The sequence below is a fragment of the Solanum verrucosum genome, unplaced genomic scaffold (genome assembly GCF_900185275.1).
Source record: "Solanum verrucosum unplaced genomic scaffold, falcon-dt-bn FXZP01000103.1, whole genome shotgun sequence".
Classification (NCBI taxonomy): domain Eukaryota; kingdom Viridiplantae; phylum Streptophyta; class Magnoliopsida; order Solanales; family Solanaceae; genus Solanum; species Solanum verrucosum.
In genome coordinates, this window is record NW_026020048.1 from 8,295,182 (window position 1) to 8,431,550 (window position 136,369).

At 32.2% G+C, this 136,369-nt stretch overlaps 12 protein-coding genes and 1 long non-coding RNA gene across 13 annotated transcripts; 7 read left to right on the forward strand and 6 right to left on the reverse strand.

The window, feature by feature from the left end:
* The first annotated feature begins 8,051 nt into the window (after positions 1-8,051).
* Positions 8,052-16,407, forward strand: LOC125822062 (MADS-box transcription factor 23-like). The gene is made up of 8 exons (XM_049501434.1): positions 8,052-8,243; positions 14,815-14,893; positions 15,313-15,374; positions 15,591-15,690; positions 15,760-15,801; positions 15,897-15,938; positions 16,058-16,218; positions 16,356-16,407. The coding sequence occupies exons 1-8, from the start codon at positions 8,062-8,064 to the stop codon at positions 16,405-16,407; spliced, it is 720 nt and encodes a 239-aa protein (XP_049357391.1). The 5' UTR covers positions 8,052-8,061.
* Positions 16,408-36,568: 20,161 nt separating this feature from the next.
* Positions 36,569-42,872, forward strand: LOC125822587 (serine hydroxymethyltransferase, mitochondrial). The gene is made up of 16 exons (XM_049502001.1): positions 36,569-36,696; positions 36,782-36,832; positions 36,923-37,009; positions 37,889-38,010; positions 38,131-38,207; positions 38,296-38,420; positions 39,095-39,187; positions 39,702-39,794; positions 39,913-40,110; positions 40,244-40,348; positions 40,939-41,004; positions 41,153-41,230; positions 41,475-41,586; positions 41,666-41,776; positions 42,160-42,311; positions 42,681-42,872. Exons 1-15 carry the CDS (start codon positions 36,607-36,609, stop codon positions 42,306-42,308), a joined length of 1,557 nt encoding a protein of 518 aa, XP_049357958.1. The 5' UTR covers positions 36,569-36,606; the 3' UTR covers positions 42,309-42,311; positions 42,681-42,872.
* Positions 42,873-44,039: 1,167 nt separating this feature from the next.
* On the forward strand, positions 44,040-52,651 carry LOC125822582 (probable cytosolic oligopeptidase A). The gene is made up of 16 exons (XM_049501995.1): positions 44,040-44,511; positions 44,594-44,761; positions 45,378-45,501; positions 46,059-46,135; positions 46,596-46,739; positions 46,839-47,069; positions 47,164-47,254; positions 47,624-47,745; positions 48,395-48,502; positions 48,609-48,854; positions 49,443-49,588; positions 50,193-50,310; positions 51,081-51,272; positions 52,010-52,075; positions 52,157-52,228; positions 52,378-52,651. The coding sequence occupies exons 1-16, from the start codon at positions 44,062-44,064 to the stop codon at positions 52,456-52,458; spliced, it is 2,436 nt and encodes an 811-aa protein (XP_049357952.1). The 5' UTR covers positions 44,040-44,061; the 3' UTR covers positions 52,459-52,651.
* A 1,174-nt stretch (positions 52,652-53,825) lies between these two features.
* Positions 53,826-59,815, reverse strand: LOC125822593 (nodulation receptor kinase-like). The gene is made up of 14 exons (XM_049502007.1): positions 59,541-59,815; positions 58,475-58,991; positions 57,884-58,362; positions 57,640-57,784; positions 57,394-57,465; positions 57,212-57,280; positions 56,941-57,012; positions 56,600-56,778; positions 56,095-56,321; positions 55,599-55,725; positions 55,443-55,511; positions 55,006-55,195; positions 54,616-54,748; positions 53,826-54,288 (listed from the first exon to the last, which is right to left on the reverse strand). The coding sequence occupies exons 1-14, from the start codon at positions 59,632-59,634 to the stop codon at positions 53,953-53,955; spliced, it is 2,709 nt and encodes a 902-aa protein (XP_049357964.1). The 5' UTR covers positions 59,635-59,815; the 3' UTR covers positions 53,826-53,952.
* Positions 59,816-60,800: 985 nt separating this feature from the next.
* On the reverse strand, positions 60,801-61,519 carry LOC125822591 (uncharacterized). Its single transcript, XM_049502005.1, has one exon. The coding sequence runs from the start codon at positions 61,513-61,515 to the stop codon at positions 60,823-60,825; it is 693 nt and encodes a 230-aa protein (XP_049357962.1). The 5' UTR covers positions 61,516-61,519; the 3' UTR covers positions 60,801-60,822.
* An 11,737-nt stretch (positions 61,520-73,256) lies between these two features.
* Positions 73,257-78,105, forward strand: LOC125822588 (uncharacterized protein At4g37920). Its single transcript, XM_049502002.1, has 6 exons — positions 73,257-73,460; positions 73,559-73,836; positions 73,964-74,129; positions 75,536-75,780; positions 77,312-77,499; positions 77,576-78,105. Exons 1-6 carry the CDS (start codon positions 73,265-73,267, stop codon positions 77,784-77,786), a joined length of 1,284 nt encoding a protein of 427 aa, XP_049357959.1. The 5' UTR covers positions 73,257-73,264; the 3' UTR covers positions 77,787-78,105.
* Positions 78,106-78,530: 425 nt separating this feature from the next.
* Positions 78,531-82,992, forward strand: LOC125822585 (glycine-rich domain-containing protein 2-like). The gene is made up of 8 exons (XM_049501999.1): positions 78,531-78,974; positions 79,406-79,523; positions 79,618-79,872; positions 80,112-80,567; positions 81,125-81,663; positions 82,150-82,351; positions 82,522-82,677; positions 82,776-82,992. Exons 1-8 carry the CDS (start codon positions 78,817-78,819, stop codon positions 82,950-82,952), a joined length of 2,061 nt encoding a protein of 686 aa, XP_049357956.1. The 5' UTR covers positions 78,531-78,816; the 3' UTR covers positions 82,953-82,992.
* A 3,782-nt stretch (positions 82,993-86,774) lies between these two features.
* On the forward strand, positions 86,775-89,047 carry LOC125822594 (uncharacterized). The gene is made up of 3 exons (XR_007442655.1): positions 86,775-87,440; positions 87,523-87,677; positions 88,632-89,047. It is a non-coding gene; the product is annotated as an uncharacterized LOC125822594 (long non-coding RNA).
* LOC125822586 (transcription factor GTE7-like) lies at positions 88,245-90,716 on the reverse strand. Its single transcript, XM_049502000.1, has 3 exons — positions 89,076-90,716; positions 88,798-88,978; positions 88,245-88,716 (listed from the first exon to the last, which is right to left on the reverse strand). The coding sequence occupies exons 1-3, from the start codon at positions 90,582-90,584 to the stop codon at positions 88,628-88,630; spliced, it is 1,779 nt and encodes a 592-aa protein (XP_049357957.1). The 5' UTR covers positions 90,585-90,716; the 3' UTR covers positions 88,245-88,627.
* A 4,404-nt stretch (positions 90,717-95,120) lies between these two features.
* Positions 95,121-96,298, reverse strand: LOC125822590 (uncharacterized). Its single transcript, XM_049502004.1, has one exon. The coding sequence runs from the start codon at positions 96,152-96,154 to the stop codon at positions 95,345-95,347; it is 810 nt and encodes a 269-aa protein (XP_049357961.1). The 5' UTR covers positions 96,155-96,298; the 3' UTR covers positions 95,121-95,344.
* Positions 96,299-100,574: 4,276 nt separating this feature from the next.
* LOC125822583 (probable beta-D-xylosidase 6) lies at positions 100,575-104,703 on the reverse strand. Its single transcript, XM_049501996.1, has 6 exons — positions 103,923-104,703; positions 103,057-103,223; positions 102,869-102,966; positions 102,440-102,787; positions 101,555-101,971; positions 100,575-101,362 (listed from the first exon to the last, which is right to left on the reverse strand). Exons 1-6 carry the CDS (start codon positions 104,679-104,681, stop codon positions 100,770-100,772), a joined length of 2,382 nt encoding a protein of 793 aa, XP_049357953.1. The 5' UTR covers positions 104,682-104,703; the 3' UTR covers positions 100,575-100,769.
* Positions 104,704-122,175: 17,472 nt separating this feature from the next.
* LOC125822589 (transcription factor bHLH93-like) lies at positions 122,176-123,961 on the forward strand. The gene is made up of 4 exons (XM_049502003.1): positions 122,176-122,765; positions 122,854-123,027; positions 123,340-123,510; positions 123,801-123,961. Exons 1-4 carry the CDS (start codon positions 122,190-122,192, stop codon positions 123,885-123,887), a joined length of 1,008 nt encoding a protein of 335 aa, XP_049357960.1. The 5' UTR covers positions 122,176-122,189; the 3' UTR covers positions 123,888-123,961.
* Positions 123,962-131,244: 7,283 nt separating this feature from the next.
* Positions 131,245-132,085, reverse strand: LOC125822592 (uncharacterized protein At5g65660-like). Its single transcript, XM_049502006.1, has 2 exons — positions 131,693-132,085; positions 131,245-131,531 (listed from the first exon to the last, which is right to left on the reverse strand). Exons 1-2 carry the CDS (start codon positions 131,918-131,920, stop codon positions 131,295-131,297), a joined length of 465 nt encoding a protein of 154 aa, XP_049357963.1. The 5' UTR covers positions 131,921-132,085; the 3' UTR covers positions 131,245-131,294.
* Between the last annotated feature and the right edge of the window lie 4,284 nt (positions 132,086-136,369).

Genomic DNA, 136,369 nt, shown 5'->3' on the forward strand with positions numbered 1-136,369 from the left:
TAATAATCATAATAATATCAATTCCATGATAGTAACTATACAGATGTATGGTTATGTCACATCAATTTCATGTCAAACATTAAAACAAAATTCATGCCACAAATAATATACATAAATAAATTGTTATAACAAAAATTCTACTAAATTTAATAATTGAAAAATAAATTAAATAAAATATTTACCCTAATCACTTTTTTGCCTTTTTTTAATATTGGAATTTTGAAGCCTCCTTCATAAATAAACTGAGTTTTCTTCTTCTTTCTTGTAATCTGCTTCTTATTTTTGAGAAGTACCAACTTTTTTTGCTGGAGTTGCATTCTTGTTATGTGGTGGCGTTTGAATCAATATGTTAAACGTCGGAGGCTCTATTCCAACCGTAGAACTCGCTTCTACTAATCTGGGACTCTTTCTAGAAGTATGCTTTGATTCCTTCGACATGTTTTAACGAAAATCTTGAAAACTTGATTCTTAGTATTGTGAAATCGCCCTTTCTTTCTGATTGTAGATTGAATATTTTCTGATTTAGCAGGTGATATTGAGATGTAGAAACGGTTTGAATGGAAGATGATTGATGGGGTGAAAGAGGAATGGATAATTGTTACAATGGAAAATTTTACTTTTTGAAAGTGGGGTGGTGGGTTACTGACTAGAAGAGGCGTTGTGAGATTAGGGGTGTGGTCTGATCTGTAAAAGTAAAAAAGGAACAAGAATCAAGGTAAATTTCCTATAAATGTGTAAAAGATAATTATGGTAGATTATTTATTTATATCATTTAATAATAAATATAGAATAATAAAATCTATTTATTTAATAAAGTAAAATTTTAATTAATTTTTAAATAAAATGTGATCTGTTATAGCCCGTAATTAAACTGTTATAAGTAAGAATATTTTAAAAGTAGCTTTAAAACCCGTAATATTGTCTCTTAAATACATAGTTAGCGCGCTAGAACTGAAAATAGTGCGTTCAGTTGAACTCGAAATAGATCATCTTGTGGATTGTGGGAACAAAAGCCTGAATAATAGAAGCTCATGCCTAAGAGATATGCTAAAAAATCAAAGCATATTTTGGTTATCAAGAAGAGTAACGTGTGGGTATATGGTGGAAAATCAAAACATATATATTCCAACGTTTTTGCTCGAGGTCGAATAAAGGTATAATTAAACCTTTGTAAAAAGCAAAGGCTCCAAAAGGACAAGCGTGATTGGAAGTGATGATTTATTCGAAATCGATTATGATTAGACCTTAATTAACATCATTTGATTAATTACTGGTTTATTTAGCATTTGAATGGAATCTTTAATTATTAAGCCAACAATACTACTTTATCCTGAGTGTATAATTTTTTTTTTAAAAAAGAAGAAAATCACTCTATGAAATAATTTATGATTGTTTTCACCTGTATAAAGTTAGAATATACTTTTATAATCTGCGCTTCTTATTTCTTCTCTGACTTTAGGCTATGCAAATAGGCTTTGGAGCTTTCATTTGATAGAGAAAAAAAGAAAAAGCAGTCTTAACTCTTAAGTATTTCTTTTCGGGGATAATATTAAAATATAAGTTCATGATTATCTTTTTTTTTTTGGACAAATTATAGAAATACACACCTTTTGTTTCATTTATTTCCATTATCCCCTATTACTTTGAAAATCTCCAAAATCTCATATTTCTTTAATGTATCTGAGCTGCATATTAATGTATCTGAGTCAGTATTTAATGTATCCGAGCTATTTGTTAATGTATCTGAACTACATATTAATGTATCCGAGCCAATATTTAATGTATCCGAGCTACATATATTATGTATCCAAGCTAGTTTTTAGTGTATCCGAGCTACATATTAATGTATCCGAGACAGTATTTTATGTATCCGAGCTACAATTATTGTATCCGATTTTTTTAATTTTTAAGGAATTAATGTAATTAGAAACTTATTAGGGATAGATTGTAATTTCATATTAAAACTATGGGATTTATGTAATTGACCCTTTTTTTTTAATCTTTATTTTGATACTTACTCACGGGCCTCTTGATCAATACTCTTTTTCCCAGTTCCTTTCTAGAATTTGTTTTTGTGGAATATGACTTTTATTATTTGTTTTCCTTAAATCATTTGGAACTCTCTTGTTATGATGAATCATTAAAATCTCAGATTCATATTAGAACTATGATGATTCAACTAAAAAAAAAAGAATAGTTAAAAATTCAAAGATAGGTTATAAGTGTAAAATTGTATGAGCCCAGGTTGTCACTTTGAGATTTGGGCAAAGCCCAAATGAGTACATGAATGACTGGGTCCAGGTACAAAAAAATATGAGATGGAATAAGGTCAAACCGTTGGCAAATATTATTTTTTGATGTCGGGGGATTTGACTTGACCCTTACCATGTATATTCTTAAGGGAGATCCAACTTTGAAAATTTTAACATCATACAACCATTTATACGCGATCTAGATCTATCTTCAATTAGTACTGCTTCCTCGGTTTCAAAATGAGTGTTGCTTTTGCTCATTCATTAAGAAGAAGAATAAATCTAAGATATAATTTATAAAGTTACCCTTATTTATAAATAAATGTTTGTTGAAAATTAAACACTATTAGAAGAAATAATTCTTTAACTTAAGAGTATGTATAGTCGTAAACACAAAGATATATATATATACCATCAAATCTCTTTAAATTGATGTCCTTTGTTCAAATATTTTTTTTCCTATAACAAAATATTATTACAAAAAATATACAATATAACTGATAAATTGATTAAAATCATGAGATTAGTACATTACTAAGCATACATATTTTTGAGAGTTTTTTTTTTTGTAGTGTTGATAAATGAGGAAAATAATTCATGAATTAATGAGTATTAAGTAGTACTTATATGTGATAAAACCACTGTAACATCTCGCACCTAGAAACGACTATAAAGAGTTTAAAATATGAAAGTATTGATTTTTGGAAAAGATAAGGAAATCTGGAAATTGTCTAAGTTAAGAAAGTGAGTTTTGGCCATTTTCAAACGGCCATAACTCCTAGCTCAGGAGGAGTTAGGAACAACTCTTGATATGGTTGGAAAGCCTTGGAGAGATCTTTCCAATGCCGCCGAGATTGCACGATTTCGACATCGTATGAGTGAGATATGTCTTTAGGAAGTTGGGTTGTTGGATTGAGGAAAGTCCAATCCGGTTTTAGGGAAGGGCAAAGTAGTCTTTTCTCTAATTAATTTCCTAATTTGATTTTAGGGATTTATTGGGGTAAAAACATGACTTAGTCAGTTTGGAGAATTGAGAAATACGCTTAGGGCTTAGAGAAGAGAGAAAAGAAGAAAGAAAGGGAGAAAAAGGCAAGAATTCGTCAAGATCATCCAAGCTTGCGAGTGGAATTCGTCGGGGGTAATCCCTATTAAGGTATTTGAGATCTTTTCGTGTTGGGTTAGTTCACCCACACACCAACTTGTTTCAATCCAATTGTTTTGAGTTGTTTACATGTTGAAGAAGTAAGGTTATTGAAGAACAAATTGTAGATTTTTTGTTGGTTGAGTTGTTGATGTTTGGGGGTGAGTTGATTCATGTTTCCGAGTTATTTTTCGAGTTAGATTGGTTGTATATCGAGAGTACAATGGATCCTAAGTGTTTGGGGAAGGAACTATGGAAGTTAGGGAGGTTTAGAGAGGAAGAACGAAAGAGAAAAGTCGGAAGTTACTGTGCAAAAGGGCTGGGAGTCGCGCCTGCTAGAGCGCCACAAAAACTTCTCTGAAGTTTGGCCTCTGGCATGTCGCGCCAGCCAGAGCACCAACCAGACTTCTCTGAAGTTTGAGGGCAGAGCGACAGGGATGCCATCTCTCCTCATTCGTTCCCCACCTTTTCGTACTTGTTCCCAAGCAATGTACCTATGTTTTCGAGTTGTTTCCAACACTCTAAGGTACATCTAAACAGCATGAAATCATCCATAAACATGATATCATGAACCTTGAATCCATAATCCAATTCAAGGAAAGTTAAGATCAAAGTCAAAGAAGTTAAGAGTCAAAGTCTAGAAGTTAAGAAGCAAGTCAAAGCCAAGTTTCTTAAAGTTTTCAAGAGTCTTTAACAAACGTTTTAACTTCGTTTTTAGGCTCAAGTGTCAAGTTAAGCAAAGAGTAAAGAGTTGAGTTCATTTCTCAAAAAGCTATAAGGGGACTAAGTATTCCCAAAGAGTTTATAAATGTTTTCACATTTGAGCAAGAAAGGGAACATCGATTCCAAGAGAGCTTTTAAGCTAAGTTTTGAGTAATTATCTCAATTCAAAGAAAGAGTTTTGTTTTTACAAACATATGAGCTAAGTATATTTTGGGAGTAGTATTGAGCACCGATGTGGGGATGCGAGTTCATATTAACTCAAGTCTCCATAAACCGTGTAGCCATCATGGGTAGTAAATAATCATACTTTTTAGATGACTCCTTAAGATGCTTTTAGCATAGACTAGTGGATCCACTAAGTTAAGCGTTCTATATGACGACAAAGTATAGGACAGTTTTGGCAGCGTGGACAAGACGATGTATCACCACTTAGGCTCATAATGGTGGTTGTCGGTTAGAGAATCTCCCACTAAAGTTATATTACTTTTATATATTAGTAAAGTTGAGTTTGTTATTGCTTTATCCTTAACGAACTAAGTTGTTTACACTATTTTACAAGATTTATATATATTGCATGTGTCTTATTGCTTTATATTGAGTTCAGTTATTCATGAGTTAAACAGAGCGAAGGTAAGTGTTCATTTGTACTCCTTTCAAGCTTAAGTTGTGGTTTAGCATTCCAACTCGCATACTCGTACATTCAATGTACTGATGTCAGTTGGCTTGCATCCTATTATGATGCAGACGCAGGTAACCAGGATCAGCATCCAGCACGCCGTTGATTCAGTTGAGCACTCCAGAGTCAGTGTTGAGCCTCATTGCATTCCGGAGGACTCTTTTATTTCGCTTTCCTAGTTTTTTTCTTTATTATGATGTTGTGGGGTGTGTCCCAACATCCATCTCAGTATTATAGAGGCTTCATAGACAGTTAGACAGTTAGTAGTTCAGTTGTCTTTACATTATCATTCAGATGTTGTTTAAAGACTGAGTTGCCACTTTGGCTAAACTATTATTTCTCAAGTTATGTAGGAGTTATATTTTCTTATGTTTAAGTCTTCCGCTGAGTTCAGAAAGCCAGGCCAAGGGTTCGCTTGGAGCCAACAATGGTCTTCGAGTGTCGGCCACGTCCAGGGTGTAGGCTCAGGGCGTGACAACCACCTGAAGCTTCTTTTGTAAAACCAAAACTGTCTCCTACCTGACATCATCAAACAGAAGATGGAACTAATTAACTAAAAAAATTAAGGAAAAATCTTGGCGAGAAAATTTGACCAGAATGGTAAAATAACATATTTCACACTATATTATTTTACTTTTTTTAACATTTTTACCTATTTAACTTTAATACCTTTTAATTAAAAAATGGAAAAACGATCAATTTATTTTAAAATAAAAAAAATATTCTTGACTTATTAAATTTCTGATTAAATTTTCTGACCATTTAGCATTACCCATAAATAAATTTGGATATATCATATGTGAGTTCCAAAAAAAGCATATCTTCTTAAACTTGGTAGACTTTGAATTCCATGTGCCTTGTTCCACTATACATCACTCTTCGCATCACAAACTTAGTACTTTAATTTCCTCTTAGTTTTTATTTGTCTATTATACTAAAAACAGTTATCCGCCAATATTTATTTAGTTTGAAAAATTAAAAGATAACTTTTTTTTTGTGTTTATTTTATCTTTAATATTAAATACTACTATTCAGTATCTAGCATGTTTGAGTTTGGGTGAATTAATTGACAGATCATTAATTCATCAATTTAATAATTCAATTTTACTACTTAACTCATTCCATTATTTACTACTTATTTCAAAATATTTTGATCCGTTCAGATTTATTTGGCAACCCTAATACACAAATACATGCACCTGCAGGGTTTGTTGAGTCAGAACAGAAGTAGTGGACATTTTTTTAATAAAAAGTAACAGGAAGTTGATAATAGCTTTCTTCTTGGTCTTTGAAAGATCTATCATTTGCTGATGATTGACACCTGTCTTATTGGTCATTGGAGGTATAAAATGGATCGAATTTCCCCTTTAGTTAACTACTATTATTGTTCGAATCTCATTGGTTTAATCACAATATAACAGTGTTCACGTGGCCTTGGCCAATGCCAATTCGACAAATCACCCTCACCATTTTACGATACTTATCTCCAAATTTCTCTAAACTAAAAGGATTAATTATCTTCAAAGCTACGGGTAAATATTGTAAATTGGTCCATAGGCGCTCAAAGGCATGACTAAGCTTGCCATACTTTATCATTTTTCATACTTATTCCGTTAAATTATTTTCTCTGATTTAATTGTTGGGTTAAAAATATTCTTAGTACATCATATTATTAGTTTTGATTCAAATCCCTACAATTTACTCTAACATGTCTCGATACTATTAAGAATATTTAAGATTTTATAAGCAACTCTTTTTTCTTTACAACTATTAATATTAAATTTTATTCGCACACCCAACAATACTAGTTGAGATTTTATTAGGGTTTGATGGTAGAAATTTGGAAAGCAGAAAAATGTAGAGGATCAAAGTAGTATAAGTAATTAGTACGATTTTGCTTATAATAATAAGGTGGAGATATAAATAATGAAATATATAGGCGTGCACTCCATATATGTACTTGCATTTCTTCTTGATTGTCGAATCCTCCAATATCCTTCACGTGTTTGTCGACCCCATTTTGTTTTTATGTCTCTTCCAACAAACTTGAAAGGGTTAGAAATATAACACAATCTAAGGGTTAATTTTAGTGTAATTAACCCTTTAATCAAACATCAAATCAAACCTTATGTCTTTCTTTTGTTTCTGAATCCTCCATCCTTCACGTGTTTGTCGACCCCATTTTGTTTTTGTCTCTTCCAACAAACTTGAAAGGGTTAGAAATATAACAGAATTTAAGGGTTAATTTTAGTGTAATTAACCCTTTAATTAAACAGCAAATCAAACCATATGTCTTTCTTTAATTTGTTTCTATTTCAAACTAACCTAATCTATCAGCATCATGCATGTGTTTGCTTGACATGTGGACAGAAAATCCTCGATTAATTGAATCCCACAACAGGCATAATGCGTGGGCAAAAACTTGGAGCATATGCATATTGATTAAATGGTTGAACTCCTTGTAAAAAAAACTTACCTACATTCTTCCATAACGACTTGACTGCGAAATCACTTTCTTTTACGTATAAATTAAGGAAAAGAATATAGAAAACAAAGAAAGTTACTGACTTGACATGATATCTCTTCCACTCAAATTTCTAATGTAACTAGCTAGCTCCTTGTGCATGCCATGATTTTAGGAAAACTATTAGGCGTTAAAAAAAAGTATATAAATAAAAATAAAGAAAAGGGAGATATTAGTAAAAATTTACCTTTTTTGACAGGGAGGTAAAAGAAGCAAGGTCACGTGAAAATTCTCGAAAGTAACCAAAGAGTCTAGCTGTTTATCAATATCCAAAAGCCTATAAATGAGAGAGATCTCTGATATTTTATTTTTTTTTACCTTAAAAGGGTTTTCTTTTATGGATATAGTTTAAGGTTACTAAAATGGGAAAATGATTTTACCCCATTTAGAATTATTAGGGAACTCTTGGATTCCCCACGCGTCAGTAAATCATACGCGACGGCGCTATTAAAAAATAGTACCACTTATCAACTTAAAATATATTTACCAAAACAATAAACTATAATTAAATAAAAAAACACATACATTTTAAGTTGTTCCCAAAAACCAAAAGCTTATAAAAGGCTCCTTCCTGATTATGATGTTACTCACACTCTTTAGAAGACTTTGATTTCATTTCTAAAGCCCTCAACAATTAATCCAAGTAAGTTTTTTTTCTTCTTCTTCTTCTTTAGTTTTTAAAGATCTAATAGATATTGTAATTGATCTCTTCATTAATTCATTATAGATCCAAGCAAAACCCTAGATGGGAAGGGGAAAGATAGTGATCCGAAGGATCGATAACTCAACGAACAGGCAAGTTACTTTCTCAAAGAGAAGGAATGGATTGTTGAAGAAAGCTAAGGAGCTAGCGATTCTTTGCGATGCTGAAGTTGGATTGATTATTTTCTCTAGTACTGGAAAGCTCTATGAGTTTTCTAACACCAGGTATTTATAATATTTACAAGTTTTTTTCTACTAGTAATAATTTGTAGATGTGCTATATTGGAAAGTATTAGCTAGGCAATAATGTCACGAGTCTGTTTTAATTTTGACTTTTCTTGGTCATTGTAATTTGATGAATATAGCTAATAATAAGATATTTGCTCAGCATTTTTTATTTTTGTTGATAAATCACTAAACAAAAGAAGTAAAGTAAAGAAAAGTAACCATTGCGTGAGAATATTTAGTATATACAGTATCGACTCTTGGACTGTTTCATAGCATCGAGCATTTAAGAATTATAATATGAAGATCCAACCTTTATTTTGTTTTAATTGACAGTTTTTGGTTATGATATATATACCATGAGCTAATAATTAAGTTCTACAGAAAGAATATTAGAGCTTATTATATGATTATCCCATGAATTAAACAATACACATATTGGAACTCTTCGAGACATGATCTTATGTGATTTAATTAATTAAGTCGTTCATAAGCAGAATTAACACTAGTCGTCGTATACTGATTAATATATATAATTGAATGATGCTGATTTTTTTCTTTCAATTGCTTCTAGGATATTACAGCGTAATACCCTTCCCTTTTCTTCCTTAATTACATTTTATCTTTATGCTAATTGTTAAAAATAAAAAAAATCTAGCATGAAAAGTACACAAGAGTTCAACAGAATTTAGTAATTTTGATCCAAATTCGTGTAATTATGTTGAGGAATTCACGGACTATTATACATATTTAATTATAATGTTCATAAATTTTAAATTATAAATCCGTCTCTAAATTTTACCCGGGTCTCTTTTAGAAAGGCAGATATAGTAGGTTGGACACACTGGTTTGTGGGTCATGATGATATTATCCAAACTAAAATAGTAATGCTGGGGTAAAATGAATGCATATCATATTATTGTACCAAGCACAATATGAAGTTTATTATGCATAAATTGCTATAGTTTTATGTATCATATGAGGTCGGATATTGCTATCATTGTGTGAAAATTATCAAGATATTCTCATAATCACAATAGTGATATATCATTGAAAAGAAGTAGTAATAATGGTATAAGACACCATCTTTTTACCTTATTTTATAACAATAATAAAACGAGCAATAGACTTGCTTAAACAGCGAAAGAATATTTCATGAAGCTAGCTAGTTGAATAACTTTTGTATATAAATAATGATGACAAGTCAAAGTCTGACTGATGGAGAGTGATTTGAGTTTGAGTTTAATATATATAAAAAAATGTATTGCTCATTTTTAATGGAATTTGAGTTTATTGCTTTAGCATGGTGCAGGTAGAGTAGAGAGGCTATACACTACAAAAAAAATTCAAATTGTCAACAGATTTTACTAAAAACTGAAGTTGGTTAATATTCTACTAACAAATTACCAACATATTTCTAATTGAATTATATTTTAAAACTTAACAATGAAATTCTAACAGATTACCAACCAAAGTCTTACTAACTAAGTATTTTAGTTGGTAACTACGGCGGGAAAAAATGGCGCCAAATTTAGCAACATTCTATCAATGGATTACCAACTAAAATATTGCTAACGCACACCTTTTGTTGGTAATATTATCAACGAAGTATATATCGGTTGGTAAATATGACAAAAAAATTGTTTATATAATTATTTATTAACATATTACCAATTAATTACTAACCAAACATTTACTAATGGTAAGATTGTGTTGCTAAATTTACCAACCAAATATAAATGTGTTGGTAAATTAGTAACGAAATGTAATTTGTTGGTAAACTTGCCAACCAATATCCAATTAGTTAAAAAATTTGCTGACGAATAAAGATTGTAGTTAGTAAATTGCTAACACCATTAAAATAGTTGGTAATATGCCAACCGATCATTAATCCATTGGTAAACTTTACCAACATATTAATTATTAGTTGGTAATATTACACATGAATGTTTAGTTGAATAGTAACTATTACCAACTGTGATAAAATTTATTGGTAAATTATTAATTACTAACTTATATTTGAATAGTTGATAAATTTACCAATTGAAGTTAAATTTTTTGGTAAATCAGCGTCTAATGTTGAGACTTTTTGTGTCGTTAGGCGTTTTAACTTTTAAATTTTAGCCAAAACTTGACTTTGGTCAATATTTTTGATAAACGTGCTAAGATTAGAACTTTGTCAGTGTGATTAGTTTCGAAAGGTCATTTTTGATCTAACAGGAAGGTTGGTTCAAGTTTTGAGGCTTCCGTTTTTTGTTTGTGCCGTTAGGTGTTTTAAATCTTATGTTTTGGTCAAAATTTGACTTTGGCCAATATTTTTGTGAACGTGCTCAGATGAGAATTCCATCAGCTTAATTAACTCTAAAGGTCATTTTTTATCTAATAAAATGGTTGGTTCGGATTTTGAGGTTTTCATTTTTAGTGTGTGCCGTTAGGTGTTTTAACTTAAAAATTTTGGCCAAAATTTAACTTCGGTCAATATATTTGATAAAGGTGCTCAGATGAGAATTTCGTTAGTGCAGTTAGATGCGGAAGGTCATTTTTGATGTAATAGGATAGATGGTTCGGGTTTTGAGGCTTCCGTTTTTAGTTTGTGTCGTTAGGCATTTTAACTTTTAAGTTTTGGCCAAATTTTCACTTTAGTCAATATTTTTGGTAATCGTGCTCGAATTGAAATTTTGTCACCGCGGTTAGTCATATAAGTTCAGTTTTGGTCTCATAGGATGGTTGGTTCGGGTTTTGAGACGTTTATTTTCAGTTTGTGTCGTTAAGCGTTTTAACTTTTGGCTAAAATTTGAATCAAGTCAATTTTTTTGAGAAACATGCTCAAATTTGAATTTCATCAGTGCGGTTAGCTCTGAAATGTCATTTTTCGTCTAATAGGATGGTTGGTTTGAATTTTGTTAGGCGTTTTAACTTTTAACTTTTGGCCAAAATACGACTTTGCTTAACATTTTTTGTAAACGTGCTCTGATGAGAATTTCGTCAGCACGATTAGCTTCGGAAGGTCATTTTTATATCTAATAGGATGGTTGGTTCAGGTTTTGAGGCTTCCATTTTCAGTTTGTGCTGCAATATTTTTGGTAAGCGTTCTCAAATTAAATTTTTTGATATAATGATATGTGTCATATTGAGATTAATTTAACTTGTTATCATAGATTTTGCATTGTTTAATTCAAATATGATTTATAAAAATATTTTTGAATTTATATTCGTGTTCTTAGATTTTTAAATGCAATAAATTAATAAATATTTTACTATTGAATAATCATTCAGTTAATAATATTTTGAACATATTGTCAATCAATTACTAACATTGAACATGAATGATATATTACCAACAAACTAACAATCAATTAGTAAATTTATTAGAAAAACAAATAATCATACTAACATATTTAAAATTTATTACCAACAAGGGTTGTAGTGAAGTGGTAAGTACTCCTTCATCCTTAACAAAGAGGTCTTGGGAAACCAAAAATAAAGTATTTAAAATTTATTGGTAAATTACCAACATAAATTTTCTGCTACTAAAATTGCCAACACATTACCAATGTATCTGGAAAAGTTTATTATCAGTCATTTGTTGCTATAATTACCAATAGAATCTGTTGCTATAATTACCAATGGAATCGAATAATGAAAAAAAAATTTACTAACGAATTGAAAAGGTTAGTAAAGGTACTAACGATATACTAACAAAAAACTAGTTGGTGAATTTACTAACGGAAATTTCAGGGTCATGTTTCAAAATTTTGTAACAACATCTTTGGGTGTTTACCAACTGATTTTTGGTTGGTAATTTTACCAATAAATTAAAATCAGTTGGTAATATTTACCGATGAGCCTTTTAGCAACGGATTAATATAAGTTGACATTTGATTGGTAACTCAATTTGCCAACCAATTTGATCAATTTACCAACGAATTTTTTATTGGTAATTGGGATTCTTTTTGTAGCTAAGTGCAAAGATATGTAGTACAACTTAATATAAAGTTGCCAAAATAAATCTTGGCATATCTTTATATGACATTAATACTCAAAGACGATTGATTATTAATGAACTTATTAGAACTATTGTTTAGTAGGGACTAAAGAAATTTTTACTGACTCGTCGACTAAAGGACTCTCAAGATCCCACTGATACAATTTTGAAACAAACATTAATTTTGATAATGTCTCGAAAAGTTTATATATACAACTAGTAGGTTTAAGTTGAAGCTATACCTAGTGACTATTTGATTATGCCTTGGATAACTATACCAACTACTAATTAAGTGGAAGATTATAGTGTAGTTAGTGAAAGGCGGCCCTCGGAGCAATGATAAAGTTTTCTTTGTGTGGCATATAGATTACAGAAGCAATTATTAATACTTGCAAAAGAATAAATTTTATGCATCACACTTCTAAAATTTTTTAGACCGTATATAAATACAAAATGCTTCATGCATCAACTATATATAGGGTAGTTAGGGAGAGGAACAAATAAAGAAGTGTTGTACAAGTTGTAGCAAAATATTTGGAGAAAAGTCAAAGTTTTTTATCATATTAAATGTAAGAAATTAAATATAATTTATTTGATCCATCTTTTAAAATTTTCAAATTATGTAATTACTTTTTGTCTTGTTCTATATTTGTAACATATGGCCTCCATATTTAAGAGAGATACTAGAAGCTGCTTCCCTCTTTGCCATAGGATGGCATGATCTGTTATAGAACTATCATAATTTGCTTTGAAATTTTTTTCATGATATACTTTGTCTTTTAAGTTCTAAAACTCCACCATCTTTGAATTTTTATTTTCATTGCTTGTAGGACATGTTTGATGAGGATCATTCTTCCTCATATTGAGTGAACTTTTGCTTTGTCATGATCTATTAAGTACCTTATTGTCATCCATGCTATCAAAGTATACAATTCATTTCCTTCACTTGACTATAGAAATAGGACAACACAGGTAGACAAATTAATTCTAAAAAATTGCCCATGAAACTAGTGACTTTTCTCATTCTGTTGATCCTAGATGGAGCAAACCTTTGGAGTTCGGAGCCAAAAGGGCCACAAATTTTTTCGAAAATTCCAAAAGGGCAACTAAATTATTTATCAAATTAAAAGGATAACTAATTTTAACGGTGTTTAAATCAGGGTTTTCGCCGCAAGGCGCAGAAATCCATGTGCCTTACAAGGCTATGGCAACTTTTAGCCTTACAAGGCGCAAAAAAAAAAATCGTTTTCTGAATTGTGTAAAATTTGCCAATCAAGTTCCATTTTAGCATATGAATTTAAACTAAAAATTCGGAAAAAAAAAAGTAAAACAAAAAACAAAAAAAGTCTCAAGTATACAGTGTTGTTTTCACCTGTCACAAGTCAAGCCTCTTGCACCTTGTTTCATTATATTTTCTGAATCAAATCAACATTGTAGTTTCGCATGACATATTTTTACAATGTTGAATTAAATCAATACTGTAAAAGTTTCACGCGGTATAAGTTTCAACGAAAAAATAAAATAAAATACTTCAATTAGTAGTAAAAATTTATTAGATAAAGTGAATAAAAATAATTTAATAAATACTATATTAAAATTACAAATAAATAATTTTTTTTAAAAAATAATTAAAAAGTATATATATAAAAAGCATAAACTAAAAATTTGAAAAGTATTCCCACGCCCATACTTTTTTTTCCCGAATTTTTAGTATAAATTCATATGCTAAAATGGAATTCGATTCGCAAATTTTTACTCAATTCAGAAAATGATTTTTTTTTTAAAAAAAAAACAGCCTGCAAAACGCAGGTGGGCCTGCGCCTTGTAAGGCTTAAAGCTGCCATAGCCTTGTAAGACGCATGGATTTATGCGCCTTGCGGCGAAAACCCTGATTTAAACGTCATTAAAATTTGTTGCCCTTTTGGTTTGATAAATAATTTAGTTATCCTTTTGAAATTTTCAAAAAAATTTGTTGCCCTTTTGGTTGCGGACTCCAAACCTTTGGATTAGTAATGAAAAAGCTCACTACTCAATTTTTATACAAAAAAATTCTCAATATTCTTACTATTTTGATGCATATATAACAAAGTCTCATGGATTTATTATTCCCATCAATAAAAATACTGTTTCATTTGCATATCTTAATTAATTAGTTTGAGGACCTCTTGAGTTTATGGTGAAAACTGTGAAATCATGGCATTGACATAGAAATTTAAGCATTTGCTCCTAAAATACAGAGGGAAGGAGAGAGGGAATCCTCTTATTTCAAACCCTAACTATTAATAACGAAAAATCATGAGATAACCAATTTTTTAATAATAGTAATTCATAAGCATGAAGTAAACAAGATGATCATCACAGAGTATATAATATACTCTATAATGATATAACATAATGATCTTCATGTATGATGTTTTGCTTTATTTTCTCCCAACTTTCAACAGCCATAAAAATTACATATGCAATTTGTTAGTACAATGACAGTGTAAAAAACATTTATAACAATAATAAATTAACCATTTAATATTAACGTATATATTAAATTTTGAAGAAATAGCTGACATTGGGAGTAAATATATATGACAGCATGAAATCAGTTATTGAACGATACACCAAAACGAAGGACGATTGTCAGCAATTGCATAATCCAGTGCCAGAACTCAAGGTAATATTCAATCAACAAATAATCGTCTGAATTGACTGTTTTCATTTATTTTTAGCCGGAATGGATACATGATAAATTATTTCGTTTGTACTATTCTACGTACCTTCATATTCCTATAGCTTGTAATCATAAATGTATATATAGGCAATAGCAACAACATGAATTCTCAGGTAAATAGCTTGGTATATATTCTTGTAATGAATCTCAGGTAAATAACTTTGGAAGCATAAATTTAATTTGAACCTTAAAACGATCATTTGAATTACTGCAATATAATATTGGCCAAATTCAGGCTTTTTTTACACTATTGTGCAGGTTATTTGAAATGTAAAATCCTGCAAACTAAAATCTAGAAAAGAAAGTATACTATTTATTATTCAAAATCTGTATATAGCCTGAGTAAATTGTGCTTGCTATAGCTGTGGCAGAGGGAGGCAGAGATCTTGCGGCAACAACTACAGGATCTGCAAGGGAATCAACGGTAATGTTTACTCGTTAAAACATGCTTTTACTTTACAATATATAGCATCAAAACAGGCTTACGAACCAATTCATACATCAGGATTTTCAAGGCAATAGCATCTTATTTTTGGTCTGTACTTGAACAAATATATATACCAGATAAATTTATGGACTCATGGAATTCAATGTTTGCACATGAGTTTAACAAATTGCACTGACTATTATTATTCAATAGGCAATTATTGGGAGAGGAGGTAAGTGGTTTGGGCGTAAAAGAACTAACAGATCTGGAGAATCAACTGGAAATGAGCTTAAAGGGAATCCGTATGAAAAAGGTCAGCAATCAATCCGATGATACTATCAACTAATTAGTCTTTGGAACTAAACATTTTCTGACTTTATAGGAGCAAATATTGAAGGATGAAATTCAAGAGCTAACTCGAAAGGTACTATAGCAGCATTCATCATGTGATATGATTAGATCAGAAATCGAAAAATTGATCTGAGAACTCGTGATCATATTCCTATTGAATTTATGCAGGGGAGCATAATACATCAAGAAAATTTGGAACTCTACAAGAAGGTAAATCTCATTCGACAAGAAAATGCAGAATTGTATAAAAAGTTAGCAGTACTTGAGTTTCCTTGCATAATTACATAGTTAAAGCTAATACTGCAAAAAAGATAACTTTATTCTTTCAGGCTTATGGTACAAGAGATGCTCATGCAGTGAATGGAAACATCAACTATATATATCCGTATCGCTTTACAGTGAGTAGAGAAGTTCAGGCCCCCATCCATCTGCAGCTAAGCCAGCCTGAGACACAAAATTTTGAGATGCAAGTAGGAACATCTGATTCAAGGTACGTAAGACGTCAATTATAGTTTTAAGTTTTGTGCACTAATAATGTAATAGATTTTTATAGGACTTTTGCTACTGTAAACCTCTGTTTAAGAGAGTTGACGTTAATAATATATTAACAAGCTGGATTTTATCTAGTCACAGAGATTCAGAACTTTCTCAAACAAGTTCCCAGCAATTCTCTGAATGAATTGCAAAATTCAGCAATCATAAGCCGGTTTAGACCTGAGTGTTGAGCCTGACTTTCCAATTAATTGTCCAGTAACTCAATCCAAAACTAGGGACCTTAACAACTAGCATGGTTACAAACCATTCATTTCCTACAAGACAATTATTGATATTTTGACCTTTTTACAGGTAGGTGTCAATGATGGCAGTAAGGATCAATGACTTAACAACCTAAACTACAGGGCAGCAGAAGAGGAGAAATAACTAAAAGAAGGATTGCAGTGTTTCTATATATATATATATATATATATATATATATATATATATATATATCTATATATATATACTAGTTTTTTGACACGTGCGTTGCACGTGATTACCAATTTCAAAAATATATGTTATAGTAAATAGTATTGCTTATTTAAGCGAAGATTTGAATAATAAGATTAGCAAAAAATAATACTCCCTCCGTTTCAAAAAGAGCTATCTAGTTTGACTTGACACGGAGTTTAAGAAATAAAGATGACTTTTGAAAAAAATTATTAGTTAAATGCAATTATGTATACATTTATTTCAATTTGATGAGGTTCAATCATGTAATCAGTCTTATCTCACTAATGTTACCTTATAGATAATATTTGTTTTGTATTTTTCTTGTCATCTAACCAGATGTGCTTTGCATATGTATTTTACGTTAAATAGTTTAGATGTCATATGAACATGTGAAGAGAACAACTACATTTTAAAATTAAATTATTTTCCTCAAGTACTCGAGGTTATGGAATGTACCCTCTTAGGATAGAACGACTTACTTCATCAGAATAGTGGTACTTCATATTCTGCTAAACTTCGAATTCACTCAACGACAATATATTACACAAAAAAAAAATTGCAAGAAGAATAGTAGAAGATTAGAAAAAATTGTGGTTGGAAAATGAGAGGAAATCCCTCTATTTATAGTAACAAAGGGTAGTATGAACAAATATTTTTTGTGTCTTATCTGAAAAATCATGACCTTTCCGAGAAGTCACAACACTTCGAAAAAGTCACAACCTAATGAAAAAGTCACAATTCTTTGGAAAAGTCACAACTTATTGAAAAAGTCACAACTCTTTGAAAAAGTTACAACTCTTTGGAAAAGTCACAACTCAGCAAAAAATCACAACCCTTTGAAAAAAGTCACAACTTATTAGAAAAGTCACAACTCATCGAAAATGTCACAACCTAAGTTAGGAATATTATAATAATTTAACATTCAAGTTAGGAGTTCATGCTTTTAAGGTTATATGAAATATATATATATATCTATATATAATAGGAGAAGCAAAAGGCGCCACATGTCAGCACCACAAAAATTTCACAATTTTAAAATTTAAAAAATAATTTAAAAATCTTTTAAATATGTATCTTAAATTAAACCAAAAGAAATAAAAAAAGACTAACCAACTATTTTTAAAAGGTGAATTTTTAAATAATAGTAACAATAATAATAAATACTTATCGTACTAATAAAAGTAATTATAATATAATATTATAATAATGTTTGTAACAATGTATTTAAATTGCTAATCAGTTTTCATGACAACTTTTTTAAATATACTTTAAATAATAAATAACAATTGAAAAATAAAAAAACAAAATATAAACTTAAAGTATTTCTTAAATTAACATTTTAAAACTTATTTAAATTAATAACAGTGTAAAACTTACGTGAATTGAAATAGGAAAAAAAAACACTGCCATTTTGATAGATCTCTTAAAGAATATTATTTCTTTTTTTTTAAAATAATATTTTTTCTTTATAACTTAAAAAAGTAGAAAAGAAAAAATAAAATAAAAACGTGCATCAATCGTTTTAAATAAATAAATAAATAGCAAAACTACCCGCACATTAAAAAAATCTGTTAAATGAAGATATACTTTAGTTTTTAAAAAATAAAAAAAATATTTTAAATGTGTTTTTTTCAAAATAAGTAACCAACTCACATAACCATTTTTTTTTAAATGGCAAAGTAGTTACTTTTTGAATTTGAATTTAAAGTGGTTACCTAAAACTACTCTACCCATTATCTCTATTCCCTATATATACATAAAAAAAATAAAGTCATTAACAAAATTAATTGATCTATTCTTCTTCAAATGTGTAGTATTATTTGTTGAATTATTTCCATTCTTCTTATCTTCATCTTTTTATGGAGCGAATAGGTATATTATTTGACGGCTAGCCGGAAAAAAGAGTTTGAATATACTTGCAAATAACAAAGTGAAAGTCCAAGAAGAAGAAGAACAATATTCATGCAAGTTGAAATCTTCTGCAAATGATGATATTGTTAGATCTATAATGTCTTTTTGTGAATTTTATTTAGTTTATTTCATTCAATTTGATTTGTTTGTCATATATTGTACTTAAATTCTTTAGATCGAATGAGTTTTTTATGTTCTTCTTTTATTTACATTTGTAATCTTTGATGATTTTTATTGTGATTAATATTTTTTTTCGATTGTGTTACTTTTTATTTAATCTAAGTGAAGTTATTCTAATACTTTTTATGTTATCATTTTCTGTTAGTTTTTTCTATTCAATCATTTATACTAACATGCTTTCATATTATTGAATTATTGGTCATATCTTCACATTTATTAAAATGTTAAATATATGCAATTAAAAATCGTTGTTATGGAATCATTAATATAATAATATTGATAGATGTGTAATATAATTTATTATCATAGTTATGCATGCTACCTCACTTTCTTATATATTTTTATTTTAATAATAGATTTGTGGGTGATAAAATATTAGAGTATGAATTAGAATTTGATTAATTTTATTTGTACTTGTATGTTATTTTTTAATTTAATTTTAGAGCAGCTAATCGAATACTTTTTAATTTTATTATTTTCTGTTAATTTTTTATTCCGTCATTTATATTAACATGTGTTTATTATTGAATTATGGATGTATTCTTCTTCAAATGTGTAATGTTGTCTGTTAAATTATTTCTATTCTTTTTATTTAGTGAATAGGTAAATTATTTAATGACTGGCTGGCCGAATAAAATTTGATTATATTTGCGAATAACATAGTAGAGGTTCAAGAAAATAAGAACAATATTTATCAAAGTGAAAATCCTCTGCAAATAATGATGTTGTTAGATCTAGAATGTCTTATTGTGTTGTTTTTTTTAGTTTATTTCATTCAATTTGATTTATTTTTGTCATATTTTGTACATAAATTCTTTAAATCAAATGATTGAACCATGAATCTATTCTTCTTCAAATGTGTAATGTTGTTTGTTAAATTAGTTTCATTCTTCTTATCTTCATTTTTTTATGGGGTGAATAGGTCGATTATTTGATGGCTAGCCAAAGAAATTTGAATATATTTGTAAATAAAAAAGTGGAAGTCCAAGAAAAAGAAGAACAATATTTATCAAACTGATATTGATAAGTATAATGTCTTATTGTGACTTTTTAGTTTATTTCATTCAATTTGATTTGTTTTTGTGATATTATGTACTTAAATTCTTTAAATCAAATGAGTTTTATATGTTTTTGATTATTGGATTATTGGTAATATATTCACATTTTTAAAATGCTAAATATGTGCAATTGAATATCTTAATTACTATGGAAATATTAATATGATGTATCGATAAATGTAGACTATCATGATTTATGCATATTATTCCACTTTCTTATATCTTTTTAGTAATATACTTGTGAGTGATTAAATATTAAAGTATGAACAAAAATTTGTTCATTTGTTCAGTTAAATTTATTTAAAATTGTTACTATACTTAAAATAAATGGTTTGTCTTTGAAATTTAGAACCTTCAAACCTATAGAATATACAACTATTCTAAAAATTAAATGTACAAAAAAGACTTCTTATATTACAAGGTATCAGATAATTTAAAATTATTTTGTCAATACTGAAATAAATAATAGGTCATTTAATTAATTAGAAATTTCCATTTAATTAATAAGAGAATATGTACTATTGTATATGAGATCGAGACAAATAGTAACATGTTTCAAAATATTAGATCAAAGCGAACTCAAAATTAAGATTATTTTTTTTATAACGTGTAATTCAAACATTTTAAAAAAATATAGAATTTATATAAACTTTTAAATAGTTAATTAGGAATTATAAAATTATTTTTAAATGATATGTTAGTTATTTTAAAATTATAAAATTATTTGTAATTTTTTAAATAATTGAGACTAACAAATTAAAAGTTCAAATTTTGAAATTATTTTGTTTGTTCAAAAATATTTTTATTTGTACGTACCTCAATTTTTATCTCAATTATATAGAAAGTTTAATAGTGATCATAAATAATTTCAATCATTATTATTAATATAACATTAGAAGAATTAATACTAAAAGTATTTATGTTAATAAAATTAAATTGTTGTATGTATTATTGATATATGATTAAAGAAAATAAAACGGGGAAGAAAATAATAAGTAAATATTACACGTTGTATTAAAATATATTTAAGTTAATAAAAATAGAAATTGTTGTAATTATTATTTTTTATGATTAAACAAAAATAACAATTTGAAGAAAATAATAAATAAAAATTACACATTGTATTAAAATAATAAGTACTAAAAACTATGATAAATTTTATAATAGTCATAAAAGAAATTTACGCAGTAATTACTACAATAGAATACTAGAAAAATTGATAAGTTCCTTGACATCTAATCTTTTTCGAAAGTTTAAAAGTAACTTATTCACTATTTGTAATTAATTATTTTCAATGATTAATAAAAAATGTATATATCATGTACATGTTTCTATTATTATGACATTATTTTATATTGACTCTATTTTAAATTATTTTTCTATTATCGTTTGACACAAATTTAAGAATGTAAAGAATATTTTGAATCTTTTGGATTTGAAAAAAAAATATATGCAAAATATACTAACATGTCATTTAATCTTATGATATTTTACATTTCATGTGAAATATTTTTAACTAATAAATTGTTAATACAAAAAATATATGAATATATCAATACAACATAAAAATAATAAAGGACAAATATGTAAAAATATTTCAACTATTTGATGTTTCATGAAATTAAATTAATCATAAATTCATATATTGCCGGCGCAACGCGCGGGTACGTATACTAGTATATATATATATATATATATATATATATATATATTAGTGTGGAGATACAAAGGTATCTCATAAAATGATGTACTATCTTATTCATAATGCTAGCATACATTATCTGTGCTGCCAATGTAATTCAAACAGATGATATTGCACATAACGAGAGCAGAGGCATCATAAGCCCAAAGGCGGAAACATAATTTTAATTTATGGGTTCGAAATCACAATTTTCTATACAAATAAAGTCCTATGTGTAAACTTCATATATGACATATATTATAGTACTATTTTCAAGATATAGCAGTAGATTTAGACTTTCAAGTTATAGCATTAAATATTTCAGTTTAGAACAAAAAATTCACAAAAAAAAAGAAATGTTTTTATTAATTGGAAAAAACTTAAAAAATAAATAAAAAGATAAACAAAAATTAAAAAAAAAATGGAATTAGAAATAATAAAGTAAAAAACTGAAATTGTGGCCTGTAATTTAATTTGAACTTATTGTAGATAATTAATGATTAGCATGAAATAAGGGATCCAAACAAATTAACAATATTTTTTATCCTTAATTCACTCAAAATCAGTTAAAATAAAATAAAAAATCAGATCATATCCTTTTTTTCTTCAACGTTTCTCTCTCTTAATTCTTCAGCCTAAAAAATTAGCAGAATCGAGTAATTAAAGGTTTTTTTCATTAAAAAAATTGATTTTATTGAGATGGACAATTACGTATCAATTCTAATTAAACATGGTGGAAGATGGAATCCTTCGGGTTAGTATTTATTATTGTTTAGTGTTTGTTTTTAAATTATATTGAAATGAAAAAAATAATTATTAAACTGTAAATCATCTCTATGTTTAAGATGATATCATTACTTGTAAACTATTGTGAAAGGTATAATATTAGCGATCTTCTGTTTTTGTGATTGTTTTGTGTACTTTTTTTTCTTAAAGTATAAAGTAATTGTATATTTATGAATGAATTTAATAGAATTATTGGAAAGAAATTTGTAAGAAAATGTGTTTCGTAAGATGTAAAAAAAAATATTTGAATTTTTGACGAATTGTATAACAAGTGTTTTAAGTTGGTATTAAATTATAAATTTTAGTGTGTTATATTAGATGTTGTCATTTCTGAAGTAATTAGTGAGTTAGAAATGAATTATTTGGTACGATAAGATATAGATATTTGTAATGTATGATTATTTGTTGTATGAAATGTGTATTAAGTGAGTTTGAAAGTTGTTATGAAATAAGTTGTCTTAATGATATATGTATGAAATGTATATTAAGAAAGTATGAAATTTGTATGAAAGCGTGTCCAGTAATCTGGAAAAAAAAAGTTATTTGAAATTTTGACGAATTGTATGATAAGTGTTTTAAGGTTGTATTAATTTTGAAATTTTATTGTTGACATTTTTGTATAAATTTGTGTGACATTAGTGAAGTATTTTCGTTAAAAAAAATGTACATATTTGTTGTATGAAAGTTGTATTAAAATAATATGAAAGTGTTTGGAATGTACTATTTGAATGATATTTCAATGAAATGTTTTTTGATTGAATATAAAAATTGTTTTGTAATGTTCTGTCTGTCTAAATGATAGTTGTATTTCGAATTGTTTGTTTACAATGTGAGACTAATTTGTATTTTTTTTAATGAAACATGGAATTATGTCGATTTTCAAATGGAGGAGGTTATATACGATTCTTCTAGTCTTTATCATTCAGTTATCATACAAAATGCATATTGTTATAAATTTAGTGCTTGGAACAATTTTTAGTAACAATTGTATGAATTTTGTGTACTTAATGAATGAATCGTGTATAAATTAAGACAAATGTGACACAACTTGCATATCGTTAATGATAAAATTTGTTCCATATTAAAGATATTGTATATATTAGTGACTAATTTAAGTTGTTGTCGGACATATATAAATCATATTTAATTCAAACGAAAATAAGATAAAATACAACTATAAAAATTATACCATGACTAAATACAAATATCCAACATTTAATATTGAAGTCATAGACATATGCATATAAAATGTATTTCATAAATGTTTCATCCATTCGTTATACAAATTAAAAACACAGTGCTACTTTAAAAAATAGTGTATCAAAACTGTATGAAGTCTGTATAATGTTTATGTCCTGAACTTATAATATTCAAACATTATAGGTTAGTGCATGTCAGTCACCATGTGTATAATTAAAAACACAATGTTACAATTTTTAGAACATTCAAAAGAGAATCAAAAGGTGCTATCAACTATTTTGATAACATATTGTAGTATATATCATCAAATACTTAAACAAAAAAGAATCATCCAAGTTAAACAGAAAAAAAATATCCAAAAGTTTTTAAAAAAAAATGTAATTCTTAAAAAGTAGAATGTGCAATCAACTATTTCAACTTTCTAGTCGGTGGTATTGGTGTAGGATAATTAGTGGTATCCAGAACATGTTCTTTTGCTATCCGAGGTCCACCAAATTTGCTAGCAACCGTACCAGTAACTTCACTTTCGTTGATCGCGTCATCTTCATTCTTTGTTTTTCCATAATGCCACAGGATTGTTGAAATCTCTCTTGCCCAAGAAAAGTCAAAAATTCAGCAAACACATTCATGTTGGTACATGAAGACCAGTGTGTGTGTCTCTTCCTTTCCTATAAAATAAAATTGTGTATACTACATTAAAAGATACTTCATACACATATTATTCGGTTTCATACAGAAATATCATTTTCATACACATATTATTCAATTACAATACACAAATCATACATAACTTAATAGTTTCACATTTCATACACACTTCACACACATAGAATTCAATTTTCATTCCAACAGTAACCATAGTTCACATTTCACACACACTTCATATACAATATGTATAAAGAAATGACATAAATTATATCCACATTTCACACACACAACATAAACATATTATTCACACACACTGTATACACAATTTTCTTTCCAGCAATAACCATGGTTCACATTTCACACACATTTCATAGACAATATTTATAAAAAATATGGCATACATTATATTCGCATTTCACACACACTGCATACACATATTATTCACACACACTCCATACATATATTGTTGACACCTAATTTTGGACCTCCACATTATAGATTAATCATCGAGCTTCTTCAATTTCAAACAATTTAAAATAATTAGTTTCATAAATTTTCAAAAAATAAAATAAATTTGCAAGTTTTTAAATAGCCTATCACTTTTGTATTTTTTTTTTAATAATATATATGTTTTTATATAATTATGTATGAAATAAGTATATCCTATAAATATTCGAAAATCATCCCAAAAGATTTTATGTTTTTAGTGTATTTTTAAAATGATGGCTATAATTTTGAATTAATTAGCTTTTATGAAATTCGAAATATTTTTCGAGTTATTTGTATGTAAGTTTTGTCAATTTTATAAAAATAAAAATAAATAATAAATACGTTTTTATAGTTATGTATATAATTAGTATATCTTATTTGAAGATCGTCTCAAAAGGTTTTAGTGTTCCTTTAAACTTCGCCAATTAGTTTAATTAATAGTTAACCTTTTAAAAATTGATTATTTTATTTGATTAAGATTAAGAAGCTCGTTAATTAATTAATATTAATTCGTTTTATTTAAATTTTAGCCGATTTCACTAATTAACTCAAATTGGCTAAGTCTTTAATTCAATGGCTATAATTGCAATCCAATGGGCCAAATTCTAAATTCCAATCTAAGCTTCTTCTTTTTTTCCCCACATACAAGACCACAATTGGGCCGATTTTCAACCAAATTGGGCCCAAACATTAACCCATTCAGCAGCCCACTCTTATTCCCAATTCCCAACCCAACATACAATACAAACCCAACCCAAATCCCTTCAATTCAATAACCCATTCCCAGCAGCATAATACATACAACAATTCCCAATTAACCAAAAGCAATACAATACATACAACAACAGCAAACAGTAGCCGAATGCCCCACCTCTGCGTTTTCTCTTCTTCTCCGTGTGAACCAGACAGCAGCAGGACGTGTTTTCTTCTCCCTCACGCGTCAACAAGCAACAGCTCCCACAGCTTTATCTGCCATAGCCGCCCACCTTGATCTTGTCATCCAGATTTTAGGGGATTTCGGTTGAAATCTTGTACAAGCAGCAGTTCCTTGGTCCTTGGGAAAATTTGAATCAAAGATTGGATGGTAATTTTCGTTTCTGCCCTTGCCCTCGTCCAATTTTCATCGACCTAAATTGCCCCAACTTCCCCTATAAATAATTCTTTACATACAAGTGACAGGGGAGACGAAAAAAAAATAAATTAATTTGGATTTGAGGTCATACACGATAAATAAGTTGGCAAAAGAGTTTTAGAGTTTAGTTCTTAGACAATAATCACTCATACACTTGAAAACTTTACATCTAGCTTTTGAATCTAAGTTACGAGAGGATTGACGCTTGGATTTTCTTAGCTTGCTGTTCCTATTCGAAGTTCGTGGTAAAAGAATCGCTGCCCCTCAAGCTTGTTGTCGTCCAGTTCTCTGCCCCATAAAAGGTAATACTCGTCTTTGATTCACGCCTCTTTTGTGCCTAATGTAAGGACGATTTGCTTTTGATAGTTGTGTAGTGTTAGATGTTGGTATCCTGGGAGTGTCATGACTTACTGTTGGTTGCAAAACTTTGACATAAGCTTGTTTTGTTGATTCAACTATTCTTTTGGTTTGTTTTGCTCGAAGCTTTACTAATTCTGTATGGCATTGAGTCGGTTTCGTTCTATTTTTCTTCTTGTTATTCTAACTAGTATAAATCATGTGAGTTGCTTTTAAGAGTAAATTCCATAATCCACCTGATGGTTGCTGCACCTCTAAATCTCTTATTTAATAATGTTGATTACGTATCTTTCGTTATCGGGTAATTCGAGTTAACTTGAATCAATAAATTGGTCATTTCGAAATCTCTGGAGCATTTTCTTGTGTTAAACTCGCCTTATCAAAATGATCTATTATTGCTAGTTAGTTTCTCAGTTGTATGTCTTTATCATCTTCATCCGTAAATCATGCTAAAATTGAATCTTGCCATCCGTAATCAAGTTGGTTTTGAATGTCTCTTTCTTCCGCTTCTCTCAATTGCTTGGGATTTATTATCTCATTCGTGTAACACATCCTCCTTTATACTATCTCCTTCCCCCTTTGTCTGTTTCAAGAAGAAAAAATATTTTTTTTATGTCGGAAAAGCCTCATTAAGTGGCCGGTTCACTGTTAGTTGTTGAGTTGGTGATATATTGACACGGTTTTGATGTCAAATTAATGTTATGTTCTGTATTAGCATCATTGCTCTTCTACCCCTTTGTTTGGATTCACTTTTGCTATTTTACCTCTTATATGTCTGCCTTAAAGTCTTTGAGTCTGCATCTTTTATTCTTGCTGTCTTTTAACGTCATTCAATGTTGCTACTGCTAATGATGATTTTCTTTTCAAAATGACATCAGAATGTCAAAGCTAACTAATGTGGAATTTATATGTTGTTTTATCTATTATTTGTTGTTGTAGTAATTCGTTTTTGTCATTTTCTTATGTTCCATGTTGTTTTACTGCCAAGCTAAACATGTTTGACTCGAGTTTACGTCTTCGTTTTGCTTAAAATCTAATCGAAAATACTCACTACTTGTAGCAAGTTTACAAAAATGTGGAATGTTGTTTCTTCCCAATTTTCTCTTTACTTCTAGTTCTTGTTTCCTTCCCCAATTGTTAGTGTTATTTGATGTCTTATTATATCTTAGTCTGCAGCCTATTGTTCTAAGAAAAAGATTTGTTCAATAATGTGGTCATGTTTTGCATCAAATTAGCATTCGCCTGACGACTAGTAAGCTTCATGTGTCCGCCGATTATGAGCACAAAAGTGTTAATGTATTAGCATGTTCTGTTGTGCTTATTAAAGTATTATAGGTTTGCTTTTGATTTTGCCTTATTTGATAGCTACTAATCTATCCTTTCCTTTCCTTAAATTGGTCACTTGTTTGTTAGCATATAATTTCCTAAAGCTATTACTATTTAAGATCGAAGCTTGTCCAAGTAAAAGTGACCCAATGAAATGTAATTCCTGCCTGATATGTAGCATGTCCTCTACCTCTTTTATGTTGTGAATTTCATTGTTTACCAATCACCTATTCATTGAATAAGTTTGCCTTTATTGGACCCATTTTTACTCCCTTAGGATCTTGCTGTTAGGCCTATGCACGTATGTATTTTTATTTTATCTTTTTTTTCTCTTAGAACTTTCTTATGCTCCAAAGTTAGATAGTCTAGCTTTTAGATTTATTTACTCCATGTAATGTAGTGAGTTTGGTGATATATTGTTGCAGATTGCACGGGTTTACTTCATTTAATTAAGTCATGTCTTATTTGTGTTTTGTTTTCGCCTCAAATGCTAATTATTATTATTATTATTATTTTTGTTGCATGTGAAACTCCTTCCGAGTCCTCACGGACTTTATTTCCTCTCCTCGCATTTTCTTGTTGAGCCACGAAGGCTCAAACCCTTCCCTTCGAGTCGGCCGGCTTTTGAAACTGACGGACAGATTGAATGCACTTAAAAGGGAGCTGGAAATTGAACTTTCAGGTCTTAAAAACCAAAAGAAGGCAGTATACATGACCTATACAGCTGTATACACAGATATACATGGCAAAAATATCAATATACAGGTCAAAACGCAGGGATACAGGGCTGATGCAAAATACATGTATTCGGAAGCAAGAGATACATGAAAAGAGCCTGTACACACGCTGATATACACTGATATACATCAGTTGTATACCAAAAACGGGATTGAATAAATCCCCAGAAATTACAGCGAAAATGGCCCAAAAAAGGAGGCCCAAATTCAATTTCTAACTTGTTTAATTGTGTGATTATTTGTTTATTTGTTTTCTTTTAAATTGCGACTTAATTTAATTAAATTCCCCAAAAGATAAACCATGTTCTTTATGTTTGTTTCTTTAAAAATAACTCTTTTTTTTTCATCAACTCTTATGCTTATTCAAATATTCTAGTCAAAACTTTCACTTATCTTTAATTAGATTAAAATAATGTCTTGATTTGTCTACCAAGTTGGTTTGAATTATTATTTCTAAAAAATGATGCAAATAAATTTTAATTAACCTAGTTCTTTTTTGTTAAAATCCTAATTGACCAAGTTGTTTCAATTAAAATCCAGTTTTCCAAAAAATTTAAAAATTATTCTTTATTTAACTATGTTTATCAAAGTTAATCGAATATCGTAAAATATTATATATTCTATGTTGAATTATTTTCCTAAATATTTTTAAGGATACGTTCTTTAAGGGTTTTTTCTTCATTTAAATCATTTTTTTTTATTTCAAAATTGTTCTAAGTTAAAGTATATATATATATCTCTTTTTATTTTATTTATTTTTAATAAACTTTAAAAATGTGTTAGTCAAAACCTTTTTTCAATTGATTAATAATAATGATAAAAATAAAAAAATAAAAAAAAATAGATATATATATATATATATATATATATATATATATACTTAAGTCATTTTTTCAAACGGGTTAATCAATTAATTCAAAAAAATAAATATGATTTTTCATGCTTTAATTTATTAAATTGGTTTTAATTTATTTTTTGAACTAAATAAATTCTAATTAGTCTAGTTTTATTAAATTTCTAATCACTCGCACCTTAATTCAAATATTTTCATTTTAGGTCTCTTCCTCTAAAAGATAGAATAAAATGGTTCATTTCTTAGTTATTTTTCGAACTTAATCGATTAGTGTAAATTATTATGTATTTTTTATGTTATTACTTTTTCTAAAAATAGTCAAATATATTTTAAGTCAAGTCGCAGGTCAACCGCATGTTAGCGGACACTTCGAATGCTTAAACCCTTCTCGAAGTGTAAATTGAACCCCGAACCCCCTTTGGCATTTTCAAATGATTTTTTTCTGTTTAAATCTTTGGAAATTATAAGTTTTCTTAATTTCTTTAAAAAATTAAGTGGCGACTCTTTCTAAGTATTTTTCTCAAATTGTTTTATACTTAGAACATTTCAAAAAGTGATTTTTCTAGAGATAGTCAAATTACGACACAACATATATTATTCACACACACTTCATACACTTATTATTCAAAAAAATCAGGAGTACCTATACAATACAGAGTAGTTAAATAAGATCATAAAATTTAAAAACAAAATTAATAATTCATATGCATATCAATGTTGTATCATAATTCATACAAAATACATCATTTAAAATTTATAATCAAATGCATAAACATTTTATTCAGATTTGGAACAAATTTCAGAAAAACAAAAATTTGAAAACAACAGTAATAATAATGTGATATAAAAAAATAACTATTTTGAGTAATGTGCAAAAAAAAATTAAATAAATTACTTACCTTAATCATTTTTTGGGCTTTTTGGATTTTGGTAATTTCGATTCATCCTTTTTTGTTTTTCTTCTGTATAAGGTTTTGATGTTTCAGCGACTTCAACCTTTGTTGCTTTTTTTTGTTTTCTTCTTTTTTGTTTGACCAATAAAATTCGAATCTGAGTCGGAATCAGACTCTGGAGGGGTTTCAACAAGTTTTTTCCCCTTCCTCTTCTTCCCCCTTTGATTTGCCTTAGTCGCACTTTGGTTTGCTTCATTATTTTTATCTTTTTGATTCTTCGAACGAGATAGACCACCGGTGGCCGGAATTTGAACAATTTTAGACGGGGTGTTTGAGATAATATATTAAACGATGGAGCATGAGCATCATTAGTTGAAATTCCGTCAAATATGGGGCTCTTTCGTGGAGTTTCAATTTGTTTCTTAGACATGATGATGAATAATCGTGGGTAAGATGGGTAATCGGTTTGGATGTTGGACTAGATGAGAAAGAATGGAGAAAGTTTGATAGTGGGTTGTGGGTTGAGTCGTGTGGGAGTGAAGAAACGTGTAGGATGGTGGTGTGATCGATGATTGGGGATGGTAACGATAAACAAGGAAAGGAAATCCCTAAAATTGGGTAACTGAAAATTTTAGTTTTTAAAAAAAGGGAAGTAAAATCAAAATTAATTATCTATTATTAATTAATAATAAAAAACTATAAATAGATTAATAATTTATTAAATAAATATAATTTAAGTTTAAAATAAAATAAAATTTAACTGATATGTCATAGCCGTAAATAATCTGTTATAAGCAAGAAATTTTTAAAAGTAGATATAAAATCCGTAATATTTACTTTAAATGTGTATATGGGGTGATTTTTCCTTAATAAGAATAACAAAATTGCGCGTGGCGGAGCATATGATCACAACTAATAAAACCAGTTGACCTAAACAAGTGGTGTGACTATGTACACGCTGACATATATGATAATTATAATTTAGATTTTATGTACTCTCATTTCTGTATTAATTTTTTTAGTTTCTTGAAATGGTATTTCTTACACGTATATAAAGAAACAATAAAATAAGCCAAATGGATTAGTTTAGACAAAAAAATTGAAGTAGTCAACATATCTTGGAAAACCATAGAGATTATAAAACGTGTAATGAAAAGTCCTCTAAACTTTAATATAGTTGAGAATATTTTTCATTTCGTATCAGGGGTTTCTTGCTTTTGTTTTCTTCCTTTTAGACTAGTCATTTTTCATTACATCGCCACATTTTATAAATTTCACTACTGGTTATCTTTAGCTAGTATATGTCAATGTCTTATAAATTTCCTTAGTTCTTCAAAAAATTTAATACATTAATTTCTATTGAACACTGAACTGGCTTTGTGATTACAGCCAAATAGTTGAGATAATATGATGTCTCCACACTTGATCAATTTTTTCGGATTTGTATCTGAGAATAAAAAAAAGACAAGAAGGGTTTCTCTCTTTGAGATTAGCTACTATCCATCGAGATTAATAATTGAGCCCAAAATAAATACGGCATATCAAGTAAAAAATAAAAAATAATTAGCTGAAGTATTTTTTACCTTTCTCTTAGTATTGTTTAGGAATTGAAGATTATGTTTCCAAATTAAAGATGACTTTCTAAACTTAAAATATAAAGAATTTGATACCAATTAGTACGAAAATTAAGGACCTTCTTTCTCCAAAGTTCTGAAACTTTCTTGGAGTGAACTAGTTCAATGAAGTTTTGACATCTCAACCAAAAAAATTATTTTCTTAACAAAAGATTTTAAAAAAAAAAGAGAGAGAGGAAAACACTTTTTTTTACTGAAAATTCAGGTAACCAACCGACTGAGCTACTAAGATTCTTCGAGGAAAACACATTGGGTTCAAAGTTTATTGACTTTCACTCTCAAGGAAAACACATTGGGTTCAAAGTTTACTGACTTTCATTCTCAATTAAGCAAAAAAAAGAAGAAATTAAACTAGAAAAGGCATGACTAATGATTAAGAGAAGATATGCAAATCAAAGTTAACTCAAAGCCTGATTTAATTAGGACGATAATAAAACCTAAATATCAAATTATGTACGCTGATTGTTGAAGTCTCTGAACTCTTAATTATATTTGACGCCGTGGATACTCATCCGTAAGTCCCCCTTCATCGAAATTTAGCGAATAACTAACAACATCATATTGAAACTTGAGCGACTTCTGCTTCCCGTACATAATATTCTTTTTGCCTTCATTCATCAATTTCTTCAACAACTTCCTCCATAATTTCGCGGGATTCCTGCTACCTCCTCCTCCTCCACTTGTCAACGTGTTTATTCGCGAATACTCTTCGTGCACCGGAATACAAGACGGTGACATACAACCGTACAACCTATGAGGCAGTACCGATCGCCTGTAATTTGAATCGGTTTCCATCGAAAATCGAAAAAATTAACACATGTAGTATTTGCGGAGAGATAATTTGTAGTCTTTCGAATTTTGATTTTGGAAAGATTGTTGGTGATTTCAGTTTCTCCTATAATTTTGATTTGATTTGATTCAAGTGTGTAACGGGTAGATTGGAATATAATAGTAGGTTATATTTGAACTACTTGTAGGCCTCTTTAATTAATTGAGCGCCCACAAGATATTATATTTTCATCGTATTATTAAGCTTATCGTACTTGCTGTCATGACTCATGACTCGTGTAGGGCTGATTTAGTCATTATGTTTAAGATCGCAATCTGTCAGAACAAGATGGTACGATAACAACTTTGTGTTGCCCTCATTCTTTGTAGGTTATTTGATTTATCATCGAGGTTATTTTGGAATTATAATTTTTGAATTTATTTATTTTATTTGCGAGATAAGATAAAATAACATCATAATTTGATGAGATAAGATAAATCCAATAATCCATGATTTTTTCTCCTTTCTACTTAGACAAATCCGAGACTTACATCCAAATAAAAATATTGGATGTTTCCATTATGCCGGTTGTATTTCCTTTTTCGTCCATAGTCGTACATGGCGGATGTAAGAACTTATTAATATATTTCTTAATAAATACATCAAATTTGCAAAACACTATTAGTGGATAAAGATAATATCCCGCCTATAACGAGGCCTAAGTGATAGCCTTGGAGTTATGGTCGAACACATCGTTGGGCTTGGTTAACACTAACATTGCGCCTTTACAATAAATTCTAGGACCAGAGTTAAAATCTTGTTAACATTGCGCCTTTACAACGCCTAAATTTTAGAATTCATAAACTCAAAATGTTTTTTTTGTCTTTGCTATTAATTATAGATTTTGACATGCCAGTAAACACCAAACACTTATAATTTTATAAGTAAAATGAATTTATAATGAAAATAAATCAAATTAGATGGATGAAATATAAATTTTTAACCTACTCGGAGTAACAAAGAAACTCAAATGGACAAACAGGTAAGGGGATTATTGGATTTGAGCTAGTGATTCTTTAATATTTTCCATTTTTATACGTTGAAGTTAGGTTTGGACATTTAATTAATTCCCACGCATAACAGATTTTGAACTTCTTTAATTCATAGTAGGTTATAGTGGGTAATTTAACATTGACGAGAGGATGTTTATCCGAACTTGAATCTTTGATAATTAAATTTTTATGTATATATATTAATTTTAAATTTCTTAAATATAAGATTAGATGTTAGCTTACGAATTTAGATGGTTTAAAATTTACTTTGAAATTGCAAGTTCAAATCTTGAATCCGCTATTTAGCCAAGCCTTTATTGTTTTTCATAGAGAAGACGCACAATAAACTACCTCCAACTAATCAGCTAACGTACTACCATCTCTTGATTTATATATTTTCCTAATCCTAAAAAGATAACATATATTCAATTCGTAATCCGCCTGTGTTAATCATTAAGGTGGTTAGCATTAGAAGCCGCTTAAGTGATATTATATAGATTCAATTTGTGATTAAATATTGATTAATGGTTAATTTTTTGCGGACGAAAGGGCTTATTATTATTTATAACCAAAAGTTGGAGCCATTGACCTCTTCAAATTGAATAGCTAGGTAGGAAAGAATATTTTCAGCTTTAGATGATTTTTTGATTATTTGTTTGGATTTATTTAGCAAAATACACTACTCACTCTACTATCCAGTTGTCTTTTTTGTCCTCTCATAGTCTCATTAATTAAGTGGGAAATAAAAAAAGATGCCGTACATTTTTCCTATATTATATGCTCTGCCGAATTCCAGTCATGGGATTGGCCTTTGTACGATTACCATAAGTGGACTCCAGGAAAAAGTCTTGTAACTGAAATATATTATAGTATATGTCTAATAATACTTGTCCACTATTGATTTACACAATTCTTAAGAAACTATAAATAGAATGATAATTTACTATATCACCCTTTGAATATAATAAATACAATGTCTTGAAAAATATAATAGAGAAATAACTATAATTAACAATAAGGGTAAATTAGGAATTAAGTGTAAAATTATTCATTGATTTCATAAAGTGGACAAGTATTGTTGGACATTCCAAAATAGTACAAAGAATAACTATTGTTGAACAGAGGAATTAGTTCTTAGTATATGAGAAGACAAATTAATCGATAAAATGAGGAAATGTCCTTGAGGCAATTTTTTTGGGAAGGCAAGTGTTAGACAAATGTTACAGGCACAAGACAGCCTAGCACTCGTTTAATTTTGAAATGCATGACATCGTAATGATATTTCCGCACCAAAAGTTACTATACTTAAAATCATTGCAAACAACATAATTTTCACGAATTTAGGATCTAATTGCGTGTCTTTTCGTGAGTTTTTAAAATTATCATCCGTGCCAGATTTTGGTCCCCAGATAAATGGTGTAATTTGTTCGTGATACACTATATTCAAATTGATTCGCATGTATATGTGATACACTGACTCTCTTGCTCGTCTATCTCCTTGTGTATCTATATTTAAGAATAAATCTATTATCCTACATAGATATATCTAGTATGATTCACATGTATCTGAGATATGCTTACTTTCTTGCTCGCCTCTCTTCTATCTCGCTCGCCTCTTTCCCTATGTATTTGTATTTTAGAGTGTATTTGGTAGCAAAAATACATGTATCTAGGTGTATCTCATTTGAAATCTTATATAAATTTATTAATTAGTGAGAAAATATGTAATTTTTTCAAACTATAGATAAAATTAATAAATATGATAGGAATATTTGTTTAATTAGGTAGTTTTTTTGAGCAAACAACATAAATCTCACTAGTTTAGGTCCTAATTACTAGTATTCATGATAGTTTCGAATATTACTTTCTATACCACATTTTGTTGGTTGGATACATATATCTTGACTCGATAGATACATAAATCCGTGGAATTGACAATGCAAGATACATATTTAATTAAGGACTGTAACTAAAATGCTTAAATTAAGGAGGAAATCACCCCTTTAACAACGTTTGAGTATATCTAGTCTAACAACTTCTAAAAAAAATAATCAAATTTCTTCCATTTATTTTTGAGCAACAACAAAGTGAACAGTTTTTCTTTTCAGAAATTAGAATTTGTTTCTCTGAATATGGTATAAAATATAATATATACATGGTTAAAATAACTTTTTAGGTATATATAGTAAATGTTGAACCCCCTTCTGCTACTTCATGTGTCTATTTTTTTTAGATTGTGAACCCTCTTATTGAAATATTAAAAGTGATAATATATGTAATTATTTTAAGGTAGAGGTAAAATTAGTATATAAGGTCTAATAAAGTAGTTTATCCAATTTTTTACATGAAAAGAAGCTAAAATGAAATAAAATTTCAGGCCCAAGTTTGCGCTCTTCAACCACTAAGCCCATGTAAGTTAATAATGGGGCGGGGCAAATAAGTATAAAAAGCCCAAATTATTCCAGATGAAAAAGAGGGTCTTATCAGTCTCGGCGGGGATGAACAAGATTGCCGCTTCAGATGAAAAAGAGGGTCTTATCAGTGCGACGATCGGACCCACGGATTGTCACCGGCGGGAGTATAGTGACCCAAGAAAAGATAAAATTGTCGAGAATGAAGGATTCCCCAAATTCCATAACAGGTTAAAGAACCCTAAATCTTGGAGAGCCGCTTTTTGTGGTCAAGAAACTTGTAAGTTGGATAGGGCTTCTATGGCTCCTATTACAGAATACGATCGCTAAGTTACAATATTTTCCACGGAAGATATGCATATCATATGCCCCACAAACAATCGAATTACTGGTCCAATTTTACACTTTAGTGCACAAAAATGAAATTATTTTTAAGAATATAATACTATGCTAATTGCTAAGTTTGAATTGATTATGTAATGAGTAACAATAATGTGCTGTATTCCAGATGTAATAGTATATGATTAAGATTTTAAACAATGTCTTTAGCAGTTAATGGAGTAACTTTTAACACGAGTAAAAAAGAAAAGGATATGGAATATGATGAGTAAGGTGGCGCCATAATGACCATAGAATTTATCCAAATTTCTACCACCACCCAAACACCATCTTCCAATCCAGACAAAAAACATTCACTATAACTCTTTGAAAGTGTGTGTGTTGAAAGCTTTGAAAGTGTGTGTTGGCTGGTGCAGAAGGTGGACAGCTGCAATGGCTATGGCAATAGCTCTTCGGAGGCTTTCCGCTACAGTTGACAAACCCGTTAAGAGTCTCTACAATGGTGGCTCTATCTATTACATGGTTTGTATTTAATACTTGTTTATTTATAGTAGTACTACGTATTACTCTTCCTTAAGTTATCTTTACTTTGCTTTGTTTGTTGCAGTCATCACTGCCTAATGAAGCTGTATACGACAAGGAAAAATCTGGGGTAGCTGTAAGTTCATGATGAATTGGAATCAATGTGTTATGTGAAATTATACTTGTGTTTTTTTCATTTCTGACTTGAAATCCTGAATGCTTTCAGTGGCCAAAGCAACTGAATGCTCCACTAGAGGTTGTTGATCCTGAGATTGCTGACATTATTGAGCATGAGAAAGCACGCCAATGGAAGGTTCTATCTTCTTCTCTTTTTTTTTTCTTTCTTTTCCATCTCTCACTTACTCAAATTTTGTTCAATTACTATACTGATAAAAGCATACCGCAAAGGGATTAAGGCTCAGATTATAGCAGATTAGAACATTTAACTAGTAATACTTGGGAACCTGTGCCAAACATTGATGTTTCAATTTCAATAAACAAGTCTATATGAAACCTCTTGCATGTTTTCTCTGTCGAGTTTGTCTCACGAGGATTATATAGTGCGGTTTACTTAGTTTGTGGGATATTACACTGGAGCAGGGTCAATCATATGTGCACCCAAAGTGTAGTGGTTGCGGGTTCCCTTGTCATAAAAAAATAAACAAGTCTATATGAAATTACTTTTAAATATTTTTAGTGTCGGTGATGTCCATGTCAGTTTGCCCACACCTCAATTATTCCACCAAATAATGGCAACCTAGCATCGGTACAGCTAACAGGGTACTCTGCCCCCAAAGGCTTAGACAGATGGGGAAAAATTACCTGGTGTTGTTTGTGTCGGCTGGGATTTGGCTCCTTGTCTGCCATTGTTTTGACTCACTTTATTGTCCTCCTGACTACACCTTTAAGTATGAATGCCTTTCAGATTACTTCGTGGGGAGTTCCAACTTCCAACTGCTGAAATTAATTTAACTTATCAATCTCCTGTTAAGAGCATTGAATGCTTAACTAAAAATTCTTTATCAGTAGTGAAAAGGCTAGCTAAGAATTATATAGTATGTCTCATTTCTTTTACTCTTCTTATCACATATAGCATCCATTCTGCTAGTTGTCTTTCTTTTGTTTAAGATGCAAAGAAGCAGTTAGCTATGGAAGTTAAATGTCTTACCAAAGTTCAAAATGCTTTCTTTAGGGGCTCGAACTCATTCCATCAGAAAATTTCACTTCCGTTTCGGTGATGCAAGCAGTTGGATCAGTCATGACTAACAAGTACAGTGAAGGATATCCTGGGGCCAGATACTATGGAGGAAATGAGTACGCAGAATGTTTGCTATTTTTCAACTCCTAATACTTTTGTCATTAACCTGTATTTTCATGTCATATATCAACTTCAGATTTTATTTTAACATTATGAAAGAATGGGTGGCTGTCCAGGTACATAGACATGGCAGAAACCTTATGCCAGAAACGTGCTTTGGAAGCATTCAGGTTGGATCCTGCAAAATGGGGAGGTAATAAATTTTGTTCAATTATATTTCATCGCCTAAATAGTGCTAGAAACTAGAAGTACTCATTTCAATTAACCTTTTTTTATTGCAGTGAATGTGCAGCCTCTATCAGGATCACCCGCTAATTTTCATGTTTACACTGCATTATTAAAACCTCATGAGAGAATCATGGCTCTTGATCTTCCTCATGGTGGACATCTTTCTCATGGATATCAGGTACTTCTATATTTTGTTGTTTCTCGTCGTTTATGACTGGTTTCTATTGTTGCAAACTAATACCATTACTTAAAAAAGTGTGGGAACTTAAGAAGCTTGCACTAGTATTTGTTGTGTAAATACTGTACTCCTTCCAGGGTCCTTTGTAATAGGCAATTAATGTTTTCTGGGCTTCTATGAGGTGCATTTGGTTATACTACTTATGTTCCTCTGCCTTACCATTCTCGTGGATGAGGAATTTCACTCGGACTTTGTCCAACATCCCATAAATTTTATCTGATATGTGAATAAAGGACAGTTTAAACTGAACTGCTGTTAAATGTGGCTGTATGCAATTTCTGTCAGGTTGGTTCATATATTGCATTGATCTTTGTTAGTTAAAATGTTGGTGATGCCTTTCCTCTTTAGAAGACCAAACTTTTCTGCTTTAAAATCACGCATGATCTTAAATCTGGAAGTTATTGCTGGTAAAATTTGAGAAAAATGAAGTTAAACACATGTGAACTGGTGCATAGATGAGTCCATGTCCCTATTATGTTCATACATTCCGTACAGATCTGGAGTTAGAGTCAGCTTATTCTTGGAAAACCTTGATTTCTTCTTTCTAGTGCAATTATTGTATGATTTAATTTTAGTTACATTAATACAGCGTGTCTTATGTTTATTTATCACAGACTGATACAAAGAAGATATCTGCAGTCTCTATATTCTTTGAGACAATGCCATACAGACTCGATGAGAGCACTGGCTATATTGACTATGACCAGGTAGTTTTTTGCTTTCTTATAGTTCTATTCATTTGATCTCTACCCTTCACCCTCTCCTTTTGAATGGTGTACCCCTATAATCATATTCAGCATTGTAAATCAAGTTTCCTTTTAAGAGTTTGTTGTCATTCGTCAAAAGTTATGTAGAGGCACAAAGCATAATATAACATGATGAAAACTAGAAGTAACTTAATGTTATATCAGAAGGTCCATCTTGATTCAGCATAATGATGTCCAGATAACTTGTCATTAGTATGAGACAATAAGTTGGAGCTAGCATTGCCTCCATTATTATATTTTTCAGATTATTTTGATGTTTCTTTTACTTCTTATAACTGATTTTTCGTCTGGTTATGTTAGCAAGTGTAAAAGAAACTTGTCAGTCATAAATGTTTATTCAGTTAATTAGTACTATTGAAGGCTAATCCACTTTATTGTGTGCTTGTAATGTTAGAATTTTATTAACGGATACCTATTATCTTTAAACATTTTGTGACTCTTATTTTTTCTGCAGCTCGAGAAAAGTGCCACACTCTTTCGGCCAAAATTGATTGTTGCTGGTGCTAGTGCCTACGCACGTCTTTATGACTATGACAGAATCCGAAAGGTTAACTTTACTTTACCATGGTGCAATATTTACTTAATTGTCTATATTAAGTTAAGTTGATAATTTGATAAATTTTAGAGAATGCATTTGAACTTGTGCCTTTTTGCATATCTGGCAGGTTTGCAACAAACAGAAAGCTATTTTGTTAGCAGATATGGCACACATTAGTGGATTGGTTGCAGCTGGAGTTATCCCATCACCATTTGATTATGCTGATGTTGTCACTACCACAACCCACAAGTCCCTTCGTGGCCCTCGTGGTGCTATGATTTTTTACAGGAAGGGTGTTAAAGAGGTTAACAAGCAAGGCAAGGAGGTTAGTTAAAGAGCAGACTTCCACTTAAACTGTCACCTCAGCATCACATCTCCTAAAATATTTAACCAGTTTCATATGACCTACTAACTAGTGTCAAAACTAATAGCATAATTATTTCATGCTAATTTTGAAGGTTTTCTACGACTATGAAGACAAAATTAACCAGGCAGTCTTTCCTGGACTTCAAGGTGGTCCCCACAATCACACCATCACTGGCTTGGCAGTTGCCTTGAAACAGGTTTCATATCTTTACAACAACATTTTTGATAGTTCAGTTAATTGTATAGCTACTGGCAAAGTAAAGGATCTTATTACTCATTATTTAGGGATGTGAGAGATCTCTGTGTGCTAGCCGAAGAAATAAGCCTTTTGAGATTTAAGAGCTGAAGGCTTTTGACCTTAGTTCAGCAACTGATTTTGTGAAACAAGCAGAATACAGAGCACTTATTGTCCCGGAATTTCACTAACACCCTCAGATAGCACTTCTGATGTCTTACTAAATTGTTCCTTTTTTGCTCAAAGTGTGAAAAACATATGATTATATGAAGCAGCTTGTCAAGGAATGCAAATTAAAGCTGTAAAAGGTCTAAAAACAAAGATAAATGCCATTTATGTACTACTGTATTCAAAGAGTTTTGAGGTTTTGGAAGAACTGATCTCTCTAACCATGGGAAATTCTTCTTACTCCTTGTTGGCTTCAATACTTTCTGAAATAACTTCACTAAACTCGAAAGGCATTCCATTTTGCTCTTGAGTATTTTTTAGGTAATTATGAAAATTATTGTGATGGTGCTTGTTCTCACTATGCTTCTAATTTACTAAATGCAGGCCACTACTCCAGAATACAGAGCTTACCAAGAGCAAGTGCTCAGCAACTCCTCAAAATTTGCCCAGGTAAGAGTCAATGAAATATGCAGTTCCCAACAGAAGCATATTAGTGAAATCCATAGTTTATTTTAAAAAAAACTATAAATTATGGTTGACTCATTATCTCCATAATATTGCTTTCTTCATTGCTGTTGCATATTTTTCAATCCTGCAGGCTTTAGGGGAGAAGGGCTATGAACTTGTCTCTGGAGGAACCAATAATCACTTGGTTTTGGTGAACATGAAAAACAAGGTAAAGTATGAACTTCTAGGACAAGGGAGAAACCTTCCTCATGAGTTGTCTGTGAGGACTACTAAATTTAACAATTGCTTTTGATGAATTAAAATTTAAGCAATACAGTTATTACAGTGAGCTCTTTCAAAGATCAGCTGAGATATTAGTGCATGAGGTTGCTGCATGTTATACATTGGCATCTGTTACGCTCTATCACGAAAGAAATAATACAATGCAAGTACTGAGCCTGGTCCTTGTACAGGGTATTGATGGTTCCAGGGTTGAAAAAGTCTTGGAAGCTGTACATATTGCAGCCAACAAGAACACCGTTCCTGGAGATGTATCTGCCATGGTCCCTGGTGGCATCAGAATGGGTAAGACCTCTCTCTTTGATATTTTCTTCATTAGTTATTCTTCCTTGTAAACAAACTTGGTAAAACTATTGTTAATCAGGAACTCCTGCACTCACTTCTCGGGGATTTCTTGAGGAAGATTTTGTTAAAGTTGCTGATTTCTTTGATGCTGCTGTGAAGATAGCAGTGAAAGTAAAGGCTGAAACTCAAGGTGTGTAAGATTCCAGCTATACACGTTCGTGTAGTTAAGTTGACCTATTACAAGATGCAACTCTTCATATTAAGTATGATATGGTAACCTGGAAAACAAAGTAATAATCTGCAATGACCAATTGAGCTTTACCAGTAGTGTAAATATTCTTAACACTATCAATGCATATGAATTAAATCTCATAAAACAATACCTTGTCTATAGATGTCCGACTTGTTAGGTATACATAAGTATGTGTTGTTCCTTTTATTATCACCCTTTTAGTTCTTTAGTGTAAAGGCTTAGATTTTGTTACCTCAAATGCTTGAACATTTGAATTCGTGTGGTTTTTTAAAACTGCGAACTACTTTCACTGTTACCATAATATCATCTTCTTGTATCAGGGACAAAGTTGAAAGACTTTGTAGCAACACTAGAATCCAGTGCTCCAATCAAGTCTGAAATTGCAAAACTCCGTCATGATGTGGAGGAGTATGCTAAGCAGTTCCCTACAATTGGGTTTGAGAAAGAAACCATGAAGTACAAAAACTAAGAGGTACATACACAAGGTACGTCATTGAAATACTTGTTTCGTCACGAACTGTGTCCCTTTGACTATGATGAGCCACAAAGCAATCAAAATTTATGAAAACATTATGGTACTTTAAATCAGATAGCCTGTGATGTGAAAGCATAAGGATAATTTTCTATGCTATGAGATTGGAATATTATCAGCAAATATTCAGCATCATAATATGGATCTCAAAGAAACTTGGACATGTTTGGTTTGCTTGAGTAGTAGTTCATACTTCAGATCAGACTTACTCCTTTATATCCTATTCAAATGTGGTTATTTCCTTGCTCTTCATATTCAATCGTGGCTCATTTGTTTTCTTTTCCCGTTTGTGGTTTGTTCGTGTAACAGGCAACTAATATCCAGCTTCATAAAGGTGAAAGGGGAAGAAAATTCAACCATGGCCTGCTTTCAAGTACATGATCTCATGCTTATATATGTAAAGAAATCCAGCAGATGTTGGTTCCCATGTATGCAGTTTGTATGTTAAACACCTACAGTCCAACTGAGGTCCTTTTAAAGCAATAAACTTTTGTTACCTTTCATGAATTTTGTTCATTGATTCTGTTATCTATTTAGCCTACCATATCACTGATACTGCTCAGCAACAAATAAAATATTGCACTATTACTGATCAGGTAGTCAAATAGTTTTCTTGAGCATGATTCTTTAAAGATTTTAGAATCATTTTATTTACAGTAGTTTCTTTATATGTATTCTTTTCAACTAAGAGATCATGTCTGAATTCATACCCAGAGTGGTGATACCATGACTACCATTCGACGAGAGCTTGGACAACTTACAAGTTAGCTTGTGCTTTTCACGATAAAACTCCATTTTGATAATATCAAGTCTCCATACTCTTGATAGATCAAGGCATCAACATATATGATGCCATCTATTGGAACAGACCATCTCTTTTAAACTTCTTAATATCATAAGGAAATGACCTATAACATCTCACCTTCGAGGAATCTCTCAAAAACTGACCTCATTCTTCTCTCAAGTTTGGGACCTTTAGCATAAAATATCAAGCTTTAACCACTAGGCCAAGCAGCTCACATATGAGGAAAGCAACGGCCGAAATGCACTTGTTAATGTTTGAGATAAGTTTATTTGCGCAACATATGACAATTTTCAAGATGTACATAACAAACATATGACAATTTTTAAGATGTACATAACAATATGAAAGCACACCGTTGAAGCACACATGTTGATGATGACAGTTTTCAAGATGTACATAACAACATGAAAGCACACAGCTGAAACACATGTTGATGGTTGAGATTGTTTATTTGCACAACATATGACAGTTTTCAAGATGTACAAAACAACATGAAAGTACACATGTTGATGCTCAAGACCGTTTATTTGCACAACATATGGTTTTCAAGATATACAGAACAACATGAAAGCATGAAGCACACATACTGACGCTCTAGACTGTTATTTGCACAACATGTGATAGTTTTCAAGATGTACATAACAACACAAAACTGTTTTCTATCTGCACAATACGGAAGATTAAGATCAAATCTTTTATCAAGTATCAAGCCAAAAACAATTAAATAAGATCTAACTTATTAAGTCATGTTATAGTAATTAAATAATTCAATTCAATAGATATATACTAATACATCACATCAAACATATACATGAGTCTAAAAAGAGAATTACTACACTTTTAACTTTATTCAGAACTTGTACAAAAGGAAAAAAAAAGGCCAAGATGAAATATAGGAGGATAGGGTCACCGCCAAGCCGAATCCTGTACGGCTCCACTACCACTTCGTCACTTATATTAACCCTCCTCCTCATTTTAATGGCGACTCGTTTTTCTCTATCTCGTTCAGCTCATTTTTGCTTAAGACCCACTTCTTCTTTTTTCCCTTCATCTACCAAAAACCTACTTCAGTGCCGTTCTTGTCCCCTTTGGTCCTCCTCTTTCTCTCTCTGTCTTCACACTTTCCGCAAGTCAACTTCTCCCGGTAATCGCCCTCGCAAATCCATCACCGTCCGATCATTTTCTCCGTCGTCGGCATCCATTTCCGATCATCCTTCTAAAATGTCGATGGCTTCCGATGACAATCCTTTGTTGAAGGACTTCGATTTCCCACCATTCGATGTAATCGAAGCCAAGCACGTCCGTCCTGGAATTCGTGCCTTGCTTAAGAAAATAGTATGTTTCGATTTCTCTTATATACTTGGAAATAACGTAGGGTTTAGTAGCGTGGCGCGTTAATTTTGTGATTTGAGTGTAGGATGAGGAATTGAGCGCTTTGGAGATGACTGTTGAGCCTACCTGGCCGAAGCTGGTGGAGCCGTTGGAGAAGATCATTGATAGATTGACGGTTGTTTGGGGTGCGGTGAATCATCTCAAGTCCGTCAAAGATAATCCCGAACTTCGTTCCGCTCTTGAAGAAGTTCAGGTTCGTAATCTTGGGGCCTTTTTGCATCACAATTATAATTTTCTTGAAGAATAATATAATCCTGAAACCCTTTTGGACGAATGATATAGTTTTCTTGAAGAATCTTTGCTTGAAGCCATACTGTGTATTTTGGCAACAATCTCTAATTTCTTTTACTCTCAGAGTGTAAAGATGTCGTCTCTTTCGTTCAATCAACACAACGTGGTTCTTTTCCTTTTCTATGTTCTTGAATTTCTCTGTTCAATTTGTTTTTAGTTTTTTTTACATCAACTCTATACCACAAGGGAGTAATTTATTAGTCTCGTCTCTCTGTAGATTCAATTTTTAATTTGTATTATAGCTTTTGTATTGTCCCTCTGGTTCCAACTTCCATCAAAGAAAAGCTGAAGAAGAGTTTGAACCAATCAGAGTTGTTTGCTGGATAGATAATGATATCTTCTGTTTGACTACACACTTTTTTCAAGATTCAATCTAATATACATCCTTTTATACACCTTTAAGTTTGAGGCTTGATATGTGTCTTATTGCAAGATTCCTTGCTCTTTTCTCCTTATCCTCAGATACACTACTACTTTCATTTGGCTTGCATCATTGATACTATTTACTTCTTGTGCAGCCGGAAAAAGTTGCTTTTCAGCTTAAATTGGGTCAGAGTAAGCCAATCTATAATGCATTCAAAGCCATCCGAGAGTCACCTGAGTGGGACTCTTTGAATGATGCTCGTAAACGAATAGTTGAATGTAAGTTCATGAACTTATTTTTCCTTTAATCTTTTCGAATTTGGGAGGTGTCTTTAAGCATGAAAATCTATTTAATTCCTGTTGCAGTCTGTCTAGGACTGTAGTTTTAGTTTTTCTTTTCCTAATGCATCAGGTCCCCTCTGCCAATTTTTTTTGGTAGTTGTGCAGAATCGTTATTGTTTATCCAGTGAAGCTGAGAACTGTATATTAATAAAATTGCACGTACAGTAATTTCTTTCCAACTTCCATGAAGAGTGCCATTTGAGTGAAAATTTGTGTTCATTTTCATTTACATGGGTCAAAATTAGCTGTAGCAGTGCTTGTTGGTCACATGATTCCATTAAAAATTCAACTGTTGTTTCCCAACCTACCCCACCCGCCCTCTCCAAAAAAAAAGAAACAGAAAGAAAGAAAAAGAGAAATCAAAGAAGATCCCAAATTCCTGAACTTAAAAAAAAGGAAACATATTTTTAATGTTTTAACTTTCTTTTGAGGTCTTTCCAGTGCATTGCCTGCAATTAAATGGTCATCTCACACGCTGCTTCTTGCTCGTGCAGCGCAAATAAAGGAGGCTGTACTAAGTGGTATCGCTCTTGAGGATGATAAAAGAGAGCAATTTAACAAGATTGAACAGGTGTGCTCTGGTTTCTTGTTGAACATAGTCTTCTCATTGTTCTATACCCATCAAATGTCTCTTCTTAAATGCACTCTTAACAAGTGGAAAATTTGATGGACTGGTATTAAAGCAGTATATCTACAGGTGATGCGCTTTAGATGTATGTTTGAAGTTATTTTACTTATACACCTGTCTGATTTATGTTGTGGCTGTTTTTCCATTTTCTCTGAAAATATTTTGACAGATTTTTACTTTGTTTTGGGTGGTTGGAGGCTTTGTATGCGAAGTGTTTGTTTATTCAAATCGCTAGATGATTATGTTGGAACTAAAAGTAACTGAGAATATTCCTGTTCAATTTTTACAGATTTTATCCTCATAGTAATATTTTAACTTATTGCAAACAGTCGGACCATTACTGCACAGCTGCAACTGTATTTTAAGTCACTATCTTGCATTTGACCTTAACTTCATTTTGCAGGATTTAGCAAAGCTATCTCAGAAATTTGAGGAAAATGTTCTAGATTCCACCAAGAAGTTTGAAAAATTAATAACAGATAAGAAGGATATTGAGGGATTGCCTGCCACATCTCTTGGTTTGGCTGCACAGACAGCAGTGTCTAAGGTAACACGGAAGCTCTCGTTGTGGATGTTTGACAACTGAATTAACTTTGGTTACCTTATCTCTTATGCGTTCTCCTTTGCTGCCTGTGTCTAATAACAGGGGCACGAAAATGCTACTGCAGAAGACGGGCCATGGATCATCACATTGGATGCGCCAAGTTATATGTCTGTGATGCAACATGCAAAGAATAGAACTCTAAGAGAAGAGGTGTACCGTGCTTATATAAACCGTGCTTCTAGTGGAGACCTTGATAACACCGAGATAATTAACCAAATTTTAAAGCTTAGATTGGAAAAGGCTAAGCTCCTTGGATATAATAACTATGCTGAGGTATACATTTTAAAAAAAAAAAACTCACAATACCATCTATGTTGTTTAAATGTCTTTTTTCTTTTTGAAAATTAAAATGGTTTTACGGATACAGGTAAGCATGGCGATGAAGATGGCCACTGTTGGAAAAGCTGAAGAGCTTTTAGAAAAGCTTCGCAGTGCTTCTTGGGATCCTGCAGTTAAAGGTAGGGCCTATAAAAGCATCTCAATGGTATTTGAGATGTAAACTATACAGTCTTTTTTATGAGCTTTTATGTTTTTGATCTACTTTTTACTTCATCAATTCCGAGTTCCTTTTTTAGTTTTTATTTACTAGATATGGGGTAAAATAGACAAATCCTGATAGATGATAAAATCTTTAAAAAAAGGTTGGCTTTTCTTTTTGTTTATTTATTTTGAAAACAAGATACTACTAACCACCTTATTTTTTGTGCTTTGTGATGTGAATTGCTTTTCTTTTTTCTCTTCTCCCCTTGATGCAACCAAAATAACTGGTTGACCTCTCTTAGCTGGCAATGTTTTGTGTTTACAAGCTTTTCCCTTGATCTATGTAGATTTGGAAGACCTGAAAGATTTCTGTAAAAGTCAAGGTTCTCCAGAAGCTGATGATCTGAACCATTGGGATATTACTTTCTGGAGTGAGAGGCTTCGTGAATCTAAGTATGAGCTAAACGAGGTGGGCCGTCTCTCTATTTCTCCCCCCTTTATTTTTGTGTTCAAGAAAAAATGCACCTTGGGTCTAACTTAAACCAAAAGTTAGCTTGAGGATTTTCCCAAGACCATAAAAGCAGACAACAACTCTTTTCGTCAACCAATGTGAGATACTTGACAGTGTTGATTGGAAACAGTAAACGATGTGCAGATGTGATTTTTTCTTGTACATTTTTGAAATGCCTTCTTCTGATGTCTGTTTATCTTCTGATAGTTGACGAGTATTGTAGATGCTTTATGCTCTTCCTAATCATCCTTTCTTAAACCAAACTTTATAACGAATTGAGTTGAAAAAATGACAAGCAATGTACCCTTCCTAATAGTTTGAGACCATTACTATCTTGCTAAGTAGAATATATTTTAGCTTCATTATGGTGTTTCTTTACACACGTGTATCATTGTTCATTTTAGCTACAATTATTTTAGTACTTGCTTTAGTAATATCAACACAAGTCCCTTCTCTTTCTCGTTTGACCAGTAAGTAACAAGTCCCTTCTTTGGTTTTGTCAATAGACCACTCTGCCTCTAGCATTCAATAAATGCTCTACATTGTAGAACTTCCTTTTGATGCTTGTGTTTGTACGGCTCTGAGTTCACATGCTGCTTATTTGCAGGAAGAACTACGCCCATACTTTTCGTTGCCTAGAGTTATGGATGGTCTTTTTAACCTTGTAAAGATGCTGTTTGATATCAATGTTGAGCCAGTTGATGGATTAGCTCCAGTAAGACTTAGTTCACTTGCCTTTCCTTTTAGGCTTTTACCTTTGTTCCTCCTGCTCCTGTATGCAGTGGCAAATAATGTTGTGCACCAATGTGTGTGATTTCTAGGTTTGGAACAATGATGTCCGGTTTTACCGCGTGAATGATTCCTCGGGAAGTCCTATTGCCTACTTTTATTTTGATCCATACTCTCGTCCATCTGAGAAACGTGGAGGTGCTTGGATGGATGAAGTTGTTAGCCGAAGCCGTGTATTATCACGAGATGGTTCCAATGCTAGATTGCCTGTTGCGCACATGGTTTGTAATCAGATGCCACCAGTTGGGGATAAACCCAGCCTAATGACATTCCGTGAGGTAAGCATGTGTTTTGACTCTTAGTGCCTTCAATAAGCTATTGTGCTGCATGGTATGACAGCTTTGGCTTAATCTCCTACTTGTTAGGCTTTGCATTCAGAGTGGGTTTTTAAGTAATTTTCTTTTGGGTGGATATGGGTGGTGGTGTGAGGGACATGAGTAAATGTTTTAGCAGATATTTTAACTAATTGTAGGTTTAGGAATATTTCTAACATAATGTAAATGATTATGTCAATGTTGGGTATTACTGTGTAAACACAGTATCTTCTATTCCTCTCTTTCCTTATTATCTGTGGGGAAACATCTGATGGCCGGATTTTCTCTTTCTTCTTTTATATAAAAACCCCAGGTTACAGTGCTTCTTCTCTCGAATCCTTTTGTTCAAGGTCTCAACAGACAGAAAATTTTATGTACTCTTGACTTTTTCATTAGCTTGTTTCTGAGATACATGATGCTTTATATCATTTGCAGGGTTGTATCTATAGTTCATGAAAATTTATGGCAATATAGTACCAAACATTTACTTTTACACAAGGTAAAGTTACCATCAGACGTGTTTTTGGTATTGAATACGTTCTGCTTTTGTAGGTTGAGACTGTCTTCCATGAATTTGGACACGCCCTTCAGCATATGCTAACTAAGCAGGATGAGGGTTTGGTTGCTGGCATAAGGGGTGTAGAGTGGGATGCCGTGGAATTGCCATCACAATTCATGGAAAATTGGTGCTATCACAGGTACAGTGATGTCCTTGTAATGATACTTGATCCATTTAGTTTTGGTTGAAAACCAAGTAAGGTCTCCACTTATGTTTCCAAAACAAAAAAGGTGGACAAAATACTTTTTCAAAATAGCTATTTTCAGAGGGCCCCTGCCTGTTATCCTGTTATGCGTGCCTAGGTCACTTTCAAGCTTAAGAAAAGAAAGGAACAAATTGATGAACTCTTAAAACATTATCAAAAGGATTCTTCTAAAACCAAACAAAACAAAACATCACCATTTTATCAACTCTTGTTTCATATGTTTTTTATGCTGTCTGTCGCTTCTAAGATGTCTCCATGCCAACATTCTCTCTCAATAAGTTACTTTTCAATGCAATTAATTTTTATTGTACTGAGTTTATATATGTTTGATTTTGTTTAGTTTCTCATAAATTGTACGCTTCACTTCAAAGGAGCCTGCGCGTCACTTTTCGCTTCAAGTCACACAGACCTTGTCAGATTTTGCGCTTTTCACTTTTAAAAATACTGCAATAGTGATATGGTTGAAGAAATCCATGTTTCTTTTCCTTTGAATCAGTTAGCTGTTGATTACTCATTTTATTGATGAGCTGCTCTGCAGGGATACTCTGATGGGTATTGCTAAGCATCATGAAACTGGAGAGACACTCCCAGAAGGCATATACAAGAAGCTTCTTGCCGCTAAGACTTTCCGTGCTGGTACCTTAAGTCTTCGGCAGGTGAGAACTGCTCCACTTTTCTCTTTTCGGGTCCTCTCTTACTTTGTTTTTCCAATAATAACTGTTTGATTGATCTTCCTTTCAACCATTATTGTATTAGCCAACAATATATATTCCAAAGTTTTCATGCTCTATTTCTTTATATAAAATAATTCATGTCTATGATCGGAGTCCTTAGTTTCCCCCTAAAACTCTTGGTGGGAGACATTAGTCTCTCCATAACATGCAGGTTCAAGACCTCCATGGGCCACCCAAAAAAAAAAGTCTCTCCATAACATGCATTTAATGTATACTATCTTGCTGGTTCATTTCTAATATTCTTTTGGTGTATTAAAGTTAATATACATATGTTTTCCCTTTCTATGTCGAATTTGAAATTGGAAGGGGAGAGAAACAAGATTTGAATGCACACTTTCTAAATCAGGTCTTCAAGTCTAGTTAATCAATCAAGTTGTGTCAATAGTAAGTGCTCCAAAAGTATGTAAAACGGTAGTAGCCACTAAAGGGATGTTCTCTGTCGTTTTGATTCATGCACCAGTTCCTGCATCTACCTGAATTGTCTTTGTTGGTTAGTTTCCTTTGCGTTCTTTGATTGTGTTTCTAGAACTCTAAATTGTTCCCAGGGAGTTGTGTATTATTCTGTAGATCTTTTCTTCTCTTTATTTATGGTGAAGGTATTTTATTTAAAATTGTCATCATTAACGATGTTAATGTCATGACTTCATAATGCTATTGAAATGCTTACCAGTGGCCATAAACTTTCTTTGTAGTTGAGATTTGCAACTGTTGATCTTGAGTTACATGCAAAATATGTTCCGGGTGGTTCGGAATCAATCTATTGTGTTGACCGACGAGTCTCTAAGAAAACCCAAGTGCTTCCTCCACTCCCAGACGATAAGTTCCTTGCCAGTTTCAGTCACATTTTTGCTGGTGGATATGCTGCTGGATACTACAGTTACAAGGTGCTTCTCCCCTCTTTTTTTGGTTCTTAGCTCCTATATATATTTCTAGTTAGTTGTATTTCCTGTGAGGGTTGGGTATAAATATTGTGGGGTTAAAGTGGAGAAGTTATATCTTTTTAGATCTATCGCTGCCTCTGAAATTTAGCTTTCACTTCTGTAATTTAAGAATGAACGGTTCTTTTGTCAATCTTGTTGGTAATAATTAACTTTTTACTGCTTAATCTTAAAATTCCTTGCCGTTTAGATAGCATATGCTTATATTGACCAAACTGTTAGGCTAGTACTGAAACTGTTGCTTTTATCCTAAGTTGCTCAGACTCTCCAAAAATGTTGCCGCACCCGTGCCGGATCCTCCAAAATTGCACTACTTTTGAAGGATCCACCACACATCTAATGACATTTTTTAAGAGTCCGAGCAAAAATAGCTTGTATCTGCCTTTTGCTCAGCAACATAATATCTCTCTTATATTGACATGGTACTGGTAATAGGTTTTCGATGGATTTTCTATTATCATCTATTCCTGTTAACTACATTCTTTATATAGTATTTCCGGCTTTAAGAAAATAACTTTTTGGATTTAGATGGTCTACTAATTAGACTGTTGAAATCTCCTTTCTTTCTAGTGGTGTTATATCTTCTTCTATATTAAAAAAAATGAATTTTGGGAAGACTTGTTTTAGAACTCAAGGCATGCTTTAACCACCTCTCAAGTAAAAGTATTTTCCAATTTGTGCAGTGGGCAGAGGTTTTGTCTGCAGATGCTTTCTCTGCTTTTGAAGATGTTGGACTAGAGAATGAGAAGGTAAAGTTTAGGACTTTTATTTCCGTAATCTTTAATCATATTTTTCACCATTCAACTAATAGTGGATTTAAATTTGAGTAGGCTGTAAAAGAAACAGGCCAGAGATTCAGGGAGACTGTTCTTGCTCTTGGAGGTGGAAAGGCTCCACTGGAGGTGGGGGGATTATAACCATGCCCAATGTCTTCTAATGTTTTCTCATTTTGTCAAGTGGATCACTTTAATTCAGCTTTGGCCATTATTAGCAGTTCTGTTTTACTGTGTTTTAATTTGCCAAGACTGATGATTTTTGGATGCATATTCAGGTTTTCGTGCAATTTAGAGGACGGGAACCTTCTCCAGAACCACTGCTTAGGCATAATGGCCTACTTACCTCTTCTGCATGAGATTGTTCTAGAACCTTCTGCAATGTTAGTGCGCCCGCCCCATTTTAAAGGCCATTAGAGACATTTGCATGCCTTGAGGTTTTTAGGAGACTGATGCAACTGTAATTGTTTTCAAGTTATTATAAATAATTTACTTTAGAACAAAGCATTGCTACTGATTTACAGATTATAAATGGATTTCTCATTTCTCGTCTCTGTTGCACATCCCTTTATGCCATTTTGATCATCATATGACATATATAGTAAGTGCACCGTGCTAGTTGAAGGGGTTTGTTTGCTTAATTACCGTGAAATCACAATGGTAATGTTCTCTTCCAAGATAATTTTGCTGTATTGTTTCATTGTGGTGCTCTTGGTTTTTTCCCGCATTATTGTTTAAGTTGAATGGCTTCAACATTGGACCAAATGCTTGGGCAATTCTGCAGAAGTTTACTTTGGGGGTTTGGTTGCTAGTTAGAGTTGTATAGGTATTAGTGACGTTGACCTAGCATGTCCAAAACAGCCCCCGAGAAGTTAGTGACGTTGAAATATATTTAACTGAGGTATCATAATTATTTTATTCGTGTTAGGAGTACTTGTTTTCGTTAGCAGAAAAAAAAGAGAGGAGGGATTCTTCAATGCCCGTCAACTTCTCCACCCGAATGGGATTGCACAACTTTATGCATCATCTCATCAATCCTCTTTGCCATATACTGGTAAACACTTTTTTCCTCCCTATAATGGTAAAAGAAATAATTATGATTTATTTTTATTGGCAAGTACAATAAATGCTTGTTTTGCAGGCTATTGATTTAGTCAAGTTCTCTGAATGTATTTTACTGTGCCACTGAAAACCCCTTTAATTAGAAATAAAAAGATGTCCACTGTGCAAACTGCTGTTGGGGTTACTATAGTCGTATTGACATACACCAACTATACCTCAACCACATTCGGATTGGAGTGGTACCAATATATAGTCTCATTGGCATACTTCATCAAATTTGTATTCATTCTTGTTCCAGAAAAAAAATGAAGTAATCCACCTATTAGATATCTTTGATCAGGTGTTATCAAAGGCGAGAAGCACAAAAAAGCTTTAAGGTTTGTTGGGGCTTTAAGTACAAATAAAGCGTGTGCTTTAATGAAGGAAGGCGAAAATGGAGAAAAAAAATACAAATATATATATGTGTGAAGTCCAAAATTAATAATTTTAAGCCTGAATAAACAAATATATGGACGAAGAAATTGATTTTTGGTTTACGATAAAGTGAAATATCAGTCTTCAAGATCTCAATAGCAAGGGAAAGTATGCCTCACTTTGGTGCTTAAGCACTCCTTTGACAACACTGCTTTCTGTTCTCTGGCATGTATGATAAAATCTGCTCTACTAAATGAACAATTAATGAGATTTAACTTGAAGGAATTTGAGGAGTAATTTGCAAAAATTTCTCCAGGAACTTTTCTAAGAAATCTGTTATCTATTGCAATCAGTTTAAATCTGTTCCTCTGAAGCATTTACCTTGGCTGTGGAGGGGCTGGTTTTGAGAGGAGACACGATGGCTCTGTTTGAGATTTAATAGGTGGAAGGACAATGGACCTTTCTATAGAGAAACGATTTGATCCTCCAAAGCTGTCTAGGGACTTCAAGTATTCTGATGCATTGTTTTCTATTATCAATGCATCCTCGAGCTCTCTTACAATATCCGCCATGCATGGTCTGTAAGTCGAGTATGTCTCCGTGCATGCCAAAGCCACCTCTACCACTCTCCACAGTGCCTCACCATGATACCCTCCCTTGATAGTGGGATCCACAATTTCTTCAACTCTTGAGCTTCTTATTAGAGGTTTCGCCTGTATTTCAAAGTGCATACTTGCTTGTGATCAGATGTAAACATGCAAATCAAAAGAGTATATATAGTTGCAAAGTAGTTAAGCACTCAACATCAGTTTATCATCTGAGTAGCTGTGAATTATCACGTAAGTCGTAGTAACAACAGAAGTTCTTTCTGTGTAAAAAAAAAAGAAGAAAAAGAAGCTCTTTCAGTCTTTTCATGGCACTGTAGTTTGCTGCAAATAAATTATGGGAAGAGACTCTGTGGTTCTGAGGATTCAGTAATAGTAGCAATTTGTATCTGGATAATTTCAGTTAAAGAAATAGCTTGCTAAGTTGGGCCATACCCATTCAACCAAGCTCCACTCATTTCTTGGCTTGTTTATGTTGAGAGGCTCTCGACCTGTGAGGATTTCCAGTAGGACAACTCCAAAGCTGAAGACATCACTTTTTGCTGACAGACGTTGGGTCGAGTAGTACCTATGCAGAAAGAATTCATGAAAAGGACACGAGCTTGATTTCCCCAAAGCTTTTTGAACCATTTGTGCTATGGTGAATTATAACGAAAATAAAGTCAATAAATATACTAATAGAATCTCCTGCGGATGATTCAAAGAATAATCACTTCGCGTAATCCATATTAAGGTAGCAGAGCCGTCCATTAGGCTGTGCTTTAGAAACTTATCTCTTGTCCAAATTTCATAATGACGACACAATCTAGAAGAGATAATACTTACTCTGGATCCAAGTACCCAGCTGTCCCCCTTACTTCTAAAGAAGTACCACTATCACCTTCTTGAGATGCATATTTTGAAAATCCAAAATCAGCAACCTTGGCACACATGCTCTGATCCAAGAGTATGTTACTTGACTTGACATCCCTATGGATCAGACAACGGTCCGAGAATGTGTGAAGGTGCAGCAAACCTGAAGAAGATTAAAAGGAAATAACATAATGAAAACGGCAAACTTTGGTATTTGCTGTTTACAAATGTGCCTTCATATTAAGTAATAGGGAATGATTGATTGTTAAACTCTATTAGATTCATATTATGCCTTCAATCTTTGCCTCTCAGGTAAACACATTCTCTTTTTATTTACGCATGCTTAAGTCCATAGATATGGCTTATTTCATTGAAGAGTTGCATGAATAGCAGAGTTTTGTGTTACTTGCCTCTCGCTGCTCCTAACGCAATGGAAAGTCTGGCTGGCCAGTCTAGAATCTTCCTTTTTGCTGCTGCTCCTAAATAGGATGAGGGAACAAGCAAGAAATTAGTGCTGGTTCTTATGATAAAAGTGATAGACATGAATTTGTTTGTGTATGCAGTACCATATAACCGATCCTGTAGGGAGCTGTTTGACATAAATGGATAAACCAGAATCTGCTGTTCATTCTCGCAGCAGTAGCCAAGAAGAGGGACCAGGTTCTCATGCGTGATAGCTGACAGAAGGTTCAGCTGTAATACAAATTACAGCAGTGGTTAATTTGCAGGCTGTGTTATTTGTTATGCATGTGTTAACTATATATGCATGGATAAGATGCATTATTATAAAGATGGCTCCTGAAGAGCTAAGACATTTCAGAGGCAACACTGCTCGCCGGAAGCAATTATGAAGAGAACATCACGGATCTGTGAGAAAGTATTAATTTTGTGGAGCGTATCGTTAGTTTATTCCCTATGTGAAATAGCAATAGAAAATAGAAGATTCATTGCTCACTCCATGTGCTGATGCTTTTCTCACATTTTAGGTAACATCTTTTTGTTGGTTTGATGCAAATAAGGAAGTTGGGAGGAAATTGTTCTACAAATACTCTAGATTGTTACCTCGTTATTGAATTCTCGAATTCCCTGAGTCGAAGTGGCTGACCTGACCTTTACAGCCACTTCTACACCATCAGGTAAGGTACCACGGTAAACGGATCCAAAGCCACCTTCACCTATCAAAGTTTTGTAGTTCTGAGTAATAGCTTCTATATATTCCAGTTTGAAGTTCCTGGAGGATATTGATTTCATCATGGTAGTATCCGTGCTTGGTACTGAATATACTGCATCTGCATTTGAATTTTTTTTTGAGCATATTGCTTCATTGAGTATAAGTACCAAATGTTAAGGATATAAACTCTGTTTCAAATTTCTTGAGTTCCTGTCAAAAAAGCTTCTTTGCAACAGATGATATAGTTACAGTTTCTGCTATTTTTAATCATGAAAGTTTTATGATTTATGCTTGTTGAGTCCAATCTTAAGCTATTGCAATCAACAAGAAAAGATTCTTAAATTATCATGCATTATGCGTGCAGGATTATTTCTAGTGTGCTGAGAGTGTACTTACTCCTTGTGATCGAGTAATTTCTCATAAGAAATTTTGGCCCTGCCATTACTCGTCTTTTGAAGAGGCAGACCACAGAGATAACAATTGCAAGGATCACCATGAGAGCTGTACCTACAGCTGCTCCTATCACAAGTTTATGTGTTGAACTTGAGTTTTGTTTAACATTAGCTATCCCTTTGCTGAAATGTAAAAAAGGAAAACAAATTAGGCTTATTTCTCTTTCTTTGTCAGCTCCCTGCTCCTGATATCCCATTGCTTCCCCCCACCCCTGGAGAAAAAGTGGACAGCGTAAAATCATAGAAATTGTTTTTTTCTCTGAAGACAGGGCAGTGGTCTCATACTCTGTTGTAATATTAGATTCTTTGATGCTTCTTGAAAGCTTGTTGCTGATATGAATGCTTCTGCTTAAGTGTCTGGAGGGACAAGGAAACAAAGATATTAGTGTCACATCATACTTTTTTATTGTAACATATGAAGCATGAAGGCAGCTTGCTAGTAAATCTTTTTGTACAGCTTTGGTTTTTTTTTCAGAGGTTAATCCTCTGTATGATATTATTTAACTTCTTCACATTTTGCAATTATTTTATGTGGAAACCAACATAGGAGATTTACCTTGTAGGGTATGTGAGGGATGATGTAAAGAGTGAATTTGTGCCACTAGAGCCATTATTGCTGATATTCCTGTCTTGGCAAATAACTTGATTGTTTAGTAAAACTACACCAGATTGTAAATTTGTTTTAATAGAAAATGAACAGGTGAAATATTAGTGTTGATGACAAAGGCTTGGACATACAGTTTTCTCAGGTGCATCAGTTTTTGGATGCTAGGAGGGCTAGGTCCACTAAGGCCACCTGAGGAGAGATCTCTGTGGTAGGGAATAAGAGAAAAAGGATTAAATGACCAGAAGTGTAATCCATCTATCTCAAACGCGCTTACTATGCTACGGATAAATGAGGTTGAAAAAATGGTAGACATATTATTTGATAATTTTCAGAAAACCAAACTGCTTTGAGTATTTGATAGAGAGGGAATAACTTACATCTGAGTGATGACTGAAGTACCATTGACTCGAGCACAAGTTAGACCCGGCCATGGAAGGGGAAGACAAGGGTCTCCTGACCAACTCTTCCATATTTCATTGTTTTTTTGCAATAATTCCTTCTTGACATTCGCCATTATGTCAACTGAAACATATAGAGAGATAATAAATGCACTTCTCTGTAATGCTTTTCTACTATGGCATCTTATATTCTGCTACTATGCATATTCTTGAGTAAAATTACCTTCTTCCATGGCTGTTTCTTTAACCCAAGGAAGAGTCTTTAAAATCTCATAACCATTACAAATGGGTCCCAATTGGGATAGATTTGAGGCCTTGATCATCGTCAGGTTGACAAACCTATTTGCTCTGAAATTCAGAACTACATCCAGGTATCTGGAACCACTAGCCAGTATATCAACCTTGAGTCTCTTTTCGTTGTTAATGTATATACAGAACACCCTTTCTCCAGCTTGAACTGAGTCATTGGGCTCTAGAAAGTACAGGAAGAGAGAGTAAGTATAATATCCTGTGTCAAGGTCTTCATGCAAGAAGTCCAATCTCTCTGGATGGGTGAGGGCTGTTCGTAATACGAATGCAGGAGGTAATAAACTGTGTTTTCTTGCAATGACCTGCTTAATAATGGATGGCTGCGTTCGAGTAACTTGTGATTCTAGATTTGAGGCTGGTCTCCAAATTCTATCATACTGGTCATATGGGTACCTGAGTTGACAAGTCTTCACATTATCACTTCATGATACTTGATTTGTTACCATGAAAGAATATACTGTATTGCCAATCCAAAATATAATTCTGTGATAGGATGAAAGAATACCTGATTTCCGCAACCTTGTTTCCAGCATCTACTCTATGTACAAGTTTGAGTACTTCTGAAGGCTCCCTTTTCAGATAATCTGAATTTATCGGTCTGAGTTCAACCTTAGAAATGTAAGGATTCCCCTTCTTTTTCAATAGGCAGAAGTTGGTATAGCTTCTAGTAGCTCTAAAAATTCCTTCAACCTTAAGTTCATCAGATGACTTTACTGTGGCTATTGGTGTGACACCAATCAAAACAACAAAAGAACTGTGTGGGAGAGTCTTCTCTTGTTTGACAGAAAGAAATGTACCTCTTACTAGATAGTCATGATCTTTCCTGGTTGGCAAGCTGTAACACCACTTATGACCAATGTCTGAGCTAAAAGATCGAGCTCGTTCATAGTGTGCACTCTTGTACACTGGCCTTGATATGCAACTCTGATTTTCAGGGAACCAAGTTCCATCTGAAATCCAACTTAAGTTGGTACGTGGCTCTGTAAAGTTTGCAGCAGCACAGCACTGAATACTTAGAAATCCTGCTCGAAACCACATTGGAACTTCAGTTAGATTTAAGTAATCTAATTATGTGACATATCTAGAGTATGATGAGGTTGTTTGTCATCAGCTTAAACATCATATTACATATATATGCTACGAATAGCTGGTTACTGCTTGCCGTTGAAATGATTTGTATGTGTTTTGTAAGACAGGTAAGTTTATTTTACCCGATCTAATTATGCTCTTTTTTTCATTTTTTAGTCAATACGATCTACTTATGCAGTGTAAGTAGGTTTATAGGTCTGAGTTTTGCAGCACTTTGTGGAGCAATCAAACACAGCTTTATATGATAGTTTGAGGCAATTTTTTCTTTCAGAGTCTTTATGTGGTGTTTATTTGGGAATCCCTCGTTAGGGTTCTCGAGGGAATTCAACAACATTATAGAGATCAACAGGATGATGATGATCAATATCATTCACAATAGAGGAAAGAGCAACTATCTTATTGATATCAAAGCAATTGGTAACTTTTATATACTTGTCAAACTAAAAAAAAAAAAACATCAAACATGATTTATGTAGACTAACCTTCTTGTGCAAAGGCAGAATGTAAAAACAGGACCAGGCAGATGATACCACAGTTGACCAACCTTGTGTTCCAGCAATTCACCACTTCCATCATCCTATTCTCATGGAAGAAAATTTCTCCATCAGGTCATCCAACTCAAAACCTGACTATGCCTATCTCATTAAACTTTGGTTATCTACAGAATCCAATTTCCAACTCATAATTTTTTGTAATTAAAAAATGAAGAACTGATTAAAAAGCGAAAAAAAAGGTAGCAGGGAACAAGATAGGTTTTGCAGATACCAGCAAACTGGATGTTGTTATGACTTGTGACTTCCAATGGTTTCTATTCTTGAAGCATTTCTATGTAAAAACTAAACTAAAAATTAGTACAAAAGTAACGTCACTTATTTTACATTGTTTATGAGATTATATGATTAAACTAATAGTAATCGTCTTTGTCATGGTAATGGTGGGACAATAATTAGTTTAATGATACAACTCAAATTGCAATTATAATAATACTAATAGGGCGGAACAAAACAACCATTCGTCAATCATCTTCTCTAATTCGTCTCTCCTTTTGTCTGTTATCTACGGCGAAACCTCAAGGAAATGAGCCTTCACTTATTAAACTCTCTTTCTTTATTCATATTATACAAGTCAAGAAAGTTACCTTTTGGTGCTCTCAATCAGATGATTGAAGCTAAATTTTCAACATGGACAACAATTGCCTCTATTAAGTTTGTAGTTTTACTGTTTATTTTATTCTGAGGTGAAAAGGATATTATACATTGTAAACACAACTAATCAATTACCAATTAACCACACACACTCCCATCCACTTTGAAGGGGAAGGGGAGAATCTTTATAACTTAACTGTGTTTTCTTCATCACACACACTCACATCATATTGATCTGTAGGGGTGTATAACGAGTATAAGTTATATATTCCGTTAGTGTAAATGATTTTTACATCATCAGATCATTCAAAGGAACGCACTCAAAAGACAAAAGGAGCAAATATAGTACCAGAAATTACAAATTGATGCTTAATCTTTAATCAAGCCACTACTTTCTAAAACAATGTTCCCCTTTCTACGTATCTTTCTTTAATTGATTTATAAAACTCTCTCTTCAAACTATAAAATTAACGAATCTATTAGTAAGTCGAATTAGCAACTATACATGAATTTTCACTCTCTAGTTATCACTTAGACATGCGTACGGGAAGGTGATAGGTGTCACGTGGAAGTTGCAAAGTTTTTTACTAGAAGCTAAACAGCAAATCAACTGAAATTTTCAGTCACTCATAACTCTCAATACGATTCTAGTCCTTGTTTCATCACCCATAGTCACATTCCTTATCCCCAACACCTTAGACTTCCGAAACAATTTCACCACTTCCTCCACCTCTCTGCCGCCGCACTCTTCCACAGCCACTACACACGCGCCACCAAGTCTCACCGTTCTCTCCATTTCCGCCACGTATCTATCCGGAAACAATGCCCGATCCAAATACGCACTAAACGCGAGATCAAACGCATTATCAAAAAAAGGCAGACTATGCGGATCCGCACGTCTGACAAGCGGCGGCGAATCCACGACCTCCACACCAGTAATGTCGTGAAGGCCCATTTCTTTTAGGGCCATTACAGCCTGACCTGCCCCAGCAGATACCACAAGAGCCCGTGAATGTCTAGTAAACAGCTTCTTGTCCTGAAGAGTCTGGAATTGAGATTTGAAAGAAACAACTGTTTGGATCCAGGCGGTTGTGGACCATACACGACGGTTGTGTTTCTTAATGGAGGTGTAACTCCGGTGAGCAAAATCGCAGGTGGATTTGGGGAAACGGTGGTGGGGCTTAGGTTTGGTGATATTGGGATTAACACAGGTTTCAGGTGTTCGGATGAAAAGCACGAAAAGGATAAATGTGGCTGCAATGATGGATGCTAAAGATAATCTGTTGAGGAATTGTTGAACGTATCTATCCATTGTTGTTGTTGTTCTGCGTACATTTGGATCTCAGTGGGCGTTGATGAAGGAGACTAATCAAACGTTGCCGTTTTACAAAGATGAAAAATATTAGTACCATTTCTGTTCAATTTAGGTGCCACATTTGCGTACAAATTTTAAGACTAAATCACTAATAATTAATAATTTAAAAATTATTTGGACTCTTGAAATATAAATACGTCAAGGTAAATTGATCCTCCCTCCAATCCTATTTATATCATTATATATATGTCATCATTTTAGATTTTACTTTCTTAAGAAACTAGGTAAGTTTACAATTTTACCTTTATTTAATGTTTTTTTTAAAGTCAAATTTTTAATAAAATGAGCATAAATGTATTTATTTTAATTAATTAAAGTATAACTTACATAAATCTCATAGTGTAAGACTTAAATTATATCATATCCCTATTCTTTTCTATTTTATAAAAATTCCCTAAAATATCAGCCATTCGGATACATAATTGGTTGTCCGGATACATTAATGCTGCCCTACAATAAGTGTCAATTTGCTGCGCTAAAGCAGGAAATAAATCTGAAAATTTAATTAAATCTCATAAATTACGCTTACGTTTCTTTTTAATAACAATTGGACAGGTTTAATATATGTATCAATGTGCTCCATATTTATTGTATCAGATACGTAGCTGCAAGATCTTCACATTTTGCCTCAAACTAAACAAACTTTTGATAATAACATTTTTATATCACCATTTATGAATTTGATACATACTTGTATGGCACTTTATATATCATATCTATAAGTTAATAAGTATCATATGCATTGTTGTGTGCTAAGATTGCTATTATGTAGTTATGACACGCTGTTATGTATCAATTTGTTAATCACTTTATTGGATATTTATAATAGAAAAAGTTAGTATCGATGGATTCAGATACAAATTTTTTAACCACACATATTTTGCTATGAAAATAGTGAAGTTTATGTATCACACATATGATTTGGTAGTGTGTACGGATACACATCTTTCTAAATTTAAATAAGGTAGAAGATACATAGTCACACCTAGATACATGATAAAGATACATTAATTAAGAAACAAAATTAACTTAATACAATAAAAATCTAGTTAGTGTATCCCAAACGATAGTCGTAAGATAATTTGAACACGATACATTGTACATGATGAAATTGTAATATATCATAATGTTGAAACGAAAGCATTATACATTAATTTAAGAAACAAAAACAACTGGATACATTAAAAATTTGAACCCACATATATCAGAAAGAGATGAACAAGAAAAAATTGAAAAAAAGAAATCAACAATCTCAACATTCATTGTAGAAGACGAATTTACTTCCACTTTTTTCTACATTCACTTCAAAAGACGAATGTGCATCCCTCTTCTCCTTCTCAACATTCACTATTGTATCCTTTTTTCACTGCTAACAATGACGTCACCCTTGAATCTCGATCTGAAGTCCTTACCAGAGCCCACCAATAGATCATTTTCTTCAAAGATTGTTAATCCTAAATCATTTTCTTCAAACCTAACACACCACATAGCATATGCAACTCTTCTACCCTTTTTTGGAGGGACTTTTCCACATTAACTTTAAAAGATGAAGTTTCATACTTCTTCGACTTCGTTTTCTAAATGTTGTGATTCACCATTGTTAATGGATCCTACAACCTTTTGGATCTATTTTCAGTCCAACCATCATCGTCGGAATCATAATGAGTTGATTAGATCTATTTTCATGAAAGTTTTCATCATCAAAATCAAATACACAAGATACCATACTAAAAAGAGAGAACATAATTCATATGTATCAGAAAATTGTAAATGAAAAAAATAATTTTAAAAAAAAACAACATCTGAAGAACTGGAATAAAAAAATTGATGAAGAAATAGTTCAACCTCTTTAGGAACTTGAAATCGATGAACTTGAGAGAGAATACATTTGAAATTAAAAAATTGAGTGATTGATGTAACTGTTGATATATGGGAGTGATTTTAGGTGTAAAATAGGAACAAACGTTGGATTGGAAGGGATGTGAATAATGTATCCGGAAAAGAAGAGAAAAAGAGTAAAAGAGGAATTTTTGAAATATTTTTAAATGGTAGGGAATTTTAGAAAAAATGAAAAGAAATATTGTGTAGTTAGGTAATTTATCCTTAATTTAAATTGACCAAACATGAATCAATAATTTAGTTTTCCTATGTTGGTCAAATTTATATTTTCAAGGCTAATAACTTTCAAAGATAACATAATTTATTTATGTATTGAATTTGTGAAACAATTAGTATGTAAGGACATTCATTTTTAATTAAGACAATAGAACGGAGGGAATACTTAAGGAAGATCAAATTGCTACTTAAGGGGATAACATATTATATTTTCAAGGCTAATACCAGCTTTTTAATTAAGATTTTAGAAAGATCAAATTGCCAAAGCAGTTACAGACTATTTTGAGTATGGACTGATGACATCCGTTAAATACATAAAATTCTTATTGTGGAAATTGGAATCTGGACAAATGTCCAATTTCTTTTGCGTTTTGTTAATTCTGGCAAATTAAAATATAAATTCATATCATAATATTTGTCTGTACAGCATAATAATCGTATATTCCAGGCATAACTATTGGTCGGTTTAAGATATATGCTTAATAATTAACATTCTTGACTTTTTTAAAACTATACATGCATCTCGTCACTATTCTTCCTTTTGTCAATTGATTATTTAATAAAGGGAAAAAGGACAAATATGTCCCCGAACTATCGTAAATAGTACGCATATATCCTTTGTTATACTATTAGGACATCAGTGTCCCTACCGTCCAAATTGTGGAGCGTTTATACCCTCTATATTAACAAATGTCAACCGATCCGATATTTAATAAATTTTTACCCAAAAATTAAAAAACCCACCCGATTAATTAAAAATCCACCCAAATAAAAAATATCCACACTCAAATTACAAAGAGATTTCACTGTAATTTCCGGCTGCCTTCTCATACTTGAACGTTGCTCTTTGCCGGAAAATAATTCCAACAACCCAACCCAAATGCCTACACGCTGACTTCCATATCGCTACTCCTAGCAGTTGAAAACTCCATCCATATGTAACATTTCACAACTTCAAACTCGCGAAACCTAGTCGTTGATCCCTGCAATCCGACTTTGAATAATTTGATGACTCCTCATAGATCTCAAAACAAAAGACACTCTCTTGAACCATCAAGAATGAATTTCACAATGTCCCAACATGAATTGGCAACACAAATAAAGAACAAATCAAAGAAGAGAAACAAATTGAACAACCCAAAAGGCCTGAAAATGAAGAAAAATAATTCATTTTTTCCAGAATATTTACTTTTAATGATGTGTAAATTGAAGCTATCAATGGAAGTTTACAAAGAAACAACATATGGTTCTCAGATGAGATTTCTCAAATGGCTTACCACAGAGAACACAAGTTCTCATATGGTTCACCAGAGAGAACAGAAGTTCTCAGATGGTTTACCAGAGAGAAAAAATAGATAGATCTTAAATGGGTTACCAGAGAGAACACAAGTTAAACCATCCAAATAAGAGATTCGTAAAGAACAACTGAAAAAGTAGCGAAGACTGAAACTAAATCTACAGAACACAGGAACAAACACCTATTACAACCACCAAGATTGTCGTGTTCTTTACCGGCAGCGATGGGCATGTCAATGGCTACCATGATTAACCAAAAGTGAATGTAATCGCTCATAATATGCTAACAAGGTGCAAGTTGGAGCAGATTAAGACGACAACGGCTAAGCTCCTACCGGAGAACTATTGCTGGACGGAAAAAAATTAATTTGTGGAAGAATTGAGGGTTTAAGTTATGTGGGTCGTGGGTGGGTTAGATTATGGGTAGATGGGTAGGTTTTATTAATTTGTGGGTAAACCTTAAATTGATTTTGGATAGACCATTTAGATAATGACACGTGGCCCTCCATTTGTTACAAGGGTAAATACAACCCAAAAGATTGACGATAAGGGTAGAAATAACCTTAAAGTATAACGGAGGGTATTGACATACCATTTATAATAATTCGGAGGTATATTTGTCCTTTTTCCCTTTAATAAAAGGCATAATCTATTGGAGACCCCTTAAAGTTGGCACGAAGTTCAGTTAGACACCTCAACTGGATGATGTTTATCTTAGACGTCTCATATAGGGTATCGTTGTGTCATTTTGACACTTTTTTTTCAATCAACAAAAATATATGAGGTGTGTGTGTTACACTCGCAAATGACGTGTAAAGTGATAAATTAAACGATGACATTTGTCATTTGTGTCAAAAACAATTCTTAAACAATAAATTTTGAGTAAAAATAAAATGTAACCAATGAATCAATGACATATGGATTTTTGCCCAAATAATTTTTTTTAAAAATTAAGCCAATAAATTCCCACCCCACACCCACCGTCTTCTTCTCCAAACACCCCAGTCCATTTGCAGAAATACCCCACCCCCATTTTCCAGAAATATATGCGCACATCCCGTTCTCCCCCCACCCCACCCATTTTGCAAAAATATTTGCACACAACCCCGCTCTCCCCAACCCCTCCCCCCCCCCCCCCCCCCAAAGGCGATTTTCTTCTCCAAATACTTGCAAAAACATATGAGAAACATGCCAACGTACACACTGCTCTTTATTAGTGTCTTTTTTAAATATCTTTTTGTTTCTTTTTTATCCTAATTAGCAGATTCACAAAAGAAAAAAAAATTACTTCTATGTAAATATCCAATCCTTTTGGGAAAGAATCTCATGAATTAATTTACTAAGTAAATCTGAAATGGGTGTATTTCTAAATTTCTTAAACAATTTCCATCATTTTTCAATTGTTTACGATAACTATTTTGATTCACCATAGTTGGATGTTTAAGTTTCAGAAATGGTGGCTGAAAATGAGAAAGAAGAAGAAAAAAAAAAGTCAACTAAATAGGTTTTTTCACGTGCGGTCAATGAATGTATTACACTCACTAAGCCATATAAACAAAAAGTGTCAAAATGACACAACAATTCCCTACATGAGGTGTCTAATATGAACACTGCCCAGTTAAGGTGTCTAAGTGAAACCAAAGTCTATCCGTTTGTTTACCTTGTCAACAATTTCATTCGTTTATCATTTAAGATTGTGGTAAAGTGTGGTAAGTTTTTTTTTATTTTTAGTCAGAGATTTTGAGTTCCAATTTTCTTGAATATGAAATCGTTTTTGCTAGAAAGTATTTTGATTGATGGATTTTCTGACATGAATTTAAAGTTTTAATTATCCTCCAATATAAATAATGAACCCTAAATAATGAGAGGGGCGGGGGGGGGGGGGGGGGGGGGAGTTGTTTGGGTTAGAGAACCAAAGATTGAGAGACAATTTTTTTTGGCATATGCTTGTAGTTGTGGAATAGATGCGCTTAGGCAATTAATTTTTTTTAGTAACTAAACAGTACTTTATTTATGAATGTGAGATTAGGCAATGAATAATTTTTTTTTAAAAAAAAACTGAATCATATATGTTGTTATATCAAATTAACTGGGAGTACATAATTATGGGTGTGTTTGGTGTGAAAGTTTCTCATGTTTGGTTTAGAATCGACTCTCTGCAATAAAAAATAAGGGATATGCCTTAGGCCCCAATTTTATTTTTATTTTTATTTTTATTTTTTTTGGGGGGGAGGGGTGGTCAACTTTTTTACCAAAAAAAATTATATGTTAATTTTTTTTTATAGAAAAACTTATTTATTTATATATATATATTCTAAAATATGCATTATTTTATTCTCGGTAACTCATTATAATTTATCAACTTATTACTTATAGAATTATGTTATCAATTCATATAATGATTGTCGTAGTAAAAAAGATGTTTTTCAGTGATAAATCGATAAAATCTTACCTTAAAAATAACTAGAAGAATTTTTTCGAAGAAATTATTTATATAAAAAATATTAAGTAATAATTTGCATCTTAATAGTGCAAGAACAATAAATTTTAAATACACATAAAATTTATTTAGATTTTTAAGCCTCTAACTAAAATTTTGTTTTAGGCTTCCGTTTATATTGAGCTGCCTCTTATTTAGTTAACTTAAATGTTATAAAAAGTGTTTTCCATATTAACTTGTTTTCAACAAATATAAGTTCAAAATGTCTTCCCTTTAAAAAAAAAAAATTAAGGAAAACATTTTTCAACTCCTTCAACCTCAAATTATAAAAAAAATTCTTACCCGACTTCATACCCCGGCCTCTCCATCCAAAAAAATTAAAATTCTAAAAATTTTATTTTAAAGTTTCAAAAAGAAATTACACCCTATCCCACAACCAGAAAAATTTTAAATTTTAGAAATATTATTTTAAAATTTAATATTATTTTACCCCATCCCACCCTACCAACCCCCCACCACAAAAAATTAAAAATTTAAAAGTATTTCAAAAAAAAATATATCATTTTTTTGCCCCCACCTACCCCTCCCCTCCCCTCCCCCCACCCACCAAAAAAATATTTAAAAGTTTGTTTTTGAAAAATATTTTCAAAATTTAAAATTTTCATTTTTTTTACCCCGACCACCCTACCAACCAACCTCCCCCCCCCCCTCTTTTACAACCAAAAAAATTAAAAGAAGTTTTGAATCCCAATTTGAAAGTCAGGTTCCAAATTAGGTGTGATTGAGTCTCGATACAGGAGTTGGGGTCGAATTCAAATTGAAAAGAATCCTTGATTGGAAGTCGAGTCTCGATTCGAATGTTGAATCCCGTATCAATTGTTAGTTATCGGGGTCCAATTAAAGTTTGAAAGTCGGGTCTTGATTTGAGTGTCAGGATCGGCTCCCAAATTGATCGATTGTGTCCAAGTTCAGATGTCAAGATCAAGTTATATGTCGGAGTCAAATCCTAATTTGAATGCGGATCTCGGATCTAGGTTTGAATATTAGGGTTGAATCTCAGATTAGAAGTCGGGTCACGATTAGGCTCGGGGTTGGGCCCTGATTTGAAAGTCGTGTCTCGAATTTGGGTCATGTCTTGAGTTAGGGTGCTCAGATTGGGTCTCTAATTATTTAATGGGGTCGAGTGTTGGTCCCAAGGGTTCAATTTTTTGACAATTCAAGTGGTACATGAGTTGGGTTTAGAACGTCATGAGACAGTTCGATTCTCGTTCCAGAACTACTAGGAGGGAGAGAGAGAACTTCATTGCATTACTTAATTTAGACATGGAAGGCACGTAAAGAAGCTACTAGAATAGGGAAAGTGAGTTATTTATTCTCAAAGCTGGTTGAAATCGATAAGAAATCAAACGCACATTCAAGCTTCAATTTGTCTGGGATAAAGTCATTCCTATGATAATTAACATTTTTTGTGTGGAACCTCTTATTTGACTTTATATGCAGGAGTTTCAGAATCAATTAAGGGAAAAGGTTATGAAAATCCACAAGAAGCGACCGTTGTATTGTATGTGCCAATTGTTATTTAGATAATATGTCCGTAGAGATTGAGGTTCCACAAGCAGTACTTCTGGATATTGTATTTGAATTCATTATAATATGCAACTTAAACAAGTTCTTGCTAATGGTAAAAAAAAAAGTTGAACCTGGGGGCTTGTTCTTTATTTTATCGAAGGGGGTTGAATTAGCTCTTTTCGATTGTCTCTCCCAAGATAAAATAAAAGATTGACAATTTTTCTTTTTAAAGCTATTGCCCCAATAAAAAAGAATCTTGTGGTAGCATCAGTCCTTGTAAGAAAATATATTGAAAATATTTTTATGAAATAATGGAAAGGGTTAGATTTATCCCGACGGCAGTAAGAGTAAGAATGGTCAGGATCTGGGGTGGGGCGTCAAGTCCTGGGTTGAATGTCGAGATCAATCATCAGGGTCGAGATCAGATTTCAGTTTGAAAGTTGGGGTCTAGTCTTGGGTTAGATTCCAGGTTTGGATTTTGAAATCGATCATCGGGGTCATATCCTCCTTCGAGTTTCGCGGTCGGGTCTTGAATCAACTTTTGAGGTTGATTTTGGGTCGAAGTTATTTTCCTAAAAAGTATTTTCTACTCTCTGGTAAAAAATAAAAGATATTTTTGAAATATGTTTTTCATTCACCAACCAAACATGAGAAAATAAGTTAGAAATCCTCTTGTTTTTCATAAAAATATTTTCTTAGAAAACATTTTTATTCATACCAAACACACCCTATATATACGTTCTAATAATCTTATTTTAATCATCTTATTATCTTTATAAACTTAATATGATTAATTGATAATATTAAGTATATGTTAATAATAATCGCTTACTTATCAATTGAAAAGATTGAGTTGCATCACCAATTCTAGGTAAATCCTATATTTCAGAATTTTTAGTTTAGTATTTTATATTTAAATTTTAAGAAATTTATTCAATATGTATAAAATATTAATTTATAATCTTGTAACTTCGGATTAAAATTTTGAACCATAGATTTTATATTATGAATCAACCTATAAAAATTGTTGAAGTTGAATAATCTAAAGTTATATCTAACAAAATTTACATTATCAATGCAATATTCTCTTCTTATGAAAAAATAAAAATAAGTATTAGGATAAAAATTTACAAATAAAATAAGATATTAACTACTAGTATTTGTTTTTTTTACGTGTGGATTAACTATTTTATTTTTCGCGCGGATTAACTTATGCCTCTATTTTGTTGTGCATGTAATAACTAGTTGGAGAGCTATAAATTAGAAATCACAAGCATCATATACACCGATCACAAATTACAGAAGCAAAAGAATCGAAGCTTGCTTCATATGCTACCTATTGTTAACTCTCTAATCAGAACTGTAAATCAATTTCTTGTCGTTGTATACTTAAGTAATACTAGTATACTATTACTCTTTCCATTATCATGCTATTTTTACATTCGTTAAAAAACAGAAATAATTTGATAATCCGAAATTATAAGATTATCTTGGAACTCTTGCATACATATTTTTTAAAGAATAATATTGTAGGTTTTTTGACATTACATTGGTATTTTTAGATGCATATTAAGGAAATAAAAAAATCATTATTTTCAAGAATTTATTGAAATTGAAATAATGAAAAAAATTCAAGAAACATTTTTTTTTCAAAAAAATTATGTTGTTATTCTCTTAAGGTACGTTAAGGATGTTCAAGAATTTATTTTTACTGTTTAGGAACATTAGGGAGTCAATTCGGTCCAGGGTTATCTTGTGAGATTTCACAAGGATTATTTATGATTTTACTAGGTATTGACTGGAAAGATGCGAGTTGTTCTTAAAGGCATGTGAAGTTGTTCATAAAGGCTCCGCTCGCACACAACTCTAAAAAAATTGTGTGGGGGATTTTTAAAATGTCAATATTTTGGATTTAACACGACTCCTTAGCCACACTTTCAATACTTATAAAAAAAATGTCAATATTTTAGTTGTTATGTATCTGATTTAAGTATTTTTTATTTGTTTGCTTTGCAAGAATACAATTATTTAATAACAGAAAGGAAAAAATCAAGGGAGAATATTTTTTAAAAAGAGCATATCACTTAAATATCCCATCAGTTACAAATTTAAAAGTAGACAACAGGGCAACAATTTTAAAAATCGATTGTTAACATTCCATAGATAATACTCAATCTCTGTTTTAAGTGGATTTGATTCAATTGCGATTTTTTCTGATTGGGAAGAAAATTTGAAACAAACAATTAAAATTTCGTTGACAAACAACTTTGGAGGAAGAATTTCGTTGACAAACAACAAATTGTATTATTTCCATTACATAATGGAAATAATACAATCTGTTGAGGAAATATACAATATTAAAAAAAAAAAAGTAAATTGACTGTGATAGAAATAGGGATACAAGATTCTGAATTTTTTTTTAGCATAAATAGTGTAAATAAATAATCTGTTGAGGAAGGATACAATTTTTAAAAAAAATACAAATTAACTGTGAAAGAAATATGATACATCTATGCTTAAGAAATACAAATCCATTTGGCATACCTATTAGAATGACTACAAACTAAAAAATAAATACAATGTTCTTAATAAAAATACAAATGTTGAGTAAAAGAAAAACAATTGACAAACAAAAATTAATATAAATATAATTTTGGTATGGATACAATTTTTGCAACCTTCTTCTGTGACTCTCTCTTTCTTCTCTTCATCTGTTATGTTCCTTTTTCCGATTTTTTGTACACCAAACCCAAATCTAAATTCGTATTCACTTGTGCATTAGTAAAACTCTGTCTCGTCATCCAAAATAATTATAATTACCCAGAAAAATTAAATAATTAAATTACAATCTGAAAACACAGTAATAATAAACAAGGAATACAATATAAAAAATGATAAAGAAAAATGTTTTCTTAGATACAAACAATCTGTATAAAAGGTTGAAAATTTCTTGACTGAATTCTGAGATTTCTTAGAATAATGGATGAATTTCGATTTAAACAATGCAAGGTTTAAGTTACTTGAGGAGAGGGAATAATGAAAAAAATTGTGTGAGAGAGAAATGATAAATGTAGATAAAAAATTCAGACAGAGAGAAAAGTGGATAATGAAGTCTTTTTTTTATTTCTTTTAACTAGGTAAAAAAATGGTCTCAATTTGAGAAAAAAAAGGAAGGTAAATAAATTATATTATGATGCATTACATTTGCTAAAATATTGACGTATGCTTATTTTTAATAATTATTTTTAAGTGCAGATGTTTTAGTAATTATATTAAAATTTTTGACTAATTTACTAATTTTCGCCAAAAAAATTAGATATTCTAAATAAAGACACTCAATTGGACAGACTTCTGTAAACGCAAGTGTCAGTTTGGGAGTCATTTGAGTTCCGTTAACAAATTGAATATAAGTGATGGTTCTTTCAAGGAAACACCTCACGTCTTGATGTTTACACAGTGAAAGTATATAGAAGATGTGATAAGTTATCTTTTCTACATTTTGTTTCCTTAATAACCACTATTTAATTTTCAGGTCCTTCAATATTTTTACATCAACTTATTTTAGTATATTTTTCTCAACAAAGAAAACAGAAAACTAATCTTTAGTTAGCATTTACTATATAGCATGAGAAATTTATTTCCAATTAAAACAAAAAATCAACGAATAAGTAATATTGAATAAATTTAGATATTTATATATAATATAATAATCTAACTAGAAATCTCATTATAGATTCTTGAAGTTCATTTTAGTTACCTACTTGATTGCCAAAAAAATGATTTGAAAAATGGAAGAGTAATCACGTATTGTGTTGAATTAGTATTTTGCATAGGCTACCAGTAAACCGATGTATTAGATATTTTTTAGTCTCTTTTCTTTTTAAGAAATATATTATTTTGTGTACTTTTATATTTGTTCTAATTTTGATAGGTAGAGTTATTCGATATTTATAGTTAGTGAAAATGATAGATATCATGTGAAGTTAGTTAATGTATACGAAAACTGACCTGGATATCAAATTATTTTAAAAATTAAATTAAAATAATATTTGAATAATAGTGTCATGTTTTGACAAAATAAAACGACGTAGATTGGTAATTACTCAAAATACAAATGGTTTAAAGAAAAAAAAATAGAAAAACTAGAGGGTTTTACAAGGGTTTTAGCAAGTGTAGTATAAAAACGACGTCGCATAAGCATGCCTTATCTACAGACTAGATTCAAGAATCAGTCATTGTTGGAGTTTCGTCTCAGCATAGTGCAGAATGATGACCCGTTTCCACAGCTTGGAGACATCAATCTCCGCCACCACAAATCTCTCTCTTTTTCACACCCCCTTTTCACCTTCCAATGCAGTATTACCCTTATCTTCATCCAAATCTTTGGCCATGCTTTTGGAGAATTCCAAGAAATCAGCATCAAGAACACCAATTAGAACAAGTGCCAAGAACCCCACAACTAGTAACTACTTTGTCGTCTTTTCTTGTATTGGTATCTTATTTTTTTTCCTTTATTTCACTTTTCTTGATTGATAAGTATTTTGTATGGTTCTTGTTTAGAGGTGGTGGCCAGTGGTGTATCTACTGCGGAAGTAGATGGAGAAGCTGATGTTGAAGTTGCTGAGGGGTATACAATTACTCAGTTTTGTGATAAAATGATTGACTTGTTCCTATATGAAAAACCCAAGTCAAAAGATTGGAGAAAATACATAGTTTTTAGAGAAGAATGGAGGAAGTACGGGGATAGATTTTACAGTAGGTGTCGAACCCGAGCTGACACAGTAGTTGATTCTCAATTGAAGGAAAAATTAATTAGCTTGGCTAGAAAAGTTAGGAAGGTATGATGAATTTCTTTTAATGCATATTTTCGTTTAAGCTTGAAAAATGAGAAGTCTATTTTACTTTGAAAGGACTTTACCTTTATATATTCCCAAATTGTTTTTGATCAAGAATTAGACATTGCAGATTGACGATGAAATGGAAAGGCATACTGAACTTCTCAAAGAGATACAAGATAACCCGAGGGATTTGAATGCAATTGTTACAAAGAGGCGCAAGGACTTCAATGGTGAATTCTTTCGGCATCTGACTTTGCTTTCAGAAACTTATAACAGCTTGGAGGACCGAGATGGTAAAGTGTCTTTGCTCATGGTGTTATTGTTCTTATAGGTTTGATGGTTCTAGTAATGGGATGTTGTTGTTGTGACTTGTGAGAGGAAGAGAATCAAAACTGTTCTGCAGCATGTTGCATTTTGAACATTTCTTCTGAGAAAATAAAACAAACTATGGCATACGAGTTCAAACTAAACTAGCTGAGGTTGCAAAGGATTATTGTTATTAGCTTCTGTGTTGTTAAAAAACCATTGCAGGGCTGCTTAAGCCCTGGAACTCGACTGGTAATTTTGTCTCGCCTATGTGGTGCTTTGGTGCAAGCATTAAGTCATTAAGATGTGTGCCTCAATGCCAATGGGCTCTGTTCTAAAGAAGGAAACCTTAAAGATAAATATAGCTAGATATATGATATGTCAATTGTTAAGGGAACATTATGGATGAATATGTCATTGCACGGAGCTTAGGTAGGAAGTTAAGAACTCAGAATGAGATAGATATTGACCAGCCTAAAGTTGAGAAGCTTAAACTTGCGTCTTTGCATTTGAAATACAAGTTTAAAATTGTTTTTGAACTTAACTGACACCATTTCTACTTTATATATTTCTTTTAATTGTAGTTCACTTTCTTGGACTTTCCATTACATATATTGTTAAAAAATTTCCTCATTTGTGCCTTTCTTCACCAAGGCGCTCACTTTAATTGTGATTTGCGGTTTATGTCCCAAGAGACACTTCCAGTGTTTCTGGTCTTTCGCCTTTGACAACACTGATCAGCCTCTCACAAGTCCTTTTTTCTTTACTCTTATGCTGAAGTCGTGTTTGTTCTAGGAAGTATTTTATGGGCATGCCTTTTTTTTTTTAATTTGATAAAGAGCATGCCATTTGTTTGGCATATCACTGATGAAAGTTTGGAATGAGAACCATCGATCTCTGTGATTTGAAAAATTGTGATGTGTTTGTTGCCTATAGTAACAAGTATCTTACTGAGGATAGCTGTTTCTACAAAAGATTATCTTGTCTAAGATAGTCTTAATTTCACCAGTATCCTTTAAATGCTTCCTTATTCATAATCAAGATTAGATATCTCAAAGCTGAACCCTGTAAACTGAAGTCAATCAGAATCTTTATGATAGTTGCTCCATGGCTCCCTTTAAGTAATTTATGCAATATAAAAGGCAGGAGTCTTTTCTTTTTGTCTTTTCATCTTTCAATAATGAAGTGTGATTTGTACACTACTTTCTTATCCAAATAATCCAACTATTGGGTTCAATCATGAAGCAGATTTACACGACGTTTGAAATGATCTTTGATACATTTCTCAAGTTATGGATGGATAAATGTATAATTTGAAAAGAAAACTGGAAAGCAACTAGAAATTGAGTGGTGATGTCACGATGTCATTCTCTGTGATTTTTTGATTGAGCAGCATTTGCCAGACTTGGGACTAGATGCTTGTCTGCAGTCAGTGCTTATGACAACACACTGGAGATTGTGGGAACATTAGATACTGCCCAGGCCAAATTCGATGACATCTTGAACTCTCCATCAGTGGATGCAGCATGTGACAAGATTAAAAGCCTTGCCAAGAGTAAAGAACTTGACTCTTCTTTGGTGCTGCTGATAAATGGTGCTTGGGCTTCAGCAAAAGAATCCTCTACAATGAGAAATGAGGTACAGACATTTGTAGTCCATTTGATTCACAAAGACATGAGCACAAAGATTTTTCCATTGATCTATTTCTTGAAGAGAAATGCTGATTTTCATCATATATCAAGGATCTTAACTGAGTTATCGACCTAACCATATTATGGTATGATTATATTCGTTTTAAGCACTTAAAGATTCTTGAATTACTTTTTCTGTTATTGTGATGTTAAATAAGTAGCTTCAGATCATGGTTTTTGATATTGGAATATATGAATTGGTGGATTATGGCCTTGTGGACTATTAGAGGTGTTGATTTTGGTTATAAAAGCATAGCATATTCAAACTTAAGTTGGGTGGGTTGGGTTATAGGTCAGTTGGGTCATGTTACGTTTATTGACTCAAATCTTTTTTAACTCATCCAAGCCTGACAAAATTCAACCCATGTTTGACTCATGAAATTGTGATGATCCCAAACTTAAGTGGGACTATGACTAGTTTCTAAACCCATTTTAATCCAAGCATACATTGGGTGTATTGGTCATGAACCACTTATGAAGTCTACCCTTTTTCTTGTTAAGTCACTCCAACCATTTGACACTGCTATTTGGATCTTCCATTTAGTATCTCATTTTTCCCTTTTTCCTTTTTTTTGATAAATAAAATAGGACTGCTTTTATTTTTTGGGACCTGACGATGGATGTACAGTTGCTTATATTCTTATATGTTGTGAATAGTATTACTCAATTCTGTTTTTGATTTATGACACACTTTCCATGTGCTATGATGTACATGTCAAAATTCTATGCCAGTGAAATCATCACGTAACATACTACGTTGGGGAAGGTTTATGAGCACTTGTAGCTCATATACAAGAAAAACATTAGCAGTATAACATCGGAGGCGAAGAGTATTACCATATTGTTAAGAAAGTTTAGAACTTCATCCCTGAAGCTAACTCATAATTGAGGGCCATTATATCCTATTGGTTCCCAATTAAGTAAATTAACTCTTTCTCAATTTTCATAAATTAAATTTTGTGTCTTGATCTTTTTCTTCTTATTATTGTATTTGAAGGGGGCAGAAGGGAGTACTCGAATATAATTGTAAAACTGGAAGTTTCTTATTTGTAATGAAACGAAGACACTCAACTCAACAACAACATACCCAATTTAATCCCACAAAGTGGGTCTGGAGAGGGTAGAGTGTATGCTGACCTTACCCTACCTCAGCGGTAGAAATGAAACAATGACATTCAGATGAAATTATGTTATAATTAACTTCTGTTCACCACGTTTGCACAAGTAGTTTGCAGAGTCCTCTTATCAAATTATCCTGGAAATGTTAGCAGTAGCTTTATTCTAGATGTTCTTCTGTTTTCCCCATTTTCTTTAACTATATATGCCAATGTGACTTGAGTACTTTAAATTTGAATCATATCTGTCCCAATTGTTAATTATGTTCTATCTTGTGCTTGAATTTCTCTCTCTGATGGAATCTTGTATTTAGTTGGAAGTGCCAGATAGTTTATTGAGCTGATGCTGGCATATGGGTGTAGGTAAAGGAGATAATGCATCGTCTATACAAAGCTACACAGAGTAGTCTAAGGAGCATGGCACCAAAAGAAATAAAGCTGCTTAAGTACTTGCTAAACATCACAGATCCTGAAGAGCGATTCTCAGCATTGGCAACAGCTTTCAGCCCTGGTCATGAACATGATGCCAAGGATCCTAATGCTATATACACGTAAGAGCTTAGTGCTTTCATGCACATTTATTAAGACTCAAAAGTGAAATCTTATATGCTTTCTTGTGTGGAGCAGAAGTCCAAAAGAGCTGCACAAGTGGATCAAAATCATGCTTGATGCATACAACATGAATAAAGAAGAGACTGAAATTAGAGAAGCCAAGCAGTTGGATCAACCTATGGTCATTCAGAGACTTTCCATTCTGAAGGAGACAGTTGAAGCAGAATATTTGGAAAAAGAAGCTAATACAGAAAAAGATTCACAACCAGAAGAAACTGTGATATGACAACCCAGTCCACCGGCGTATCTGTTGCTTGCCGCGAATTTATGTTATTGCTCACTGTCAGTTCTCTGCTCAAAATTTGTTTTCTTTGGCGATTTATGCATCTCTCAGCATGCAGTAGGATGGTTGGCTGGTTGCTGCAATAGTGACGCCATTATGTATAGTTGGTTTTGTAGAAATAGCAAAGAGGTGTTTTCCCTTTTATGTAAGTGATCGATCACTTCTTGTAATTTTCTCTTGTGATAGAGAGCTTCTTATATTTAACAAGTGTTTGGCCATTGGAGTTGGGAGCGTGATTTCAAATCAACATTTATTTATGAAATTTGCAACAGCAAAAAAAAAAAAAAAACAAATTCAACTTCATCATCCAATCATGATTTCAAATCTCAAATTCTTCGAAATTTCAAATTGTATTTCAATTTTTTTATAATGTTAAACATGCTCGAAGTTCTCTATATTAGATTCAATTATTAGTATTTTATGTAATTATTTAATAAATTAGCTTAATTGATTTTATTAATTATGTTTAAAAAATGAATTTAATTACTAGTATTCTATGTAATTATTTAATAATAAAAATAATATATATATTTTTAATTTGTAAAAATAGACAAGTAAATATTTTTAACACTAACAACTGGCTAAATTCGAATTAATTTTAGAATAAGTTTATTCATGTTTTATTGGATTAGATTATTTTATGTCGCATGTATAACAATGGATAACAACATCTTTCCCAAACCAAACGAGCCTCGGAGAGATGCTAATATATAAATATTGATGTTCAAACTCGAAGCTTTCCTTGAAGTTACTCAGCAAAATCTATGAAAATTTGGAACGTTGAATACGTCCAAACTCTTTGACAATATAAAAACAGAGTCGCTGTTTCCGTAGAGTTGTCCGGCGATCATTAGTTTACTTCTCAATTAACTTTTTCCAAGTGGCGACTTGTCTTGACTTTTCTGCTAAAAACATATATCTCTGCAATTTATCGATTGTATTGTCAACTCAGTAGCTTGTGGAGGAAGAAACCATGGAGATGGAGCAGCAGTTGGAGTGGAATGAAGCACAGAAGATTGTGATAAATGTTGACCTTGTTGCTGCAGCCAAACAGCAACTTGAGTTTCTTGCTACCATTGATAGGAATCGTTGGCTCAATGAAGGCGTTGGTTTGGATATAGCAATTTATAGGTAATCCCCAAATTTGAAATTATCAGTATCAGCATCTTAGCTAATGATTTTTACTGCTTGTTCAGAAAGCTTTCTGTATTAGATATTTTTTTAGTCTTATGGTCTTGGAGTAATACTAATAACAGTTAATGTTGCAATATTTTGATTATTATGTTGGATAATGATTTAGGGTCCCTTTGGCCGTGAAAATTGTGAAATTTGAAAAAAGTTTTAAGTTTTTTTTATTTATTTATTTTCAAAGTGAAAAATGGTATCTTGAAATTTTAGATTTGAAGTTTGTTTGCTTCTCGCTCATATTGCATAGTATTATGTTCGGTGATCCTTGAAAAGGACGTGAGATTGTTTCTGTTATCTTGGGCATCTGACCCAGATTCATGTATTTCAGATTTCTTTATTTTGGAGAAACTTGCTAATGAAAATCCCCATTTCAGGTACTATTCGTGTTGGCTACCGTTGTTGGCAAAACACTCAGACTGCCCCTTCTTTGAAGGACCTTTGGTTGTTCCCCTTGATTGTGAATGGATTTGGCATTGTCACAGGCTCAATCCTGTAGGATTCTGAACTATTAAACATTTGTTTCCATTTTTACCTTTCTGACTGAGTGCTTTTTATGACACTTGGAGTGGTTATTCTGTCTTTGCAGATTAGATACAAAACTGATTGCGAGGAATTATATGGGAGGATTCTTGACAACCATAACATTGTATCTTCCTTGAAAGGAATATCACAAATGGAAACAGAAGAGACTTGGAAACACTTGTATCCAAATGAACCCTATGACTTGGATTCAGCAAGAGCTCTTTCAGATAATAACCCTGCACAAATTCTAAAATCTGAAAAGTGCAGTACCTATGATCTGGTCTCTGCTGTTAAAAGGCAAAGTCCCTTCTTCTACCAGGTGAGTAAGAGGATTCACACACTTTTACTTAAGTAAAGGACAGGCTGAACAATTAAGAAATACAGTTTGTGAGAGCTCACAAACTTTAATTTCTCTTATAATTTTCTTTGAATATAGTGTACTGATGTATAGGTTAGAATATCTTCTTCTGATCTTTTTGTTGATACCGGATTGTTCAGACTTGCTAGTATAGTAATAGTACACATTATTTACGGTCTTATATCATGTATTTCGTCCAGGTGTCTAGACCCCACATGACCAGCGAGGTCTATCTTGATGGAGCTGTGGCGCGATACAAGGGTTTCTTACACTTAATCCGAAGAAACAAAGAAAGATCAATTGATAGCTTCTCTGTTCCAACTTATGACATTGACCTTATCTGGCACACTCATCAGTTACATCCTATTTCTTATTGTAAAGACCTTGTTGATATTATGGGTAAGGTGTTAAATCATGATGATACAGATTCAGACAGAACAAAAGGGAAGAAGCTGGATACTGGGTTTTCTGGAACTACCAAGTTTTGGGAGGAGATGTATGGGTTAAGATATTGGAGGGCAGGTGCAATGTATAGAGGAAATACACCATCTCCTCTAAGAAGTTGTCCTTACCCCTCCAATCCCGTGACCAAGAAGGCAGATACATTCCATGTGGATCACAAGATAATTCATCTTCCAGAGATGAAAATTTTGGACGTAAATTTCTGAATCCCTTTCCAGTTGTTTCTAAAGCCTGTTTTGCTTTTGTTTTTATTTTGTTGGGACTATTGATATAATTTGGTATATACATTCAATGAAATCCATTACCACTATATCTTAAAAGACAATATAAAGAGGGGATCTGGAGTATGCAATGACCAAACAAAATTTGACTTATTGCCATCCATCAGGTTGCAAGGAGAGTTGAAGATCATATAGTAACCAATACGTTCCATGCCACTTTAATAGGACATCAATTCTTTGATTAAAACTTTGAACTTTTTTGGAAATTTAAGCCTGTTGTTCTCTATCTTATTTTGTTATCTTGGCATTGGGTCAATGCATTTTTGTGCAACCTCGATTGCTTGATCACCAACAACAGAACATAATAAACCTTTTCTTCTGTCTCAATCTTCAACGTCTTTGATAGAACTATTGCTATTTATTAGGTTCTTTATCATCCATACCTTATATAGTTATCATCTGTTAAACTGATCTTAGCTTTGAACCATGTGATGTTCAAAATTTGTAACTTTTAGCAACTATTTTTACAGGTCATGTTGGAGATCATAGGCATAAGAAACTTACCCAAAGGCCACAAGGGAGACTTCTTTGTTTTCTTTAGCAAGTCACAGCCTGATAGAATCTTTAATGCAAAAAAGAAACTTACAATTTTGTCTGAGAGTGGGGAAAAGCAGGTTGCTTACTTCCAATGTGAACCTTGTGGACATCTTCTATTAGAACTCATGTCCCAGTCATCTCATGGTTTGCCGATTTCAAAATCTGTTGAAGTTATAGGTTCTACTCCCCTCTCTTTAGAAGATTTGACTTGCCCAGCTTCACAACTCACAATGGAAAAATGGCTGGAAGTTGTGCCAAGCACTAAAATAGAAGCATTGGAACCAATCCGTATACAAGTAGCTGTATCAGTTACAACACCTAGTGCTGCACCATATGTGTTTCACATGGTTTACTCCCGAGCATTCTCAAAAATTTCTTGTTTTTTCACATTTCGTGGAAGGATTCAGGATGCAAAGAATTGGACTCATGTCACTGATGATGCTGGTGATGAGATCATTAGCCTACAAATGAGGTATGTAGTCTTTGGTATACTTTGTTGTTAGTGTTGTTCTAGTTTCTTGACTTTCTCATGTATATGCACGTTGGTTGTGCATATATCAGCTTTACTTTTCTTTTACCTCTAATTCAAGATTAACGTTCAATTGATTGTAACATCTTGTGTTGGTCATATATTAACAGATCGGTAACCTTTAACATCACCATTAAAATATTGAGAAAATTACTATTTATTTAAAATGAACTTAGGAGTAAATCCTTTTTATGTTTTTAATCAAGCCTAACACTTTGATTTGTGGAAGGGGACCATCTTATTTGAAAGCGTGTGGAAATACTGTAATTGTTTTGACTTAAGTGAGAGTTCTAAGCACTTCTACCATTCCACTGAACTCGGTGAATTAAGAAAAGTTAAAAACTGTTGTCACCTCTACTTCTTGCAGTTTGAAACAATCAGCTGTATTGAACTTCATCTATTCTCCTGAAATTCATGACTTGACTGCAGGAAATCCAAGAAATCAAGGAGAATGAATGGCTCTATATTGCAAAAGGAGTTGATCGGCATCAACAAGGCTGGTGAGACGCATACTCTTGCTGAGTTAGTTGGGAAAGAGTGGTTGTTGTTGGATTCCCACTGGTCCCTCAAATTTCAAACTTGCAGTGGCGATGACGGTTACCTTTTGGAGTTGGTTGGTGGTTCCAGGATTGTGAGTGTTCATCCACTATTCCTTCCAAATTTTATTATAAACAAGTTCATTACATGTCCCTAAGATTGCCACTATTTAATTTCACTCATCGACAGAATGATTGATTTTTTTTCACAAGTTCACGTGGTCTTTGCTCTCCATAATATACAGTTTCCTTACTCATTTCACAGGTAAAGTTCTTCCCTGGTCAAAAATTGGATTATGAGCACAAGCATTGTGCAAAGCGAAGAAATCAAGATGATTTTATGACAGCAATTGAATTCTCTTCAGAGCACCCATACGGAAAGGCACTGGCGTTGCTCGACTTAAAATCTGGCGTTGTCAATGTAAAGTCATAATATTCATTTACAGTACATTACTTGTTTCAATTTCGAAAACATGGGTTTACATCTGCCTGACTGCACATGTTTCTTTGAAAAATCAGGTCAAAGAAGAGTGGCTATTCTTGCCTGTGATAATAACAGCTTTTATACTAGGTGATATTTTGAGAAAGGAAGGGTATAGTAACTTGCTGAGCATTGGCAACAATTTGAAGGATAAGAATACTTCAACTGAAGAAACTAATGCATGCCAAATGAATAGGACAACAGAAGTAGTCTGAACTTGTGTTGCTCATAAGGCAATGCTATATATGTGGATGTAGAGGTCGCAAAAGGAGGTGCAAACAGTGGAGGCTGTGGCAGTTCTTGCATTTGGTATGACGGAAATCATTTACATGGGAGTAGTTGTAAATTGTAAAGGAGTTGAAAGTATTTAAAATTATTATGATTGAAAAAAAATACTTTTTAACTATATAAATAATACTTAAGATAAACAAATTAAAATAAAGACTTGCTCGGCCCTGCCCTACACACTTAACAAAGTGGGAACTGAATGTGTAGTAAAGCATTAGCTAACCTTGTTTCGTAGCTGACATGTATAATACAACTTGCAATTCACTTTCATGATGTGTTTTTCTCTTTTCCAATATGACAGCAGAGGCAAATGTATACTGTATTAAAGATACCATAATCGTACTGGTGGATTGTTAACTCTAATTTATTTTTATATATATATACATGGTTATAATATAATTAAAAAAAATTTATATATATATATGTACGATACTATGGTATTAACGCAAGATAAATGATTCACATGAGAGTATTAAGGTAATAATTTTCCAATTTACATAGTATCTCTTCTATGACATTTCTTACTTATCATATCACAATTTATAAATCCACATAGGCTCCTCCTTATTTCTGCCGTCAGCAGAAGAACAAGAGGCTAGAGAAAATAAAATAAAATAAAATTCAGTCAGTTTAATTCCACCACACACAAGAAAATTTTATCTTAAAAATGGTCCTTACCTAATATCAGTGATGAGGAAAATCAGGTTTCGATTATGCGTAATCTGTTTTGTTTTCAGTTTACGAAAATGAAAATTTCTACTTAATTGGTTAAAATAAATAAATGACTACTAAATTAAATTTTCCACCTTATGTTGTGCGTGAGCTGGATATAGCTTTTATCAAGCATCTATTTGTAGAGTTCTATTTGGTCATTTGATTTTAGATATGTAGAGTAGATAGTTTTTTGAAGGTTGATTTGGAGATTCATGTGGAATTTTTCTTGCAGCGTCAAGTCAAATTTAAGGTATGTTTTCCTGCATCTACTCCTTTTTGAGGATTTTACCATGCGATCTGCTAATTTCTCTATTGGTGTTAAAGTATTTAGTCCTTTTTGTAAGCTTTAGGTTCTTCTGTCACGGATCTAATGTGATATGGTGTTCATCAATGATCTGTGATCCACCCAGGACGAGTTTCCCATGACTCATGCTAATTTTACATTAATTAGCTTCTATTATCTTACATAACAATCTCTCCTTCCCAAACAGATGGAGGTGTTTTATTCAGAGAAGGTTAACTGCGGTGAATTATGGCGTAATTAGACTTTAAATAAATGTAGTATGAGTTACAACTTTTATAGTTAAATTGTTGTTGAAATTGAGGGGAAAAAAAGAACTGGTTGATTCAAGGCCAAAGCAGTGTTTCCATCTGATTTTATCAATGACAGTAGATAATATCTAAACGTGTTCAGAAATCATCAACCCATTCGGGATTTCGGAACACGGGTTTGAGACTAGTTCGTAGGTTGTTTATGTTCAGTGTTCGTGAAAATAAGTGGAAGATCTAATGGATTGAGAAGGATCTTACTCCCTTCAAAGTACATGGTTGACAAAAGAGGTACTTATGATGCTGCTGAAGCATCTTGTTACCATCCAACAAGTGTAACTACGATTCTGTAGTTTGGTCATGTCGACCATACATGATGTTTTTGACATCATAAATTTCCTTGATTTGTCTCACCTCATTCAAATAAATCTGAATGCTATGTTTTACTTGAGGGAATAGCAAACACTTTTCACTTCTAATCCGGAATCTATCTTTTCCTAGTTAGTTCTATAAATCTGTGCTTTCCTGGGATTGAATGACTCCATAATTTTTTGTTTCTTGCCAGCACTAAATGAGGAAGACTACATGTGGGATTTTCGTGAACAATATATTTTTGGCAGTGTCATTCTGAAAGCTAAGATGGAACAGGTTCTTAATTTAGATGAAGCGTGTATGAGTAAAATTTATGAGTCTTATTTGAGTTTTGTTGCAACACAGGAAAGAACTAAAGGGTAAAGTGAAAAATGTCAAAGTGGCTCAATAACATGCTTGATACCAATCAACAAATTCTCTTAGAATAGGATTAGGTTATCAGTATCATAGATTTCAAAGGCCCAGTCATTCCAGTGTTCTGAGAAATTGAAGTTTGTTCAGGTTGGTTCGTTCCTTGTAGTCCAGTTACCTATGTTATTATGTGGGTCATCATGGTCTCTTTGTCTCAGATGTTGGAGTAGAAGGTTGAGAAATGGAAATATGAATAGAAGTCTTTTTAACAAGTTTATAAGCCTAATCTGCCTAGTATTTGTTTTATTCTTATAGAAGAAAACTCCCTTCCTGATGTTTTCATTCTTCAGCTTAGAAGCTATGGACTCATAAAATTTCATTTACCTATTTTCTGCTTCTGTTCCTAAGAGAAACCATTATGATTGACAAATTCAACTATGACCTTTGCTGACGTTAGATACTTATCACAAGATAGGTTGGGGATCTATTCTATCTCTAGACATCTTGAACAAATCCTTTTACCATTTCCTACCTTTGAGCAGGTCTAACTTCTTGTCATTTTACATGGTTCTCTTCATCAACAGTATATGTATTGACTCAGCATACTAACAACTGCAGTCGATCTGTGTAGTGATTATTTTTCCCATTAGCATCATTTACTTTCATGTAGAAGCAGTGGTGGGGCCAGAATTTTTAATAAGGGGGTTCAAAATCTGAGAAGTAAACACACGAACTAGTGGAAGGGGGTTCGACATCTATTATACATACCTAAAAAATAATTTTAACCATGTATAAATATTAATATTTTCCGCCAAGGGTGTTCGGATGAACCCCCTAGGTATATGCTGCCTCCGCCCCTGTGTAGAAGTGTATTTGAATGTGTTGCGCAAAGTTTAAACAGCTTTGTGAAAAAACAGTTCACTGTAAAGTATTGCCTGGTATATACAGTATATAACAAAAAGGCATAATCAGACAAGAACGCTCATAAGTCACGTTGTATGTCAACTAAATTAAGTTGCCAGTTATTAACAAATACATATTTCAGAAGAAATTTCTGGTTTCGATTTGTAAATCTCCCCTTAATATTAACTGCAATAGTGCGGCATCTTATTTGCATCAAACAGTAAGCATATACAGGGTTTTCCCACAATGCCCATGAAAATTTGGACCTGGGTATTGCAAATATTGGTTAGCTGACCATATTTACTATGTTTTCAACATTCCAGTCGCCAGAAGTATCCATGCCCTTTCATAACTTTCTTGTATATAAGTATTATCACTCCTAAACTTTTGGTAGGGGATGTGTTTGATAGTTGGCAACTTCCTCTCCTGTCTATCTCGGTTTCAACCATCAAGATTTTGATATGTCTCTTTATTTCTGATCAAAGGAATGTCATTTTGTTTTCCTGAAAATCCTACATATTTTTAGCAGGATTGAAAAATCTTCTTCCTATTACTCAAACAAGCAAGAAAACTATGTAATTTTGGGCTTTTCAGTGAATAAACATCTTGCTTGATGTGATTTGTGAGACCAATATGAAATGAATTTGTAATCACAGTGCCTATAGTCTTTAGGATTTGGGAGCGGGAGCAGTTCATGGAGTTTAAAGATGTGTGTTGACTGCATTGATTAGTGGAAATGCTTTTCTGGTTTTTTATCTGCAGGGCTTTGCTAGTAAATATCGTGATGGTCCAGGATATCCTATATTCAGAACTCTATTGGTTGTGAATAATGTTATCCATTTTGTCACTTACTCATTGCATCACTCAGAAGGAAACAACTGTAGACTTACAACTCTTCATAAATACACTCTCCAAAATAGGTACTTGGTGCTATCAGTTTCTACGAACTTGCTTGCAAGATCCCTTATGCATAGTCAGCTTTTGTTGGGATGGGCAGGCACTGAACTGGCTCCTAATTCTTCAATAACAGAATAACATTTGTATTTAGGATTGAAAGACTGAGCAGATTTACAGTTTACCTTTCTCCACCTCCCTTTTGGGGCACTATTAGAGAACTCATTTAGTGTCAACTAAAGGTTCCATCTATTACTTGTATTATTTTCTCAAGGTCTTAATTTAGAACTTTTGAAGCTATGTCGTTGCCTGTCATCCAACGTGTTTCTATTAAATCACTTATGTTAACTCCTCCTTGGTGGTGCTATCTCAGACTAGTTCAGAAGCCTGGAAACTGAAGTCCCGTTGTTACCATGACAAGTTGGATCCAACTAGGAGGTTATCCAACTGAATTCTATCAAAAATGAAAGGTATAGATTCTTCGTGTGAAAAAATAAGAGTTGACAGGTTAAGTCAACAGTATGAATAGCATTCATAAGGACAGGATAAGAAAAGGCATATGCTCAATGGAGTGCTCAACAGAAGGGTGCATGTTGAACAGCAACAGTGACCCAAACAAAACTTTGGTCCAGGTTTCTAGCCTTTGAAATGAGTCTTTAAAACTAACATATCCCATTAGCACTTCTCTTATCCTCACAAGTGAAACAACTCCAGGTAAAGTGAATTATGGAATATGGAGCAAGTACTGTCACCGGGCATTTGGCATCAAAAAGAGCAAATTTCTGAGACAAGAAGTCTCGTAGCAGCCTCGTGAGTTAGAAGAGCTAGTTTCTCTTTTCCATGTGGTAGGAGGTTCCACCAAGGTTCAGGTATATGTCATATTTTTCCCTTGCAAAGACACTTATTGAATCTTCTTTGCTGATGTTTTACTAGTGTGGCTTAATGATTTTTGAGGCTATGGACCATTGAACCAATCCGTTGGAGCTTTCTCCACACACATCTAATATTGCCAGTTGGTTTTCATGAAGTGAAAAGACATTTGCAAATGAGATATTTGGTCAAGTACTTCGAGAGTAGTAAAAATTGTTTTCAGAAGCTAGAACAAAAACATTTTTTGCTTAAAAGTATTTTTTTGTTGTTGTGAAAAATGCACTTAGAGATGCTTTTTAAAAATGTAGCCAGAACACTAATTGTTGCTCAAAATTACTTCTTATATTGAACAGCAAAACACAAAATTTTTGTTTTATTTTCCCAAAGCAGGTGATTCGGTAAATTTGAATTTGCTTGAGTTCCAGGGATTCTTGATACATTACATCAGTATTATGTTTGTTTGGCTGTTTCAAATTTGTGCTGATTGTCTTTTCATATAGAAGTGGTGTTCACTTCATCAGAGCTAGAGAACAATGTCAAAGTAAAAGCAGTAAAGAAATAAGAAGTTGAAACAGAAGATCCATATGAGATTACTTCTTGGGGTTCATAGAGACTACAGCTTTGTTCTACAAACTCAGTCATCAGTCTGCACTGTACAAGTTACTTCTTCTATCCTTACTAAACACTGAATCAGCAGGTGTTCTGTATACAAGCAAAAAATAAACCCATAATGTTTGTTGTCGGTCCCCCATTTGTAACATCCTACCTACCACTACTCTGTAGTTAGCTAAAACCTCTCAATTTCCTAATCCTGAACTAGTCATACTTCTTAAAAGCTAAAACCCAGCCAAACTGTGATATCTTCTGTGCTGCTAAAACAGATGCACAAAAAGCAGCCAGAGAAAATACTAACAGAAGCACCATAGCACTATTCAAACCCATTAATGGCTTAGGTTGTAGGAGCTTCTTGTGCTGCTTCAACATAAGGTGACTGTACACTATCCTCATCAGAATCACTCCCAGAAGAACTTCCTGAATCTGTAAATATTAACCATGGCAAAAGTAAATATACCATCACACTTGTTAACCAGAATGAACTAAAGAAAGAAAAAGTTATACCACCGGAAGAAGAACCACTGCCAGAACTTGAGCCGCTAGAGCTGCTTGGATCCTTGTCGATCTGCACAGGAGGAAAGTTTTCACCTGGTATTTCCTCACCAATATCAACATCCTCCTCCACAACGTCCACTTTCTTGATTTCAGGCATTGCATGTTCTGGTGTTGGTGCCTTCTCAGGCGACTTATTTACAAAAAGCAACATGGTGATCAGCACACATGGCACAATATAGAGTTACTTAACAAATGTATGGGGAAAAAAAGCCATATGATTTCTTTACCTTGTTGAGCAGTACGGCCGCGGCATTTTCTGTGACTCCTGGTCTCTCAATCTTGCTCATAGCCTCCTTATGGGAAATAACATATCTATCCAGTTCCCACAGTGTTTCATTGTCCATGATCTCAAGGTCGAGCTCAACCTCATTCCCATCCTGTGTAAGATTAGGGAATTTCCTCTTCACAATTTGCACGACATGTTCCATATTCTCTGGGGGAAGATTCTGCAACTCATTCCCTAACTTGTCCCTTTCACCTTCGGTCATAAGCCTTTTGTTCGGATCCTTAGCCTTCAGCTTGGGCATCTTAGCTGACCTAGTCATCTCAACAACAGGCAGTAGAGGAGATTTTGAAGCAGGGGTTGCAAAAAAAGGTGCAACAGGTGCACTGAAAGAGTGGATATGAGATTGGTGTTGATTCAACAAAGTGGAATGTGACCGCACAGATCCTGATTTCTTTACAACTGGCAACGGTGGACGCTTAGCATTTGGTGCAGGCTGAGACAGATTCTTCTGGTGATTCACCTGCATAATAGTGGCAACTTTATGGTGCTCAGCTTCATACTTCTCATACGCTGGTTTGAACATCTCTTCAAAGATACCAAGATACTCCTCAGCCGCAATATGCACATACTGGCCTTTTGGGTTATAAGTCATGGCATTGGTGAATGTAAGCCTCACATCAGCTGCAAAATCTTGTGGCGTTCTGTACTCATTTTTGTCCAGTCTTGATTTCACAGTTCCGAGATCCATGGGATGCTTGATGAAATCATGATAGTCATAAAGATTCAAACCCTTAACATCCACTGGTGCATTAAACACACGCCCGTATTTTTTCTTCATTATTTTCACCAATATCTGCCGGCACGTCTTCATCATATTTACAAAGAACTTATCGCCTTCCACCACTACTGGCCGTTCAGGATCTTTCCCCAAGTCTAATGTTCTTGGTCTCTTTTTTCCAGCGTGCTTCTTGCTCTTTTTACCAACTAAATCAGGTTGGCGATGCTGCCTACTGACATTGGGGGGCAATGCCGATTGAGGCGGTGGTGCCATCGGTGGCTGTATGACTTCTCTGGCATGAAAAGATGTCCTGGGGACGAAATCTTGAGTTTCGATCCTGTCTAGAAGTCCTTGGACCCGATCTAGATCAGAGCTTAGCCTCTTCTTAAGGTCCTTCAACTCGCTTCTCGAATAAGAAGCCAAATTGAAAGTCACATACACTCTGTGAAATGAGTCGGTTCCATCATCAACAGCATTTGGTTTCCAATTGAACGGCACATTATTGCTAGCCATTATTGCCGGAGACGGAGCAGCCCTTGGGAGTGGATCATTGACTTGCCGAAGATGGGACATGGTTGAAAATTTTTGAAGGTTATAATTGGGGTTAGGGTTAGGGTTGAATCGACTGTGGAGCTGAGAATGAGCAGTGGGATTAGTTGTATATTTCCTTTTATAGGCATTCGGTTTATCCCAGTGCGGTTCATTTCTGCCGGTTAAAACAGCTGATGCCATAGAAGGTTAGGGGTTTGTTTTAAAAAGAGCTTGAAAACTCCGCCAATTATCTCCGGCGAGAAAATGGCGGGAGCCCATAACTGTATTGCCGGGAAATTGAATTGCCGCCAGGAGAAAATATAAGAAATTATTTCTTCACCGAATGAGAAATTGAGAAGAAGCAAAGCAAAGGGGAAGGTAAGGGTTTCGATGACCCTCTTGAACCTGAGTGATGAAATTCTTGAAGGCCATGATCTCCTCTTAAAGGCAATAAGATCTACCCTGTTTCTGTTTCGGGCAGTTTATGAGCCCTCGATTGAAAATCATAGGGTTGAGATTTATCCTTTACGCTGCCCACTATACTGACCTTGCCCACCTGTCATGGACGGCCTAGATTTACGTTACGTACACGTGGGGATAGATAAAGGCAACTGTTTGTGCCTTTTGGTGGGAAAAGTAAATTTTGGTTTCAAGTTTTCGGAGATTACAAAAAAATTGAGCCTTACAACTCGGAGGTGAGGTGGCGAGTTGATGACGTATTATTAGGTGGGGTCCATTCGACCGTCGAAAATATCTTCTTCTTTTTTTTTTTATTGCGCTTTATAAAATTTAGCGGAACTTTCTACCCGCCTAAATCCGGGATTATCTTTTCTTTCTTTTTGATTAATTGTATTGCCAGGTCAGCACCGTTATTGGTGCTAAAAATTTAATCCACATGTGCACCCCATTATTTTCATGATCACACTTCACATTTCCTTTTGTGTTTTTTTTCCTTCTAGATGAATGTGTGAAATCATACTCCCGCTATTTTATATTAACTGAATTTTTGAGGCGATATACACGTATTAAAAATTATGTTTTTGATTATTTTTATTTTTTAATATGTGTTCATTGCCTCAAAAATTCAGTTAATATGAAACAGAGGGAGTATATTATAAAATAATTGTCGAATAACTTAAATGTTCTTAAGGTAGATAATCCTTGCTTAATTTACTTGTATTAAACCTAGCACATAATTCATTTCATTAACTATTTTTTATTATAATGAGATAAACTACAGCCAGGCAATGTGAATGTATAGTTAAATTGTAATCATACTAGAACTCTAATCTCATAGGCTCAGTCCGGCGACTTCAATATCGTGGAGGTATCCCTTAGAGATGTTTTTTTATTTTATTTTTTGCTTTTTAATGTCATTAAAATTTATAAATCGTCAACTAAATATTATTGCATTTCCTTTTTCAAATTTTGAACTTTTTTGATTTTTTGAGTTTGGGAAAAGTAAATCAAAGAATTGATTTCTCATATGGTCACTCGATCAATTGTTACTATCATCATATAAAGTCACTTTCTTTGTTGAAGGAAAAATTGAAAATAAATCCGGAAAGCAAAAGAAGAAACAATAAACAAAACAAACAAAGAGGCATATCTAATTAACCTTTCACATGGTTTTCTTGTGGCACCTTTGTGCATTTATAGAATGAAAAGGAGTTTATGCAAGAAAAGTATAGCAACTAATTGGGAGTTTGTCACCAAATGTGCTTTAATTAGAAAGGTTGGTCCTACCAAATCTTCATGGGGTAGGTAGCATTGACTTTATCACCAGAAAGTGTTGTGAAAGACAATTGGAAGCAGCAAAAATAATCAAACTTGCTTCTATCAGTCCAATAAAAAGGACGTCCAAATAGGCTAAGCAACTTTTTTCAAAAGTGTACAACCTTAAGAGACTTTGCTTCTTTATTTTTCAAAAGTGTACAGCCTTAGAGATTTTGTTTCTTTAATGCGCTGAAGCCTGAATGGTATCTTATTGATTGCTCATTCAATAGTCTAAGCAACGTTCCGTAAGTAATATGCGGGCATTACTTATGCCTATTATGGTATGAAAATATAAATTTATGCCTTATTTGTTATGAGCGGCAAAAATGTGAATGAGTAAGGAAAATCCACTTGTATTGGGCCATAACATAAGATGAGCGTGCGAGATAAGGGCCGGGAGTCCATTATCTTTTGGATCTTTACCCAAAGAGTTTGGTTTTGGTGTTTACCTTTTCAAGTTGATATACAAAGATTATACACTTATATATATCATACGTTTGGAGGCTATATTTTAGTTTAAGTGATTGGGGTAGGCTGTTGTTTAGGTTAATCCTTCTAGGACAAATTACTTAACTACACTCCTTTACTTACCTTAATATCCATTTATCCCTACTTATTTCAAAATTTTCAAAAATCCCTTATTTACCTATGTATCCCGTGCACAACGTTATATATCTCGCTATGTGGAATGTATCAAACGCTATGTATCCCGCATGTATCCCGTGCACAATGCTATGTATCCCGCTATGTGGAATGTATCAACCCTAATGTATCCCGTGCACAACGTTATGTATCCCGCTACGTGGAATGTATCAACCCTAATGTATCCCGCATGTATCCCGTGCACAACGCTATGTATCCCGCTATGTGGAATGTATCCCGTGCACAACGCTATGTATCCCGCTATGTGGAATGTATCAAACCTAATGTATCCCGTCCACAATGCTACGTATCCCGCAAACATTATTTTTAAGGGATTTTTGGTAAATAGAAAACTAGAAGGAATAGGATGTTATTTAGTACTTATAATATGTGGTTCCTATAATTTATACCTTCTTCTAATTCTCTTTAGTAGGTCCAAAATGATGAAGTCTTTTGAGGAGGCCCAGTCAATTTGGTAATAGAGGTTCAAACATGATTGACTTGAAAGAGTGAGAGCAAATGTAATGGTAGTTAAATGAACAGCAAATCAGTAACCTAATTGCCAATTTATCCGTTTCTGTTTGAGCATGGTGGAAGCCTAATATATTAGGCATAAATACAGAATTCTGAGAGCTATTAAGAAGCATGAAGGTAAATGAGTAAGCAATGTTGGTTCTCTGGATGAAAGATTTTTATAAAACTGCACAACTCAATACTCAAAATTCTTTTGGAAGTTAAATTATTTGCCCAGGCCTAGTGCAATATAACAATGACCAATGACATGCGTCTTTCAAATAAAATTCATTTCATTACTTAACCATGTCTGCAAGTTATACATGATCATGCATAATCATCTAAATTGTATTGTTTCATTTAGATGAAGTTGCAACTACTAAATCATTATTTTGGAAACATTTCCCCAATGTTATTCTACCTCTATGGACTAACCAGCTTGTGAGTTACACAAGGAATATTTTGTTTGTGACAAAGCATAAATAAAAATTGCAAAAAGGTCAGGGTCTAGTTATCCAATATCCTTCTCTTTCTTACCTCTCCTTTTTTTATTTATTTATTTACAACCGTAGCCTAAATAAATGATGGAAAAACTAAAGAGATAATTTTTGTAGACATAAAAGCAAAAAGGACAGCTAAAGAGAAGAGAAGAAGAAGAACTCTTAGGCCAGCATCTATCAATGAAGCCACAAAATAAGGGGTAGACAGACCTTGCTAATGTTTATCTCAAAATGATAGAGTGCAACTTTGCTAAATGACTCACCCTAATGTTTATCTCATATTAAAATGGTTTTGTTTTTTTTTCTTCCTTTTTTGGTTTAAAAAATCAAGCCACATCATCAAAGAATAATTGAATATATACGATATTACTTTTTTTTATTTGAGTGAGACCTTCAACTGAAATAACAGAAGATTAATTAGCTAGTAATTTTAGTATAACAAATCACTTAGTTCACCAATTTTTCAATAACTATTTAAACAATGAACTCAATATCTAAACTTGTTTAAAAAGGAAAACTTCAACTTTGTTTTAAATTATTAGCCTAATCAGGTCTATATTCGCATTTGATGACACAATTGACATGGTTTTTCACGGATAGAATAATTGAAGTACTCAGGACAGTATTTTAATGGGTTGATCCTAAATATGCACAAGGCCAACTCTTAGGCAGAGTTGGGCCCGTCACCTATCAAGAGAATCCATCTAATGCAGGAAATAATATTGAAACTGGAAAAATAAAATTGTACACTGATCATATATTAGTTAGACTAATGAAAGCAGAATAGTTACCTAATCTGGAAAACTTGATCTGAATATTAAAACAGATAAATAAAGCTATAGAATTTACTTGCACCATACGATAGCAAGTAGGTGGCTTGCGTTTCATTCCTGGTTCCTACCTACAAGTAGCTAGGGCCTGATGATTGCATCACCACTCTATACCTAATTATAACTTCAATTTTTTTCTTTACTTAATTGGTTAACAAGCTTTGCGTACAATTTCTACATTATCATCTACAATAATTTGAATCGTCATTTCTAGTGACCTGTAAAACTCAGTTAATTATGTAACAGAAAAATAATAATCCAGCTTGTAGCTCACGAAGAAACAAACTTTACTAATTAAAGGGAAAAGCAGGAACAAGAAAAAGTTGTAGTGCTCCATTAATGATATGTAAGAGATCGTAGCTGTCGCCACAGATAGGACCACCATAAAGTATCAAAAAAAGAAAGAAGAAAACAACCTCAAGCTTTTTTTTAAGGGGAAAAATTGTATGATCTCCAACGAATGATGATGATGATAATTATGTACATAATGGGAAACATATACTCCATAAAAGGGGTAAAAATTCATTACACATAACAAAGAGTAAACAAACACCTTAGTAAATGACAATGGAAAAAGAAAGCAGTCGCTATTTACTCTATGTACCATTTTAGAATTCACCAATGTTGACCCAAAAAAGGAAAGAAGAAAAAAAAAAAAGGATGAAGGTGATATGATGACCTCTGTTACGATACGTTCTGATCAACCTTTGATTTCACGGCTGAGAGTATCAGTTGTAGACACAATCATCTTGTGCTGATCTGGGACCATCACCGAAGTCACTGCAGGCACAAAATTGTAGACAGGCTGGTCCATGTATTGGCCACCACCTGCAGCCACTACTCCCAACTGCCCAAACCCAGTGTGATACCCACCAGTCATCAGTGGTACCCCGTAAACCATCTGCACCGCATTACCATAGGCCCCACCATTCACACGTAACCCTTGTGTGTAATGATTCTTCACCAACAAGCTGCTGCTGCTGCTGGTGCTGTCACCACAAACTATTTTCGGAACTGCAATCACTCCGCTTCCCTCATTTTTTGACATATCCAATCCTGAATTTTCGGGGAATTGCAATTGCAGAAGATCCTCTGTTGCCGTTGAACTCGGGTTCGGGTTGTAATCCTTATCGAATCCGAATAAAAAATCCGGATTCAACGGCGATTCTGGTAAACGAATCGGGTAAAAGAGGAAAAGCCTTAACCTAGCGGGTTTTGTGGAAACTTTCTGCATGCGATCATATTCAACCATCATTTGCTCAACATCGTCATCATCGATAAGAGAAACAAGTGCATCGAGATCTTCGCCAGGCAACTGGTACTTTATTAAAACCTCCGCGTTGCAATTACAAAGACAATTCACCTTTGCAGCTACATCGGAAAACTTGACGTTCCGATCAACAGTGAGGATTTTGGTATCGCCGCCAACATAGGAGAGTTGATGATCGTGAGGACGAAGCTGGATTTTTCCACCATAGCTACACATTAGCTTAACCTTTTGATTCTCCATTGCTGCCGCCGCCGCCGCCAAAATTCAAGCGAGAAGAGAGAGGGTTTGGTATTTTGGGGATTTTCTTTTTAATTTTTTTTATGTTTAGATGAGAGAGATTATTATGAGTGTAGTACCTGTGCGGCGATACATGTGTAGAGTGATAGTAGTAGTTGGGGCTTTTAGAATTAGAGAGTTTGATCTTTAAAGGATTACTAAGAGGGTCCACACGGAAACTGATTTGCGCGTCGTGGGCCCACGGGTGATGGCCCACTCTAGCAAATTTGAGAAATATAAGGGGAGTTTTTGTTCTGAGAATGGTATCGGAATTAAGAATTTAATTTAGAGTTTAATGGTGAATATTTCATTTGTTTATTTTTACTTATCACTATTTAGCTTGGCATATTCATTAAAAAATAATTATTGAAATATGTATTTTACCATTGAAAAATAATTTAGAAAAAATGTATTTAATACTGAGTGTAAAACATAGAAAATATAATTGTATTTTCTTAATATATTAAAAGTGATAAGTAAAAATGAAAATCTATTTTAAAATAAAGTGATTAAGTCAAAGTGAACGGATAGACTATTTATACTACTTCATCCTTTCAACAATAGTTGTACACTTTACTATTGGGATGTTCAACAATACTTGTCCACTAAATTAATAGATAATTTTACACTTAATTTATAATTTATTCTTATTATTAATGATAATTATTTCTTTATTATATTTTTCAAAATATTAATTTACTGTATTTAAAAGGTGATATAATAAAATCATTATTTTAATTATAGTTTTTTTGTGTAAAATTAATAGTGGACAAGTATTGATAGATGAAGAGTGAGTATTTATTTTCCTTTAGAATGATGTGGACAGTTCCTTTGATTGACATTCATTCAAAAGTAAAATAGTAATAAAGAGTGACGAGGACTATTTTTTTTGCAATCTTCAAATTCAAAATTTAAGGTTTATGCACTAATATAATTATTTTCTTCATGTACTCTATTATTATATCAGCTATTGCCAACTGGACATGAAGTTTTGTCGTTTATGGTAGCAAATGGGATATATTTTAGATGACATTTATTTTCGAAATCTTTTAAAGATTTTTCTTTTGGAAATTCTTGCAAATGTTTCGTTCACCTAAATTCTTTTTCCGGACTTTGGAAAAATTAAAGAACCTTTCTCTAATGAGATTTGATTACAAAATATAAACTAATTTTTGTACAAAACCAAAAAAGAAAAAATCATCAATTTTTTTTTAATAAAATCACCTTATTCAATTATATACATTAACTTCAATAGAACATGTATGTGATTTTATAGCTTGTTGAAGATAATGTGACATATTTTAGTGAATTAACTTATTTATATAATGAATCTTTGAAAATACACGCATACTTTTTTTTAGTAAAATTAAGCTACAAATATAATAAAAATACTTTATTAATATTAACATAAAACGAATCATAATTCAAATATTTGATTAATATATACTAGTCCCTTTAAAGGATTGTCACATAATCGCTGAGGAAGGTAAATGTTTTTCAAAAATAAGTATGAATGTTTTCTTGATTGTAAAGCTGATAGCATACAGGACCTAATTTTCTCAAATTATTGTTTTTAAGTGTTTTTGAAGACTAATTTTGAAATATTAAAGGTAAACCAAATTCAAACGATATCTAAGATTTTGACGTACGAAATTTAAAATTGAAAAAGAGAAATTAGGAGACAAAAAGATATGGACAGTTGATGGGAAATGGGCGTGCGTTGCCCCACGTAAACACAAGGCTCCACCCAAACATCTTACAACTAGTCTTTGAATCTAGTCTATATTCCACCAAATAAAATAAAAAATATTTTGTTACTCCCTCCGTCTCTATCATGTTAGCATTTCATATAAAAAATATATTATCTTATTATAATTAAAAATAATTTAATTTAAACATTTAAAAAAAAATATAACTTTAAAATATCGTATTAGTGTAAATCAATTCAATTTTAAAAATTAATCAAATTAACTCTTGAGAATTGATTAGCAAAAATCCTTTTAAATTCTCAAATGTTAATTGGTTTAGGATTTGAAAAAAAGAGCGCCAGCTAATCTTTTAAAAACATTAAAGTAGTGGAATCCACTTCCTCAATTTCTGCCGTCAGTGAATTAGAGTAAAGCCTTTACTACAAAAAGAAAAATATAAATCCATTCTTTTTTAACACAAATTAGAATATTCCTAGTCAATAAAGGTACATTTACATTTTCCGTTTTTTTTCCCTCTCTTTTCATTATCTGTCAAAAAGTTATTTATATTATACCAATAGTTTGATTATAAGTATTTGAACATATACTTGTTTTTATTTAAAATAACGTAATTGATATATATATTTTTATTTTATTAAATATGATTTGGTATGAATATGAATTAAGATTTTACCTACACTTGAATCCAAAAAAGTGAAAACTCTTACATCCTGTCACATTCATGTTCGTCCTTTTTTGTAATGAAAATCTCATATTTAATGAGTGAATGGTACTATTGACGACAACTGGAAAGCAGTAATCTAGAGATCATTAAAGTTCAAACATATGATACTATTGTTTGAGTTGTTCTGTACTTTTTAACTGTCCCATTAGAAACTTCAAATAAAAATTGAAGATAATGTTTATGAATATTACTCACGCTTTCCTCTATTCATTCACTGTATTAAAAATAAATGTTCATATTTGATATAATTCAAAATTAAATTCATGTAATTTAATGTAAACATCAAGTAAGTTGATAGTGTGAATGTTACTGGGGAGCGTAGAGGACAGTAAATTAATTTTTCCCTGCTATAATTTAAGTTGTTCAGAAAGAAGAAAAAACTCCCCGTAATCTTAGTCCTTAAATTTGGGAAATTAGTGGATATGAAACTTTGAATGGAGCAGGAAAGTTTGAAAATATTGCACTATCTCATATTAATATATTTTTGTCTGATATGTGAAATTTGTGAGATTTGATCTTCGACCCAAATTGACTTAGAAATTAGAATCTAACGATTCGTTCAACAAGTTTACAAGGAAAAGATGACGATTCCCTTTTTTTTTAAATTTATTTTCCTTTCATTTTTACATAACCAAAAGTGGACCAGGAAATTCAAGTATGATCGTTATTTGTTAAGGTAACTAAAATTATGAGATAAATCCTAATAGTTTAGTTGATTGTATATCTGCACTTTTATTGATGACCGATGAGGATCGATTTCCCATCTCATAATCCTCTCCTTATTTCTCCTTTTCCCTACCCGCTACCCCATGTATAATTAAGAGAGAATTTAAAATCATGACACTAGCTACTTGAATCATTATCTTCTTGATCATAGACTAAAAATGTCATTAATATTGACACGATGTTACTAAAATTCAAACTTGTGAGAGTACGTGTATATCTTCTTGGCTACTTGACAAAAAGGTGACAAATATTATTACTATAAAATATCAAAAAAATTCAAACTCCGAGACTATTAAAATTGTTGCTATTAAGGGTGACGAATATATATTACTCGTTATAAACACGAACAAATTAACTATCAAGTGTGACTGGACGTACCCAGGAATAAAAAAAAGCTGGTGACTCTTATTATATATATAAAATACTTTTACCAACTGCTGCAGTTATTATGTGTCATTTTCTTTTTGGTTCAATTTGATTGTAAACAAGAAAGGAAGAATCCTGAAGCTACCATTGCATGTGAAACAAGCAAAAAGGTGCTTTTTTCGTTTGTTCTATTTCACATGCAAATCATAATTTTTTTGGCCCACCGCATACAAGCACAACGACCAGAAAAATTAATAGAAGCTACACCACAGACACTACTACAATTCCAGAAAGAACACTTTCCTCTCACAAGTCATAAACAAGAGATGAGAGGGGTTGCTCAAGTAGTAAGCATGCTCCTCGAGTTCTCAACGAGCAAAAAAAATAAATGGGAAGCGGTAAAAAAAAGAAAAAAAAAAGTCATAATAAATATGAAAAGAAAAATAAAAGTAACATTCGTGCTATTGCTTCATGTGAAGACATAGCTGTATGTTGAAGGTATATACGACCTTTATAGCTTCCACATGTACTAATCATTAAATTACTCAATATCATCATGAATTCAAATTTTCTTTTCTGCACTTTGCATCTCACTCTCATTCCAAATCTTTGCATCAATGACGTTGGTATCAGCTGGATCACATCCTTTTTGTTGATACGAAAAGAAAAGCTTCACATAATAGTCGTAAATCACAAATCTAGCATGTGAAAACAAACGTTTTAGCTCAAAGATGGACTTTTTGTATTAGAATCCATGTCAAATGATCAAACAATTCTGGAAATATGAATATGTGATAGAAACAGTTTCAAGCATTAATAGTAACAGAGAATAAAAGGGACAATTACAAATCTTTGACATTCTTATTGAATCTGTAATTGTACAAATGAGCATACAAAAATCCAATAATTCCTCAACTTCATGCTCTGGTGCTAAATGGAGAAAAATCTGAGAATCAGGTCACAACAGTATTCTTATTCTATGAACATTTCAGGCAAGAAAACCCTCCGATGCAGAGGCAATTGATTTCCTCAATCATAACCACGATGGCTCTTGTCACAGTTCAATGAATACAATATGCTCAATATCATCTAAAATCAGAGTATGTTCACCGAGTGCCAGTATTCTGTTTCCTTGGTCATTTGAAAAGCTGAGAAACTCGCAAGGATTTATCGAGAGACTTGTTTCAACAGATTTACGTGCTGGGACATGCACGCGATCAAATCCCACTAGTTGTTTCAGTGGAGCACCTTGGATATTCTGTGGCACACGTGAGAATAACAGTAGAACATGGTTTCCATCCATGTCCCCATCATTTGTGACAGAGATATGAATGAAAAATTTAGACAAACTACAACTTGGAACTTCGTCAACATGAATGTAACCAAGCCTACTGTGTTCTTGGGCAAGTATATTCCTTTTCCAATTAGATTTACCAAGTGATAAACTCAATCTATTTGGTGCAGATAAGAGTTGCGAAGAGAAGCTTGTATAGCTTAATCCATGTCCAAATCCATATAGCGGATCTCCAGTGTAAAACCGATAGGTTCTTCCAGGATAATCATTTGCAGGATCAGCTCTCATATTCATGTTAGTCATTGGCACTTTGGTGTATGACTCAAGGTACCAAGTCATAGGCAATTTTCCACCTGCATTTTATTTATAAAAGCTCAACCCCACAGCTTGTTCTCATTTTGCAAAAACAGAGACAAATGGCAATAAGTTTCCCCGTGTGTACTCGTTCCTTTGCTAAACTAGGTTATGCTTCATTGGGGACTAAAACTCATTAGCATATGAAACTAATTGCTACTATCAACTTCCAGTATGACATTTATACTAACCTGGATTTTGATATCCGAAAATTATCTCGGATAGTGCTTTGCCACCAGTCTCTCCAGGGTAAGCAACCCATAAGATACTAGCAATTCTTGGGTCTTTCTCAGCAAAGGATACATCAATAGGTCCACCACCAGTAAGAACCAAAATGATTGGTTTCTTACTTACAGCTGCAAGAGCGGTAACTAAGTTTGTCTGATTACCTGGTAAGAGAAGACTATACCGGTCAAGATCCTCAGTTTCCTGGGATAAATCCAACCCAGCCACAACAATTACATAATCAGCTTCTTTAGCAATAGAAATAGCATCCGGGAAACCAGCAGTGGAATTGCATCCTATGTCCAGGCAACCAGCTGCATAAAGTGTTCTATTTATATGACGGTGAAACCCCTCATGTATGCTCTTTAATTTGCATGGCACTCCTGTAAGATAACAAAGGATATTAAATTATCCACCAGTTCAAAGTGTTTCCTCTGCAGTCAACAAAGAATCACATTTTTTTCTTGTGAGCTGTTATTAGTAGGTCATAGTCAGTGATCAGTGATATAAGCAAAATATTAAGTCAAAAGGGAATTGTCCCGACTAACTATGAGAACGAGAAACTCACTTGGTGATGTAGAATGCTTCCTGATCAGAATTCATTAATATTTCAGTTCATGGAATAATCAAATTCCTAAGTAACCACAAATCCTTTTCCAGATTTATATCTAGCATCAACCTCAAAATTATATGCATCCACTTTGGGCATTTACCATGTTGGCAATGAAAACAAAATATATTTCTCTTGGAATTTGGAAAAAAACATTCTATATTTTCGATGTGATATTGCATTATTTCAGTGATGGAGGACGGACAAGCATGTCATACTAAAGGTTTTTGGATTTTCTAACCTGTGTAAGTACCACCAGGACTGCTCACATTTGCCATAGGACCGACTATAGCTAATGTAGAAATACTTCTCTTGTCCAATGGCAAGAACTTCTGATCATTTTTAAGAAGCACAATTCCCTGCCTCGCGGCATCAAGCGCCAACTCCAAGTTATTAGAAGTACAGACATCTTGAGGTCCAAATTTTGCAAACTGTCCCTTTGCAGGGTTTCCATCAAAAAGACCAAGCCGGAATTGAACAGAAAACAAGTATTGCAGTGCTCTGTCTAGGTCTTCTTCAAGCACACTCCCCTGCTGGAATGCAGATTTCACGTGTCGCAGCATGTATGTTCCACAGTTTATATTTGTTCCTGCCAAAATTGTTGAATAAGATTTGGAAAAAGAGGATAGAGTAACATAGATTAACAAATTTGATGAGACTGCTAGAAAACCTGCTTTAAGAGCAAGAGCAACCGCATCTTCTGGAGTTTTAGTGTAATTTTGGTTTTCATATATAGTAGCCACAGCATCACAATCAGAGGTGATGTATCTGAAATTAAATCATTCAACAATTACACATGTTTGATGTAAATCTCATTTGAAAAAAGCCTTACACAGAGAAAAAAGAAGGAAATATTACCCATCGAACCCCCAGTCAGTTCGGACTTTATCTATGAGTACCTTATCTGCACATGCTGGTACTCCATTCACACTATTGTAGCTACACATTAAGCAACTGGCCTTAGCTTGTTGGATACAACTACGAAAAGGTGCCTGAAACGTGTCCTCCATATCCTGCTTGGTCACCTAATATGTAAAGTGATAAAGAAATTAACACTAGAAGTAATGATTTTTCACAAATACGTAGTGTACATGGAATTCATTGGTGTTTGTGTTCACCATTACTTGAGCAGCTTAATCTAGTTCCGACAAAAAACAGATATTTTGAGGCCAGCAACAGCTCAACTTGTAGGTGGTTATTAAGTGATACATATAGTCGTGTAAACCAACCTCCATTATTCCCAATAAAGAGAGTGATATGTCAAGAGAATTCAGAACCAGAAATGGTAACAAGTAACAGAACCCTATGCTATATAACTCTCCGCTTCCGGCTGTTAATATGTCCAACGATTAGTCATATAAATTGAACAATAAGAAACAAGATTTTTTTTTTGAAGATTCTATGTAACTGTTGGTGATATTATTGTCTTCCCAGCTAAATAGAAGCAAATTGAGACCAAACTTTGGCCTAATGAGTATAAGCTTCAAAATTTTGTAATAAACTACTATAACCTACCCAAAAACAACAACATAGCAGTGAAATCCCACAAGTGAGGTATGCGAGGGTAGAATGTACACAGACCTTACCACTACCTCTGGTGGAGGTAGAGAGGTTGTTTTCGAAAGACCCTCCTATCAAGTACAGCAATAACAAAAAAAAAGTAAAATCTAGTATAGCTACAACTCAAAAATTAGACAATTAGGTATAAAGATTAAGAAGTATACCACAGCATTGAAGTTGTATCTGGTAGCATCACCCCATTTCTCCAAGTCATACGCAGTGAAATGCTTACAACAAGCAGATAACATCAGCTTATCACCAGCATCATCATCTTCTTTAAGAACCCTCCTCGTATTCCCAAACCCATGGCCATTACTACTTTCTTTATCCGCCTTCGAATTCAGTTCTTGAAATCCCGTAACATACTCAATAGCATAAGCAGAAACCACCATTGGATCTTCCCCTGGCGTTTCTTGACCCCTTCCCCATCTGGGATCCCTAAAAACATTAATATTAGGCGCCCAAAACGTAAGCCCAGATTGACCCGTATTGTACATAGCCCTTGCCTCAACTGCAATAGTCGATGCAATCGAATGCCACAAAGTTCTATTGAAAGCGGCTGCAGTAAGAATAACTTGAGGAAAACTAGTGGCACTTTTAATGGGGCCATTGAAATTGATCCCAGGTCCATTAGTCCCAATACCATGAAGAGATTCTGACCACCATTCATATGCTGGTAAACCAAGTCTTGGAATTGAAGTTGTATTATCAGAGAGGTGTAAAATTTTCTCATCAATGGTGAGTAAAGAGATTAGAGAGTGAACTCTAGTGGAGATTGACAATTTTTTGTTGCAGAATGTGTATTTGTGATGAGGTGGTTGACATGGGAATTGGGGATGTGGATTTGATTTGGTTAAATTTACATTGAATTCAAGAATGTTTAGTAAGATGAACAGAATCAAGAAATGGATATTTTTGGTCATTGTTGGGAACAAGACTGTATGATTGATTATCCAACAATTGTGTTTGTTGACTGATGTTGAGGTGAGCTGGAACTTTATTTATAGGTGAAATTAGAAATACATATATACATATTTACGTAACAGAATTGTAATGTGGGCGTTATGGGTTTTCATTTTTTAATCATTCATTGGCAGTAATTAAGTACCCGTTAAGTAACGGGTAGAAAGTCAATTTTTTGTTTACTGTTTTTTAATATGATTAGTTACTGCTCTCACGTTTTAATTTTTATTTGCCTATTATATTAAAAATAGTTATCCATTAATATTTATTAGGTTTGAAAAAACTAAAGATAATTAACTTTTTTGTGTCTATTTTATTTTTACTATTAAATACTAATTGAATGTCTAATATATTTTTCAAACCATGAAATTAAATATATTTAAAAAGTAATATAGTAATATTATCCTTATTATTATTGTTTCTGTTAATAGTGGACAATTATTGTTGAATAGACAATAACTTTTATGCAGTTACTAAGCAATAACTACGATTTATGCCGTTAGTAGCTTTTGTGCATCTCTGTTGGCAAGCAGTTAGGGGTTCATGATTTGGATAAAAATCGATTCAAACCGAAAAATTGAACCAAACTAATTAAATAAACTGATTTTATTTGGGTTTGATTTTAGATTTTTAAAAATCGGTAGTATTTGAGTTTGTTATGATTTTGTTCGAAAAAAATCAAAGAAATAATCATACTGAACCGAACTGACAAATAATATATATATATATATATATATATATATATATATATATATATATATATTACACACAAAGTATATTATTTTTATAAACAATTTTTAAAATCTTATATATATGTTTTCATCAAAAGTTATTTATAATTTATTTATGAAAGCAAAAATGTCTAGGGTGAGAACATTTATTTTATTGATTTCATGTATCTAAATGTATATGACAATTCTTTGCAGGAGTGAAAATGTCACTGTCTCTTTCATCTACGCCAAAAAGATAAATTTTGAATCTTTATTCATAATAAATACAATGCGCGAAAGTTATATAATGTCATTCATTCTAGCTATTTTTTTAATTTTGAATGAATTGTTGTCACATTTTTCACTGCAAGCTAATCATTTGAATTGGTCGAAGATAGGAGCCTAAGCTGAGACGCTCAATGTTGCACCTCACCTTGTCCAAGTTCAAAGTTGCAAAATCAGTTTTGGAAACCTAATTTTTCTTTGTTTAATTATCAAGATTTTAAGAGCTTGACTTAACAAGTGATGAAAGAAGATCTTTTTGTTGACACCCAATTTTGACCCTCCACAATATAAATTAATTATCAAGCTTCTTCAATTTCAAACGATTTAAAATAACTAGTATTATAAAAACTTAAAAAAATATATATATATAGTTTACAAATTATTTTAAATAGTTTTGTCACTTTTATAATTTTTAAATAATATATATGTTTTATATAATTATGTATATGATTAATGTATTTTATGAATATTTAAAAATCATCTCAAAAAGATTTTATATTTTAATATTTTATTAGTGATGGTTGTAATTTTGAATTAATGAATTTTATGAAATTCAAAATACTTGCAAGTTATTTTTAAAAGTAATTTTGTCTTTTTGTAATCATTTTAAATATTGAATATGTATATTTCTACAGTCATGTTATTTTATAAATATTTGAAAATCATCAAAAAAGGATTTTACAATTTTTAGTTAAATATTTTATTAGTTTAATTTACTTTAAGTTATAGTTATAATTTCGAGTTAATTAGTTTTGTAATTACATTAATTAGTTTATAATCTAATTAATTAATTTATTTTTGTTAAGATTAAGAAGCTCGTTAATTAATTTATGAAAATTTGTCTTGTTACAATTTTTAGCCAATTGTTTATCCTATCCTTAACCCATTAAAAGACCAAGTTTGGGCCTTACTTCCAATTTCCAGTGGCCCACATCATAATTCTCAACCCATACATACCAATTTGCCAGCCCAATAACCCACAACATTACATACACCAATGTTCTTAATAACATAATAAGACCCAATATATACATAACGTGCACCATCAATATGTACAACAGTACATAGCCGCCCCACTCTGTTTCTTCTTCTTCTTCACGCAAAAATTGAAATCTAGCGAGCAAATCGCGCTGCAACCCGAAAATCTCGTCACCCATCTGCAAGACCATAACTCTAGCAACCTAATCAATCACTTCGTCGTCCCCTTTTCACGAAAGTCACTATTTTTTTCCATCCCCCTTCACTGTTGATCTGGAAAAGAAGCAAAGGAAAATTCAAATTTTTCTTTTGAAAATTTCCAATGGATTTCCCCCCCAAAGTTGCTCCATTTTTTTCCTATAAATAGTTCCTTCCCTCAGTGATCAAGGGGTCAGGAGAAAAGATTGGATTTTGAGGTCACATACGAAAAATAGCTTACAAAAGGTTTTTGAGCTTGGTTTTTGAACGATAGACATTTTACACTTAATTCTGATTCTAAGTTCCGAGAAGATCGACGCTTGGAGTTCCTTAGCGTGTTGTTCGTATATAGGTTTCATAGTAGAAGAGTCGTTGTTCTCACCTCGTTTGTCCGGTTCGCTGCTCCGAAAAAGGTATACTTCTTCATCTTGTTTGTGTTCTTTCCTATTCTTACTGTAGTTTGCTATTTGGTATAGCTGATTCGATTTTATACCTCCTTTGCTGGTTTAAGTCTTAATTTTCTACTTTACTTTTGTACGATAGTATTTTTCATCTTTGTTCTGTTTTCTCATTAGGTCCCAATAGGAAATGGGTTTCTCGTTCTCAGTGAGCCATTAGCCTTTTGTTCCCGAGCATGACTAGAATGTGTATATATTGACTTTTGGAAGTTTGGTATCAAGATATTGTTACTCTTATTGTGTTGATTTTCATAGCCTTGTGGTGATCTTTTTTTTCCTTTTCGAAATGCTTTATTTACGTTAGTCCATCCTTGCTTATCATGACTCCGTGCTAATGTTTAGTGTTCGACGTCACGTTTTTCGTTCTTTCACCTCAAGTTGAAGGAATGAATCAAGACGTGAAGATTTCGGTTTTGTACTGTACCTGTTGTAACCCGTTTTGATTCCTCTTACTTAGATGTTTGTTGAGCTATTTCGAGATATAGGTTTTGCTTTCCAAATTGCATTTGTTCTATTTCTAGTTTTCTTTTCAAGTTTGTTGTTGAAACGACCCCAAAAATGCCCGAAAATGTGCTTCGAAAACACCTAAAATTGTAATTTCCATATATCTCAAAATCCGTGCATCATTTCGGAAATTCGACTTCATATTCTTATTCAGGGGGTCAAATTGAGTGGGAAATGAGTCTAACCCGAATTTTAGAACAACCGTATCAAAATTTGAAAATCGCAAAAAATGCGATTTTGAGGGTCAACTTTAAAGGGGCATATCTCTCAGCACACAAGGAACTGGAAGGAGCTCAAACTATCAAAATTAAAGCTCTGTGAGTTAGCTTTCCAACGCAATTTGTTTCACCTCATTCCGAGTTAGGATGAAGGAGTTATGACCATTTTCGTAAAACCTGTCCGGTAGAAAATGCAAATTCCAGTAGCCGAAAACACTGTTCACCCGCCTCAATTTTTTTTCTAAGTGTTGGGACGTTTTTTTATAAAAAGGGGACATATCCATACTTAGTCATTTAACTTCAAAACATCCAAAAACTCTCTCTAAACCCTCTCCAAAAATTCCACCAAGATCATCAACCAAATTCAAGGATCCCAAGCTTTAATTCCGGATTCAAGATTCAATCTCAAGCAATTCTCCATTCCAATCTTCATCAAGAATTCTCCAAAGTTGAGGTATGTGGGTTGATTGTGGAAACCTTCCTTTCCACAAGTCCAACCATTTATCCTCTATTTTACTTCAAGTTTATGGGTTCTTATGATCATTTATGAACTCTTGGATTATGGAATTATTACTACACATCCTATTAAGGTCTATTTTTGTATATTATCATGAAATGGAATGATTATATGATATTTATGGTTTTCATGCCTCCATGATCAAATTATGAAGGTTGTTATATATGTATATATATATGTATGTTGTTGGTGGGCTGTTTTATATGGATTTTGAAATTGGTTGGACTTAGTACTCTTGAAACACATGATTTTATTTACATGAACAAGTAGCCCACCATATGTTTGATAAAATGCCATTTATAGAATTCTTATGAAATGGAAGGTCCAATGTACGTCCTATGAGTCGGATGATTATATAAGTATTGAAATGATGATGAAGTGGATACATGTATATGATTTTCTCTATATAGTGTGTGAGTCGACCAAGCCTAGCTCGGGGGGGTTGTAGGCCCGGGTAACCGTATCAAGGGGTTGGTACCTTGGTTGCCTAGTACGGGGGGTAGTAGGCCCGTATAACCGTATCGAGGGGTTTGTACCTTGGTTGCCTAGTACGGGGGGTAGTAGGCCCGTATAACCATATCGAGGGGTTTGTACCTTAGTCCCTAGCTCGGGGGGTGGTAGGCCCGGGTAACCACATTGAGGGGTTTGTACCTCTTTCGCCTCTCCAAGGGGGTGGTAGGCCTTGGAAAATACTATATTGATGGTCACTCACTACACATATACTATGCCCTACTAAATATGATTTTTATATAAGCATCATTATACATATCATCTCATTAATATGCTATCTATCGGGTACGATTATGCATTTTGCCTATGATGTCCATCCCTTGTTGCATTGCATTGCATCCCATATACTTAGTACATTCAAACGTACTAACGCATACTCTATGCCTACATGATGTCACCATGTAGGGACCAGAGCACCGCTTGACCCTCGTCCTCCGCGTGGCTAATACGATTTTCTATCAAGGTTATTGGTGAGTCCTCCATTCCGGGGACGTTGTTTATGATCTTTTGCTATGTATAAGACTTTTCCTTTTAGTTATGTTTTGACTATGAGGGTAAGCCCAGTTGTTTGTCTTGGCCCCCGCTAAAGTACCTATGTTTAGAGGTGGTGTTGGACAAGTTGTGTATTATGTTTGAGCTTGATTCATCTATGGTATTTATGTATCATTTCTTCTTCTTTTTTCTTGCTCCCTTAGTCCCGATTTCCCCCTTGATTATGCTTATCGCTTATGGTCATTTTAATTGCTTCCGCGACCAATGATGTGTAAGATACGCTATGAGGCTTGTTTGGGGTTCCTTCGGGTTCCCCATTCGCCGGTCACGTCTAGGCCCTAGGCTTGGGTCGTGACAGTTGTCTCTTGTTTATCCTTTTCGTCCCTTAAAATGTTGCATTTTGAAAGTTTGTGTGCCATATCTTTGCTTGGTTGTGAATGTGGGTTCAATTTCGATCCAAATCGGCATGACATACCTTGAATGAGTTCATATTATCTTCTTGTGGTTATGAGCTATGTAGAGGAGGTCTAGTTGTATTTGTTCATTTGTTTCACATGTTTACTACTTGGGCACGAACAAATCATCCTTCTTTACTGTTTTTTTTTTGTGAACTTCGTGAGCCTTGTGTCCACCTGTAGCAAGTCTCGATAAGTTGGGAGCATATTGGATTAAGAATGTATAGCTGCCCATTTAGCTCTTACTCCTCCCATTCTTTTTAGCATGTTTCCATAAGTTGTTAAATATAACATATTTTCCTCTGTCTACTGTAATAGTGCCTGGCCTATTTTCTTATTTTCTATAGGTTTGGTTTAAATGCTTTTAATATTAAAATTTGATTAGAGAGTAATAATTTGCTATGGTTTGAAGGTTTTTTTCTTCGATTGTCTTGTTGCCTTAAGTTTATGATATTGTTTTAGCATGGAATGACGCATCTCGACTTAGATCAATGAGCTGTATATTGTATTGTTGATACTTGATAATATGATTTTCTCATTTGGGATAGACATGTGAATAATTCTTTATCATGATGTGCAACTTGGACTCTTCCCTGAATTATTTTGAATTAGGAGTAATCTTGTTGCCTAGATACAAATCTTAAAGTTGTCTTCTTTCTTTTTGCTTGAACTTCATGGATAGCATGGGCAAGTAGCCTCTTCATTTTGAAGTATCTAATTTTCCCTATTATAAATTTAAAATCACATCTTAAATTATTTTTTTCTTTCTTGTTTGTTGCATGAATCTGCCCCGAGCCATCATGGGATTCTCCATTCTCCTTGCATTCCGAATAGGGCCGTAAAGGCCCTAAATTCTCTTTTTCCTTGAGTCAGCTACCATGGCAAATTGCGAAAATGATGTACAGGTTGAAGATGATAAATATGGGGATCAAGTTAAAATTGCAAATCTCAAAAGCCCCAAAAGGGGAGCTGTATACTTGCTGTATACATTCGTTATACAGTGATATACCATTCTTAAACAGCAAAGAGCAGGTCTGGTGCGAAATACAGGTGCTCGGAAAGTCAATTTAGGTTGTATACGGATGATATAAAGTCTGATATACAGCGAAAAGGGCCGACATATGGTCCATATACAGTGATATATGCTTGGTATATATACAGGTTTTCAAGGGCAAATATAGGGCTGAAGCCCCAAAAAAATAAAATTGCAGTAGGTCCAAGAAGGGCCCAAATTTAATTTCTCCTTTACTCCTAAATTATCTAATTGTGATTATCTATTGTGTGTTTTTGTTCAACTCTAACTTTAGAATTATTAATTAACCTAATTAGATTTCCAAAAATGAGTCATTTTCTTTGTGTTGGTTTATTTTTAATACATTTCACTTGTTGTGTTCACTTATTGTATTAATCAAATATTGGTCGAATTTTATATTAAGTCAAACCTTTCATTCTTAAAAAGAGATGTTCTTAGTTTTTCACTTAATCACATTTATTCATTTTAAAATTGTCTTTAACTTAAAGCATTTTTCTCAAATAAATTTTAAAAAATGTTAGTCAAAACCTTTTCAATTAACTATAAAAAAAAATATATACTTGCTTAATCATTTTTTCAAAAGGTTTAGTCAATTAATTCAAAATGATATTCATGCTTTAATTTATTAAATTGGTTTAAATTATTATTTCAAAATGAATCAAATAAATTCTAATTAATCTAATTCTATTAATATTCTAATCACTTGATTTTCGAGTTAAATGTTCCATTTTGGATCCCTTTCTCTAAAAAAATAGAATAATATAAAAATGCGCCATTTATTTAATTATTTTCTTAAAGTTAATCAAATATTGTAAGTTACTATTTTTTTTATATTAAATCGTTATTTTCCTAAAAATAGTCAAATATATTTTAGTCAAGTCACAGGTCAACCGCATGTTAGCGGGCACTTCGAATGCTTAAGCCCTTCTCGAAGTGTAAATTGAACCCCGAACCCTCTTTGCTATTTTCAAATGATTTTTTTTCTGTTTGAGTCTTTGAAAATTATAAGTTTTCTTAATTTCTTTAAAAAATTAAGTGACGACTCTTTTCTAAGTATTTTTCTCAAATTGTTTTATACTTAGAACATTTCAAAAGTGATTTTTCTAAAGGTTAGGAAAATTACGACATAACACTTTTGATTTATGATTTCTCCTTCCACATTAATTTTGTGGAAGGTTATTGATTTGTTCAACTTTTTCCTTTAATTTTTATTTGATACGTTACACGTGAACCGTGAATCTTGTATTATGAGTACATGGAAAATATGCACAAAATTTTAGTATATCGATAACTAGTAGTCCAGGAATATCGATAGTAGGACAAAAGAAAATCATGTTTTAAGCAATAGAACTAAATAAAGATTGGATTTAACAATATAGTTTTATTGATTTTCTTGAACTTACAAACTCGGTAGCTCCCATATTACTTCCAGGATAAATGAATTTATTAGATTGTTAATCTAAAATTGAACGTAACATGTTCATTGACTAATACATCATCGATTCATATTATGTCATCTTTAATATGATTTTATTATATTTTTCAATTCTATTCCTAAAAAAGTAAGTCTAAATTCAAACTTCAACTACAATATGCTAAAGGTGATTCATGAATACATCAGGGATTATTAAGTGTCCAAAAATGGTGCAATAAAAAACTGTGCGCCTTTCATAAGTGATAGAAATTTGCACCATATGACCAAAAGAATAATCATACATATATATATACTAGTAAAAGATATTTCGTGCTACGCACAGGCCCAATAATATATGTGAAATATTTAAAATATATTTTTTTTTATCATAAAAAACTTCATAAATTAGTTGGTTCAAACTTTTATCTAAAAATTTTAAAAGAAGACTTGCGTTATTTTCAAGCCGCGTTAATGAGCGTGAGTTAAAAATTTTCCTTTAAATTTATGTGTTGACAATGAAATTATTTTAATTTAATTAAGTATTAAAGTAATTTGAATAAGTTATTCTTTATATTTTTCAGTACTACTTTTTTTATCAATATTATTAGGAGTTTATTTTATTAAATTAAATTCACTTAATTAATTTTATTGATTATTTTGATAAGTAATTAGTAATTAGTTTTATTAGAAAATGTTAAAGTAAGTAAAATAATTAATTGCAGAGGGGGTGGGTAAACATAATAAAATAAGTAAAAATTTAATAATTAATTTTATTAAGAAATTAAAATAAGCCATTAGTAAGTTTATTAGAAAGTAAAATGAAACATCGTCATTTGATAATAATAATAATAATAATAATAATAATAATAATAATAATAATAATAATAATAATAATAATAATAATAATAATAATAATAATATTAATAATAATAATTATTATTATTATTACTATTTTATACTTTAGTAAGTAATTAGTAAGTTTTATTAGAAAGTATTAAAGTAAGTAAATGTTAAAGAATGACAAAAGCCCCACATCGGTGGTTAATGAGATGGGTGGACTCCTTATAAGGCTTGGGCAATCCTCCTCCCTTTGAGCTAGCTTTTGGGGTGTGAGTTAGTCCTAAGACCTAATCTAACAGTAAAATGAACCATTGTCATTTGATAATAATAATAATAACAATTTTATATTTTAGTAAGTAATTAGTAAGTTTTATTAGAAAATATTAAAGTAAGAAAAATAATTAATTGCAGAGGGGGTGGGTAAGCATAATAAAATCAGTAAAAAATTTAAAATTAATTTTATTAAGAAATAAAAATAAGTCATTAGTAAGTTTTACTAGAAAGTATTAAAGTAAGTAAAATGAAACATTATCATTTCATAATAATGACAATTTTCTATAAATATTTGCAAAGGAAAGGATAGACATTGGCATTATTATAAGTTAAAATTACCGGAATAGCATCCCGTCAACAAGCAAGCATGTTGACGGAGAGGAGCTTGCTATTTTAAATTTCAAAATTTTAAATGTATCATATAAATTGAATCGGAGAAAATTATAAATTTTATCAAAAGAAAAAGTCATGCGAACAGAAGTTCTATATGAGAATTGTTTTACTCAAGTGAAGGGAAAGAGTTGGGTGGGACTCATGATAAGTATTATTAAGCACAACAGATGATATAACCAAACGTTAATTATATCAGAAAATTTTAGAAAAGTCATAAAAGTTGACATAAATAATTAAATTTTCATTATTAATATTTAGGGATAAGAGTTTGAAAAATACCCCAACTTTGATCGAATTTGTTGTTGCGATACTAAACTTTCATGAGGACTTATTACCTCCCTAGACTATTTAATACCATATTTTAAACATATATATTTGCCCACGTGGACATAAAAAATAATGCAAAATTATAAATAGTAATGTGTCCACGTGGACACATATATACCTTTAAAATACACTATTAAATAATTTAGGAAGTAAAAAATACGGTATTAAATAGTCTAGGGAGGTAATAGGTCCTCATGAAAGTTTAGTATCGCAACAGCAAATCCGATCAAAGTTGGGGTATTTTTCAAACCCTTATTCCTAATATTTCCATAAAATGGTAAAAGAAATTAAAAATAAAAATAAAAGAAAAGGATGTTACCTAGGTTCGAAACTAGGACCTTGAACATAAAAAGTGAACCTTTGGCCAGTAGGCCAAGCTGCTTTAATGAGGGAAGCACACAGCTAAAGCAGCCATGTTGACGGCCAGCTGTGTGCTATTCCCTCTTCTTATATTTACTAGATACATACTCCCGTGCCAGCACGGGCCCAACATTTATCATTTATTTTGTTGTAATTTATGTAGCACAAATAAAATTTGGAGAGCCACTCAATTTTTTAATATATATATTCTTTAAAAAATAAGTTTTTAATTATCGTAACTTATAAAATTGACATAATTTGTAAATAATATGTTATTTTTTTTGTTCCAATTTATGTGGCATGAATCAAATTTGAAGAGTTTTATTTGTGGTACTTTTAATTTTTTAAATTCAATGACATATGTTTTTTTACTAATAATATTAATGATCTAATATTAACATTAGAAATAAAAAAGTGATTTACAGATAAAAAATAGAGAAATAAAATAATTAAACGTATTACTTATTAAGTAGTACTTATTTGTTTTTTTTAATATATATATTTACCTAGGTAAATAAGGTTTTCTTAAATAATAATAATAATAATAATAATAATAATAATTCTATTTTTAACTATATAAAACAAAATATTTTTGATGACATTTAAAAATTAAAAATATGTTTATGTAAGATAGAAGACGGAATAACTAAAATATGAATCCGAAATATATTTACATAATACAAAATATTCCTTTTTAATTAACACTAAATTAGTAAATTAGACTGAATTAAAAAAAGTGATGTTGTCTGGGCTTTATCTTGGGACCTCGTGCATGAAATGTCATTATGCAACCAATAAGCTAAGCAGGTAAATATGAGAAAGAGCACACAGCTGAAGCACACATGTTGACGATCCGTTGTGTGCTCTAGCCTCTTCTATATAGTAGTAATTATATATATTATTGACACTTATATATTACTATAGTATATATATATATTTTTTTTATTTTTTTTTAATTATTATTATAATATATGATACTACATTACTACTTACTACATTTTCCACAATAGTCCCTTAATTACTGGTAGGCTGTTCCTAGAATTAAATTATACGAAGAATGAAATAGATCTTTGACCTCCCACAAGTAATTAATTAATCACAGTCTACAAATTGCACAATAACTAATATGCCATCTTCCTAATTTTGGGGGAAAATTTGTTCGATTAGAGGGGCTGTTCTGTAATATTCTTCTAAAAACTTTTGGAATAAATATATTGAAGAGTCCTCATCTTATTTGTAACTTTCCTGATAATCAGACATAAAATGTTGAGTTAAAAGTAAATTATATACCACTTTAGTTTCTCGAAAAGTTGCTCTATCAATCAATTTAATTGGGATATTGTTTTCCTTCCTGCAAGGACAATCTTCGTATATATACGGTTGTCATAAGGCAATTTCATACTTTCTTCATCCTAAAATATGTGTCATGTTTTTTTTACAAGGGTCAAACTATTTGAATTTGATCAGTGTTTCAAACGAGATCTTTTCACCAGATTGATATATATAACTTATAATATTTTTCATATAGTTTTTGAATATTGAAATTCTAAAACTAAAATAATCTATTATTACTACTCTCTAGTAGTAAAATAGTGACAATATTCCTCGAGTCATATTTATCAATGTCGACACTTATAGCGTGACGAAATAGCTACTCCCTGAATTAGAGGAATGTGTGAGAATAATGTATACATTAATCCAACACATAAATACTTTAGTATTAAAATATTATACTTTATATTACTACATTGCACTGGATCATCCATGTGAGTTGCGATGACACTGCATCATCTAAATTTAATTTTTCCTACTTATAGTATTTAGTACGTATCATGTATATGCATGTTGTTTATTATAATACTCACTCCGTCCTATTTTATGTGGTACCCTTCCCTTCTTAGTCTGTTCCATAAAGAATATCATCTTACTATGATTAGTAACAATAGAACTTTAAAATTTTCATTTTATCTTTAGTGAAATGATTTACAACCACACAAATATCTAAAATTATATTATACCACAAATTTTAAAAAGCATCACTCTTTTCTTAAACACCGTATCAAATCAAACGATGTCACATGAAATATATACCCCAAATATACCTAAATAAATTTATGACTTCGTGCAACAGTAAGGGAATATTGTACAACAATAAGTGATCGTGGCAATCAGAAAACTTAACATTTTAGTAGAAAATAAACTCTGTTGGTAAATGGTACAATAAATAATTTCTCCATTTTAAGAGAAGCAGGGTAAAATAATTTCTGGGCAGTGAATTTTAATTTGTTCTTTATTCCTGTTATTAGTACTACCGAATCTTCAGGTTTGTTGTCAAACAATAATAGAGAAAAAATAATGATACTCATGGTTAACACTTTCGAGGAAATTAAACGTTATGTATGATAAGACGAGCAAAAAAAAAGAAAGAACATAAGCAAACGTGTTTTGTAAATTATTCTCAATTATCATGAAAATAGAAATATTCTCATCATCATCATCACTGCAAAATAGCGTCGATGCCACATGCATGCTTGATTACTAACATGAATTCTCTCATATAATATAATTGCATCAATAATAAAATACTCTTTTTGTTTACCCCTCCCCAGGATCTTCTACCTTGTTTCCTTAGTGACTCGAACTTACAATCTTAAAATTGCGAGTGAAGGGTGCTTACCATTCGAGCAACTACTTCTTGTCACATCAGTAATAATTTACAAATCTGCGGTAATTGATTTGTTCACCTCGATCGTACAAATAATATTCCAAGCTAAGTACTTGTACCTACTCTATGTATTGCATTATTACACTAAAATTGGTTATGTATTCCAAAAACAAATGTTGATACTAGATACCCTCTTCTGTCAATCAGAAAAAGAACAATGAGTAGAAGGTGAAAAGGAAAAAAGAGAGGACATATGGAGAAAGTGCTTGGAAACAATTGACGTTTGCTGAATTGGTTGGATGAGTACTGGGTTTCCTACGTGGGAGGCTTTGGATCGATTTCCCTCTTCACATTTCGTGTGCGATTTGTAAGCTATTGCATAAGAGTCCGTAGTGAAGTTAGAATTTTCACTAGAAAATTCAAAAATATGAAAAAGTAAATACATATAAAAAAGTTTATAGATTTTTGTATGAAGAACATATACGTTTGCAATGACATCTTCTAACCATTTTCACTTTGTGGTCTTTTTCGCGGGTCTAGACGAGAGGCTAGAATGGAGGCCATTGTGTTCACTAATTAATCGAACCCTCAACAATAAATTGAAAACAGATAGTCAATCAATTAAACTATTAAAATTTTCCGCTTTATTTTCACTAATATATTTGTGGAAATTCCAAAGTTTTGCATTCACATTTCACCACATAGTCGGTTGTCCATCGTAATGGTGTCTTGTCTTATATATAGTACGCTATTACTTTCATTCTAATCTAATTAGGGTGAAATTTTTTTGGTCGGCAAACGTTATTTGGATAAACACTTCTTCTCTATATATAATAAAATAGAGAAATCATATAAAACAAGAAGAAAACCATGAGTAAGTAACATGACATGTCTCAACCTTAAAAAAGAGAAGCTATCGGCGCTATATTGACCTCATCTTCATTTATTCTTTTTATATCTATGTTTATAATTTGCAAACAAATTCTTGCTACTAGTAATAAAATAAAACCATAAGCTTACTTAATCTTTTTTTATATGTTTAATTTTTTATTTATTTTTTACTATTCTTTAATTCTATGTGCATGTTGAATACTGAAAGATTAAATGACATTTTGCTAAATTTTGCGTATCTTTAATTCAAACAATGTAGTCTAAAGTTACTGTTCTTTGAAGTTACCTCTTTGGATTGGTACGATTTTATTTTTTCTTATAAAAAGTCAGGTTTTAGCTCAGTCATTACGGAAGGTATCTATCAGATTATGACTAAACGACGATTCTGACAGTTGTTAGGCATATTTGCAGTGGAATGACAGAAGGATTTAATTCCTATATGCTTTCAATAGCCAGTAAATGATCAGGTTAAAAATGAAGTAATTAATACTGTGTATTCATGAAGAAATTAATATAAGAGCGTTTTCTTAGCTATAAGTTCCAGCGTGGCATTTAATTTGATTGAAATAAATAGTTTAATTAACTTGTTGATTTGATTTCTTGAGCGTTAACAATTTAATTTGATTATAAAACCAAATTATTTGTTGTAATAGAAAAAATGTGAACAAATGATCTGTGTGTTGACATCGCTTTTATTCTTGCTGAAATTATCAGTCTCAACTTATGAAGTACTTACCTCTCTTAAAAGTAGATTAATCAAATCCCATACCTAAATTTAGAAAAAGGGCTAACTTTTTCCCACAAGTTAAAACAAGTGGCAGTGTACACAACAATTCTTTAAACGGAAAAGGGTCATATTTGCCCTTCATCATACTTTTTTTTATATATTTATTCTTGCCATCCAATTTTAAGGTCATATTTACCCTCCATCCGTTAAATTTCCATATTTTTACATAATAATATTTATATTGTGCCTATGTGGATTTTATTTTCATCTAATTAAATCTAAACACTATTAAAATAATTTTAATCCACCCACATCGAATTAAACCCTACCCACTAATTAATGAACCCAAGACCAAGTCCTTAACTATCGTGGGTTTGGTTTTATATTTGTATGGGAGAGATGGGTTAATGGAATTGTACAGAGGAATGAAATTATCAGATCTCCATCACTATCGGAAAATCGAAACACCACCCAGAATCATCGAAGCATATCCATCAATTAAATATATTCCTGAACAAGTAACAACATTAAATATTCTAGATATATAGAAGTTTTCTGGTAGTTGCTTTGAATTTATTCTCATACCCTTCCCGTTTCACCATCGGTAGCCATCAGAAAAAAACTTAAATCATCCATCTCCATTGTTGAACCTCACTTCACATTCTTCACCATCGAGAAAATAGAGCACATGTAGAATGTTTGTTAAATTCTGTTTTTTTTAAATAAAATGCTAATGAATCAATTTTGTGAGTCAAGATTAAAGGTGAAAGTTGGCTTTAGTTTACTTAACAAAAATATTGAATTGAATGCTAAAATATATATTAGTTCTAAAGTTGAGTATTGTCTAATGTGAAAGAGGAGATATATAATTTTCTATATTTGTTCCAATAGAAATGCCAATAGAGAAAATTTATGCAGAAGAATCAAGTTGGGTTTTATTTTGATTAGTGGATTGGGCTTAATGTATGGAGCAAGTTAAAATGATTTTAATAATGTTTAGATTTAATTAGATAAAATAAAATTCACATAGGCACAACATAAATAATATTAAGTGAAAATATGGAGATTTAACGGATGAAGGGTAAATATGACCTTAAAAATGGATGATAATGGTAAATATATCAAAAAAGTATGATGAAGGGAAAATATAATTTTTTTCTAAGAATACAGGGATAAATATGACCGTTGTTTAAATTTATCTCCAAATTCATTTGAAAACATAAGAATATATCTCCATTAAATACTTATATTTGATTATTTTTATAAGTATTCTTGAATATCTACTACAATAGATAATTTAATCAGGTAACATATGTCACCTCTTTTTAATTATGAACATCTATCTCAAAGCTATGAATAAGTAATTTAGCCAATGCATGTTATGTTGGTCCTAGGGAAAAAAAAGTTTTGGTTGCATCATCACGTGAACATATACTTTGCAGAAATATAATTGGAAAAAAGAATAAAACTATAGACTTATCACGAAAAAAGGTTATTTTATTATTTATTGTAATGAACGTAGAAGAGAGAAGCAAAAAGAGGCAAGGAAGTTGGCAGGCTCATATGCTGCTAGCGAGAGGTTCGAATCTATCCTTTTCGATTCGGACAGACTCTGCTGGGTCAAACTAATCAGACATTGGGATTAAAATATGTATACTGTCTCACTACGGATTTCTATAAAAATGATCTTAAAATAATATTTTCATCCTTCTTATTTATATAAATGTTAAATAAAAATGTTTCTTAATATTTGTTACTTCACAAAATTAATACATAAATGATATTATTTTTCTTATTTTATCTTTGAAAATTATTAGTTTTAAAAATTTACATTTGATCAACATAGAAAATAAAATAATTAATCTATATTTATTGATTAAATTAATTAATTCATGTTCATTTGACTTTAAAAAAATATTAAATAAAGGATAATTTTCTTAACTTGTTAAAGGACATGAAACCTAAAACAGTGACAAGAAAGAACGGAGTAAGCCTCTACCATAGGGAACACATTTCAGAAAACGAGATACAACATAATAAGGATACCAAAGGAAAAGAAAAGGCCTTTCTAATACATTACACAAGAAAATAGGATAAAATTCGGAGTTTATCGAAGATAACTTATTTATTGTATAAAGTAGATGTCAGATCAAAATACTTTTTTTTTAACCTTATAATTATAATTGACTATGTTATTATTTGTTGTGGGAAAAGAATAAATAAAATTTCATTATGATCATCCTATATTCAGATTAGATTAACTTACCTAAATTCCTAAATGTACGACTTTGTATAAATTTGTTCTATGATATTTTTCTCTTTTTAGTCTAAAAAGAAAATATTTTTCTATATCTAAAAACTCTTACCAATTTTTTTATTTTATTCTTAATCACATAATCATAAGAAGCAAGTATTATGGTATATTTTATATTTTAAGACCAAAAATTATAATGATACTTTTAATATAGGCTAGAAGTCATTATTCTTATACTTTATATACAGCATCAAATACATCATATAATATATAGCATCAAATACATCATATAAAATGAAATAGAGAAAGTAATATATTTAGGTAAAAGCTTAATACCTACATCTGTCTCTTAAATACACGCATATTTATAACTAATATATAAAAATTAATTTTATTAATTTGATATAAACAATTGATAGTCGATACTTATATTTTAAGAAAAAATTATCTAAATATACAACTAATTTTACTTTGTCCTTTAAAATTTCTTATCATTTGAAAAATTACAAAAGTCTCTGCTCTACTCGAGATATCAGCGGATACATCACTTTACGCAATATATCGATTAGATACATAACTTTATGCAATGTATTGGTCGGATATAAAACTTTATGTGATGTATCAAAACGTTGAGTGATGTACGTCAAACTAAGACGTGATGTAATTGAACGTTGATGGATGTATTTGAAATTGAAACGCGATAAATCAAGATATTTTGGGATGTATATCCGGAATCCATCAAATTTCAGAATTTTTTTGAAAAAAGTAAAAATATAACGTAATTAACTCTTAACGCTATAAAATTTAAGTAATCTATATATTTTAATTGAAGAGGAAGGAGTATAGTTTGATTTGTCTATATATACATTTCCTTTTAGCTAGACGCAACATCACGTTAGCTGTCACTTGAGGACATCTCCCTATCAACCTTTTTTGTTGTAATAATAGGGAGAGAGAGAGAGAAAAATGGAGCTCACTCAAGAAGATTTTTTAGAAGAACTAGTTTCTCCAAGGATTGAAAGTTGGAACAACACTTTTGCAAATGCATGGAACATTGAATCACCAACTTTTTATCAACAAAATCCTGAATTTGTACCCTCAAACTCTTCCCTTTTAGACCTCATCATGTCCCCTTCACAATGCAATTATTTTCCATGTCCTGATTTTCAAGAATCATCATACCCTTTTCTTCATTCTTTCACTAGTACAACTAATACTACACCACATCAAGTAATTGATTCTTCTACTTATAATAATACTAATATTCAAGAAAGATCCATTATAGAGGAAGGGCAAATTGGTCATTTTTCTACTGATTTTCATGGGCATTATGAAGACACATTTAGTTGTTACAATATTAACAAAGTGGTCAAAATGGAAGAAGCAACTTCAAGAATTGTGGGAGAAAAAAAGAGTAAAAATTATAAAGTGAAGAAATTAGAAGGACAGCCTTCTAAGAATCTTATGGCAGAAAGGAGAAGAAGGAAAAGACTCAATGACAGACTCTCTATGCTTAGATCTATTGTACCCAAAATAAGCAAGGTGATTTAATTAATTAATTTCCCTTTATTAAATTATTATAAGTTAATTAGTTGTTTGAATAAAGTTAATTGATTAATTTAATTGACAGATGGATAGAACATCTATACTTGGAGATACAATTGATTATGTGAAGGAGCTCTTAGATAAAATCAACAGATTGCATGAAGAAAATGAAATGGAAGATGAAATTAAGGACATAAAATTTCTGGGAAATTTCAAGGGGTTAAAGCCTAATGAAGCACTTGTAAGAAATCCTCCAAAGGTACATTTTTTCTTCTATTAAATTATGTACGTCAAAATTCAAATAATATAATGATTGTTTGGTTAATTTCTTTCGGAAAATAATTTGTACATTAGGATAGTAAGTGTGAATTAAGACTGTTTCTAATGTGCTTTGTCGTATATATTTGTCCGTTTGTGGTGGGGTAATACCACCTAACTAATTAAACTAAAAATAGCCGATAGCCGTTAAATGTATAATATGCATATGATTACGTGTAATGAGTGTATAGTTATTTATGTATATATACCGATTAGAAAAAGTAAACAATAAACTAAAATGTTGTTTTTGTAGTTTGATGTAGAAAGGAGAAATGAGGATGAGACGAGCATAGAGATATGCTGCGGAACGAAGCCAGGTTTACTGTTATCAACAGTACACACAATGGAAGCATTAGGGCTTGAGGTGCAACAATGTGTTGTCAGCTGTTTCAATGACTTCTCAATGAGAGCTTCTTGTTCTGAGGTAATCTACAATTAATTTTTTTTCTATACATGCTTTTTTTTGTTCATTTTATACACTTAAAGTGAATGTTCGAGTTGAAATATATATATACATAGTGACAAATATGAAAAGTATAGTATTTTCAAAAATAAGTTTGTATCAAATTTTGTCAAATATTGGTTTTTCGCTAACAAATTTACAATTATCACGAATTGATCCTTTTACAATATACTTTATTTTTTGATCTCAAGTAAAATACATATTCAGATACAAATTAAAAGACCGGTTTATTTAATTATTTATTTTGATAGGAAGTGGAGCATCGAAAAATTTTGAGTTCTGAAGACGTGAAGCAAGCTCTGTTCAAAACTGCAGGTTATGGAGGAAGATGTCTATGATTGTTGAGAATGATACATTTTGGACACTAAGTTCAAAGAATGTGTTAAGAGATTTTGTCTCTAATTCCATGAGTATATCAATTAAATAAATGTTAATGATCTTTCTCCAATTGAGTTCCCTTTAATATTTAATTACGTCTACTCCATCGTGTCCTTTAAAAAAAATTAGGGTCAAGGTATACGTATCAACAAATCATAAATCATCAATTGCCAAATCATAAAAGATATGGATAAAACTAAACCGTCAAGTGGATCGAGTCAATACCCAAACTACTCACTAAATGCAAACCGACCCCATAGATAATATAATGTTTAATTTAATTCTAATTTTAGCTATATATTTTTAGGAAAAATTGTGCATTATAACAAATTATTAATTCAAAATAAATATTGGAGCTACAGTTTCATTTAATTTCAATTCGTAGCAAATACATTGCCATTAACGCCTCTCTAGCTCCTTTAAATCTTGCTCGCCACTCTCACTTTTATACAAACACAAATGTATAAATTGTGTTTGTTTTTGTATAAAGCGAGAGAGACTATATATACAAATACATATATCTCCGTCCTATACACTTATAATTATAATAATACAGAATCTTTTGTTGCCTAGTTCCTTTTTGTCTTTCTCTCTCGCTTTATACAAACACAAATTATCAAATAAAATGTACAATTTGTATTTGTATAAGCGAGAGAGATTTGATACAAATACAAATATTTTAACTCGATTCATTTGTATACAAATTCAAATTTTATGCAGTTATGCAAACACAATCTTTGATACATATATATAGTAGTTACATATATATAATTATCTAACCGATATACATATACAATTCACCTTTCTCCACTCTCTACCTTCTCTCGCTAGCCTCACTCCTCTCTCTCATAATCTCGCTCGCCACTCTAACCTAACACAAAGAACATATACATATATACAAACACAACTTTTATGGAGTACAAATAACAAAACAGTATTTGCTCCATAGCAAACTATATTTGCTATGGAGTACAAATAACAAAACAGAAGCTATAAAACGCTAATATAATTTTTATGTTTGCTATTCCTAAAATTTACTCATATTTTTATTATAGTACTATAATTAGTTAATTCATTACTTCATATGGATTAATAAGGTAAAACCTTGCCTCCTTAATTACCCGGTTCAATTGAGTCTTGGGTGCAGTTACGAGCACGGATCCACATATTCTGCTACCCATCGAACTTCCATAGGCCCATTATAATTATTAACAGGCTTGGTCCTGCTTGTAGCCCACGGTTCAATTGTAGGCCCAATAAGACTGGATCAGCCTATTTGACATGTCTAGATAGGACTCGCAGAAGTTTGCGAATCAAGAGGGAATGGACGAGAGGGAGTTGCTCGGATGGTAAGCACCCCTCACTTTCAATCCAAAGGTTGCGAGTTCGAGTCACCAAGGGAGCAAAAAGGGGTGGGAGCTCCGAGGGAGGGTAAAAAATAAAATCAAGAGGGAATGCGTACAATTCCATTTCTGGGCCCAACAAACAAGTTTACCATCATTCAAATTTCAAATCATAAAACTACATAAGGTCATTCGAATAAATCCCCTATTTTACTCGGATGTTCTTTAATTTCCGTCCCTCAAATTTGTTGACTTTAATATTTGTAACCTTCAGAACTTAAAAGTACTAAAAAGGTGGCTGGAAATATCCTTGACGTCCAAAAAAAATAAAAAAATTCTCAAGGAAAAAGTTTATAGTTTCATATCATAATAACACAAGTTTTGTCTTACAAGAGAAAACAAAACAAGTTAAGCTGCTTAATTCATATAGAATTTGTCATTGGAGGCGTATGTTTAGTTCATAATTCTCGAGTATTACTTAGTTCCTACAAAACTTGTGTTAATCGAGGCATAAATCTAATTTCAAAAGTTATGCTTGTCCACGCACCAGATTTTAAGCACTGGGCGTGAGGTGGGGTGTTAAAGAATGACAAAGTCCCACATTGGTGGTTAATGAGATGGGTGAACTCCTTATAAGACTTCGGCAATCCTCCTCCCTTTGAGCTAGCTTTTGGGGTGTGAGTTAGGTCTAATACCTAATTTAACAATACTTTAAGAAGTTCATGACCCACTAGTTATGCCTTACAAGGCATGATAACTTAGCTCATACAATTTACAGGCGAATACAATATATCTGAAGGCAAATAAAGTGTTTCTAGAAGCGACTTGGACAAAACACATAATTATTGAAACTATTGATACATTAAGTAATTAGGTCCTATACTAGTTTGCTTTATGAAAGTTCCTCATGAATTGATGAATGTATGATTGTCCAAACTTGCTCAATAGGCAATAGCTATTTGGGCCTGAAACGGGTCGAGTCCATATGATTTTTAAATAATTTGACAAACCCCAACTGTTCAACTTATATCATGTTTTAATTACTCTTTGTTCACTTTTATTTGGCACGTCCATTAATTTTTTTTATTTTTGTTAATATAGGTATTTTATCAAATTATCCCATATTAATTCTTCGTTAACGTTGCTTCAAAACTTCTCTCCTGAAATTACTAGAGTTAAAAGGCCTCAAATAAACGTGTTAAAATGAGTTAGTCAAGCATACAACGAGGATCAAAGGAGATCTTGTTAGTTGTTATTGTACTAACTCATAATGAAGGAAGTCATAGAACGATCATAATAATACTACTATCAAGAGTTGAAAGCAAAATGGGTAATGCGTGAGAATTCGATTAATCCACTAATGCCACACTTTATATTTCTATGGGCGTCTACTAAAAATTAAAGGAGCCAGTGGTATAGCCGTAACCAAAAAAATTAAAAACATGAATGAATGCTGTCATGTTTATCTGCCTAATTTCATGATTGGCTTTAAGCCCACTAATAAGAATCTTGCTCCACTATTACTAGCAACTTTCATTTAATGTATAGAATTACAAGAGAGAGAAAAAGAATTCCATTGTTTAGCTATCGTCATCGTACGAATTAACGTAAATATAGTTTATCATTTGGCTACAATCTATTCATGTGTTAGATCTAGGCATAGTACCTGATTATAATATGAGGCTCAGGTGTCATGCTTTCTGCAATAATAGCGTTAGGCGTTAGATATAAATATGATGATGTATATGGTTAAAAATTCACCAACTAAGAAGAATTTAGAATTCATAAATCTCAGGTTTATTTTTGTTTGGGCCCTTGGTCCACGCATGACAACTGAGCCTAGCTAGGCGTGAAGGAGAGTGTTAGAGTGGGTAAAAGTTCTATATTGGTTGGAAATGAATTGCTGATCAATCTCCTTAGATGAACTTGAACAATTCATTAGCTTTTGAGGTTGAATTAAACCATGTACAATATCTTTACAAAATTTATTGGGAGCCCGTAGGTGGAGCTTTGATGGACAGTGAGACAAGTTCTAAATTTTTTTACAACCACATAAATGTTATTATGACGTATTTAATATATTAATTTTTAAAAGTATCAAATTTCTTATAAATGGTCACATCAACTACATTATTTTATTGATATGGTCACTAACGTTGGCACTTGTAGTTGCCCCCTAAAATGTCATTTTCCAGAACGGATTCTCGCAGACAACGGGTCCTAGATCTACATGCTCTACTTAACATCCGTACATTTTCAAATCCTACAGGGTCGAAGAGTTATATAGGTATTAAATTCGGCATAAATATTATTTTCTCTAAATTTCCTTTTGCATTGTTTTATTGCTTTAAATTTTATGCGCTAATTAATTGTACAAAAAATATTGATACAATAATACTACTTAGAAGATATATGGCTGCAAATTACTTTATGTACTAGCATTGATTAGTTATGGGACTAATCCTCTGATATCAAGTTATTAAAAGAACTTTGGTATGTTTATCCTATTAAAAATTGAATTAAGTTTGTACGTGAAGAAACATGATGAGAATATAATAATGTATAAAAATGATAACGGAGGGGATAGTCACACACTCCAACTTGGTGTTCCATTTTTTAACCAATCCCCAACTAACTACAACTTTCAATGGAGAAAGGAAACTGCAGTTATTGCATATTTGAGCCAAGTAAAAAAACACTAAGCAAGTGGACTATATTGACAATTTGTTTCATTCTTCATACTTGGAAAATGGAAAAAATAAAAAGAGAAAAGAAGTGTTAATTAATGACTCTTTTTTTTTTTTTTTTTTTAAATCTTCAAAGTTTGAGAAGTGATTATTTGTGAATTTACCCAATAGTCAAGAAGGTGTGTGAATGAATTTATACTTGAGATTATTAAGAAAAATACTAATATTATATCTAATTTAATCTCAAAAACTAGTTCATAAAAAAATTAGTTCTTTTTAGTGAACAATAAGGTCAAATAAGAGAATGAGCGGCAAGGATCAGCAAGTTCGGTCGTGATGGTGAAAGGTTGAAAAAAACGAAATAGTGAAAAATATAGACAAGAAAAACAAAGTGCAAAATCATTTGGAATGACGGAAGCACATGGTTAACATGTTAAGTGGTGGGGAAAGGTGGAACTTTTAATATCAACAAAAGGGCCACTTTCATTCTACAGCAAAATTAGGTCAGGCTTAAAAAAATAAAGTGGTTAATACACATTCCATCTGTCTCTTTTATCTCCCTTAACTTTCTACTTTTATGTGGTTTATACTATATTTGCGTTAATCATCATACAATCCATAAATCGATACTATACTTGAAAGTTAGTCATAGAGTTTGACATCCCATTAGTGGACTGTTGATTGTTACTATTACTCAATCAATTGATTAGTAATTGAACCATACATGAAGATTATAAATAAATGTAATTTTACCTTACGATTTAAGATAAGATAATGACACACTTCCATGTGATATTAAAGAATTAGACAAAGGTTTGGAATTCAAATTCCAACGTCACTTATTATCAAAAATAAATAAATTATATGCTTGACTAATTAAAATAGAATCAGCTAGCATGCACATGAACATGTATGTTGAAGATACTCGCTACTAGAAAATATGGAATTAGCTATAAAATTTGTCAGTAGTTTTTACTCTCTAGTTAATTCGCGTAAAAAGTTGATCTTAGCTAATTGAATTTTCTTATAATTTATCGCTATTATATTAAAATTGGTATGAATTTTTTGTTGTTTAGCTATGAAATATTGTTTATCCCTAATTCCTTATATTCTAGTAGTAATATTTAAATAAATAAAAATATTTACCTGATTTTTTTGTAGTTGATAATTTTGAATGATTCGCAATTCACTTTATAATCAACCATCATTTGTGTTTTGTATGTGCAGCGTGACTACTAATCAAATATTACTTGCTTTGAACACTTGTCCAAAGGTAAAAGATTTGGTTTTGTAAAAAATGTTTTTTTATTACTACGACCACCGAGTAGACCTCGCATAAATAGAATGATAAAGACAGAACGAATCTGATAGAAGAGGAAATCTTTGAGTGGTAAAAGTAGAATCATGACAAATTTATATTAATAATGTAAAAAATTTGGCATTATTAAAGTTTTTTTAAAAAAAAAATAAAATAAAATCCCAAAGTATCAAACTAGTAATGTAAGTTGATTATATTAAAGCAATCGTTAATTAAACTATAGTAATATTGTAAAGAAATACTTACAACATAACAGCAAGTATCGAAAATATTCGAAATAGTAATGCAAGTTGATTATTTTAAAGCAATCGACTAAACTATGCCGATATAATAGTGTAAAATAAATTTTTTTACAACATCGTTCAGGCAAGTAATGTTATTCATATTAAATTAAGGGAATTAAGCTATATATATTTATATATAGTTTTAGAAAAGAACATTATGAGTATAATTTCATTGTTATCAGTATTCATAGTAGCATATTATTGTTACTCTGCTATTAAGAGTTATCTATTATTATATATCATATTCCCTTAATTTAATGATGCGAAGAATTTATACATGCATTATCAAAACCAAAAACTTAATTTTATTAGTACCAAAAGCCCTGATCTAATATTGAATTACAGGCAAGAATTCAATTATCTCAGTTGCATATGGAGTACAGAGGCGGAGCTAGGTTGGAGTTATTGGGTTCTGACGAACTCAGTAGCTTTATCGTAGACCTTGTATTTGTACTAGAAAATTAAATAAATATATATGTATATTAACTTGTGAACTCCTAACAAAATTGATTGACAGTTCAGTAGTAAAGAACCGTAGAAATGTTTTTCACGCTAAAGTTGTAGCTCCGAACCCCCTTCTATTTTTTAAAAAGAAAATTTAGAATCCCAAACTCTTAATCATGGTTCCGTCTCTGATGATGGAGTATCTTCTCTCTTCTTCTTCTTCTTTTTTGGTCCTTTTCGTTTTAAAATGTGGACTTTATTTTTATATCTAACATCTCTTCTTAAGATTAATTTCATCTACGTCCGAGATTTAGTTTGTATCACAGTTACATCATCCTACTATTTTTTCATCATGATTCATGACCAAAAGCTCATTGACATCTATTACGAAGAGTCTACAAAACTAGAAGTAAAGATAATAAATCGACTCATAAACGGGCAGACATTAATTCGGAACCATGTCATCACTTTGCCACTTTTGTCTTTATCTCATCAATAATAGTTCTGATATTGGTTATTGGCTACAACTAGGGCTGAAAATAAAATATCGAATGAATTGAAATTTTTGGTAATTTGTTATTTATTAACTGGGTATTCGATATAGTATTTGAGAGTAAAATTTCAGAATTATGGTATTTGAGTTTGAGTTTGGTATGAGACATTAATACTATTTGATATTTGTATTTCCCGAATACCGAATTATTTATTTAATGAAAATTATGTATCAACATGTCCATTACTCATTCGTACAAATCAAAAGAAGAAAGTTAAAAATGAACATAAACAACCCAAATACATGTTTTTTAGTTGTAACATTTTTTTAAATATTTTCTTACTTATTGATCTTCTATTATATCGTGACATACAAAAATAGAAATGATTGAAAAAATAATATTGACTTTGTAATATAATCAACTACAACGTCAATACGATATTATCGAATATCATACGAAATTTAATTTATCGATTACCGAATCAAAATTTAATAATCCCACACCAAATACGGAACGGCCACCCCTAGCTTCAACTTGAATCAAAAACAAACTTAACATGCTGTGATATTTACACATTGGGATCAAATCCATACCACTCTGTCAAAAAGTCTTGTGCGTTTAAAAATATCCTTGCACCTTAACTTTTTTCTTTTCTTAGATACAAAAATTATAAAATTTTGTTTGCGCACACTTCACTATTTACTACGATCACCATAAAAGATTTTTTATATACCACATCCAAGCCTCAAAAGAGTAAAAATGTAGTAGAAAATTGCTCATATAAATTTAATTTATATTTACAAGTAAAAAGTACTACGAATTTGAGTGAAAGTTACATCCTCTGCCTCTGCCACTGCCCGTACTGGTGTATGAGGAGGTGGCTTCATTGGAGATGACGGCTGCTGCTGAACCTCAGCAAGTACCTTGTCTGGTCTGGGAGGCTGACATGGACATGGCAATGCTATGAACTTGGGTACTTGATCTCCAGGCATTAACACTGCTGGCATGTCTGAGATTTGGTTTTGCTTACAATTCTGTAAAACAGAGCAACCATAAAATTCAGCAATAGCCCATCACATGACAATTGATTAGACTTTTTTTTAGAATAAAATTTCAAGATAACTAAAAATTGAATAGATTCATATTGCCGATGATCCAACTAATTTGGTAAGAGTGTTTGTAATTGAAATCTTACCATGTATGCTCGTTTAGATTTCAAATATGAAGGGTCTCCGCCGGCCTCGAGATCTGTGCCGTTGGCAATAGATCGACGGAGAGATCGAAGCTTGTCCCAATGGTAGCAACAAGAAAAGATGCCACTCAAGCTGAAAATTATTAGCAATAGAAGCGCAGTTCCGAGAGGGAAGCCAAGTGAAGGCCGCGACGCGTCTGAATGGGACGGTGCATAATTTTGATTCTCCATTGTTCTTTCTGTGCTGATAATAATTCGAATTTTCTCCTTCCAACATACAGTGCAAGAAACAACTTCTGTTTAGAGAGGAAAAAATGCTAAAAAAATATGATAGAAAGTAGTGGTAAATTTGAGAAGAAAATGGAAATACAGAGGACGGACTACAAGGAGAGTTGTGAGGCAGAGCAAGCAGATGGGGCATGAATTTATAAACTGAGAAATGTGTACACAATAAAGGTACACTGTACGGAGGAAGTGCTGGGACCCTTTTGAAGTAATCTTTTCCTCATTGGTAAAAGATTGCTTATTTATTTATTTATGAATGAATGAATAGTTTTTAATTAAGCGTGTTCTATTTTATCAGTATTTTTTACATTGATACTACAAAAGTCCAATATTTGCAAGTAATGATGGCCAAAACTTCAATCATGAAAATAATGACTATAATTTTGCAATTAAAGTCATGGTCAAACACCAATCTATCTGTTTATTTCGTTTTTGTAGTGGAGCATTTGTGCTACACATGCCTTTCACAATTTGTGGTAAAAGGTATTAAACCTCTGCTTCAGGCACGTTTGAGGTTGAAAAAATTACATTCACTATAAGTTCACTACAAGTCTATATGTCAAACATTGTCTAATTTGAAATTTCATAAGATTCGATTAAGAAGTGACAACAAGATGTTAAAATTTCACCTAGAAAAGTGAAAACTTTAGAAAGTTGGTTAAACAAACTTACAAGTTAGCAGTGTGGAAACAAGAAAATGGGAAACGCTGGCAACAGAATGGAATTCCGTAATGTCCTTTTCGATCCATTGCCGGTTCCGCATTAGGAGACTCCGAAATATTTTATTGACCTCAACTTAAGTTAAACATGGAAGAATTCAAGATTTTCACCAAAATAAAATAAAATATAATGATTAAGGTTTGATCTTGAAACGTCACACGGTGAATTTCAAATTTCTAAACCACTAAAATTTATATATATACATTAAAAAAAAAAAATCATATAATTTTTTATTGACACGGTTCAAGTGATCATCTTCCGGTCCTGTTAGATTTGCCCTGCTCTTAAGTAACTCGGCCCGCTTAAGCGGGATAATTAGTTTTAAAGGAGATATGTAGACGGTTCACACTAAAAAAAAAATATGTATGAATACTAGAAAATCTAGCACATCTTTTTCTTATCTTTTTACTTTTGTCAGTTTCTCTATTTGTTGCTATTGTTTAGAATTTTGGTAAATTATAACTTTGCTTTATAGTTCTTCAGTAATATCCCAAAAGATCTTTTCACATGGGCGGCTTCCTGGAAACATCCATAAGACATACTCCATGAAATATTCTGTCTTTGCCGTCTTATCACCATGAAAAGGTACACGTTCTTACTTGTTTCACTTCAAAAGTCAATTCAATTGATCTTCAAAGTAAATTGAATTAGATGAACTAATTAACATATTAATATGATAGAAAAAATATATGAGATATATATAAACTCACTGCTGATTAAGAAAAAGGAGGAAGTGGAGGATTCAACTAGATTTGGCATGAAGAAATCTAATAGTACAATTTTGTTAGCACGAAAGTAAAAAATGGAGATGAGTAATAAAATGGTTTTTTTCCTATGTACTCACCGGTAGAAGAGATGTGTTGACTGTTGACCCTTTGAGTTGTTAAAGTGCACAAGTATACATGGCATTCAATCGTATATATATCCAAATTATTCTATTCTTATCTTAAAACGTTAAATGAGATAAGGATACCACTTTTGGTAACTTACCTTCTTTTATTAATTTTTTACCTTATTATATAGGTAAGTGTTTGGTCATAGAATTTGAGTTTTTGAACTTAAAGTTTTAATTTGAAATTAGTGTATGCTTATGAAATTTCTGCTTTAATTTTAAAAAATTGAAGAGATGGTATGTATTATGTGAGAGGACCATATCAAAGAATAGCTGATTATTGTTATTATTAATTTATTAGATCAATAAAATTTTAAGATTATATGTAATTCAAAATTTGTCCAAACTGACCTATAAGATGACTTTCTTACCTAACATATATACTTAGGAGGCTAGGACAAAAGCAAAACTAATAAGAAACTTAACTAAGGTAGGTACTATATATAGTCACCACATTTATGAAAAAAAACCTAAAAAACCAATGAGTAGTGGACCATTCCAATTCTGTTATTAACCAATTATGTGTTGTCTCCTAAGTCCTAAGTATAATTAAGCTCACTTATCAAAGTCACCGTATAAGTAATTACTAATTAGCATGGGGTGTTAATTTAAATTAGTGTGGCCTAGCTAACTGTGCAAAGCTTGACAAAACGTATTTCACGAGAGGAAACAGTGAAGTTCCACAATTATATTCAGAGATAAAAAAACGTCGAATATGGCAGATTAAGGAAATCAAGTTTGAAACGTCTATGACAAAAGTTGTACGTATTTTCTACTCTTTGGCCCACAAGTTCTTATTTTTCTTTCAATATATATTCTTCCATGTCAAAGACAAAAAAAAACTCATAGACTAAAGTAAGAAGCTTGCCGTCAGTCATGGATACAAATCGACATCCTTTTAATAAGAAAAATTGTATTGAATCTATTCGATTATTTAGTAAAAATTCTGACTCTTTCGTTACATACAGAATTGAACCAAAAGTCCGTTCGAAGAGTGTTGTGGCTGGATTATAGTACTTTCATATATTATCTAGTCTAGTCTATCTAGTAATAGAAAAGTCTGATTTCATAAGACACTTGCGTACATAACTGATCATCTACCCAATTGTCCTAGTTATAGCTAGGCTTTGGCTCATGCTAGTGGACAGTGGTACCATTGAAAATGAACATTTTGGTCTACTTAATTCTCCCATACAACGACGCACGCCGCCGTAACTCATGAAATAAAAAATCAACTGAATCACGACAAAGATGTCTTGTGCCTACTTGAGTAAAAGGGTAGAAATTTGTCTCATCAGTCATATTCATTGTCTTATTCATATCAAGTTTTCAACCTATTAAGGTTGCTTCCATATGATGATATATATGATCAATTACAGATCAACTACATAAAGATTTTGATGCTTTTGAGTTTTGGCATATGCTTCCATAAGGACCACTGCCATAAATTCCTCAAATGGCGACGAAAAACACAAACAGGGTTTAAATCAAGACTTTTGATTAAAAAAAAAATAACCCAATGGTGAGACTTCTGATTAAAAAAAAATAACTTCAACTTTCTATACTAGATCCCTTAATTATTATGTACCTGACTCATTTACTCGTATATTGGTCATAGTATTAAGATTTCAAGTCCCAAATTAGAAAATTATAAAAGTTTAAATCCAATTCAATCTGTAATTAAAAAATCTAAATCAAAGATATAAAAAGGTTAAATTTTAATTTGGATTTCGATTTTACCCTAATTATGCCCACCCTAATAAAAGTGTATCTAGCGAGTAGCGACTAGATAAAAGGGAAATTTATATCTTACAGCTGTATAACTTTACAACTGTACATGACAATTCACGCCCAAGTAGTTTGTATTTCTATTTTCCACCCTTAATTAACTGCAATTTTGAAATATCATAACACGACAAAACCGTAAAGTCCAAATTAAGAAAAAAGAAATAGATAAGAGACGTGAGTATATCGTCTCTGCCTACTGCCCAGCTCTAAAGATAAAAAGTAGCAATAAATTATTAATTATATCTATTTATTAAAATTCACTTTTTTATTTTTTAAACCTCATGTTTAGTTAAACAAACAATAGGAAGGCGAAGGACATAATTATTTTGGACCAACTGTTTTTAAAACAATTAAAATGAAGGGAGTATGTATATTATCCTTCTCTTTTTCTGTCGAAGAGTGAATTTTTTCTTTATCGGTGTTAATGAGATAATGATGTCCTCATAAGATTTAAGCAATCCTCATTTCATTTAGTTAGTTTTTTGAAATGTGAATTTGGTTAGATGTACATTTCTTTAGATCTTTTAAGTAATACGTTTTTATTAAGAAAATTATTGTGATTTACCTTGATTAATAATATTTCAAATCCATCATAATCCCGACAAGCACTTGTCCTTATCCTACTCATGAACTCGTGGAACTATTTTAGGATTGTTCAGTTTGAACTTTCTCAGAATCAGCTAGAACAAGAGTTGTAGAGGTTTTGTTAACTTTATTCGGCAACTTTTAAGTGTTTGAATTGACACTAGAAGAAAAAGAGAGTTAACAAAGTGAGATTCTATAATTATAGCTAGGATATTAATGAGAAGAAAAAGTACTTTGTCCATTTTCTAAACCCCCCCTATCAATTATTGGTATAACAGAATTCGCTAGATAAAACTCATCAATAACAATAACATTAACGTATTCAGTGAAATTCATAAATAGGATTTGGAGATAGAATATATACAAAACTTACCATTACCCACAAAGTTAAATGATAGAATTTTTCTTTC

What these genes read in the sequence shown, in the direction of transcription:
- LOC125822587 (XM_049502001.1), top strand. Translation starts at nt 36,607, where the DNA reads ATGGCTATGGCAATAGCTCTTCGGAGGCTTTCCGCTACAGTTGACAAA. An exon ending in AGGAAAAATCTGGGGTAGCT is followed by an intron (nt 36,833 to 36,922) that starts GTAAGTTCATGA and finishes GAATGCTTTCAG; the next exon opens with TGGCCAAAGCAACTGAATGC. An exon ending in AGAAAGCACGCCAATGGAAG is followed by an intron (nt 37,010 to 37,888) that starts GTTCTATCTTCT and finishes TGCTTTCTTTAG; the next exon opens with GGGCTCGAACTCATTCCATC.
- LOC125822593 (XM_049502007.1), bottom strand. Translation starts at nt 59,634, where the DNA reads ATGATGGAAGTGGTGAATTGCTGGAACACAAGGTTGGTCAACTGTGGT. An exon ending in AACAAGGTTGCGGAAATCAG is followed by an intron (nt 58,363 to 58,474) that starts GTATTCTTTCAT and finishes TTGTCAACTCAG; the next exon opens with GTACCCATATGACCAGTATG. An exon ending in TGCGTTAGGAGCAGCGAGAG is followed by an intron (nt 55,196 to 55,442) that starts GCAAGTAACACA and finishes AATCTTCTTCAG; the next exon opens with GTTTGCTGCACCTTCACACA.
- LOC125822062 (XM_049501434.1), top strand. Translation starts at nt 8,062, where the DNA reads ATGGGAAGGGGAAAGATAGTGATCCGAAGGATCGATAACTCAACGAAC. An exon ending in ATCCAGTGCCAGAACTCAAG is followed by an intron (nt 14,894 to 15,312) that starts GTAATATTCAAT and finishes TGCTTGCTATAG; the next exon opens with CTGTGGCAGAGGGAGGCAGA. An exon ending in AGGGAATCCGTATGAAAAAG is followed by an intron (nt 15,691 to 15,759) that starts GTCAGCAATCAA and finishes CTGACTTTATAG; the next exon opens with GAGCAAATATTGAAGGATGA.
- LOC125822588 (XM_049502002.1), top strand. Translation starts at nt 73,265, where the DNA reads ATGATGACCCGTTTCCACAGCTTGGAGACATCAATCTCCGCCACCACA. An exon ending in TGCCAAGAACCCCACAACTA is followed by an intron (nt 73,461 to 73,558) that starts GTAACTACTTTG and finishes GTTCTTGTTTAG; the next exon opens with AGGTGGTGGCCAGTGGTGTA. An exon ending in TGGCTAGAAAAGTTAGGAAG is followed by an intron (nt 73,837 to 73,963) that starts GTATGATGAATT and finishes TAGACATTGCAG; the next exon opens with ATTGACGATGAAATGGAAAG.
- LOC125822592 (XM_049502006.1), bottom strand. Translation starts at nt 131,920, where the DNA reads ATGGAGAATCAAAATTATGCACCGTCCCATTCAGACGCGTCGCGGCCT. An exon ending in AATCTAAACGAGCATACATG is followed by an intron (nt 131,532 to 131,692) that starts GTAAGATTTCAA and finishes TCTGTTTTACAG; the next exon opens with AATTGTAAGCAAAACCAAAT.
- LOC125822585 (XM_049501999.1), top strand. Translation starts at nt 78,817, where the DNA reads ATGGAGATGGAGCAGCAGTTGGAGTGGAATGAAGCACAGAAGATTGTG. An exon ending in AAAGTCCCTTCTTCTACCAG is followed by an intron (nt 79,873 to 80,111) that starts GTGAGTAAGAGG and finishes TATTTCGTCCAG; the next exon opens with GTGTCTAGACCCCACATGAC. An exon ending in CAGAGATGAAAATTTTGGAC is followed by an intron (nt 80,568 to 81,124) that starts GTAAATTTCTGA and finishes CTATTTTTACAG; the next exon opens with GTCATGTTGGAGATCATAGG.
- LOC125822586 (XM_049502000.1), bottom strand. Translation starts at nt 90,584, where the DNA reads ATGGCATCAGCTGTTTTAACCGGCAGAAATGAACCGCACTGGGATAAA. An exon ending in CGGCCGTACTGCTCAACAAG is followed by an intron (nt 88,979 to 89,075) that starts GTAAAGAAATCA and finishes TTTGTAAATAAG; the next exon opens with TCGCCTGAGAAGGCACCAAC. An exon ending in CAGTGGTTCTTCTTCCGGTG is followed by an intron (nt 88,717 to 88,797) that starts GTATAACTTTTT and finishes TAATATTTACAG; the next exon opens with ATTCAGGAAGTTCTTCTGGG.
- LOC125822589 (XM_049502003.1), top strand. Translation starts at nt 122,190, where the DNA reads ATGGAGCTCACTCAAGAAGATTTTTTAGAAGAACTAGTTTCTCCAAGG. An exon ending in TTGTACCCAAAATAAGCAAG is followed by an intron (nt 122,766 to 122,853) that starts GTGATTTAATTA and finishes TTTAATTGACAG; the next exon opens with ATGGATAGAACATCTATACT. An exon ending in TTGTAAGAAATCCTCCAAAG is followed by an intron (nt 123,028 to 123,339) that starts GTACATTTTTTC and finishes TTGTTTTTGTAG; the next exon opens with TTTGATGTAGAAAGGAGAAA.
- LOC125822582 (XM_049501995.1), top strand. Translation starts at nt 44,062, where the DNA reads ATGAAATATAGGAGGATAGGGTCACCGCCAAGCCGAATCCTGTACGGC. An exon ending in GTGCCTTGCTTAAGAAAATA is followed by an intron (nt 44,512 to 44,593) that starts GTATGTTTCGAT and finishes ATTTGAGTGTAG; the next exon opens with GATGAGGAATTGAGCGCTTT. An exon ending in GAAAATTGGTGCTATCACAG is followed by an intron (nt 49,589 to 50,192) that starts GTACAGTGATGT and finishes GCTGCTCTGCAG; the next exon opens with GGATACTCTGATGGGTATTG.
- LOC125822590 (XM_049502004.1), bottom strand. Translation starts at nt 96,154, where the DNA reads ATGGAGAATCAAAAGGTTAAGCTAATGTGTAGCTATGGTGGAAAAATC.
- LOC125822583 (XM_049501996.1), bottom strand. Translation starts at nt 104,681, where the DNA reads ATGACCAAAAATATCCATTTCTTGATTCTGTTCATCTTACTAAACATT. An exon ending in GATACAACTTCAATGCTGTG is followed by an intron (nt 103,224 to 103,922) that starts GTATACTTCTTA and finishes TTTACATATTAG; the next exon opens with GTGACCAAGCAGGATATGGA. An exon ending in ACTGACTGGGGGTTCGATGG is followed by an intron (nt 102,967 to 103,056) that starts GTAATATTTCCT and finishes ATTTAATTTCAG; the next exon opens with ATACATCACCTCTGATTGTG.
- LOC125822591 (XM_049502005.1), bottom strand. Translation starts at nt 61,515, where the DNA reads ATGGATAGATACGTTCAACAATTCCTCAACAGATTATCTTTAGCATCC.